Genomic DNA, 144,179 nt, shown 5'->3' with positions numbered 1-144,179 from the left:
TGTGTTTTGCGGATCCGATCCATGTATCAGTGGATCCGTAAAAATCATACGGACTTCTGAATGGAGCCTTACAAGGGGGTGATCAATGACAGGGGGGTGATCAATGACAGGGGGGTGATCAGGGAGTCTATATGGGGTGATCAGGGGTGATCAAGGGTGAATAAGGGGTTAATAAGTGACAGGGGGGGTGTAGTGTAGTGGTGTTTGGTGCTACTTTACTGAGCTGCCTGTGTCCTCTGGTGGTCGATCCAAACAAAAGGGACCACAAAAGGGACCACCAGAGGACCAGGTAGCAGGTATATTAGACGCTGTTATCAAAACAGCATCTAATATACCTGTTAGGGGTTAAAAAAAATCACATCTCCAGCCTGCCAGCGAACGATCGCCGCTGGCAGGCTGGAGATCCACTCGCTTACCTTCCGATCCTGTGAACTGGCGCGCCTGCGAGATGACGCGTATATGCGTGACTGTGCGCAGGGCTGCCGCCTCCGGAACGCGATCCTGCGTTAGGCGGTCCGGAGGCGGTTAAGAACCAGATCCAGCATTTTGTCTCTGTGTGGTCGGTAGGTGACCCCATTAAGAGGATATCAGGGCGCATTAAGAATAATGTTTCCTGGTACGCGGTACATGTAATTAGTAAGATCATTAAATGGAAAAACGTATATGGTGAGGTAAAGCAGATCAGTAGGAAAGAGATGTATAAGAACCTGCTGTTGTCTCAGTTTAGTGCCCATATCCAGCTGAGGAACACCCCGAACCTAGATGTAAAACAAGCTGTGAAAGTCCTGGAGGACCCCAGAGTCCCAGCTCACATGAAGGACATGTCATGGCTGGCATTTCATGGTAAAATGTATGTCAGGGACAATCTAAAGTGTAGAAATGTACCAGACAGATCCTGCCCTAGAGAGCAATGCCGTCAGGTACTGGAGACCATGGAGCATCTTCTGCTGGACTGTCCGTTCAGTGTCCAGGTATGGGAGGCCGTGTCACTGTCCCTTCAGTTACCACATCTAGTAGGGCAGCCGTATAATCAGCTCTTGTATGGAGACTTCCCCCCAGATCTCAGACAATACAGCAGAAGTTCCTGGTATGTAGTGAATGTGGTGACCATGTACCATCTGTGGTGTGCGCGGTGCTGCCTGGTCATCAACAGAGAGCTCCTGACCTGTGATAAAATCTTATATAATATCCTGGAAAGTTTGACGATGATATATAAGAAAGACATAAAAAATAACCGCAATAACATGTACTGGAGGAACATCCATGTGTCAGCATTTGTATAATGTGTTGTGTTGTTTACTATCAAAGTGATGTAAATTTATATTATTAATTTTCTAAGATTTTTATTGTAAATATATTGTAATATTTTGTTGCCTGATTTTAAATAAAAAGATCATTATAGTAGTTATATTCTTGTACATAGGAGGCAGTATTATAGTAGTTATAGTCTTGTACATAGGAGCAGTATTATAGTAGTTATATTCTTGTACATAGGAGCAGTATTATAGTAGTTATATTCTTGTACATAGGAGCAGTATTATAGCAGTTATATTCTTGTACATAGGAGCAGTATTATAGTAGTTATATTCTTGTACATAGAAGCAGTATTATAGTAGTTATATTCTTGTACATAGGAGGCAGTATTATAGTAGTTATATTCTTGTACATAGGAGCAGTATTATAGTAGTTATATTCTTGTACATAGGAGCAGTATTATAGTAGTTATATTCTTGTACATAGAAGCAGGATTATAGTAGTTATATTCTTGTACATAGAAGCAGGATTATAGGAGTTATATTCTTGTACATAGGAGCAGTATTATAGTAGTTATATTCTTGTACATAGAAGCAGGATTATAGTAGTTATATTCTTGTACATAGGAGCAGTATTATAGTAGTTATGTTCTTGTACATAGGAGCAGTATTATAGTAGTTATATTCTTGTACATATGAGGCAGTATTATAGTAGTTATATTCTTGTACATAGGAGCAGTATTATAGTAGTTATATTCTTGTACATAGGAGGCAGTATTATAGTAGTTATATTCTTGTACATAGGAGCAGTATTATAGTAGTTATATTCTTGTACATAGGAGGCAGTATTATAGTAGTTATATTCTTGTACATAGGAGCAGTATTATAGTAGTTATATTCTTGTACATAGGAGGAAGTATTATAGTAGTTATAATATTGTACATAGGAGGCAGTATTATAGTAGTTATATTCTTGTACATAGGAGCAGTATTATAGTAGTTATGTTCTTGTACATAGGAGCAGTATTATAGCAGTTATATTCTTGTACATAGGAGCAGAATTATAGTAGCTATATTCTTGTACATATGAGCAGTATTATAGTAATTATATTCTTGTACATAGGAGCAGTCTTATAGTAGTTATATTCTTGTACATAGGAGCAGTATTATAGTAGTTATATTCTTGTACATAGGAGCAGTATTATAGTAGTTATATTCTTGTACATAGAAGCAGGATTATAGTAGTTATATTCTTGTACATAGGAGCAGAATTATAGTAGTTATATTCTTGTACATAGGAGCAGTATTATAGTAGTTATATTCTTGTACATAGGAGGCAGTATTATAGTAGTTATATTCTTGTACATAGGAGCAGTATTATAGTAGTTATATTCTTGTACATAGGAGGCAGTATTATAGTAGTTATATTCTTGTACATAGGAGCAGTATTAAAGTATTTATATTCTTGTACATAGGAGGCAGTATTATAGTAGTTATATTCTTGTACATAGGAGCAGTATTATAGTAGTTATATTCTTGTACATAGGAGGCAGTATTATAGTAGTTATAATATTGTACATAGGAGGCAGTATTATAGTAGTTATATTCTTGTACATAGGAGCAGTATTATAGTAGTTATATTCTTGTACATAGGAGCAGTATTATAGCAGTTATATTCGTGTACATAGGAGCAGTATTATAGTAGCTATATTCTTGTACATAGGAGCAGTATTATAGTAATTATATTCTTGTACATAGGAGGCAGTACTATAGTAGTCATTTTCTCGTACATAGGAGCAGTACTAAAGTAGTTATATTCTTGTACATAGGAGCAGTATTATAGTAGTTATATTCTTGTACATAGGAGCAGTATTATAGTAGTTATATTCTTAACCAAATTTATTTTTATTCAAAGTAAGTAAGGCATATCAATCGATCACAAACCATCGTAGCATCACTGGCAAGGCATAGTCACAAATCGGTCATGGAAGTGACCACAAATGCATGTCAGTGCAACACATGTTGTACAAAATGATACATCAAATGTGACAGACAATAAAAATCTAATATAACACAAATAAGAGGAAAAGAGAGGGAAAGGAAGGGAAAGGAAAGGGGGGGGGGGGTAGGGGAGTTTTCCCCAACTCCGTCAGGGGAACTTCCTATATGTCTTCCAGGGCGACCATAGTAGTTATATTCTTGTACATAGGAGCAGTAATATAGTAGTTATATTTTTGTACATAGGAGCAGTATTATAGTATTTATATTCTTGTACATAGGAGGCAGTATTATAGTAGTTATATTCTTGTACATAGGAGCAGTATAATAGTAATTATATTATTGTACATAGGAGCAGTATTATAGTAGTTATATTCTTGTACATAGGAGGCAGTATTATAGTAGTTATATTCTTGTACATAGGAGCAATATTATAGTAGTTGTATTCTTGTACATAGGAGCAGTATTATAGTAGTTATATTCTTGTACATAGGAGGCAGTATTATAGTAGTTATATTCTTGTACATAGGAGCAGTATTATAGTAGTTATATTCTTGTACATAGGAGCAGTATTATAGTAGTTATATTCTTGCACATAGGAGCAGTATTATAGTAGTTATATTCTTGTACATAGGAGGTAGTATTATAGTAGTTATATTCTTGTACATAGGAGGCAGTATTATAGTAGTTATATTCTTGCACATAGGAGGCAGTATTATAGTAGTTATATTCTTGCACATAGGAGCAGTATTATAGTAGTTATATTCTTGTACATAGGGGGCAGTATTAAAGTAGTTATATTCTTGTACATAGGAGCAGTATTATAGTAGTTATATTCTTGTACATAGGAACAGTATTAAAGTAGTTATATTCTTGTACATAGGAGCAGTATTATAGTAGTTATATTCTTGTACATAGGAGCTGTATTATAGTAGTTATATTCTTGTACATAGGAGGCAGTATTATAGTGGTTATATTCTTGTACATAGGGGGCAGTATTATAGTAGTAATATTCTTGTACACAGGAGCAGTATTACAGTAGTTATATTCCTGTACATAGGAGCAGTATTATAGTAGTTATATTCTTGTACATAGGAGCTGTATTATAGTAGTTATATTATTGCACATAGGAGCATCTTTATAGGAGTCAGTGCTTGTGTACTAATATTTTCTTTCTTCAGAACACAAAACCTATGAAAATGCCTTTAGCATGTAACAAAGGTATAATTACTCTAGCAGTCATGGTCAGATCGGTCGTGAGTGGAATTAACCTATAGAGCTCATATTAATTTTTTCATTATGAATGGTCAAAAAAGCAAAGAATTATAGTCTGCAATCATTTCCACTGTTCCCTCATTGCTCCTCTAGGACTATACTGTATACGTTGGACCACAATATATGTTATTGTATTAGAAATTCCTCCTGCTGTAATTTTCATACTTGAGAGAACTGGACGTAACCCAGTGGTTCACAAAATGTCTGCTTTGAACAGATCAGTGATTGCCCCTAGGTTGTTCTGGATACTGAGCTCTTAAGAACCTGGGGCTGAGATGGAAAAGGATCTGATATATGTTTATTATTGCTTGCCAGGAAGGTGTAAGATTCACGGAGATGTCTGAATGTCCCAGCAGGCAGCCGCCACAGGATGCTCTTGAAACTAAGTTCACCACATCAAAGGTCTTGTCTTCTGTGTCAAGGTTGCCTGTGCCAAACACATTTACCCTATCATAACATCCAGCACTGTGTAAAAATAAAGCTTCAAGTAACTTCAGCGTCTTCAATTGTTTTTTTTTTTTTTTTAAGATGTTAGAAATAAAAAAATAAAGCTCATAAGGCATCAAAACTGAGAGATGGTTGACTCTCTAAGAGCCACATGTTGTCCGTACAGCAAATTGCATGTACTCCAGTTGGACTTCAATGTACCTCAATCTTTTGTTTTCAGGGATGATAAGCCTCCACTTAAAGGGGTTTTCCAATGCTTAAATATCGATGGCCTATCCTAAGGAGTGGTCCTAAATATCGAATGGGTGAGGATCCGACCCCTGGCACCACCATTGATCAGCTGTTCGCCAGTGCCGAGATCTATACCAAGAATGCAGAGCTGGATGCAGAAGGTTCCACCCACTGTGTAGCAGCCGTGCTGAGGTACTGCGCTATATTGCTATGTTTGTGGATAGTTTTAGGTCTCATTTCTTTACAATCCTATTACCAGGACCGATCTAGTAGACTGGACTTCGGGATCTATGGTGATCTCAGGTCAGCCTGTGTGAACCTTGAGGGGGTCAAGGTTGCATCATAGCCATCTAAATAAGGGTCCATTCACATGTCCGTAGAAAGGGTCCGCATCCGTTCCGCAAATTGCGGAATGGGTGTGGACCCATTCATTCTCTATGGGGCAGGAATGGATGCGGACACAACACAGTGTGCTGTCCGCATCTGTATTTCCGGAGCGCGCCCCCGATCTTCCGGTCTGCGGCTCTGGGAAAAAAAAGAACATGTCCTATTCTTGTCCGTAATTGCGGACAAGAATAGGCAGTTCTATGGGGGTGGCGGCCGGGTGTATTGCAGATCCCCAATACACTATAGACGTGTCAATAGAACCTAAGACTGTATGTATATGCTGATGTGTTTTGAGACAATAATGTACCCATATACTGTAAGACAGGAGGTTTGGCTAAGAAGATCCAAAGAAAACCAAGAGCAGACAGGTCCATATTTAACTAATTATACACGGAAATGAACAGCAGTGAAGAGAAACAGATTCCTCTGTCAGATGTAACTGAAGCCAGCTGATTTGACTTACAGTAAGACCACTAATCAGTCCCTGCTCCTGCCTTATAGCTTCCAGGCTGATCTCACTGTCTGTTCCACGTCAGGTCTGACTTTCAGCAGATATCAATGGCCAGTTGTTCTTAAAAATGAGAAGGAAACGTTTGCCATGATAAGTACATCAGAAGTAATACAATGCATTTGGAAAGTCTTCAGACTCACGTTTTTTACAGTTTATTATATTGCGGCCTTGGGTAAAAAATGTCCCCATAATTCTGCACTCAATATCCCATAATAACAAAGTGAAAACAGAATTTTAGGAATTTGGGCTAATTTATTGGGGCCTCCATTTTCTCTTGAACATCTTTCAGATGCTTCTACACCTTTATTAGAGCCACCTGTGATAAATTCAGTGGATTGGACATGATTTGGAAAGACACATCTCTGTCTACATAAGGTCTCACAGCTGACAATGCAGATCAGAGCAAAAACCAAGCTAAGAGGAGGAAAGAATTGCCTGTAGAGACAGGATTATGTGGAGGCACAGATCTGGAGAAGGGTACAAAAGATATCTGCTACACTGATAGTTCCCAAGAGCACAGTGGCCTCCATAATTCTTAATTGTAAGAAGTTCGGAACAAATAGGACTCTTCCTAGAGCTGGCTGCCCCACTAAACTAAGCAATTGGAGGAGAAGGACCTTGTTAAGAGAAGTGACCAATAGCCCAATGGTCACTATGGCTGAGCTCCAAAGATCCTGTGTGTAGATGGAAGAAACTTCCAGAAGGTCAACCATCACTGCAGCGCTCCACCAATCTAGGCTTTATGGCAGAGTGGCTAGAAAGAAGCTTCTCCTAAAAAAAAAAAGACACATCAAGATCGCCTGGAGTTTGCAAAAAAGCTTCTAAAGGACTCTCAGACTTTGAAAAACAAGATTCTCTGGTCTGATGAAACCAGGACTGAACTTTTTATCTTGAGTCTAAGTGTCATGTCTGGAGGAAACCAGGCCCTGTTCATCACCTGCCCAATATCATCCCTACAGTGAAGCATGGTGGTGGCAGCATCATGCTGGGGGGAGAGACACTGCTTAGGGTTGAGGGACAGATGAATGGAGGAAAGTAAAGGCATATTCTTAATGAAAACCCAAGAATTCTAGACCTCAGACTAAGCTGAAGGTTTACCTTTAAACAAGACAATGACCCTAAAAACACAGCCAAGCCAACACAGGAGCGGCTGAGGGACAACTCTGTGAATGTCCTTGAGTGGCTCAGCCAGAGCCTCATGTAAACCCAATTTTTTATTTTTTTTGAAGATCCCAAAATTATGGCTTTATTCAAACATACTGTACGTAAATCCAAACCCGTACAAGTAGCCAAAAAGGTCTGAACAATGCTTTCGCATTTTGGGCACACATCGTGTCCTTTTTCATAGCACAATGGTACAATGTAACACACATTTTAAAATAAATGTTCCTCCCACTTTCTCAGGAGTAATTAGCTACAGGTAAGACACAGATGTGTGCTTCAACTCCATTTTTTTAAATTATCTTTATTAGAATAAGACATATACGGTCCATTTTTTATACAAAAAAAAAATTGAAATTATTATACTTTATTTCCCCCATAAACCACCTAACACCAAATTTAACACCTCCAAGCCTCCCATATCTTCGTCCATTTCCCTTGAGATTTATTTGCTTATAAAGAATATTTTCATAGTTTTTTTACCTTATTAGCCAAGTTTATCCATATGTTCAGCTCTGGAACATATCGTGAAAACCAGGCCCGAGTAATCAGGAGTCTAGCCAGATATTCTACAATATTCTACCTAAAAGAATCTTCTTACATTTATGGGTACTTAACCATAGAACGATCACTCAGTATCCAACATTCTAATAAAAGGAATCTGCAGTCTCAGTTTATGAATAAGAAATTTATTAATAACACTCCAGTATTCTTTTAGTTTTGGGCAAGACCAAAGCATATGCAGATGATCTGCACCAGGTAAATCACACCGTGGACAATTAGAGCTCTCTTAAGTCACATTTATTAAGCCATAAGGGCGTAACATTTAATCTATGCAAAATATTAAATTGTACCAAAACGTGATTAAAAATGTGAGATATTGAACTTAAAGAGGACCTTTTACTTGTAAAAACAATGTGAACTAAGTATGCTGACATGTAGAGCGGTGCCCGGGGATCTCACTGCACTTACTATTATCCCCGGGCGCCGCTCTGTTCTCCCGTTATGCCTTCCGGTACCTTTGCTCTGTAAGTTATAGTAGGCGGTGTCTGCCCTTGTCCTGTGGGCGTCTCCTTCTCCTAGGCTGCAGCGCTGGCCAATCGCAGCGCACAGCTCACAGCCTTTAACTTATCCAGGTCATTCTGAGATTGTTTTTTCGTCACATATTGTACTTCATGACACTGGTAAAATGGAGTCAAAAGAATTAATTTTGATTTATAAAAAAAATACCAAATTTTCCAAAAATTTTGAAAAAATTGCAAATTTCCAAGTTTTAATTTCTCTACTTCTATAATACATATTAATACCTACAAAAATAGTTATTACTTTACATTTCCCATATGTCTTCTTCATGTTAGGATCATTTTGGGAATGACATTTTATTTTTGGGGGACGTTACAAGGCATAGATGTTTAGAAGTAAATCTTGAAATTTCTCAGAAATTTTCAAAAACCAACTTTTTAAGGACTAGTTCAGGTCTGAAGTCACTTTGTGAAGCTTACATGATAGAAACCACACAAAAATGACCCCATTCTAGAAACTACACCCCTCAAGGTATTCAAAACTGATTTTACAAACGTTGTTAACCCTTTAGGTGTTCCACAAGAATTAATGGAAAATAGAGATACAATTTCAAAATTTCACTTTTTTGGCAGATTTTCCGTTTTAATATTTTTTTTCCAGTTACAAAGCAAGGGTTAACAGCCAAACCAAACTCATTACTTATGGCCCTGATTCTGTAGTTTACAGAAACACCCCATATGTGGTCGTAAACTGCTGTCCGGACACACGGCAGGGTGCAGAAGGAAAGGAATGCCATACGGTTTTTGGAAGGCAGATTTTGCTAGACTGTTTTTTTGGACACCATGTCCCATTTGAAGCCCCCCTGATGCACCCCTAGAGTAGAAACTCCATAAAAGTGACCCCATTTTAGAAACTACACTCCTCAAAGTATTCAAAACTGATTTTACAAACGTTGATAACCCTTTAGGTGTTCCACAAGAGTTATTGGCGAATAGAGATGAAATTTCAGAATTAAAATTTTTGGGCAAATTTTCCATTTTAATATTTTTTTTTCCAGTTACAAAGCAAGGGTTAACAGCCAAACAAAACTCATTATTTATGGCCCTGATTCTGTAGTTTACAGAAACACCCCATATGTGGTCGTAAACTGCAGTACGGGCACACGGTAGGGCGCAGAAGGAAAGGAATGCCATACGGTTTTTGGAAGGCAGATTTTGCTAGACTGTTTTTTTTGACACCATGTCCCATTTGAAGCCCCCCTGATGCACCCCTAGAGTAGAAACTCCAAAAAAGTGATCCCATTTTAGATACTACGGGATAGGGTGGAAGTTTTGTTAGTACTAGTTTAGGGTACATATGATTTTTGGTTGCTCTATATTACACTTTTTGTGAGGCAAGGTAACAAGAAATAGCTTTTTTGGCACCTTTTTTTTTTGTTATTTACAACATTCATCTGACAGGTTAGATCATGTGGTATTTTTATAGAGCAGGTTGTCACGGACGCGGCGATACCTAATATGTATAATTTTTATTTTATTTATGTAAGTTTTACACAATGAAAAAAAAATCATGTTTTAGTGTCTCCATAGTCTGAGAGCCATAGTTTTTTCAGTTTTTGGGGCGATTATCTTAGGTAGGGTCTCATTTTTTGAGACCCTACCAGTTTGATTGGCACTATTTTGGGGTGCATATGACTTTTTGATCGCTTGCTATTAGACTTTTTGGGATGTAAGATGACAAAAAATGGCTTTTTTACACCGTTTTTATTTTTATTTTTTTACGTTGTTCACCTGAGGGGTTAGGTCATGTGATATTTTTATAGAGCCGGTCGATACGGACGCGGCGATACCTTATATGTATACTTTTTTTATTTATGTAAGTTTTACACAATGATTTCATTTTTGAAAAAAAAAAATCATGTTTTAGTGTTTCCATAGTCTAAGAGCCATAGTTTTTTCAGTTTTTGGGCGATTATCTTGGGTAGGGTATTATTTTTGTGGGATGAGATGACGGTTTGATTGCCACTATTTTGGGGTGCATATGACTTTTTGATCGCTTGCTATTACACTTTTTGTTATGTAAGGTGACCAAAAATGGTTTATTTAGCACAGTTTTTATTTTTTATGGTGTTCATCTAAGGGGTTAGTTCATGGGATATTTTTATAGAGCCAGTCGATACGGACGCGGCGATACCTAATATGTATACTTTTTTTTATTTATGTATGTTTTACACAATAATATCATTTTTGCGAAAAAATAAATCATGTTTTAGTGTTTCCATAGTCTAAGAGCCATAGTTTTTTCAGTTTTTGGGCGATTATCTTGGGTAGGGTATGATTTTTGTGGGATGAGATGACGGTTTGATTGCCACTATTTTGGGGTGCATATGACTTTTTGATCGCTTGCTATTACACTTTTTGTGATGTAAGGTGACCAAAAATGGTTTATTTGGCACAGTTTTTATTTTAAATTTTTTACGGTGTTCATCTAAGGGGTTAGTTCATGGGATATTTTTATAGAGCCAGTCGATACGGACGCGGCGATACCTAATATGTATACTTTTTTTATTTATGTATGTTTTACACAATAATATCATTTTTGCAAAAAAAATAAATCATGTTTTAGTGTCTCCATATTCTGAGAGCCATAGTTTTTTCAGTTTTTGGGCGATTATGTTAGGTAGGGTCTAATTTTTTGCGGGATGAGATGACACTTTGATTGGCACTATTTTAGGGTGCATATGACTTTTTGATCGCTTGCTATTACACTTTTTGTTAAGTAAGGTGACAAAAAATGGTTTATTTAGCACCGTTTTTATTTTTTTACGTTGTTCACCTGAGGGGTCAGGTCATGTGATATTTTTATAGAGCCGGTCGATACGGACGCGGCGATACCTAATATGTATACTTTTTTCTTATTTAGCTAAGTTTTACGCAATAACAGCTTTTTTAAAACAAAAAAAACATGTTTTAGTGTCTCCATATTCTGAGCCATATTTTTTTTTATTTTTTGGGTGATTGTCTCAGGTAGGGGCTCATTTTTTGCGGGATGAGGTGACAGTTAGATTGGTACTATTTTGGTGGGCGTACGCCTTTTTGATCGCTTGCTGTTGTACTTTTTGTGATGTAAGGTGACAAAAAAATTGTTTATTTAGCACAGTTTTTATTTTTTATTTTTTTACAGTGTTCATCTGAGGGGTTAGGTCATGTGACACATTTATAGAGCTGGTCGATACGGACGCGACGATACCTAATATGTCTGGGGGCTGGGCCTCTTAGGCTTCTGTACATGACAGGCCCCAAGCCTTTTAATGGCTTGGGGCTGCCATCGCAACCATCGAGTCCCCGCCACAGCAGCGCGGGGACCCGATGTATGAGGTGAGGGAGCGCAAACCTCCCATATGCCACGGTCAGCGCTGACCGCGGCATATGAGGGGTTAATCCACCGGCATCATCGCCGATGCTGGTGGATGCAGCAGGGATCCGGCTGTCAGTAACCGCCGGATCTCTGCTGCTGATCGGGGGGACCGCACGCGGGGGGAGGAACGACTGCAGGACGAGAACGCTCGTCCTCGAGCGCTAAGTGCCGGCGATTGAGGACGAGCATTCTCGTCCTGGGTCGTCAAGGGGTTAAGCCTTACCCGCTTTCTTCCCCACATGTCATTAATCATTCTCTCCATAAGTTTGAAAAACGTATCCTCTATCCATATGGGTGAGTTCCTAAGGATATAGAGGAGTTGGGGTAGGATCACCATCTTAACCAAGGGATACTCTGTCAGCTCTGGATAAAGGAAGTCACAGCTAAACCACAATTTTATTAAGGACACGGAGGCGAGTATTGCATTCTCTTTCTTTACTGAAATTTCTATAGCAGCACAGAAAAAGAAAAAACCTTTACCACACAGGGTAACCATGGCAACCAGCCCCCCCTAACCCAGTATAAGAGTCCTGACATCAAATAGCTCCTCCTCTTTCTTTGCTGCTCCACATCAGATAAGTAGCACTTTTTCTCTGTGTAGCCTTGATATACAGGGAGTGCAGAATTATTAGGCAAGTTGTATTTTTGAGGATTAATTTTATTATTGAACAACAACCATGTTCTCAATGAACCCAAAAAACTCATTAATATCAAAGCTGAATATTTTTGGAAGTAGTTTTTAGTTTGTTTTTAGTTTTAGCTATTTTAGGGGGATATCTGTGTGTGCAGGTGACTATTACTGTGCATAATTATTAGGCAACTTAACAAAAAACAAATATATACCCATTTCAATTATTTATTTTTACCAGTGAAACCAATATAACATCTCAACATTCACAAATATACATTTCTGACATTCAAAAACAAAACAAAACAAATCAGTGACCAATATAGCCACCTTTCTTTGCAAGGACACTCAAAAGCCTGCCATCCATGGATTCTGTCAGTGTTTTGATCTGTTCACCATCAACATTGCGTGCAGCAGCAACCACAGCCTCCCAGACACTGTTCAGAGAGGTGTACTGTTTTCCCTCCTTGTAAATCTCACATTTGATGATGGACCACAGGTTCTCAATGGGGTTCAGATCAGGTGAACAAGGAGGCCATGTCATTAGATTTTCTTCTTTATACCCTTTCTTGCCAGCCACGCTGTGGAGTACTTGGACGCGTGTGATGGAGCATTGTCCTGCATGAAAATCATGTTTTTCTTGAAGGATGCAGACTTCTTCCTGTACCACTGCTTGAAGAAGGTGTCTTCCAGAAACTGGCAGTAGGACTGGGAGTTGAGCTTGACTCCATCCTCAACCCGAAAAGGCCCCACAAGCTCATCTTTAATGATACCAGCCCAAACCAGTACTCCACCTCCACCTTGCTGGCGTCTGAGTCGGACTGGAGCTCTCTGCCCTTTACCAATCCAGCCACGGGCCCATCCATCTGGCCCATCAAGACTCACTCTCATTTCATCAGTCCATAAAACCTTAGAAAAATCAGTCTTGAGATATTTCTTGGCCCAGTCTTGACGTTTCAGCTTGTGTGTCTTGTTCAGTGGTGGTCGTCTTTCAGCCTTTCTTACCTTGGCCATGTCTCTGAGTATTGCACACCTTGTGCTTTTGGGCACTCCAGTGATGTTGCAGCTCTGAAATATGGCCAAACTGGTGGCAAGTGGCATCTTGGCAGCTGCACGCTTGACTTTTCTCAGTTCATGGGCAGTTATTTTGCGCCTTGGTTTTTCCACACGCTTCTTGCGACCCTGTTGACTATTTTGAATGAAACACTTGATTTTTCGATGATCACGCTTCAGAAGCTTTGCAATTTTAAGAGTGCTGCATCCCTCTGCAAGATATCTCACTATTTTTGACTTTTCTGAGCCTGTCAAGTCCTTCTTTTGACCCATTTTGCCAAAGGAAAGGAAGTTGCCTAATAATTATGCACACCTAATATAGGGTGTTGATGTCATTAGACCACACCCCTTCTCATTACAGAGATGCACATCACCTAATATGCTTAATTGGTAGTAGGCTTTCGAGCCTATACAGCTTGGAGTAAGACAACATGCATAAAGAGGATGATGTGGTCAAAATACTCATTTGCCTAATAATTCTGCACGCAGTGTATATATATACTGTGAGATTATTGTTTTATTATCTGACAGGGGGTTCGACCCCATCTGGGGTCTTTTCCTTTGATCTGAGATTGGTTATTTCTATGTCCTTACTGTGGGTTATTAGCCTTATTTCGGCGATTCTTTTGTGCGATCCCTGGGATTTTTTCCCTCGGCTTCCTTGTGCCTTACTTTCGTTTTTTCCCCCCTTCTGTTGCTCCGTTCATAGCGTTTTCCCCTTCTTCCTTGCGGCCTTACCTTACTCCGTCCGCTCCTTCTGTGACCACTCCCCCTCGCCATCTTTGCCCGCCCTTCTTCTTCCCTGCTCGCTTTCCCGCTTCTTCTCTCTGCGGGAGGGCGCGCTTCTCTCAGCTCTAACCGGAAGTCTCGCGAGTTCTCGCGAGATTACGGCTGTCTGTCTCCTGCAGCTACCGGAGTCGGCTGCTTTGTTCGTTATCTGCCCTGGTCCACGTTAGTTGTTCCTACTGCATAGGAATATCAGTATAGATATATATATAGATATTTCTCTATTGTTCATTATATTTATATATTCGGCCGATTTTTTCTGTTATAGTCCTATTATGGCAGAAGGGAATAACATTAACCCTTCCTTACCTGGGGGCCCTGAGGAGGTTGTATCCCCTCCTTCTCTAGTCCATAGTGCCCCTGCTGTTTTTTATGCCTCTACAGGCTTCTGATTTGCAGCGCTCTGTTGCAGCTGCTATTCAAGCCGCCATGGGCTCTGTATCCAGCGCCATTTCCTCCTCTATATCTGAGGCGCTTAGGGGTCATTCATCAAAACGTCAGCATCGCCCTGCCCATCAGCACAGTCACCCTGTGCCTGAGACCACCGCCTCCAGAAACCCTATGACTGGTGTGTTGAAATCCACCACTGAGAGCGCGCAGATATCGCGCAAGAGAGCCCATGCCCGCCGGGCAGAAAAGGCGAGGCCTTGGAAATGCGCCAGAGCGCAACCAGAACCCGATTCTGAATCGGACGTAATATCTGATGAGGAGGCTAGTTTACAAGATGTTTCTTCTGGTGAAGAGGGACTTGATTATTCTGACGAGGTCCTCCCGGGCACCTCTTCCACCTTGGTGGATCCTGTGGTCTCTCCTTCTGTCCCACCCCCTATTCCTACTTCGGCGGTCCTTGACCCATCCGGAGAGTCCCTCTTTGATCCTGATGCTCTGCATCACCCTCGCTCCGCCGAGTGGCTGCCATCTGATCATGTGGCAAGATACTTGGAGTCCCGGGTTCGCCATCCCCTATCCAAGGAGGCGAGAAATTAATTCCGGGCTGAATGTCCCAGGCCCATTATTCCAAAGTGGGCGAGACACCCTCGGTAGATCCGAAAATGACCCAGTTCCTGGCTAAGTCCGGGTGGAACCCGCGTAGGGGTTTGGAGTCGGCCCTAAAGGCCTGTCAAGACAAACTGCTTGACGTGTTAGGCCCTCTAACCAAAGTTTTTGAGATGGCAGAAGCTGCCAGAACCCAAAACCTGGCCATTGACCCAGAGGAGCTTAGTGGATGGGTTCAGAGAGCCGTGTGTATTACCGGCAATGTCAACACCTCTCTATCCATCGAGAGGAGAAAGGCCATACTTTTTAAGATAGAGCCGAAGCTCTCTAATTTGGCCCTTACTGAGGCCGGCAGAGACGCACAAGGGCTACTGTTCGGGGATTCCTTTATTAGGGACCTCGGCCGCTTTGTAGGTGCCTTCACTGCACTGGATAAGGTTCAGACCTCCATGAGACGTGTTTTCCATGGACGGGTCTCTTCTAGGGCCGGCAGCTCCAGGGGCCGCCTGTCCGGCCGTGCATCGTTCCAGTCCCGCGGTTCTGCGGGTCGAGGCTCCTACCCATTCCGTACCTCCCAGGACTCAAGACAACCTCCGGCATTCTTCCCGTCCCGTGGTTCCTCTTGGAGATCCAGAGGCCCCAGAGGTTCTTCCTACCGTCGACCCCTCGGTAAGTCATCCTCCGTCTTCTTCAGCAACTTGGATAGGAGGCAGACTCCATCTTTTTTCCCATGTTTGGTTGACTGTCACCACGGACCCTTGGGTCTTAACTACGGTTCAGGGGTTCCATATAGAGTTGATTGTTCCATCTGTTCAGATTCCTGTTCCCCATCCCATTTGTCTTCCATTTCAGAAACAACGTCTTCTACACTTGGTACTTTCTTCTCTTTATCAGAAGGGCGCAATAGAACGCGCTCCCTCCACTCCCGCTGGTGTCATCAACAGCATCTTCCTGGTGGCCAAGAAGGACGGCCAAATGCGTCCAGTGATAAATCTCCGTCCCCTAAATCGCTATGTCCGCTACCGCCATTTCAAAATGGAGGGCATTCACCTTCTCCGGGACATGCTCTTCTTGAACGATTGGATGGCCAAGCTCGACTTGAAGGACGCCTACCTGACGGTTCCAGTAGCGGATTCTTCCAGGGACCTGTTACGTTTCCATTGGTGCGGCGGAACTTGGAGGTTCACATGTCTTCCATTCGGCCTGTCATCAGCCCCTTGGTGCTTCACCAAGCTGCTGCGGCCGGTCGTGGCCTTTCTCCGCAGTCGTGGGATTCGTCTAATTATTTACCTAGACGACATCCTTCTCATGGCCCAAGATCGCAACTGTCTTCTGGATCACCTGTCGACTTCTATGGATCTTCTTTCTCGGTTAGGTTTTCTCATCAATCTGGAGAAATCTTGTCTGGTCCCATCTCGTTCCATGGAGTTTCTGGGCTTCCGGGTCGACTCTGCCTCAGAGTCCCTCAGTCTTCCTTCCACCAAGGTTCGCTCTATTCGCAGGGAACTTCACCGGACGTTGACTCTCCCTCAGGTCTCGCTACGCCAGCTTGCCCGAGTGATAGGCCTTCTATCCGCTTCCATTCAGGCGGTCTTCCCGGCTCCGTTACACTACCATGCTCTTCAACACCTCAAGCTTGCGCACCTTCATGCCGGTGCTACATACGAGGACCTGATTTTTCTGGACAGAGAAACCAAGGACGAGCTTCGGTGGTAGATACACAATCTGGATGCCTGGAACGGCAAGGCTATCTTCGGTCCGCTCCCAGACTTCACGATAGAGTCGGACGCCAGTCTCTCGGGCTGGGGTGCCTACTGCAACGGAGTGACCACTGGCGGGCGTTGGTCCCCTGCGGAGTCGAATCTACACATCAACTCTCTGGAGCTGCTGGCTGGCTCTTTCGCGATCCGCAGCTTCACGAATGGTATGGCCAACGCGTGTGTGAGACTGCGGATGGACAATATCTCGGCGGTGCGTTATGTCAACGCCATGGGAGGAACACGCTCTTCAGCTCTCTCCCATCTAGCAAGGGACTTCTGGGAGTTTTGCCTGGAGAGGGACATCAATGTTGTGGCAGAATATCTTCCGGGTTTGCACAACACTCACGCGGACTGGTCCTCTCGTTTTCTGGTGGATTCCAGCGATTGGAGATTAGACGTGAGGGTGTTCTCCTCCATTTCTTCTCAATGGGGTCCTATGTGCATCGACCTTTTCGCTTCTCGCCTGAATTCCCAGCTTCCGAGGTTCTACAGCTGGAGGCCGGATCCAGACGCGGAGGCGGTGGACGCTTTTCTCCAGAATTGGACCAGTCATCTGTCATATGCGTTCCCGCCGTTCATGATGATCCCTCGAGTCCTTGCTCAACTGCGTCTTCAGAGAGCCGACATGGTACTTCTGGTTCCTTTCTGGACGGCCCAGTCGTGGTTCCCTCAGCTACTGGAGTGTCTGATCCAGCCTCCCTTGCTTCTGCCGTCTTTCCCGGACCTTCTACTCGATCCATCAGGTCACCAACATCCGCTCGTGTTGGACGGGTCTCTACGCCTGATCGCGTGCAGAGTTTCAGGAGTTCCTGGGACGTCTCGGATGTTCCGGAAGCAACTAGACGTCTTCTGGAGAGCGCATGGGCCCCTGGGACCAGGAGATCCTACCGTGCCGCCTGGCGATCTTGGATTGACTGGTGCCTGGCAAGGAACTTGGATCCCGTATCAGCCTCTGTAACGAAAATCTTGAAGTTCCTCACTTCGCTGTTTGAGTCGGGCAAAGCGTACCGTACAAATAACTTGTTCCGTTCTTCCATTTCTGCCTATCCTGCAGGTTTTGACGGTCGCCCGGCTGGGCAACACCCCTTAGTCTGTCCTCTTCTCAGGGGTTCCCGTCTTTCCCGTCCTCCTCGTCCTCATTTTTCTTGTACCTGGGACGTTTCCTTGGTTCTTTCACTTTTTTCGTCCTGGCCCTCCAATGATCAGCTGTCCTTGCGACAGTTGTCTGCGAAATTGGTTACTTTGTCTTGTTTGATTTCGTGCAAACGGGTTTCCGACGTCAGGGCATTAGATTTTGATGCTAGATCTTTTACGCCAGAGGGTGTTGTTTTTAACATTTCTCGGCGTACCAAAACCAACATCAGATCGGTTTCTTACCCTAGCTTTCCAGAGGTTCCGGCCCTTTGTCCAGTTGCGTGCCTGCAGGTATATGAGGCCCGCACGTTTCCTCATCGTTCTTCGGCATCGCCGGAATTATTTCTGTCGTATCGTCGTCCATTTGCTCCAGTCACTTGTGTTACTTTGTCCAGATGGGTTAAGTGGGTTATGTCCTTAGCAGGAGTGGATACTTCGGTGTTCACGGCTCATTCCACTAGAGGCGCGGCTTCTACATCAATGGCGGTTGCTGGTGCCCGTTTGGAGGATATTCTTCGTGTGGCTAACTGGTCTCGAGTTTCCACATTTTGTGAGTTTAATTTCCGTCCATCCACTCATGTTTTTTCTTCAGTTATTCAACAGCTTTAAACTTGCAATAGGAGCCTCCGTGTCATGTAATAAAATTGTATGATTTTCCTAGTTTATGACGTAAAGTCATGATTTTATTAAGGACACGGAGGCGAGTATTGCCCCACCCATATTTATATTATCCCACCCTTGCTATTATACTGTATCATGCTCCATGTTTCTTATTGTTTGTTCATACTCCATGTTCTTATTATTTATTGTTATATTCCATTGCCTTTTCTCTAGGTTATCCTGCTTTACTGCATTATTGATCTGTTTTCTCGCTCTGCAGTACATTGAGCTTGCATTGACCTTACATTACCTATGTTCTTGGTGCCTGAGGTCGAGTTTGGTTCTGTTGCCTTGTCTCTACAGTCATCCCGGTTGGATGTTTTCGGATTGGGGTCTTCGTGTTTGGATTCGGTCCTGTTATGTCATCACGGTTTTTGATGATGTGTCTTCATCAAAGAAAGAGGAGGAGCTATTTGATGTCAGGACTCTTATACTGGGTTAGGGGGGGCTTGTTGCCATGGTTACCCTGTGTGGTAAAGGTTTTTTCTTTTTCTGTGCTGCTATAGAAATTTCAGTAAAGAAAGAGAATGCAATACTCGCCTCCGTGTCCTTAATAAAATCATGACTTTACGTCATAAACTAGGAAAATCATACAATTTCTAACCTCAATTTGTTAACAATGGGATCAGGTTAAGCTGCAAAAAATCTTCAATCTTGGGGGATATAATCATACCCAAATATTGAAAGGAATCAGAGACATTCAACTTACTCAAAAGTCCCTCACTAGAGGGTACAAAGCTATCCACTGGCATAAGAGTAGTTTTTGACCAATTTATATCTAGGCCTGAGACCTTGCCAAAGGAGTTAACTATTTGGATGAGTCTTGGAAGAGTTGCATTAGTATGATCTATAAAGAATAAGACATTATCCGCATATAAAGAAAAACGATCCTCTATCCCTAAAGTTCCAAACCCTTTCATTTTAGTATCCTGCCTAACAGCCAAGGCTAAGGGCTCAATATACTGTAGATATCAAATAACAATGGGGATAATTGGCAACCTTGGCGAGTACCCCTATTTAACCGGGCTTCCTGGCAGCTCCATGGAGAGCCCGGTTCGTCACCGGAACTCCTAAAAATGCCTTTGCCCTGCGCGATCTAGCGCAGGGCAAAGGAGAGCATCGGAGCATGAACTGCTCCGAGTCTCAAGTCAGGGGGGGCTGCCTGGGTGAAAATGGAGGTATGTCCGGGTTCAGCATCTGATCCAGGGGAGGAGTTACCAGAGCATGCTTTAAATTGCCGCTTCCAATTTCTGTATAGCAAAATCCACCTCAAGCGAATCCCTTTGGATGTCAGTAATGGCTGGAAAGGAGATGGCATCCAGATAGCAATATTATGGATGAAATCATGGATTCCTATCTGCTTTGTATAGGTCTGAGAAATGGTTCAGAAAAGTTCCCTTTATAAGATCCTGATCATTAACTATTTTACCATCTGTTAAATGGATGTTACCTATCTGTTTTTTATTATCCTGATTTGAAATCACTTTTGACAGAAATTTCCCCGGAGGCCTTGATTCAGTAAAATATTTTTGGACCCTGAAGAATAGCCTCTGTTGAGCCTTCTCCAACAAAAAGTCAGAATACGCTTGGCTTGCCTTCTGCATATTTTGTTTCTATTTTCTTCTGTCTTATTCCTAGAAAAGGAATGTGTAGTTGACATCGCTGCTTCTTTGAAAGTCCCCTCATTCATACCATATCCTTTCCTTAGATTAGCAAAAATCCCCCTCATGAAGGCCTTAAACGCGTCCCAGACTACCTGGGTTTCAGCTGAATTGTAATTGGTATCCCAAAAACACACAATCTCCTGTGGAATTAATTGATGATTTTCTATTACCGACATCCAATGGGGATTTAGTCTAAATGGGGGTCTCGCCATATCTTTATCCCTGAAGGTTCACCTTCAAACAAGACAATGACCCTAAAAACACAGTCAAGACAACACAGGAGCGGCTGAGGGACAACTCTGTGAATGTCCTTGAGTGGCCCAGCCAGAGCCTCATGTAAACCCAATTTAATATCTCTAAAGAGGCTGTCTGCTGATGGACTCCATCCAACCTGACAGAGCTTGAGAGGATCTGCAGAGAAGAATGGCAGAAAATCCCCAAATCCAGGTGTGCAAACCATGTGGCATCATCTCCAAGAAGACTGGAGGCTGAAATCACTGCCAAACGGGCCTCAATTCTTTCCTTTTCAATAAATTAACAAATATTTCTAGCATTCTGATTTCACTTTCGCATTATGAAGTATTGAGTGCAGAATGATGGGGGGAAAATTAGATTTTTTATTTTTTTATTTTAGGACAAGGAGCAACATAAGAAAATGTGAAAAAAACAACACATGAATTTGTTCCCTTTCCGTTGATTCCAAGGCAGCCCACGCTGCTGTCCTTTATGACTTAATGCTCATAGATTTTGGCCAACATTTGAAAAATGAGATCACTGAAATCCTACTCACGCTGTATGATAATCAGCGTATCCGGGTTCCCACTGATGTAGTATAATACATACTCAATTTAAAAAACGGTATCTCATAAATTAAAAAAAAAAAAAACTTAAAGGGGTTAAGTTTATGAAGACAACCATGTTCATATTTACTATAAGGGCAAGTGGATGTTATGGAGGTAGAATTGAATCACGGAAAATAATGCACTAACACAATACATGCAAACATGTATGGACTAAACCCTCACTCTGATATAATAAAATCTGAGACGCTCGGACAATATAATAATGTTTCTCTTGCCCTCCTGGAGCCCCCCAGCCATGCACCTTGGTTACAGTATGTGAGAGGATGAGATCCACGTGAACTCTACCAGATAAGTTCCTTGGCTTTAATATCTATATAAGATATCGTTTTCTTTATCAGGCCTGAATTTACCTGGAGTAGTCTTTCTTAGGATAACAAAAGTGCTAAAAAATCTTTAGGCCTTCCCTTATTATTAGGTTTCCTCATCACAGACATCCTGCTGGTCTGGGGTGCTCCAGTATTTCTTATTTGTCTTGCATATGTATTATCAATTGTTTCTTTAATACCTATTACCACACTGATACGCTTGGTCCCCTGATGAACCTTCGCTACTTTTAAGGGGAAACGCGTTGGGACATTGTATATGGTGTGTCAGGTTAAGTAATAGGGCTGGTTTAGGACAGGCTAGCAGAGGTACGTGGACGGAGTACCCCTACCATCAAGGGGTACCTCAGGGCTGAGCAGTGATTGCTTAGGGTGAGTATAGGAATGGTTAGAGTATATATGTAATTACTGTCCCTGACTCTACACCAACCGTCCTTGGTTTAGACAGTTCTTTTTACTACAGGTATCAAGGTCCTGTTTGGACCACCTGCACGGTGTATTTTAAACATATGTTGAGTACAAGTTAAGTCCGTTTTGATACAATTTGTTAATTTCAGTGATTTGTAATATATTTTGATCAAAACACATCTGTGCCCGCCTACCTGCGCCAAGGTAGTCTCAGTCACTTGAGACCCCCCTACGAGTCAGAACACTTCCTTTCTGGCAGACTTCAGGCGCCTTTTAATTACAAGGACGGCTATTTATTTGAATGACCGCAGTGTAATACTGCATTTCTCCTGCAGCGGATGGGAGGATCAATGCTGCGAGTATGGAGGAAAGCCCTTCTGTGACTACTAGTAAAAGAGGGTTGGCTCCACCGTGACTACTGGGGGGAAATGCTGTGACTATTTAAAGAAAAGTGAAAGTAATTGCTGTTACTATCAGAAGGAAATTGAGAAAGGCCTGTTGTAACTTCTGGAGAAATCCTCGGCTGCTATATGAATATTGGGAAATGACTGGGGCGTTGCTGTGAGCACTGGGGGGGAAGTCACTACTGTGGCTATATGGGGAAAGGTTATAACCACTGGGAAAAAGAGGATTGTTAATACAAGAGAAAGAGGGGGCATTTCTGTGTTTAATGCAGTGATTACTGTTGGAGGAACTCTGCACTTACTGATCTTGGGGGGAACTAATGGAAGTGAGAAAATAGAAAACTAATTTGACTGCAGGACAGTAGGTGACTACTACTGGAGATACAGTATTGCTGTCATTACTATTTGGAGGGAGGGTACTGTAGCTGCACATACTTATTAGGGCACTGTGCTCCTTCTACTGTCGGGGGGTCTGCAGGTTCTCAAATCTAGTGGCAACCCAGGTAAATGTTCTTAAAGCTGTTTCTTAAAGACCTTGGGTGGGATAGTCCATAAGGAGACGTGGCCTTATGTGCCAAGAATGTTGTGTCTATAAGGTCATATTAACACCTGACACCTATAGTATAAGAGATAATTGTGGCAAACTTATCTAACCCATTGCACCAGGTTGTTGCTTCACAAACCTTTCACACAAAGGTCCAGATTAATTCTCTGTTGAACTACAGGTAGACTTACAGAACATGGATGGTCTATCAACAATTGCATAGTCTAAAAATTAATTAGTACAGCCAACCAATGTTTTTTACGTAGATGGGGAATGTGTCAGTTTGGACTTCCTTGGCATCAGTCCCAGAGAAACCACTCTATTTTAATGGATGACATCTCTTCATGTCTTCTGCCTGAGGTTCTCTGCTTTGGAAAATCCCTATTTTTTACAAAGATCCCTTGACAATAAACAGATGACAAAGTGTCTGCTGCTGGAATTCTTAGAGATCAACCTACAGCACCATCACAGGGGAACTTAAGCATTACACGCTATTGATTAAAATTGATGGATTATCTGTACAGGACAAGACAAGAACCTCCAAAGTAAATTCACTCTTTGTAACTGTTCCTCACCAGAAACAAGAGATGAGAATCCTGAATAAAAGACCCCCTCTATCAGAATTTGCTAAAAGGGTGTATTCGAAGCTGAACACCCCTCTAACAATGGGGTTACCCAACAACTTGCCATATGACTTGTTGTAGTTTCCACACATGACTTTTATATTACATCACAACCTTCCAAAAATAGTTAATTTTCAATGGAAATGGCCGTTACCAGCCAAGCTAGGAACACTAGGTGTTGGATCCCATTAATACTACATGATGCTTATGTTGGTATCAAGGTGCAGAAAATTTAAATTTTAACTTACAGCAGTGAAATTTACAACCTCGGTCATGAAAGTGTTAGGCTTGTGGGCCCAATCAGCTGCTCTGAAATGTCTTTTGTAAGCCTTCGATTTAATGGGAATGGAAACTAAAAGTGATGAAAATGTATTTTTACTTGTTTTATTGGTTGCTGCCCAGAAAACCCTGGATACAGTGAATTCATTGTGCTTTTTTTGGCAGAGAACAATTTCTTGACCTTCTGCAGACATGTTGATGTTTCTCATGAGGACATTAGACAAACTGGAATTGTTTGTTTACACGCCAAGGACGCCATGTGCTGACCAATTGTATAAGGAGACAGGATGTCAGCTGGAATCTGGAGCAGCGTCGTGGACTGGGTGACTGGCACTTCAAGCACCTTACCAACTAAAACTCTGCCAAATTCTGTTCAGCAGTGGGGTCTGTATCCAGTGCCAAATGAAAGTGAGTCAAAGATCAGGAACTTTACCTGCATTCAAATTAGGATTTTTTCGGTTATATTAAAGATGGCGGACTAGTAGAGTGGCATGCATCATAGATTTTGTCCATTGGTCTGGTAATGATGAGCTCAATTTCACATTGATTGTCTTATAGACATTTGGCTGCTACCAAAAGTGGTCCGAAGAAGGGCAACTGATGCACAGATGGCAACCAAGGCTCACTGATGTATGTGGAAAGAGCAGGCTAGCCCGTCTAGTCCAATACCAAAGAAGAGCTACTTTCTGCCCCCTCTTCTAAGCCCAGCTCCTTTTCTTGCAACTTTGAAAAAATTGTCGAAAAACTCAAATTATGGTATAAATATAGTCCATAATCTGCAACTTTTTCACGCAATTGTGATGTATATCATAAATCTCCCACCCTGTGACCTGGTATCACCTGGTGACACGTACCACCTACCTAAAAACTGTACAGACAAGTACCCCCCTTTGTGGCAGCGGCTTCTTTCAGCAGGATAATGCCCTAGCCATACTGCAAAATTTCTTCAGGAATGGTCTGAGAAACATGATAAATTCAAAGTGGCGACTTGTCCTCCAAATTCCCTAGATCTCAATCCTATCATCCTCCTATCATCCTATCTGTGGGGTGTGGTGGAAGTCAGATCCATGGAGGCTGCACCAGGGGGGCTACTCAAGCTGCCGCTGGCAGGGTACATGCTACTGGGGGGACTATAGGGGGTCATTATTAGAGAATGTCCAGGCAGCATGCTGAAGTTCTGAAGGTAGAGCTGGCTTGGTGTTGTGGCCCACATCTCAACTAGGGTTGTAGCGGGTATCGAATTAACGATACCCAATCGATACTTTTGGACCGGTATCGATTCGATACCGGGATTTGCCATTTACCGATACTAGGCTGCGCTACTGCGCAGCCTAGTATCAGAGAACATAGCGCACGCTGCTCTCAGCGCGATCCATATTCTCCTCAGCAGCACAGGGGAGAAGGAGTCGCTCTCTCCCTCCCCCCTGTGCCGATGCCACCAATGAGAAGAGAGAGGGGCGGAGGAGTGGAGGGGCTGTGGCCACTGCGCCACCAATGAAGATAAGTAACTCATTAATACAAATACAGGAGGAGGGTGCCAGCGGCAGAAACACATAGCCGGCACCCGACCTCTATGACAGGGCGCTACGATCCGCGGCAGTTAACCCCATCAGGTGCCGCACCTGAGGGGTTAACTGCCACAGATCACAGCGCCCTATCATAGAGGTCGGGTGCCGGCTTTGTGATTCTGCCGCCGGCACCCTCCTCCTGTATTTGTATCAAAAGGTCACTAATCTTCATTGATGGCGCAGTGGCAGGTTCTGATCGGAGCCCCAGCAGTGTAATACTGGGGCTCCGATCGGTACCATGGCAGCCAGGATGCTACTGAAGGCCTGGCTGCCATGGTAATCTCCCTGCTACTGTGTTATACTATACACAGGGCAGGAGGGAGGGTTTTTGTCCCCCCAAAAGTAGGATCGGACTGTTCGATTATGGGCCGGACGTTCCATAAAATGCGGAATGCACGCTGCTTTTTTGGTGCTTTATTTTTTTCGCGTGGTATCGATTATCGCAATACTTTTTATGGTATCAAAATTGAATAAAAATTTTGGTATCGCAACAACCCTAATCTCAACTCTTAAGCCCCCTGCTCCATATCTATATTAGAGGCAATCATAGGAGGAGGACAAACCGTGGGAGCTATTGATGGCCACCACAAAGAGACAACTTCTGGGGAGATATTTTTGTGCTGCATTGTAGTATTTGGTTCTGTGGCATGGTATTCTGTTCTGCACTATGGTATTACTGACCCAGGCACCTTTTATTGGCCTCATCTACTTGAATTGCCCCCCCTTCTGTCAATTTGAACCCGCCTACAACATTGGGGCCACTTTTATTTATTTTTTCCAGGGCTACTTTAAAAAGTTCCCACTCCACCCCTGGGCTGCACTGAGCAACCTACAGGACTCAAAGGATCAGCCACTAATGTTTTTGGTGCCAGATACTGGGGGACACCTTCCGAAGTCTAGAGGAGCCCATTAATCGATGGGTCAAAGCAGTTTTGGCTGCACAATAACAGGCAGGTGGTTTTAATGTTGCGGCTGATCATAGTACATATTCCTGAATTTGCCAGTGTCCTACAGGTTGTGTGACACAGTGAGAGGTTTGGTCTGGGAAAACAGGTATTTTACTCCCAGCATGATTTACAGCCAGGTGAGGTCAAATACTGGACTTTAAAGGGTTTCTATCACTTCGTTTCACATAATTAGCTGTCAGACACTAGCGATCCGCTAGTGTCTGCTCTGCCAAACCATCCTAATATAATTGCTTTTGGGGCAGCCGTTTTGCTAAAAAAAAGAACTTTTATTAATATGCTAATGAGCCTCTAGGTGCTATGGGGGCGTCATTAGCACCTAGAGGCTCGGTCTACCTTCACAAACTGCCGCCGCCCAGCGCGTCCCTCCAGCCCGCCCATCTCCTCCTGAATGCAATCCTCCCTGTGAACGTATGTATTCGGCGCATGCGCAGTGAATGTCTGACCGCTTCCCTGCTCAGACATCTCCACTGCGCCTGTTCCTCGGAGCACTATGACGTCATCGCGCAGGCGCAGTGAAGATGTCTGAGCAGGGAAGCGGTCAGACATTCACTGCGCATGCGCCGAATACAGGCGCTCACAGGGAGGATCGCATTCAGGAGGAGATGGCGGGCTGGAGGGACGCGCTGGGCGGCGGCAGTTTATGAAGGTAGACGGAGCCTCTAGGTGCTAATGACGCCCCCATAGCACCTAGAGGCTCATTAGCATATTAATAAAAGTTCTTTTTTTAGCAAAACGGCTGCCCCAAAAGCAATTATATTAGGATGGTTTGGCAGAGCAGACACTAGCGGATCGCTAGTGTCTGACAGCTAATTATGTGAAACGAAGTGATAGAAACCCTTTAAGTGCCGGTCCGGGTTTTGGCAGCACCTGACTGTCCTTAAATAGGCAGCTGGGCTCAGAAGCAAGGTCTCTGTGCTGGGATCTTGGAGCCTGGTGTCTGGATGAAGGCTTGCTACCTGTTTGGCGTGAAAACAGGTTGGTGCTGCTATGCTCAAGGACTCTTTGAGGCAGAATTGCTGCATGGTGTGAAATACCACCAACACTGCAAGGTGACTTTTTGATCGTTTATGACTGCTTGTTTTGTCACTTGCCTAAAGTGTGAATAAAACACTAAACTGTTTGATCCAAAGAACTTGTTGTTGCCTCCATACTGCTTCCGCTAATCCTGTCTACCAGAGCAAAACCCCACAGTTGTCAAAACACATGGAGATTCTCTCTCCGCTTGTTTCTGCATTGTGACTAGAACGTTCCTTGATCATTTGATCCCCTGGAACATAAAATGAGTGAGTTATTAGAACCGTTCTCTCTGCCAGGCACTGAATCAAAGAAGATTAAAGCCAAAGTATTTTAATCTGTAAAGTCTCCTGTAAATATAGACTCCAGCTCACCTCATGTCAACTGATACGGGTCCTTTGTACTGTAGATGTGAACTGGCAAGTAGAACATCCAATAAAAAATTATTGGAGATGAAGCATAAAAGTAAAGATTTTACGTGAAAACATGGTCACCGTGTCCGTTGCACAACCTCAGTGTATACCGTGTATTACTGTTGTGTATATACCTCTACAGCAAACGATCTCACGCCTATCCTACATGGAGGAGATTGCTCAGCATTCTGAATCCACACAAATAAGGCTTCTACAAGGTGTTTAGTCACACATCTGTAGGGCCATACTATTAGGTCATGGTGAGCTGACCTCTGTAAGTGCACCCTCCTGACTATATCATGCAAATAAAGATGGTAAACATTAGGTATTAGTCGATATTTGGCCAACATATGCCCGCTCGCAACCCATGGCAAGGATCCTCATTTCGCCTGCCAGCGTTGAACTACCAATGACTAATAGAGAAGCAGAGACCTGATGGCAGGGGAACGTGGGTAGGTATTTAAACTGGAGGAAATATGGGGTGTACCTGGACTCCAAGTCCTCCATCTTTTATAAATGCACCTTAGCGCAGGCGCCTGTGTGTAAAATAAAGCGTAGAGTGTAACGACCTTCCCCGCACTCCGCTTCCCTTTCAGCCTCGGCTCGCCAAATTTGGGGTATCACACCATAGGGGGCACTTCAGAGGACAGCACATAATGTGAGGGACACCATACTGTGAGGGAGACACTTAAGAGGGCATCACTGTGTGGGAACCACTTAAGGAGACATCAATCTGTGTGGGGGGCATTATACTGTGTGGGGAGGCACTAACAGGGCATCATATTGTCTGAGGGACACTAAGTGGCATCATTACTGTCTTGGGGGGGGGGGGGGGGGCGCTAAGAAGCATCACTATTGTAAGGTAGCTCTAAGAGGACATTCTTATTGTGTTGGGGCATCTTTACTGTGCGGGAAGGCACAATTACTGTGTGGGGAACACAAAGGAGATTGGGTGGGATTAGAGGCTTGGCTTATTTTAAACAAAATTTGCCAAAAGTGCACTACATGCCACTGATGGTGTCCTCCTTACATATTATTTCATCTTGGACCTTTACCGATGGTAGACCCAGGTATGTAGACCTTTATAGGGTTGTGTCACAAAACATATTCTACATTTTTCAAACCAGCACCTGGATCTGAATACTTTTATAATTGCAGGTAATGAAAAATGTAGTATAGCCACTGAGTTACTCAATAAAATCTATCTGTATAGCGCCACCTGCAGTTTGTTCTTTTCCTTATTTTTTTGTCCGTCTCACTGAGGTGGTCACACAAGCTCAGTTTAAACCTTCAACTGCCACCAGCCTTATGTTCTGTTAGAAGCTGTGGTAGTTACAGCAGGGAGAGAGCTGAAGCAGAAAGGACATGCCCTCCGAGCTGCCAGGCTGAAGATAATCTAGCGGAGCAATTGCAGCAATAAATAGGGAGATCCCTGGATCCATGTAATGTACAGGGCTGGTTCTAGCTTTGTTAGAGATTGTCATGTCTTATATGATGTCTGACTTTCATTTTTCACATCAATCATGGGATAACCCCTTTAAGTATGCCTGCTATCGATGGTGCAATCTCAGACAGGCTGTCTAGATTTATCACAGTGGCTCGGGCTGGGTGATAAATATAGTGCAGGGAAACTTACCTCTGACTCTATTACAACTATTTCCTGGTGGAGCAATTTAGGTGGCTATTAGGCCCGTCTTTTCCCCATGTAGCTCCATCCCCTTTAGAAATCACACATTTGGCAGTTGGTAATGTAGGCTATGGTGATCACAGTCTGTATATATCCTTCCTGATACAGGGGCACCTCTTATGTCCTGTACGACCTCTCAACAGTCCTAATGGCCCTATTAGTTTGAGCGACTTGTGGGCCAATTATCGAGATGAAGCGTTCATAGGAAGACCCATTCATAATTGGCCCAAATAATCCTTCTGCTGATCAGCCAATAAATAAAACATGCGTGATTATCAGGAAGTATAATCATGCATGGATGTGTTGCCAATAGTCATTAGACTAACACAATCGGTCCTTCCCTATTCACTTTGCTTTCGTCTGTGTAAGGCTCCATTCAGACGTTCGTATGAATAGTCCAGATTCGTTCCGCAATTATGCGGAATGGGTGCGTACCCATTCATTTTAAATGGGGCCGGAAAATATGCAGACAGCACACAATGTGCTGTCCGCATCCGCACTTCCGTTCCGCAGCCCCGAACTTCAGGTCTGCGGCTCAGAAAAAAAATAGCGGACAAGAATAGGCATTTTCTATTATAGTGCCAGCCATGTGCACATGGCCGGTGTAAGTGTTTCGCGGATCCGCAATTTGCAGATCCTCAAAACACTTACGGACGTGGGAATGGAACCTAATAGGTTGGTACAAACGGCACGCGTATTTTTGATCGCCAGTAGGGATCGACCAATATAGATTTTTTTTTTTAGAGCCGATACCGATAATATGTGAACTTTCAGGCCGATAATTTATACCGATATTTTCTATCTCATAATATATATTATATTAGTTGGTAGTCACTGAGGTGGTGGAAATTTGCATTCGGCACTAGTATATTATAAATGTAAATTATAAATTAATAAAGCCCTTAGTTGGTAGTCAATTTATAATTTACATTTATAATATACTAGTGCCAAATGCCAATTTCCACACCATCCCCCCTCCTCACTGACTTTATTAACCCCTATCAGACCTTAGATCAGCCCTTTATTAACCCCTATCAAACCTCAGATCAGACCTTTATTAACTCCTATCAGACCTTTATTAACTCCATCAGACCTCAGATCAGACCTTTATTAACCCCTATCAGACCTCAGATTAGACCTTTATTAACCCCTATCAGACCTCAGATCAGACCTTTATTAACCCCTATCAGACCTCAGATCAGACCTTTATTAACCCCTACAGGGCTCCAGATGGCGACCAAAATAGTCGCAAATGCGACCTAGAATTGCTAAATGGCGACAAGACTTTGTAGTCTTGTCACTATTTGCGCCTAGACCCTCCGCTGCTCTGCCTCTTCCACAAACTGACAGTGCGCGCCATGTTCTTCTCAACAGCACAGGGGAGAAAGAGGCAGTCCCTCCCCCCTGTGCCGCTGCCACCAATGGGCTGATAGCAGGGAGGAGGAGGGGAGGGGCTGTGGCCACTGCACCACCAATGAATATCATTTAGCCTGGGGCTCCGATCGGTTACCATAGCAGCCAGGACGCTACTGAAGCCCTGGCTGCCATAGTCAGCTCCCTGCTGCTGTGTGTACTATGCACAGAGCAGCAGGGAGAGTGTGAGGTCCTATTCACCCTGATAGAGCTCTATCAGGGTGAATAGGACAAGGGATGAAAGATCCCAGGTTCTAGCCCCTAAGGGGGGAAATAGTTATTAAATAAAAAGTTTTAAAAAAAAAAACGAACACCAAAATATTAAGTTTAAATCACCCCCTTGCCCAATTTTACATATAAAATATATAAACAATAAAAAAAATTACATATCGCCATGCCCGAAAAAGTGCGAACTATTAAAATATCTCCTATGCGGTGAACGCTGTAACAGAAAAAAAACAAACTTGCAATTCGCCATTTTTCAGTCACCTTGTCCCGACAAAAATTAGGTTAGGACTGTTCTATTATGGTCCAGACGTTCCATAAAATGTGGAATGCACGCAGCTTTTTTGGTGTTTTATTTTTTTCACGTGGTATCGAGTATCGCAATAGTTTTTTATGGTATCGAAATCGAGTCAAAATTTTGGTATCGTGACAACCTTAGGTAAGACATGTGGGTTTTCTTTTTATTATACCGTAATTATATGTATTTTAAATTTGGCGACTAAAAATTTATATTTGTCTCCTAAATTTTTCAGGTTAGGAGCCAATGGCTCCTTGATATTTTTTTTAGTCTGGAGCCCTGCCCTATCAGAACTCAGATCAGACTTTTATTAACGCCTATCAGACCTTTATTAACCCCTATCAGACCTCAGATGAATAAAATAAAAAACTCCTCACCTCTCCTGCGCCGCGGCTCCTCTTCATCTCCGGGTCTGGCGTCTCACTCCCCTGTCTTCCTCGGCCCGCGCTGCACTGTCACTTGACAGGTTAGGTCATAGTGCGCTATGTCATAGTGCGCGCACTACGTCCTGATGCTGTACAGAGTCAGGACAGTGCAGCGCGGGCCCCATCAAAGACCAGGGAGGGCGAGTATCGGAAGCACTTTCTGCGCTTCTTCCCCGCTCCCGACACCCGATGCATACTAGTGTGCGGTTCCATAATGGAAGCGCTCACAAGTATTCGCTTTATACGCATTATCGGTATATCAGCAAGGTTAGATGCCGATACCGATAATGTACAAAATCCTGAATATCGGCCGATAATATCGGTACTTCCGATAATCGGTCGATCCCTAATGGCCAGTCACCCTGCCTGAACATCGGGCTGTTTGATAAGGACTAGAGCTCTGGGTCCACATGCAGCAATTTACACAGATTAAGGCCTCTTTCACACGATCAATATTGGGTCAGTATTTGAAAGCCAAAACCAGAAATGGAACCTACAGAGAAAAAGTATAATAGAAATATTTGTGCCTCTTCTGTTTTGGACCCATTCCTGGTTTTGGCTTACAAATACTGACGCAAAAATACTGAGCAAATACTGACCGTGCGAAAGAGGCCAAAAGGCCATCTACACCTTGGGAAAGGGGGGGGCAATTTTTTAAATTTTTTTGAGCTAAAAATCTTTTTTTTTCTTAAAAATGTTGAACCACTGTCTTTGTGCAGCCTTGCGTTTCTCTAGTAGCAGGATCTAAATTTTCACTCTGCTTCAGGTAGCTCAGCTGACTGTTCCTGATCTCTGACTTTATAAACACTCATTAGCTCAGTTCTCATCTTACTGATAAGAATGTGGCCTAAATAAGTGCTTATGACCTCTCAGTAGTTCATAGATAAGGCTTACTAGATGACTGGCACAAAGTAAAAGTGAAAGTACCATTCACACAGCTAGACAAACAGTTAACTCTTTGTGACAGAACGGCTCAATATTTTTAATAAAGACCAATTGAAAAAAATTATTGTTAGCCCCAAATGAGTAAAATGCAGTCATATAAAAAAATTCCCCCCAAAGGTCTACATAGCCTTTAAAAGGGTTTTCCGATGACCTGGATAGGTAATCAGTATCTGATCTGTGGAGGTCCGACACCCCGGGACCCCCTCCGATCAGCTGTTCGAGAAGGCAGCGGCGCTCCTGTGAGAGTTGCTGCCTTCTTGCAGCTTACCAAGCGTCACGGCCTTCTCAAGCAGCTGATTGGTGTCGGATCCCCACCGATCAGATACTGTTGACCTATCTAAAGGTTAGGTCATCAGTAAAAAAAAAAAATTCAGAAAACCCCTTTAAGGATCGCGCCTCAGGCACATCCTCTGTCTCTATTTGCTCGGAGGTTCATTGACAACTCCACACACCAATGACCTCCAATTTGCTGAAGGGTCTCTCTAGGACAACCTGGCCATTCACAGGGGCAGTCAATCACTTTACATGGCTATAATCAACTCCTGTTGGAGAGAAGTGCATTCTCTACCAGTCATGGTACCATGGTCATACTTCTCACTTGACCTTTTGGACAGGGCACAGGCACTAACACTTGTTAGGGAAACCACCAGAACTCCTACATACACAATGAACTGTATAACTATATAAAGTAACAGTATATACTATAGTATGAAGCAGTGGAGTAACTCTTCGTCAAGACCTGTGGTGAGCTGGGCAAACATTACACACATTACTACTGGTTGCAAATGAACAAACAAGAACAGTCTTAAACATGTCTGTCTACACAGGCAGATCACCATTCATAGGAAGATTTGTTTGGTTAATTATCTGCCCATCTAAACTCCTCACCAATCAACCGACAAATGAGCAAAGATTTGGTTGTTGCCGGATCAGATCTTTGCAAATAATAATTGCTGGTCATGTACAAAGAAGATGTTCTGCCAACAAAATGTAAAATGCAGGGGGACAATCGTAGTGTGTAGCAATCATTTTGCATGGTGGAGGGTTCACTAATATTGACCTGTAAAATGCCAGTCTTTAGTAAATGAGCTCCATCTATTTTTTGAAGAAGATCTTTAAAGGGGTTCTCTGATCCCCTAAGTAAACTCAACGAAGGCACAGAATGCTTTTAACATACCAAAAGAAAGCCACTCACTTGTTCACCACCTTTCTAATGCTGAAGGTCCCATTGCTGCTGCTTTCAGTCCCCCGCCGACCAGAAGTGTGATGTCCCACCTGCCGTCATGAGAGCTGCTGCAGACATTCACCGACCTCAGAGGTGACGGGCCATATGTGCCACTTGGGGACACGACTGCAGGTTTAATGACCCAAACTTGTCATAGCATTAAAGGGATCTAGGATTCTGTGAGTTTTGGTCAGTTAAAACCACAACTGGGCTGTGACACACTCAATTAATACGTCCGGAATATGATAGTCCATATGAAGCAGAAATGTCGATCCTGACCTAGTGTTAAAAAGGACTCAACATTTTAAGGATGATCAGTCCTTGAAAACTAAATGAGCCTGAAAAAGCCTTAATTAGTAAAATATTTGTCAGTGACCACAGCCAAGTGTGTCCTGTAACTTGCTTTCAGACCTCCACATCACTGATAAACAGAGGCGGCTCTTTCGTTAGGCCACTTAGGCCGCCGCCTAAGGCCTCGCGCTGGTGGGGGCCTCGCTCTGACTTCCACCCGACACCGCCGCAAGTACAATCAGGGGCGTTGTTAGATCAAAACATTCGGGGCTTGAGCCCCGGGTGCTATTCCCCACCCACCTTGTGCGCGGTCAAGAATTCAGTCACTTCGGAGCGCAATCCCGTCCTGCGGCGCGTGATCCCGCAAGACCCGCTGTGGGAGGTAACGGGTCTCGCGGAATTAAGCACCGCAGGACGGGGTTGTGCTCGGAAGTGACTGAACTCATGCCCGCGCAGCAGCCTAGCAGATCAGCGAAACAAGTACAGAGGGGGGGGGGGGCAAATTACATAATGTGGGGCAGTGTGGGGGCAAATTACTTAATGGGGCAGTGTGGGGGGCAAATTACATAATGTGGGGCAGTGTGGGGGGCAAATAACATAATTTGGGGCAGTGTGGGGGGCAAATTACATAATGTGGGGCAGTGTGGGGGGCAAATTACTTAATGGGAGGTGTGGGGGCAAATTACATAATGTCAGGCAGTGTGGGGGAAAATTACATAATGTGGGGCAGTGTGAGGGGCAAATTACTTAATGGGGCAGTGTGGGGGGAAAATTACATAATGTCAGGCAGTGTGAAGGGCAAATTACATAATGTGAGGCAGTGTGGGGGAAAATTACATAATGTGGGGCAGTGTGGGGGAAAATTACATAATGTGGGGCAGTGTGGGGGCAAATTACTTAATTGGGCAGTGTGGAGGGCAAATTACATAATGTGGGGCAGTGTGGAGGGCAAATTACATAATGTGGGGCAGTGTGGAGGGCAAATTACATAATGTGAGGCAGTGTGGGGGAAAATTACATAATGTGGGGCAGTGTGGGGGAAAATTACATAATGTGGGGCAGTGTGGGGGGCAAATTACTTAATTGGGCAGTGTGGAGGGCAAATTACATAATGTGGGGCAGTGTGGAGGTCAAATTACATAATGTCAGGCAGTGTGGGGGAAAATTACATAATGTGGGGCAGTGTGAGGGGCAAATTACTTAATGGGGCAGTGTGGAGGGCAAATTACATAATGTGAGGCAGTGTGGGGGAAAATTACATAATGCGGGGCAGTGTAGGTGGCAGTATTAATGAGGGCATTCTAGAAGGGAATTACTATTGGTGGGACTAGGAGGAGTACTATTACAATGGGGCACTATTATTTCTTCAGGATAGTATTTGGGGTATTAGGGAGCACAGCAAGCAGCAGGATAGCACTGTGGGGGCTCCAGGTTGGGGGATGATAATGGAAATGTGAGGACACTAAGATGTCTGTGTGTCACACTCTGCAGAGTCGAGGCGGCTTAGAGAAGAGTCCGGACCGAATGGAGAAGATGATGACAGAGAAGATCTACATCGGAGGAGACGTCACCTGCAGGCCCTGGATGTGACAGGTACGTGCTGCTGTATAGCAAGTACAGCAAAATGCGATGTGGGGGGAGGGTCGATTTAGAGAACTGGGCCAGGGTTAATGCAAAGTGTTAATATGCACTGTGAATATAAGCCCTGTACTGTGTTGTCACTGTGCATATTAACCATCTACTGTGATGTCAATGCATATTAAAGGTGTACTCCGGGATAGGAAAATAAATCCCCTATCTAAAGGATAGGAGATAAGTGTCTGATCGGGGGGTCCGGCAGATGGGATCCCCCATGATCTCCTGTATGGTATTCCATATCTCCTTGTGCCCGGAGCGATATCTTCCATAGAGATACATGGAGGGGGAGTGTTATTTCTTCAGGACTGAGCCAGGGCACCGTGCGGGAGATCACGAGCATCTCAACGATCTTCGTGGGGGCCTCGAGTTTCGAGGAAGAAAGTCAGTCCAGTCTTCTTTGCACACTTGCGAATGGGGGTGATCAGACTTTTCAACTGACGGCAGATGTCAGAGGAACGAAAGGTTGTACATGTTGGACTTCAACATGTCCGATGCTCTGATCCTTTTGTTCTCAAGGGAGATAAGGCTACTTTCACAACTCCGGCATGTCTGCTGGGCAAAAAATGCTATCTGCCTGGCCGATAGCCGGTATTTATGCTGGATCACTGCTAGATCCCGTTTGTGAGATCCGTTCAGGGTTCTCACAAGTGGTCCAAAACGGATCAGTTTGGCCCTAATGCATTCTGAATGGAAAAGGATCCGCTCAGAATGCATCAGTTTTCCTCCGTTCAGTCTCCATTCCGCTCTGGAGGCGGACACCAAAACGCTACCTGCAGCGGAGTCGAGCCAAACGGATACAATAGAAAACAGAGCTGTCCCCCATTGACTTTCAATAATGTTCATGACGGATCCGTCATGGCTATAGAAGACATAATACAACCGGATCCTTTCATTATGGATGCATGCGGTTGTATTATTGTAATGGAAGCGTTTTTGCAGATCCATGACGGATCCACAAAAAACGCTAATGTGAAAGGTGTTGGGCAGGCTTACTCGCCTCTCCACCTTCAGAATGCAGCTGAGCCAAACATTAGTATGTGGGAGCTGAGAGTAACAGTCGTCGGCTACGACCCGTCTAAAATGTGCATTCTGTTTCTCCTGCCAGCATTGCTTTTGAGTTTTGGATCACTGTCCTGCTGCAGAACCCAATCATACTTCCATTCTCATGTTCTGGGCAGATGAGCGGACTAATAAGAAGAAGCTGTCCAGTCCTTCACAGCTCTTACCACTAATAATAAACATGATCCCCAATTCGGTGAACACAATATAAAACCTGTGCAAACCACAAGCAGATGTGACGCGTTAATCTAATCCATATCGACCGTTTACTTCTAACCCCCTGTTCGTTCCCTCCTGCAGCCGCTCACGGTTGCGGCTTTCATCTTTCTAGAGAAAACAAACCACTTGAAGATAATTCACAGCAGAGACTCGAAGGTGACTCACTGAGAGCGGCGGCGATCTGCCTCTCCTGCTCTTACAATAATGCAAAGTGCAATAATGGAACCCTCTTGCGGCCTGAGAGCTACCAAAATAAATTCTGTGCCACGTACCATTTCATGACACACAGGGCTGCTTTTTAGAGAATTGTTTTTTAAGGGGTTATCCACGTTTTTTTTAACTGACCCTTTCAGAGTAGGGGACCTGCGGGTGGGTGACCCTACCTGGTCACCTCCGCTGGGTTCCAGCTCCATCCCTCCACAACCACCTCTGCAGATCCTGGATCCCTGGGAATCATCGGGTTGACAGGAAGGTATCCCCAATGGAGTCCATACTGGTCCCCGCCGCTGGGTTCCAGCTCCATCTCTCCATGGCTGTCTCCGCAGGTCCCTGATCCCTTGGAATCAACAGGTTGACAAGGGGAGGGGGAGAAGTGCCCCCGGTGGGGTGCCTACTGGTTCCAGCTCCATCTCTCCATGGCTGCCTCTGCAGGTCCCTGATCTCTCGTAATCAACAGGTTGACAGGGGGGGTTATGTGACCGCTGCAGCTAATCACTGGTGGTAGCGGTGACCTGTCACCCATGCGGTACATCACTGGGTCACGTGCCGCAGAGGTGGACGAGTATGTGCATTTCTCTCCATTCACTTGACTTGTGCCACCTCCCCAGTTACAGCGGATGCTGTCCCCGTTCTCTAGAACAGGTTCTGGCAGCAGAATATTATTATAATATTATTATTATTATAATAATATTATTTTTGCCATATTCTGTATTCCCATTTAGGACCCTGATCTATTATGTTTTTTGAGTGGGGATTTCTCTTTAAGAATACAAGCTCCTGACAGAATCTCTACAAGCCGTGGAACTGACCTAATTTATTACCGTCAATAAATCGTCCAGTTAGTTTATGAGTGGATAATGCAATTTTTGAAGTTAATTATTATCTGCTCATTCTTCTGGAAGTGCTTTCTTCTGCATACTCCTAATTTACAGGAGCCTCATTAAGAGATTTTATTAGAAAATCTAAAGTAACTGAAAGGAAATGTATTCCCGAGCACTGTACAATACTGGGCATGAATACCAAAGTGTCTATGATAGCCAACCTGGCTGACATTTTTAAAGGAGTTGCCGGAGGCCAGAACGCAGTCCGTGGCCCTTGGAAGTTGGGCGGTTTCTTTGATTGAATGTCAATATAGCTTCACAAGACTGAGGGCTGACCACCCCTACCTTTGGGTCAGCAAGCACGTGGCCACAAAGGGTGGGCTGGTACCCTGACTGTCCACTACCAATGCCAGGACCCTTCTTGATCTTGTCTCTCTCAACCTAGGCCATAGTTACCAAAAACTAAATTGGGACTGGATAATACCTACAAACTCGTCCTCTGCGGGTTTGCACCCGCCCCTTCGCCTGGACTCTTGGAAACTATGTGCATGCACAGGGGAACCATGAGGAGTGGGGAAAGAAAGGGATGCTGGGATTTGTAGTTTGTCAGTGCACACTAAAAATTATGAGACCTAGTCTGCCATGATATCAGGCAATGAATAACCTAGAAACGAGTTTGAGCAGGTAAAATGATGCAGAAATTAAAAGTAATCGAAGACCTGAATAACCTAAAGCAGGCAGGGCTAAAGGCTGAATTGGCAGTATACTAGAATTTACACCATCCACTTCAGAGGACATTATGCAAGGCTGGAAAAACGGCCTGATAGGTGCCGAGGACGGGGACGATAACGCAGCGGGTGTTACAATCCTGTAACATACACCTGAGGTGAAATACGGCACATGCTACTAAACAACGCCCAAAAATCAATGTAAACCTGTTATAGAAACAATGATCAATGTAACGCAAGAGTTGTTTGAAGGCCATAGTCCACACAGTGACAATCAAATGGACAAGGACAGAGTCTCTATGTGTTTATCCCAGGTCTCTGTGTAAACCCTTTTCACAATCTTGTACTTTAAAACTTGCATTACAAAAGTGCTGAGTGGTTGCACATTAATCAGGTCGCTGATATTCTGGGTGAAAGAGCAGTAACCAGGCAGAGCTGTAAGGACACAGGTCACACCCGATGATAATTCATGGAAAGCTGCAATTCCCCTCCCTGAAGCGCCAGGCAGCTGACCCTGTTAGGGCTCATGCACACAGCCGTAGACGGTTTTGCTGTCCACAAATCACGGAACCGCAAAACACATATCAGCCGACAGCCATTTCAGAAATGTCCTATCCTTGTGCGCAAAACGGACAAAAGTAGGACATGTTCCATTTTTTTGCGGGGGCCACGGAATGGACTTACGGGTGCGGACAGCACACTGTAAATCTTTTGCCGTCCCATTGATGAAAATGGGTCCACATCCGATCCACACAAAAGGCGGATCTGATGTGGGCTTAAACCATGGTCGTCTGCATGAGCCCTTAGGAATCGGGGAGTCAGCTCAGTGTGATCTTCTACCACGAATGGACAGCAAATGACTATAGAATTATCCAACGGTGCAGATAGAATTTTTGGGGATTTTAAAAAGTGGCAAGTCTGCCAAGTCACAGCCTGGGGAAGGCTAAAAACATTGCACAGTGCAGAAAATATGTCCAGTGTGGCAATCCCTCTGCGTCCCCTCCAATGTCTGTACCCTTGATCCCAAATTTGTCACGGCAGACGTGCACTCAGACTCACAAATAAACCACCAACCAGGCTCTGGGCGAGAGACAGGGGAAGGGTCACCTCCTAGCTAATCCCTGACCTCTTTCCCTGCACTGCTCAGCCCACATGCAGACCTTGGTGGTAGGTATGATGTGTCCCCGTGCCTGGGCTGAAACTCCCTAAATTCCCTGAGATGGTGAAGAGGGGAAATAGGAGCAGCCTGCTCGCACAGAACCTGGATGGGAGAGATGACACAAAACAACCGAACTAAAACCACACTTATCTTTCTGAGCTGGAACAGACAACCTTCCTTCCTATTTTCCAAGACCACAGTGATTCCTATAATCCGCTCAGAGCACTGGGATGGTGTGCTATTTAAACTAACGACCCCACCCAGTGCACCTGATGAGAGGCGGATCCAGCACGGCTCCAAAACAAACACTAAACTCGTGCTGCTATCCTGGCCGACCTCTGCACTTCGTCAGAGCAGGGCATGACAAAATTATGGGATCGTAAACGTGACCTAATGGCCCCTATCAGAATATAGTTGTACATGGCAGATCCAGAGCATCACTTTCTGCAATGGAAAGCCATTCACTTGCCTCGTGGTGGGGTGTCCCTATGGAGAGGGAAGCTGCTGAGACCAGTGGATGGCTGCAGCGGTGGACGTGATAATGGATGGGACACTTCTGGCTGACTGGAAGCAGCAGGAACTCTAGGCACTGCAACAGAGCGTATGTGAATAGGTAAGTGCCTTTTTAATTTTATGTTAAGCCATAATTCTCCTTTAAAGGGTTTGTCGAGTGGTTAAAACTGATCCGGATAGGTCATCAATATGTGATCGGTTGGGGTCTGATGCCCAGCCCACCCGCAGATCAGCTGTTTTGAACAGGTTGTGGAGTTCCAGCACAGCGCCGTCCACTGAACAGTGGCTGCGCTTGGTATTCAACTGAAAGGGACTGAACTACGCCTAGGACACGAGACCGATGAATGTGACTTCACAAGCATGCGAAGAGGATTCAGCGCTTACCAGAGCGTCACAGTCTCTTCAAACTGCTGATTGGCAGGGGTTCCCGAAAGTCAGACCCACACCGATCACATACTGATGCCCTCTCCTGAAATAGGACATCATACAAATTGGCACAGATTTGAACAAAAATGGATGTAAGCCGAGTCTTGGCACTGAAATCTATTCTGACATTAGCCCCCAGTTTGGCGTATCTTCCATCTCACCTGGTTCTTGTCCATCGATTGTACCGAACCCCTAAGGCTACTTTCACTCGCGTTTGGTGCGGATCCGTCATGTATCTGCACAAACGCATCCGTTCAGATAATACAACCGTTTGCATCTATTCAGAACGGATCCGTTTGTGTTATCTTTAACATAGCCAAAACGGATCCGTCATGAACCCCAATGAAAGTCAATGGAGGACGGATCCGTTTTCTATTGTGTCATAGAAAACAGATCCGTCCCCATTGATTTACATTGTGTGCCAGGACGGATCCGTTTGGCTCAGTTTCATCAGACGGACACCAAAACGCTGCAGGCGGCCTCCAGAGCGGAATGGTGACTGATGCATTCTGAGCGGATCCTTATCCATTCAGAATGCATTAGGGCAAAAATCCGTTTTGGACCGCTTGTGAGATCATTGAACGGATCTCACAAACGGAAACCAAAACCCCAGTGTGAACGTAGACTAAACTGTGGGTTACAATGAAGTCTAGAAGTATCGATGACTGTCCAAAATTGTGAGCAAAAATGTCGGCTGGATTCACCTCCTTTTGGAGATGTCTAAAACGCTACAGATTCTGGGATCAGGTTTTGAATACATTAATTTTGTTTTAGAAATTGTTTTCCCAAAAAGTCCTTAATGTATTCCAGGCGTATCGGAAAGAAGTTTATGTCTTCGGGTTTGTATCAGATATTTTTCTTCTCATTACCATAGATAGAATTGTTAAGAGCTGAGCAGAGATGCATATGTATGTAGGAGCTGCACGGCCTGGAGTGATTTTCCGTCTTTACACCTTCGCCGTGGCTTGTGTGTCTTTTGTACGTTTGCTATGATAATGTTAATGTTTGTGGTATAATAACCATAAAAAATTTTAATCTCTGAGGCTTCTGAGCGCTGCTTGACATACGGCACAACTGCAACACTGCAAGGGCCACCGCAGCCTGTGCTTACCGGGCCATGACAATGGTTCTGCACAGTGTCCACGGTTCTGGACCAGTGTTGTGCTACTATCTTTACTGAGAGAGTAGTGGATGCATGGAATAGCCTTCCTGCAGAAGAGGTAGCTGCAAATACAGTGAAGGGGTTTAAGCATGCATGGGATAGGCATAAGGCCATCCTTCATATAAGATAGGGCCGGGGGCTATTCATAGTATTCAGTATATTGGGCAGACTAGATGGGCCAAATGGTTCTTATCTGCCGACACATTCTATGTGCTGTCAGCGCTGTACATAAGTCGTTCGATGGCACGTGGTCAGTCCGTGCTCGCGTCCACGTTTGTTTTGCTGCTCTCCCCATCTTCCTTGATCAGTGAACCTATGGCTACAGCCACACTACTTATTTTTTTTCCGTATTGTGGGGGAATGCATCCAAACATCAACCTAGTGCAGGGGGTATAAACCTATGCCCTATCCATTCATTTTCTATGGGACAGCACCGTAGAGGATGAATGGAATGGTAGTGGGCATGCTTGACCACCACTCCATCCATTCTGGGGCTGTGGACCCAAATGTGGGACCTGGAAAACGGCCTACCTTGTTGGCGGGAGCCATGGCTAGCCAGGCATTTACTTTGCAGCAGTGGTGTTGGTGTGACACTAGGATAGTCACTCATACACAGCGGCTTTCCTTTTGGTTTATGGAGGGACCTCTTGAGCATGGGACCCCCTCCTCCATAACATCCATATGCCCCAGAAGGGTTGTTCATGTGAATGGGCTGAGCTGTGATATCAAGCACATCCGCTATCAACCGGACGGAACTAAAGCAGTGGTCCCGGAAGTCGGACCCCTGCCAATCTCATAGTGATGACCTGTCCTAATCCCAGAAAATCCTCTTTAATTGTGGCTTCTGACCTTTGCATTACTTTTGTTGCATGGGGTCCGATTTTGCTCTGTACTAGCTTTTAGCCTTTTTTTAAGGTTGTTAAAAACTTCTAAAAGGGCTATTATTGACCAGTACGCATGCGGAACCCTACTTTACATCGCTTCGGACCTGAACTTCTGAAAAACTAATAAAATGCTGGATATTTTTCTCCTTGCGAAGCAAAGAAGTCAATGGCATTTATGTAATAAAGGGCAGTAAATGCCACCCGGTCAAGGGCTTGTGAGAAAGCAGTGCGGCGTACGAGAACCTGACCGCTGCCCCCCGCCGTATCAGAGTATCGCCCCTGTAAGGCCACTTTCAGACGAGCGAGTTTTTCCGCGTGGGTGCAATGCTCTACATTCTGCGTTTTCCACGCAATGCTGGCCCCATAGAAGTGAATGGGGCTGTGTGAAAAACGCATCGCATCTGCAAGCAAGTGCTGATGCGATGCGTTTTTCACTGATGGTTGCTAAGAGATGTTGTTTGTAAATATTCCGTTTTCTATCACACGCGTGAAAAACACATCAATGCGCGATGAAAACTGAACAACTGAACGCAATCGCATACAAAACTGAATGAACTTGCTTGCGAAATAGCGCATTTTTTAGTGAACGCATCCGCACCTAATCCGCTCACGCTCGTCTGCAAGGGGCCTAAGGGAGTCATGAAATGCGGTCAGTGCGGGTGCTATGCGTTCAAGTCACGCAATTCACCCGCGCGGAAAACTCGCTCGTGTGAAAGGGGCCTAACTCGGCTTTTGATAATGCCAGATAAGGATGGTATAATGGTCAGATATGCCATCACTTTTCAATGGAAAACACACTAAGCAAGCACAACCACCTCTCCACCCACCGCTCTGGGACTGCTGGATATGGCTGAGCCAGCATACGCAGCCTCTCTGTGTTCACTCCGAGGGTCCCATTCTGGAACCCGCACCTATCTGACACTGATGGCAGATCCCAGCGATACGCCGTCAATGTACCAACCTCTATTTCCTAGGTAACAGACTACTAAACTACCTAAAGGGCTTTTCTGAGACCCTCAAACACTGGGTTGACGGCTGGAAGTGTTATACACTGCTCAAAGAAATAAAGGGAACACAAAAATAACACATCCTAGATCTGAATTAATTAAATATTCTTCTGAAATACTTTGTTCTTTACATAGTTGAATGTGCTGACAACAAAATCACACAAAAATTAAATCTAATTTTTTCAACCCATGGAGGTCTGGATTTGGAGTCACACTCAAAATTAAAGTGGAAAAACACACTACAGGCTGATCCAACTTTGATGTAATGTCCTTAAAACAAGTCAAAATGAGGCTCAGTAGTGTGTGTGGCCTCCACGTGCCTGTATGACCTCCCTACAACGCCTGTGCATGCTCCTGATGAGGTGGCGGACGGTCTCCTGAGGGATCTCCTCCCAGACCTTGACTAAAGCATCTGCCAACTCCTGGACAGTCTGTGGTGCAACGTGACGTTGGTGGATAGAGCGAAACATGATGTCCCAGATGTGCTCAATTGGATTCAGGTCTGGGGAACGGACGGGCCAGTTCATAGCATCAATGCCTTCGTCTTGCAGGAACTGCTGACACACTTCAGCCACATGAGGTCTAGCATTGTCTTGCATTAGGAGGAACCCAGGGCCAACCACACCAGCATATGGTCTCACAAGGGGTCTGAGGATCTCATCTCGGTACCTAATGGCAGTCAGGCTACCTCTGGCGAGCACATGGAGGGCTGTGCGGCCCTCCAAAGAAATGCCACCCCACACCATTACTGACCCAATGCCAAACCGGTCATGCTGGAGGATGTTGCAGGCAGCAGAACGTTCTCCGCGGTGTCTCCAGACTGTCACATGTGCTCAGTGTGAACCTGCTTTCATCTGTGAAGAGCACAGGGTGCCACTGGCGAATTTGCCAATCTTGGTGTTCTCTGGCAAATGCCAAACGTCCTGCACGGTGTTGGGCTGTAAGCACAACCCCCACCTGTGGACGTCGGGCCCTCATATCACCCTCATGGAGTCTGTTTCTGACCGTTTGAGCAGACACATGCACATTTGTGGCCTGCTGGAGGTCATTTTGCAGGGCTCTGGCAGTGCTCCTCCTTGCACAAAGGTGGAGGTAGCGGTCCTGCTGCTGGGTTGTTGCCCTCCTACGGCCTCCTCCACGTCTCCTGATGTACTGGCCTGTCTCCTGGTAGCGCCTCCATGCTCTGGACGCTACGCTGACAGACACAGCAAACCTTCTTGCCACAGCTCGCATTGATGTGCCATCCTGGATAAGCTGCGCTACCTGAGCCACTTGTGTGGGTTGTAGACTCCGTCTCATGCTACCACTAGAGTGAAAGCACCGCCAGCATTCAAAAGTGACCAAAACATCAGCCAGGAAGCATAGGAACTGAGAAGTGTTCTGTTGTCACCACCTGCTAATTGCCTATAATTTCCACCTGTTCTCTATCCCATTTGCACAACAGCATGTGAAATTGATTGTCACTCAGTGTTGCTTCCTAAGTGGACAGTTTGATTTCACAGAAGTGCGATTGACTTGGAGTTACATTGTGTTGTTTAAGTGTTCCCTTTATTTTTTTGAGCAGTGTAGAATAGCAATACCCAGCCATGGAAAACCACTGATGTGTGAATACATACATTAAAGTCAATGTGTACGTGTGCTTTTCATGGAGATTATAGACGGCTTGCGTCTGAGATTCACTGACGTGTCAAAGAGGCCTTAGGGCGCCTCTTGCCCTGGCAGATATGGCGGCATCCATGCATTACATGGACATCCATTTTTTTCCAGCATCCATAGAATACTGTACTGTGCACAAAGACGTTTTCTCACAAGAAAGAAAAACTGTTGGGCCCCACTGCAGGATACGGCTATGTTCACACTGCGTTCAGTTTCTCCTTTGGCACGTAAGCAGGGAAAGCACCCTGGCGCACTTATATGTAAAGTGTAGTTGTCTTCCATTAGGGTCCTCCAGTGCAGTACACTGACGGCAGAGTGAACGCTAGAGGAGAATACTGTCAGTACACTGACGGCGGAGTGAATACCAGAGAAAAATACTGGCAGTACACTGACGGCGGAGTGAATACCAGAGTAAAATACTGGCAGTACACTGACGGTGGAGTGAACACCAGAGAAGAATACTGGCAGTACACTGACGGCGGAGTGAACACTAGAGGAGAATACTGGCAGTACAGACGGCGGAGTGAATACTAGAGGAGAATACTGGCAGTACAGACGGCGGAGTGAATACCAGAGAAAAATACTGGCAGTACACTGATGGCGGAGTGAACGCTAGAGGAGAATACTGGCAGTACACTGACGGCGGAGTGAATACCAGAGAAAAATACTGGCAGTACACTGACGGTGGAGTGAACACTAGAGGAGAATACTGGCTGTACACTGACGGCGGAGTGAATACCAGAGAAAAATACTGGCAGTACACTGACAGCGGAGTGAACAATAGAGGAGAATACTGGCAGTACACAAACGGCGGAGTGAACACCAGAGAATACTGGCAGTACACTGACGGCGGAGTGAACACTAGAGGAGAATACTGGCAGTACACTGACGGCGGAGTGAACACTAGAGGAGAATACTGTCAGTACACTGACGGCGGAGTGAACACTAGAGGAGAATACTGGCAGTACAGACGGCGGAGTGAATACCAGAGAAAAATACTGGCAGTACACTGATGGCGGAGTGAACGCTAGAGGAGAATACTGTCAGTACACTGACGGCGGAGTGAACACCAGAGGAGAATACTGTCAGTACACTGACGGCGGAGTGAACACTTGAGAAGAATACTGGCAGTACACAGACGGCGGAGTGAACACCAGAGGAGAATATTGGCGGCACACTGAATGCCTACAGTTATGTCAGTGCATGTCTCCTACGCCACTGTTTGCATGGAGGCTAAGGCCAGTTTCACAACCGAGACCGACGCATTTCCCAAACCTGCTCATTTCACCTGATCTCACAGAATCAGTGAGTGCTGTGAGTTCCTGTCCGAACGCAAGCATACCGTGTCCCGAACTGACATTGGTATTATTACCGTACATGCCGCATCGGTATTATTATTATAGCGTTAGCACAGATCCGGCAGGCTGCTCACCCGCCGGACCCTGCTGTCGCAAGTTTGAAAGTAGCCTAATTAGATTGGTCTAACCGCCGGAGACCTGACTAAGGCTACTTTCACATCTGCGTTTTTTGCCGGATCCGTCATGGCATCTGTTCTGAACGGATCCAGTTGTATTATCTCTAAAATAGCCAAGACGGATCCGTCCTGACACACAATGTAAGGCAATGGGCGCCGGATCCGTTTTCTATTGTGTCAGAGAAAACGGATCCGTCCCAATTGACTTACATTGTGTGTCAGGATCCGTCTTACTCTGCATCCCAAGCCGGACAGAAAAACGTTGCTTGGAGCGGTTTTCTGTCCACGATGGGAGCGCAACCAAATGGAACAGAGAACGCATTCCGGTGTATTCCATTCCGACTGACAATGAATGGGGATATATCATTCACCTACCATTGAGTTCAATGGGTAAGCCGCCTGGTTATTTACACGGGGCGGATTCTTTTTCACTCGTGGTTTAAAAAACTGCGTCTTCATTCTTCACGCGGGTTCCACGTCTAACTTCCCACTGAAACAGGCGCGATCAAGAACCAAGCGGAGGATTCTGCGTCGGTTTCCTCCAGCGCACGCTCTGTGTGAACACACCCTTAGATCTGCGTTTGCTCCACCGCGGAGACGCGCGAGGAGTCACCCCCATTGTCGTTCCTCGCTTTTCACACCCACGTTAACTTACAAGCTGCTTATTTCCGCTGGATTTTTATTTTCACAGCGCAGGCGTAAATCTGTGCGGAAATATGGCATAATCTCCAGAGTTCAGGTAGATGTGGCAGGTGAGGATTGGGAGGCACATTATAGGAATTCCTGTATATACTTCCCACTACAGGTAGCACTGGGAGCGCCCCTCATGTATATAGGACTCACACTGACGGGAGGGGGCGGGGCGCATGGCAGCCTTAAGTGTCAGCAGCTCTGAGCGGGGAGCAGAGGGCACAGACATGGCCGCCAAGCGCTTCGTGCTCTTCGACTTGGGCGGGGTGCTGCTCACCCCCGGCCCGCAGGCCGCCTTCCAGAAGCTGGAGAAGACCCTCAAACTACCGGGGTGAGTGACCGCAGCGCCTCCACTGAGAGGGGAGTGCGGGACGTCACGTGACGCGGCGCGCCAGTCTCCGGGATAGTGGGTGACGTCACACGGTGGTCATGTGACACGATTAGGCGGGAAGGTTGAGGTGGTCTTGTAGTGTGGGTGGATAATGACGGCGGCTAATTTATCAGTGTGGAACATGTGACAGGACCCTGTATATGAGATGTGACGGGACCCGGTATATGAGAGGTGACAGGACCCTGTATATGAGGGGTGACAGGACCCCGTATATGAGAGGTGACGGGACCCCGTATATGAGAGGTGACGGGACCCCGTATATGAGAGGTGACGGGACCCCGTATATGAGAGGTGACGGGACCCCGTATATGAGAGGTGACGGGACCCCGTATATGAGGAGTGACGGGACCCCGTATATGAGATGTGACGGGACCCCGTATATGAGAGGTGACGGGACCCCGTATATGAGAGGTGACGGGACCCCGTATATGAGAGGTGACGGGACCCCGTATATGAGAGGTGACGGGACCCCGTATATGAGAGGTGACGGGACCCCGTATATGAGAGGTGACGGGACCCCGTATATGAGAGGTGACGGGACCCTGTATATGAGGGGGAGAGGTGACGATAGGACCCTGTATATGAGAGGTGACGGGACCCCGTATATGAGAGGTGACGGGACCCCGTATATGAGGGGTGACGGGACCCCGTATATGAGAGGTGACGGGACCCCGTATATGAGAGGTGACGGGACCCCGTATATGAGAGGTGACGGGACCCTGTATATGAGGGGGAGAGGTGACGATAGGACCCTGTATATGAGAGGTGACGGGACCCCGTATATGAGAGGTGACGGGACCCCGTATATGAGAGGTGACGGGACCCCGTATATGAGAGGTGACGGGACCCCGTATATGAGAGGTGACGGGACCATGTATATGAGAGGTGACGGGACCCCGTATATGAGAGGTGACGGGACCCCGTATATGAGAGGTGACGGGACCCCGTATATGAGAGGTGACGGGACCCCGTATATGAGAGGTGACGGGACCCCGTATATGAGAGGTGACGGGACCCCGTATATGAGAGGTGACGGGACCCCGTATATGAGAGGTGACGGGACCCCGTATATGAGAGGTGACGGGACCCCGTATATGAGAGGTGACGGGACCCCGTATATGAGAGGTGACGGGACCCCGTATATGAGAGGTGACGGGACCCCGTATATGAGAGGTGACGGGACCATGTATATGAGAGGTGACGGGACCATGTATATGAGAGGTGACGGGACCCTGTATATGAGAGGTGACGGGACCCCGTATATGAGAGGTGACGGGACCCCGTATATGAGAGGTGACGGGACCCCGTATATGAGAGGTGACGGGACCCCGTATATGAGAGGTGACGGGACCATGTATATGAGAGGTGACGGGACCATGTATATGAGAGGTGACGGGACCCTGTATATGAGGGGTGACGGGACCCTGTATATGAGAGGTGACGGGACCCTGTATATGAGAGGGAAAGGTGACGAGACCCTGTATATGAGGGGGAGAGGTGACGGGACCCTGTATATGAGGGGTGACGGGACCCTGTATATGAGGGGTGACGGGACCCTGTATATGAGAGGGAAAGGTGACGAGACCCTGTATATGAGGGGGAGAGGTGACGATAGGACCCTGTATATGAGGGGGAGATGTGATAAGGCATAGGGGACATTTGACCAGAGTAGGTTAAGCCAAACAGATTGCCAGTTTTCACAGAAAAGTGGGTGTCTTTTTTTGTAAAGATTTTTTTTTACCCTTTTTAATTCAAAAGTAAAAGTTAGGGTGGGTTCACACTAGCATTCGGGATCCCGTTACGGCTTTCCGTTATAACAGAATCCATAAGACAGAAAGACGGATCCGTTCTTCTGCCCATAGACTTGTATTATGACAGAACTCCTTCCCGACCAGCGCCTATATAGTACGGCGCAGCGGGACGTGACTTGCCGCCCAGCGCTGTACTATTACGGCTCACTGATTAGCAGAGGACCGCCTGCTCCTGTTAGCAGGACCCCTGCTGTAAGCGCCAAAATCATTCAAAACTCCGATGCTAGCGCATTAAGCCCTTCTATGCTGCGGTCAGCGCTGACCGCGTCACAGAAGGGGTTTGCTGCGGGTGAGGGAGCCCATCGGGTCCCCCCGCTGCTGTGGCAGGGAACCAATGGGTGAGAAGGCAGCCCGATGCCGTGCAGAGGCTGTCCAATGCCTTGCATGGCATCGGGACCTGCCTTCTACGGGGGCCGAGAAGATCCGGCCTCCTAGGAAACCTGTTAGTGTATTACTCTGTGTCATACACTAACAGGCAATGCATTACAGTACAGATGTATTGTATTGCATTGCAGAGGGGATCAGACCCTCAAAAGTTAGTCAGAAATAAAGTAAAAGGGAAAAAAAAGTATTTTTAATTTAAAAGTGAATAATGTTTCAAGTGAAAAAAGAGAAACGCCCCTTTTCCCCTGATGTTATAATAAAAAAAATATTAAAAAAATATTGGGTATCGCCGTGTCCATAATGACCGGCTCTATAAATATATCATGATCCACCCCATCCGATAAACACCATAAAAAAAAGAAGTAAAAACTGTCAAAAAAAGCTATTTTTTTTTCCCTTGCATCACAAAAAGTGCAATACCAAGCGATCAAAAAGGTGTATGTCCCACAAAATGATACCAATAAAACTGTCACCTCATCCCGCAAAAAATTAGCCCCTACATCGCTCAAAAAATAAAACTATAGCTCTCAGAACATGAGACACTAAAACATTTTTTTGTTTCAAATATGCTATTATTGTGTGAAAAAAAGAAAATAAATTTACATATTAGGTATCGCTGCGTCCGTAACAACCAGCTCTATAAAAATATCACATGACCTAACCCCTCAAGTGAACGCTGGAAAAATAAATAAATAGAAACTGTGCCAAAATTACCAATTTTTTGGTCACCTTGCCCCATAAAGTAAAAAAATGAATGATCAAAAAAATCATATGTACCCAAAAATGGTACCAATAGAAACTCTTCCTGCAAAAAATGAAAATCCTTTATTATGTAAAACTGAAACAAAGAAAGTAGACATATTTGGTATTGTTGCGTCCGTAACAACCTGCTCTATACAAATAACACATGATCTACCCTGTCAGATGAATGTTGTAAAAAATAAAAACTGTGCCAAAACAGCCATTTTTTTGGTTACCTTGCCTCACAAAAAACGTAATATAGAGCAATTAAAAATCATATGTACCAATAAAACTGGCACCTTATTCCCTAGTTTCCAAAATGGGGTCACTTTTTGGGAGTTTCTACTGTAAGGTGCATCAGGGGAGCTTTAAATGGGACATGGCATCTAAAAACCAGTCCAGCAAAATCTGTCTTCCAAAAACCTTATGGCGCTCCTTTTCTTCTGCGCCCTGTCGTGTGCCCTTACATAGGTTTACATGTGGGGTGTTTCTGTAAACTACAGAAGCAGGGCAATAAATACTGAGTTTTGTTTGGCTGTTAACCCTCGATGTGTTAAAGAAAAAAATGGATTAAAATGGAAAACCTGCCAAAAAAGTGAAATTTTGAAATGTCATCTCTATTTTCCTTTAATTCTTGTGGAACACCTAAGGGTTAACAAAGATTGTAAAATCAGTTTTGAATACCTTGAGGGGTGTAGTTTCTACAATGGGGTCATTTATGGGGGGTTTCTATTATGTAACCCTCACAAAGTGACTTCAGACCGGAACAGGTCCTTAAAAAGTGGGTTATGGAAATTTTCTTAAAAATTTTCGGAATTGCTTCTAAAATTCTAAGCCTTCTAACGTCCTAAAAAAATAAAATGACATTTACAAAATGATTTAAACATAAAGGATACATATGGGGAATGTAAAGTAATAACTATTTTATGAGGTATCACTTTCTTTTTTAAAAACAGAGAAACTGAAATGTTGAAAGTTGCGATTATTATTTTTTTGTACATTTGGGATTTTTTTCATAAATAAAGGTGAAATACATTGGCTCAAATTTATGACTATCATGAAGTACAATATGTCACGAGAGAATGGTCTCAGAATGGCTTGGATAAGTTAAAACGTTCCAAAGTTATTACCACATAATGTGACACATGTCAGATTTGCAAAAAATGGCCTGGGCAGGAAGGTGAAAACTGGTCAGGGGTAGAAAGGGTTAAAAGACAGGACTTTGTTCTCCGTCTTGCATAACGGGACCCAGACAGATCTGTTATGATTCCCATAGACTTGTATCATGACAGAAAGCACGGAATCCCTTACGCTAGTGTGAACCTGCCCTTATAGACTTTGGAGCAGTTATCTGATGTTGTGTCGTTTACATGCTGTAAGATTAACCCCTTAGTGATCAGCCTGTTTTGGGCGTTAATGATCAAGTGATTTTGTTTTAGGCCCATGTCACACGGGGCGAGAATTCCGCGCGGGTGCAATGCGTGAGGTGAACGCATTGCACCCGCACTGAATTCGGACCCATTCACTTCAATGGGGCTGTGCAGATGAGCGATGATTTTCACGCATCACTTGTGCGTTGCGTGAAAATCGCAGCAAGCTCTATATTGTTAGTTTTTTACGCAAGGCAGGTCCCATAGAAGTGAATGTGGCTGTGTGACAATTGCAAGCAAGTGCAGATGCGGTGCAATTTTCACGTATGGTTGCTAGGTGACGATCGGGATGGGGACCCAATCTTTATTATTTTCCCTTTATAACAGCATTCTTAATACAGAATGCTAAGTAAAATAGGGATGGAGGGGTTAAATTTTTTTTAAAAATTAAACTCTCCTCATCCACTTGTTCGCGCTGCCCGGCTTGTCTTCTTTCTTCTTCTTTGAGGACCTGGGAGAAAAAGGACCTTTTGGTGATGTCACTAAAGGTCCTTTTTCTCCCAGGTCCTCAAAGAAGAAGAAAGAAAACTGCTTGATTTTTGCAGGATGACTTGTAGTTTTCGTTGGTATTATTTTGAGGTACATAACACTTTTTTATTTTTATTGATTTCTTTTCTATTCTGGCATTTTTGGTGGCAAATAAGCAAACATCGGCTTTTTTTTTTTTTTTTTACTGCGTTCATCGGACAGCATAATATACATGATAATTGTGTACTGGGGGTCGTTACGGACGTAGTTATTGTAGATATTGTAAATTGTAGTTCTTTTGAAAAGCATTATTTTCATTGGAAGAATATTTTATTAATTTTTTCCAACCATTTAATACTTCCACAAGGGGACTATAATGGGCGATCTTTAGATTTTTTTTTTTTTTTTTTCTAAAAGATATTGCACTGTTCATGCAATTTTCAGCCACCCACCCTGACATACCGGATTTCACACATCAGAAAGAGATCGAATCCAGAGTTTAGCACAGCAAAGAAGGAGAAAGCATGGTATTCAAGTTAGCCTCTCAGTTTACCTCAAAAGCTGCTGGGGCCAGAGAAAGATACAATATTGTCTGGATGCAAGTCTATTTAAGTAAAGTCTTTGAACTTTATAAAGTCTGGACTTAACTTATTCTCTACCAGCTACCACTCTCCCCTTTATTGCTACGGAGCCTAACCCTGGGGAGCGACGGTATCCAGGTAGGAGCACCGTGACACACACAGAACTAATAAGGCCGCAGCACCACTCGACATTCCTAAAAACCTGGGACACAATAGGCCCTGGGGGGGGAGGGAGGGTCGCGCTGCATATGCAACAGTTTTTGTCTGTCTGGAACTCTTCATTTATGCCAGAAAGCTGCTGGATCACTGCTAGATCCCATTATAGTGAACGGTAGAATTTGGCAATTCCGGATCTGGTGGCCTCAGTCAGGCTGTTCTCTGCCGGAAACCTTCACCAGAGATGTGAACGTGGCCTTACCTGTTTATTTGAATTCACTCCTGGGTTTGGCGGTTGTTGCTGTTGTGCTGTACCTGTGGGGGGAGAGTTTCCCAGAACTAAGGCAGCTTACCCTTGCAAAAGGGGTGCTGTTGGACTACTTCATTGCACCGCTGCCGATGCTGTTTGGGGTGTTAGTCATCATGCAGTGCTTCCCTGAATCGATGTAAAGCTCTTATTACTGAGAACCTAATTTCCTTTATTGCATAGTTTGCTTTGCAGCAATGAATCAGATGTGTAGTATCAGTGTATAGTCAATGTCATTTTCCACAGGTCTCTGGCTCAACCCTTCCTCCCTGTCTCTGGATAAATTGTGTTTCACGTGCTGGGCAGCAGATAACTGACAGACCATGAACAACAGTATGGCCTCATGCACACGACCGTTGTGTGCATCCGTGGCCGTTGTTCAGTTTTCCGTGATTTTCTGCAGACCCATTGACTTTCAATGGGTCCGTTGAAAACTCGGAAAATGCACCGCCGTGATCCGTGTTTCCTGTCCGTCCAAAAAAATATGACCTGTCCTATTTTTTTTGACGGACAATGGTTCACGGACCCATTCAAGTCAATGGGTCCGTGAAAAAACACGGATGCACACAAGATTGGCATCCGCGTCCGTGGCCGTAGGCTACTTTCACACAGACGGATCGCAGATCCGTCTGCATAAAAGCTTTTTCAGAGCTGAGTTTTCACTTCCTGAAAACTCAGATCCGACAGTATATTCTAACACAGAGGCGTTCCCATAGTGATGGGGACGCTTCAAGTTAGAATATACTACGATCTGTGTACATGACTGCCCCCTGCTGCCTGGCAGCACCCGATCTCTTACAGGGGGCTGTGATCCGCACAATTAACCCCTCAGGTGCGGCACCTGAGGGGTTAATTGTGCGTATCATAGCCCCCTGTAAGAGATCAGGTGCTGCCAGGCAGGAGGGGGCACACCCCCCTCCCCAGTTTTAAATTCATTGGTGGCCAGTGGGCCCCCCTCCCTCCCCTGTATTACTGTACATTCATTGGTGGCCAGTGGGCCCCCCCTCCCTCCGTTGTATTACTGTACATTCATTGGTGGCCAGTGGGCCCCTCCTCCCTCCCCTGTATTACTGTACATTCACTAATTAAAATCCCCCCCCCATCATTGGTGGCAGCGGAGAGCTCCGATCGGAGTCACAGTTTAATCGCTGGGGCTCCGATCGGTAACCATGGCAACCAGGACGCTACTGCAGTCCTGGTTGCCATGGTTACTTAGCAATTTTTAGAAGCATCATACTTACCTGCGATGTCTGTGACCGGCCGGGCGCTCCTCCTACTGGTAAGTGACAGGTCTGTGCTATAAGCAATGCGCCGCACAGACCTTTCACTTACCAGTAGGAGGAGCGCCCGGCCGGTCAGACAGCGAAGGTAAGTATAATGCTTCTAAAATTGCTAAGTAACCATGGCAACCAGGACTGCAGTAGCGTCCTGGTTGCCATGGTTACCGACCGGATTCCCAGCGATTAAACTAGGACTCCGATCGGAACTCTCCGCTGCCACCAATGATGGGGGGGGGGGATTTTAATTAGGAGGGGGGGGCCCACTGGCCACCAATGAATGTACAGTAATACAGGGGAGGGAGGGGGGGCCGCACTGGCCACCAATGAATGTACAGTAATACAGGGGAGGGAGGGGGGGGCGCACTGGCCACCAATGAATGTACAGTAATACAGGGGAGGGAGGGGGGCCGCACTGGCCACCAATGAATTTAAAACTGGGGAGGGAGGAGGGTGCGGCACCTGAGGGGTTAATTGTGCGGATCACAGCCCCCTGTAAGAGATCGGGTGCTGCCAGGCAGCAGGGGGCAGTCATGTACACAGTTCGTAGTATATTCTAACTTGAAGCGTCCCCATCACTATGGGAACACCTCTGTGTTAGAATATACTGTCGGATATGAGTTTTCACGACCAAACTCAAATCCGATGGTATATTCTAACATAGAGGCGTTCCCATGGTGATGGGGACGCTTCAAGTTAAAATATACCATCGGATTGGAGAAAACTCTGATCCGATGGTATAATAGGGACTCCTGACTTTACATTGAAAGTCAATGGCGGACGGATCCGTTTGCAATTGCACCATATTCTGTCAACGTCAAACAGATCCGTCCCCATTGACTTGCATTGTAAGTCAGGATGGATCCGTTTGGCTCCGCACGGCCAGGCGGACACCAAAACGACTTTTTCCTTCATGTCCGTGGATCCTCCAAAAATCAAGGAAGACCCACGGAAGAAAAAACTGACACGGATCACGAAAATACGGAACCCGTTTTTGCGGACCGCAAAAAAAAACCGGTCGTGTGCATGCGGCCTATAGCAGAGCAGACGGGGAGCTTTGCTTTTGAGATTTCAGCCATAGCGACATGCACCTGCGCACTGGGATGTGCTGACTAACCCCCCCCCTTTTTTTTTTTGTTTTTTGCAGTCTCCGTTAGAGGTGTGGCTGACTCCATTGGTCATGCCGTGCACCCTTGACCAGCCTGTCTGTCCCATAGACTAATTTTAATTAGTGCAAGTATAAAGCTGTAGCCTGCTCTCCTTTATTGGAGCCATTTTGGAACCATAAGAGGTGTAATATAGTGGGGGCTTAGCATGCATTCCCTGAATTTGATGGAGGCCATTATAGTGAAAGTAGTATTTAGTGTTAGGTTCCTGTACTAAAGAGATCACCTTTATGCTGGTGGACAGGCACAAATCATTTTATACAAAATGTATTTGTTTAATCTCACGTTTATAAGGTATCATTAGCATTAGTACATTTTCTATAGTGAGTATGGCACGATTGTATTTACTCTATTATTTGTGTTTGCTTTTGTGCTTTCAGCCATTGTGACGTTCACCTGCGCACTGAAATGTGCTAACTGATCCCCACTTCTTCCTTTGCAGACAGGGAGCGTTGTCTTTTATAAATTTTAATAAAAGGCATGCAGGCAGCTAAATATGGAACATGTTATGTTCATCATAGAGATCTATTGTAAAAATAAATTAAAATTAAAATATTGCAGGGCTCCTATTAACGCTGTGATCTCTTCATTGCTTACCTGTATGCTGTCCCCTCTGCAGTGGCGGTGCAATGTAATCATAGCTGCTCGGTGAGGAAAGATCACCAATATAGAAAACCATTGCATCTTATCAGGTTATGTGGAAATGATTGCAGAGCCTGTTTGGCCGAGAGCTACCTCTCCCGAATCCCCAATTTGGGGGGTACTATCTGTCCTTACAGAGAGCACCTTAATTGGCGTGAGGAGACTTATAGGCCATACATGCTCCTGTGGAATTCTGGGAAGAAAGACACAAATGAGCTCTTAACAAGCTGTGTCTCTGATGCCACCAGATGTAAGGCAGCTATCCTAAGTCAATGTTCGACCATTTAAATAGGCCTTCAGACATAACTTGGACAATAACTAAGCCAGCACCTCATCTGCAGACAGTTGTTTCAGGGTGATTGCCCCTCATCAGTGCAGAGCAGGAAGTACTGGCTTGGGGGGGTATATTTCTCCTTGGGGACTGATGAGGCGCAATTGCCCCGAAACAGCTGTCTGCAGATGAGATGCTGGCTTACTTATTATATAAGTCATGTCTCAAGGCCTATTTAAGGGTGGAACATTGACTTATAGGATAGCTGCCTTACATCTGGTGGCATCAGAGGCAGAGCTTGTTAAGGGCTCACCCTATACACATAGACCAGTGGTTCAACCCAGCATATACAGTACAGACCAAAAGTTTGGACACACCTTCTCATTCCAAGAGTTTTCTTTATTTTCATGACTATGAAGGCATCAAAACTATGAATTAACACATGTGGAATTATATACATAACAAACAAGTGTGAAACAACTGAAAATATGTCATATTCTAGGTTCTTCAAAGTAGCCACCTTTTGCTTTGATTACTGCTTTGCACACTCTTGGCATTCTCTTGATGAGCTTCAAGAGGTAGTCCCCTGAAATGGTCTTCCAACAGTCTTGAAGGAGTTCCCAGAGATGCTTAGCACTTGTTGGCCCTTTTGCCTTCACTCCAGCTCACCCCAAACCATCTCGATTGGGTTCAGGTCCGGTGACTGTGGAGGCCAGGTCATCTGGCGCAGCACCCCATCACTCTCCTTCATGGTCAAATAGCCCTTACTTTCAAAGTTTTCCCAATTTTTCAGCTGACTGAATGACCTTCATTTCTTAAAGTAATGATGGCCACTCGTATTTCTTTACTTAGCTGCTTTTTTCATGCCATAATACAAATTCTAACAGTCTATTCAGTAGGACTATCAGCTGTGTATCCACCTGACTTCTCCTCAACGCAACTGATGGTCCCAACCCCATTTATAAGGCAAGAAATCCCACTTTTCTCGCCCAGTTTCCTTGGGGGACACAGAAGACCTTGGGTATAGCTCATCTCCATAGGAGGCGTGACACTAAGTGAAGACTGTTAAGCCCCTCCTCCACAGCTATACCCTCAGCCTGGAGAGAGAGACTGCCAGTTTTTTGCTTAGTGTCCAAGGAGGCAAGACACTCCCTGCTCTGCAGGGCTGGTTTCTCCTTGTTTCAATTTTAGATTTTTACTTTTTTCTTTTTGTTCCAGATCATCAGGGATAACAGAGTCGCACTAGACCTCTCTGTTCTCCCGGGGTTGAGCTGCGCCAGTGCCGGTCACCCGCACTGCTGCCTCCCCCACAGAAGACAAGGTGGATCAGGGCAGCCCAGCTCCCCTACATCCCGCCAGCGCAAGGGTCGCCCGCACGCCAAGTCCCTCTTCCAGCGTCCTGCCACTACGGTGCCAGTAGCTGAAGGGGCGACCCTGCTGGAATGGACCGAGGGTGAAGACGGCTGTGGTAAGAGAGAGGCTTCTCCAGCCCTACGTCCCCCACCCCCCCCACCCTGGTCTCCTGCGTGCCTGACCCCCATACTGGGCCTCTAGTCCCTTGCTGGATCTATGCTGGCCCCTGGGGTGCCGCAGAGCGGCAATCTCCTTCTGCCCCCTGCCTGGCCCCCATAGACATGCAGCCAGTGGCTGTCTCCACAGCCAGCTACAGAAGCGGCAACATAGTTTATTTCTCTATCAGCACAGGCACCCGGTCTCTGGGTCCCCCCCCCCCCCATCTCCTACCGGAGTGTTGCTCAAGGCCTGAGGCTCCTGACGGCTGTAGAGTAAGGCCTCGCCTCCGGCCGACATCGGTATCCCGGTGCGGCTGGGCGCCGCAAAAATCTTAGCCCAGGCTCCGCGGCCTGCTAGGCCGCCATTCCGGGTCCCTGACTCTTCCGGCGGGGTGGGCTCCCGCGGCCGGCAAGCCGCCATTCGAGCCCCTGACTCTTCCGGCCGGCGGGGTGGGCTCCCGCGGCCGGCTTTGGGCTTGACTTCTATGCCCAGCAGGCCCCGGCCGACCGTTGGTGCCGGTCGGTGGGGCTCCGCAAATTTTGGCCCAGGCTTCGCGGCCTGCTGGGCCGCAATTCCGACCACCCCGCGGCCGGTTTTGATGCGTCACTCCCCTCAGGTCCCGGCGGTACATACCGGGCGCCGCAAATTTAGACCCCGGCTTCACGGCCTACTAGGCCGCAAAATTCCGGCCTCTGGTGGAGGGGGCGGGAACTTCTCCAGGCGCAAATTCTTCCCGCCGGGAGGTTCCTCCGCCCCCAGGGGATCGCAGCGCCGCCCTCCAGGCCGGATCATGTTAACCCTTTGGGTACAGGCTGGCTCCCAATGGGCCTGTATGGCTGGCCCCCCTTTTCCTGACTATCTGTGCCCCTATAGGTGGCCCCCCTTTAGCCTCAGAGAAGCTGTGTTTTTAATGAAAAAAAATAAAAATAATAATAATAACAGATTTCTATTGGACTGCGCAGGACGCTGCAGCTTCATCAGTAGTGCTGCATGTCTGCATGCCCTCTTTCCACAGGTGGCATAGTGTTGCGCTCCCAACCTGCGTCGGTGCTAGGGCATTTCCCCTTTTAGGTGGTTTTCCTGCCCTCTTCCAGGATACGGCGCTGGCCAAGTGCATGCGGCCCTTCCGTAGGCAGCATTCATCATCTCTCCAGTTATGGTGCCTGCCATGTGCATCCCCCCCTCCTAGGCGGGATACTGCACTCTCCCTGGCTGCCGGCTGGCCATGTGCATGACCCCCTTTTAGGCGGAATACTGCACCTTCACCGGATACGGTGCTGGCCATGTGCATGACCCCCTTCCATAGGCGGAATGCTGCACTCTCTATGGATTTGCTGCCGGCCATGTGCGTGACCCCCTTCTCTAGGCGGAACGCTGCACTCTCACTGGATTCACTGCCAGCCATGTGCGTGACCCCCTTCCATGGGCGGAACGCAGCGTTCTCACTGGATTCGCTGTCGGCCATGTGCGTGACCCCCTTCTCTAGGCGGAACGCTGCACTCTCACTGGATTCACTGCCGGCCATGTGCATGACCCCCTTCCATGGGCGGAACGCAGCGCTCTCACTGGATTCGCTGTCGGCAATGTGCGTGACCCCCTTCTTAGGCGGAACGCTACACTCTCACTGGATCTGTTGCCGATCATGTGCATGACCCCCCTTTTTAGGCGGAATACTGCACTCTCACCGGATACGGTACTGGCTATGTGCACGACCCCCTTCCATAGGCGGAACGCTGCACTCTCTCTGATGTGCTATGATGTACTTATGTACTATGTTGCTATGCTGCACTCTCACTGGTTTCGCTGCCGGCCATAGGCATGACTCAGGCAGCATACATACATCCCTCCGTCTGTGGTTGTTTTCTCGCAGGTACGTTGCTGGCCATGTGCATGTACCCCATACATGGCGGGGTGCTTGCACTCTCGCTGGATCCGCTGTCGGCCATTTGCATGACCCCTCTTCCGTGGGCGGTGTACGCACTCTCGCTGGATTCGCTGCCTGCCATGGGCATCCCTTCCTTCCTCAGGTGACATACACACATTCTCACTGACTGTGTTTGTCTCTCACCAGTATGATGCTGGCCATGTGTATGACTCCATACATGGCGGGGTGCTCGCACTCTCCCTGGATGAGATGCTGGCCATGTGCATTACCCCCCTTTTTTTCTGGGCGGCATGCTACACTCTCACCGGATACCTTGCTGGCCATGAGCATTGCCCTCTAACATAGGTGGAACGCTTGCACTCCCATTGGATACGGTGCTGGCCTTGTGCGTGGCCACCCCTCATTCCATGGGCAGAATTTGGCACGCTCATGAGATTCACAGCTGTCTATGATGGCTGTGCTGGACTTGTACATATCCCCCTTCATTGGCAGAGTAGTTGCACTCTCGCTGAGTTCAGTGTTGGGTGTATTATTGCACACTCACTTAATGCTAGGATAACCCTGTGCATGTTTCCCTTTCACTAGGTGGACCTCCTGCATTCCTGCTGGATTATAGGGTATGTCCTGCTTCTCTGAAGTAGGTACGGCTTTAGGCATCACTCCCTTTTGGGACCGGCCTTTGCACTCTTGCCGACTGCAGTTTGCCTGATACAATTTCCCCCCTTTCGGGGCGGACTGCTTGCGTTCCATCGCATGCTATACTAGGCTTGTGCATAACTCCCTTTCAGGTTGCACTTTGCAATTCCGTACATGCTGTGGCACTCTGTGGCGAGCCCCCTTTTTCGCTGAATTAACCTTTTTGCAGTGAGCGGACGTTCTTGTGCGTTGTTTGGGCCGTGTATGCCTTCTCCTCCTGTAGGTGGGTTGGCCTTCTCACTGCTTACGGGCTGCTCGTACGTATGCCTCATCTACTTCCTGCGGCATACTTTTGTTTTCTTGGGATACGATGCTTGCCGCAAACCTTGCACTCGTCTCTAAGGAGTTCATTCTGTCCACCTGACCCGGACGGGCTCTACTTGCTCTCTGCTGCACGGAGCTGTGTGGTACTCATTCATTTAGTTGGCCCTTCATCCCAGGGAGTGTTCATGGGTCCTAGATGCGTGCCCATTCGTCCTTCCGCGGTATTGCTTTCCTGCGCTAGTGGTCACATGGTCGAGAGTGCGGTTGTCTGGAGCGCCCCTCGAATTCTTCGTTGGCTCTGGCAGGACTGCGGTTCCCTTGCCTGCTGCAATTTCCTCCTCTTCGGATGTAGTGTGGTATGAGTCCTTCCTCTTGGCGCCTCTACGCTTCAGTCTGATCTGCTACCAGGTGCGGGCCGCTTTCTCGGGAAGGTCACCCAAATTCTCTTGGGTGCTCGATTACCCAGGTCCGGAGGACCTCCGCCTTGGGTTCTTCAGGGTATTCGCCTTCTGCGAGGCGGTGAACCGGGCATCTCACAGTGTAGCAGGGTTCTGCTTTTGAGCTGTCCTATGGCTTCCCTGTTGCCACTCCTCCGTTCAGTTGGAGGGTGTTATGCCGGCCTCTGTCTCGACTACCTTATCTCGCCGGCTCTGTTTGGCTCCCGCTCGGTACAGATCACTCCGATGTGGCTTCTGTCCCGCCAGACTTCAGAGGTTGTTCCTTCACTGTCCTCCCCTCTGGGGAGAGCATGGTTGTTCATGTGGATGGTTCCGGTGTTCCTTTTGGCCTCGTACTGTCTCCCTTGTTCACACTGGCTGTATTAGCTGTGCCTATTTACCGAGTCTACCGCGTTCTGTCCTCCCGCTGAGTGCAGATTACGTGGTCCATTCTAAGACAATGGTCCTGCTGTAGACTTACCTTCTCGGTAACTTGGGGGGGACTACCTTTCGGTCCAGATTGTCCTTTGATCTCCTACACCGGGACTGTAGAACATGGCTACATCAGCATGAACTTTAGCCTGTCTTGTCCTGGCATCTGGCGGATGCTGGGCAGACCCTTTGGTTCCTTTCCGTCTGTCCTTCTGCTCCCCCACTCGGGTGGATACGGGACAACGTTGCTCGGGGGCCGACGGGACCAGTTTTGTCGACTTCTGCCCGTGTTACTGGTCTGCGCCTGATCACATTTGGTTTTTAGCCCGCTTGCCAGGCGACTCCAGCGGGTTCGCTACTGTCCGCTCCTGGCTGTATTTCGTCCAGGATCTGTCGTAAGACTTATGATTTTTTTATCTGGGGTTCTGTGGGAAGCTGTGCATTCCCCACTCTGACTTTTTCTCTCCCCATGGTTCTGTCTTTTTTCCAGTCCGGCCTGGACCTGGGACTGGGATTCCTTTACTTGAGGTATCAAGTGTCAGCGCTGTTCTTCCTCTTCCAGCGTTCCCCGACCCTCTGGGCCTGTCAAGACCTTCTTACTCGAAATGGCTCTTTGGTTCCTCTGTACTGTCCTTCGGTACCGCCCTGGGAACTACATACTGAGTTCTCGGCGCTCCAATCTTGTCCTTGGAGCCGTTACAGAAGTTCTCTCTACCCCGCCTGTCCTGTACGGTTGTGTTTCCGTATCAGTCGTGTCTCTGACGGGTGCCTGAATGGCCCCTTTTTGTTCTGAGCCTTCTGTCTTTTTCCAGGACAGGGCTGTTCTACATCCCGTTCCTTCCTTCTGAAGGTGGTGTTTGCCTTTCGCTTCAACACTTCACCGATTTGGACGTTGTTTGGGCCTTGCAGTTTTTACTTGGAGATCTCCGACTCTTGTCGACGTTCGGTCTCTTGGGTTTCCTGGAGGTCCGCGCTTAGAGTTGACGGACTCCAGGGTGGTTTTCCTCCGCTTTATCAGATTGGCTATTGCTGAGGTTACCGCACCGAGGGCAGGATTCTGCCTTTGCTGTCACCGTTCATTTCACCAGAGCGGTCGGTGCCTCCTGGGCCGGAGGCATTGGGCTTCGGCCATGCATTTGAGCAAGGCGGCCACAGGTCTTCCTTGCACGCTTTACAGAGTTCTACAGGGTGCATACTCTGGCTTCGGCGTATGCTGCCTTGGTCCGCCTGGGTCTGCAGGCGGCGGTTCCTTGATGCCTTCGGGTGCTTCGCCTTGGAGCGGTGGTCCCTCCCCTTTTGGACTGCTTTTGAACGTCCCAAGGTCTTCTGTGTCCCCCAAGGAAACTGGGCGAGAAAACGAGATTTTTGTATAACTTACCAGTAAAATATCTTTCTCGCTCTTTCCTTGGGGGACACAGCACCCACCCATTCGTTGTTTTTCTCTACACGGTTTCCGAGTTTGTGTTACCCGTTGGGTAGTTGGCTTGTTGGTTCCTTGTTGGACTTTGCCTTTTCTCACTGCTTGGACACGCAACTGGCAGTCTCTCTCTCCAGGCTGAGGGTATAGCTGTGGAGAAGGGGCTTAACAGTCTTCACTTAGTGTCATGCCTCCTATGGAGATGAGCTATACCCAAGGTCTTCTGTGTCCCCCAAGGAAAGAGCGAGAAAGAGATTTTACTGGTAAGTTATACAAAAATCTCGTTATTAAACCTGACAAGGACTACCCCTTGAAGCTCATCAAGAGAATGCCAAGAGTGTGCAAAGCAGTAATTAAAGCAAAAGGTGGCTACTTTGAAGAACCTAGAATATGACATATTTTCAGTTGTTTCACACTTGTTTGTTATGTATATAATTCCACATGTGTTAATTCATAGTTTTGATGCCTTCATTGTGAATCTACAATTTGCATAGTCATGAAAATAAAGAAAACTCTTTGAATGAGAAGGTGTGTCCAAACTTTTGGTCTGTACTGTATGTATTTTCAGTGGGGAGAGATGAGAAGGTTCCTGTCGGACACTGGCTGCTTATCTCCAGGATTGGGTGTTGAAATTCAACTCGTCTGTTTTTATTTTATTTTTTTTCTCACCTCTGACCTCATCTGTGGGAAGAGGGTCAGGAGCTCCCAATACACATTTGATTGTTGCAAAAGAGCCAGATTTGGCTGACTATCATATGTATGGGGGGGGGCCCTTAAAGCCAAATAAAAGATCTGCCAGCAACAGTAAGGCCCCTTTCACACGGGCGAGTATTCCGCGCGTGATGTGACCCATTCATTTCTATGGGGCTGTGCACATGAGCTGTGATTTTCACGCATCACTTGTGCGTTGTGTGAAAATCGCAGCATGCTCTATATTCTGCGTTTTTTCACGCAACGCAGGCACCATAGAAGTGAATGGGGCCGTGTGAAAATCGCAAGCATCCGCAAGAAAGTGCGGATTCGGTGCGATTTTTCACGCATGGTTGCTAGGTGATGATTGGGATGGGGACCTGATCTGTATTATTTTCCCTTATAGCATGGTTATAAGGGTAAATAATAACATTCTGAATACAGAATGCAAAGTAAAATAGTGATGGAGGGGTTAAAAATAAAATAAATTAACTCACAGAGTTCACTTGATTGCGTAGTTGCGGATCTCTGTCTTCTTCTGTAATGTTGAGCTGCCGGCTAAGGACCTGTGGTGACATCATATCACATGGTCCAATCACACGGTCCCTCACCATGGCGATGAACCATGTGATGAGCACAGTGACGTCACCACAGGTCTTTTGCCAGGTCCTGAAGATAGAACAGAGACCGGCAGCTATGGAGCAAGTAAGTTAACTTTTTATTCATTTATTTAATTTTTTTAACCCCTTCATCCCTAATTTACTTTGCATTCTGTATTAAGAATGCTATTATTTTCCCTTATAACCATGTTATAAAGGAAAATAATAAAATCCACACAACACCGAACCCAAACCTGAACTTCAGTGATGAAGTTTGGGTCTGGGTACCAAACATGGCGATTTTTCTCACATGTGTGTGCAAAACGCATTAAAACGCTTTGCACTCGCTCTGAAAAATCGCGCATTTTACCGCAACGCACCCGCATCTTATCGGCCCACACACGCCACGCTCGTGTGAAAGAGGTCTAAATGTGCCGAAATAACAAGATCCAAAGCAATCAGATATTGATGACCTATTCAGAGGATAGCTGCAGGAAAAAGGGGGTCAGTCAGCACATCCCTGTGCGCAGGTGCACGTTGCCATAGCTATAAACACGAAGAAAAAAACACAATGCAACAGCACTCTGCAAACACAAATAAAATACAATAATGCCATAGATATAGAAAATATTCTGGTGCTAATGCTACGCTTATTTTATAAATTTGAGATTCTTAGCAAATACATTTTGTACAAAATTATTTGGATCGGTCTGCTGGCGTCAAGGCGATCTCTATGAGATCGGAACCTAAGGCTAGGGCTACACGGCGACACTGGTTTCGGTCAGGATCGCTGAGCAGCGGTAATCCTATAGAAATGAATGGGCCCTAGTTCCATCTTATAGAGATCGCCTTGACGCCGGCAGATGGGCCCAAATAATTTTGTACAAAATGTATTTTGCCAAGAATGTCAAATTTTATAAAATAAGCGTAGCATTAGCACCAGAATATTTTCTATGACTATGGCGATATTATACTTTATTTGTGTTTGCAGAGTGCTGTTGCATTGTGTTTTTTTTTTTTTTCTCTTTCCAGAGGATAGGTCATCGGTAAAACAAAATTTCGGAAACCATTTTTAACTCGCTAGAAATCTATTGCCCATGGTAAAATGTACAGTAGGGCTCCATAGAGTTATCCATCATGTGCTCATTTCATATTTAGCATTGAGACTTTTTCCTTCCAGAGGATTCCTGTCGAATGTGTTTGTAAAGAGCGGCTCAGATGGACCGTTCGCCCAGGCGGAGAGGGGACAGATCCCATTCTCTCAGGTAAGGTTGAAGAACCTGATGCAGAAGCTCAAGACCTTGCGGTCCATAAGCTATAATGTTCATGAGCTGTGTGTACAGGACTAAACATACAGATGTTACAGGGGGATCCACATCTCCGGATGCAGACCCCAGAAATGCACATGGAGTTATTATACCCCCCCCCCCTGCCCTGTAAGGACAAATGTAAAGGACACATATAACCCTAGTGGACCAGACGGGACTGTAGATGCCCATCTTCTCCAGTAGGTGCCATGCGATATGTCATTTTACAGTCCCTGGGTCCCTATAAGTAACCACCGTGGACAAACCCATACATTCCACCCCAAGTCCTACCAGATGCTGTTTACAGCGTAGATACGTTTTTCATTGCAGTGTTCCCTGAGAAGAGTTAACTCGTAGTTCCAGTTTAAACAGCGTCCTCGTGTATTAATCTGCATAAAATATTGAGTAACTCTGCAAATATTTGCTTTATTTGGGCTGCACTGTGGTTGAGTTTTATCACATCTTATACTCTAGTCACATCAAAAGCTTAGGCTACTTTCACACTCGCGTTTGGTGCAGATCCGTCATGGATCTGCAAAAAGGCATCCGTTCAGATAATACAACCGCGTGCATCCGTTCAGAACGGATCAGTTTGTATTATCTTTAACATAGCCAAGACATCTTGATCCGTCTTGATCACCATTGAAAGTCAAAGTAGGACGGATCCATTTTCTATTGTGCCATATTGTCAGTGAAAACGGATCTGTCCCCATTGACTTACATTGTGTGTCAGAACGGATCCGTTTGGCTCAGTTTCGTCAGACGGACACCAAAACGCTGCAAGCAGCGTTTTGGTGTCTCCCTCCAAAGCAGAATGGAGACGGAACGGAGGTAAACTGATGAGCGGATCCTTATCCATTCAGAATGCATTAAGGGCAAAACTGATCCGTTCAGGGCTCTCACAAGCGGTCCAAAACGGATCTCACAAACGGAAACCAAAACGTCAGTGTGAACGTAGCCTTAGACTTCTACTGGATTTTAGCTGCACAAGTCTACATTAGCTTACGCTTCACCTTATTTCTTCTATCTCCGTTTCTACTGTTTGTCAGATAGTAATTCCTATATTGCTAAGATATACATTTTCTTTATGATTGGTGGGGTCTGATGTCGGGGGCCCCCCATGAACCCGGGGCAGGGGTAATAGCCTCTTGATTGTATGGAACACTTGAATGGGGCTGGCTGTGGTTCCCTGCACAGCTGGGGGCACCACTGCAGAGAAAAACAAGTGTAGGCGATGCAGCGCTACTGCAGTGTTGCATCCACTTTATTCTCTGGATCGGTACGGGCCCAGAGGTCAGATCATTAGGGGATGGCATATCATTTATAAGGTGGAAATACTCCTTTTATTTGTTAGTATATTAGAGCTAGGCATGTATACCTGAGTTAGTCTGTCAATGATTGTCAAAAGATCTGTAATTACCTTATAATAACAGCTTTTATTAATGTCTCCTGTCCCTTTCCACTGCTCCCTTAGGCCTCTTTCACACTTGCGTTGTCCGGATCTGGCGTGTACTCCACTTGCCGGAATTACACTCCGGATCCGGAAAAACGCAAGTGTACTGAAAGCATTTGAAGACGGAACCGTCTTCCAAATGCGTTCAGTGTTACTATGGCACCCAGGACGCTATTAAAGTCCTGGTTGCCATAGTAGTAGTGGGGAGCGGGGGAGCGGTATACTTACAGTCCGTGCGGCTCCCCGGGCGCTCCAGAATGACGTCAGAGCGCCCCATGCGCATGGATGACGTGATCCATGTGATCACATGATCCATGAGCTTGGGGCGCCCTGACGTCACTCTGGAGCGCCCGGGGAGCCGCACGGACGGTAAGTACACTGCTCCCCCGCTCCCCACTACACTTTACCATGGCTGCCAGGACTTTAGCGTCCCGGCAGCCATGGTAACCACTCTGAAAAAGCTAAATGTCGGATGCGGCAATGCGCCGAAACGACGTTTAGCTTAAGGCCGGATCCGGATCAATGCCTTTCAATGGGCATTAATTCCGGATCCGGCCTTGCGGCAAGTGTTCCGGATTTTTGGCCGGAGCAAAAAGCGCAGCATGCTGCGGTATTTTCTCCGGCCAAAAAACGTTCCGTTCCGGAACTGAAGACATCCTGATGCATCCTGAACGGATTTCTCTCTATTCAGAATGCATTAGGATAATCCTGATCAGGATTCTTCCGGCATAGAGCCCCGACGACGGAACTCTATGCCGGAACACAACAACGCAGGTGTGAAAGAGCCCTTAAAAGACCGTTACTAGGGCTTTTCTGTCTCCGGCTAAGAAGACAGGAAGACGGAGGGGCGGTCCTTCACACTGCATGCTTGCATTAGGCTTCAGAGTGGGGAGGCGTGTCTCTCAGTAATCCAATCTGATCGGCTGGCAGGGAGCTGCTGGCTACAGCAAGTGTGTATGGGAAGTGAGGGAAAGCAGTTTTGGCCTCAGAGAACTGGCAGAGGAGCCATTTTCAGAAGGTCCTCATATTGTAAATGTTTAAACAGCCGTAACTAAGGGAAAAACTCAAGGAAAACAGTGGTATGTGAAGAAACTAAAGATTGCTTTATGCATAATGCTGCTGCAGCAGTAACATATGCTAAATGTATTATTTTTTTTTTTATAAAAACATGACAGTTACCCTTTAATAATTGTGCCGCATCTCAGGCCGTCCATGCGCCAGAACTGATATCTACCTCAGCGCGTAGCTTGGGTAGATTTTAGGTATAATTTACACTGTGCCACCCAGGCCCTTCTTCAAGCCACCAACTTTTTTTTTAAAGTTACGAATCTGGTGCAAAAACCCCAAAGGTACAGATTAGGGTGGGTTCACATCACGTTTTATGCCTCCGTTTAACGTATATGTTACAAAAAAATAAGGATACAAAAACGCAGCACACCACGTTCTTGTATCCTGCACAGTCTGGTAAAAAAAAAGTATACAGGTTATTTTTTTGCAATGGAACTCTATAGTGAACAGATGCCACTCTATGGCACCAGTCTGAGGCATCCATTTAACATATACGTTTTTTGCGTACGTTAAAAGGATGGGAAAAACGTGATGTGAACCCAGCTTAATGTGCAACTTTTTGACACCAGAAAACTTCCACAAGGTATAAAATGTAATTCCTTCCCGGAGGTTTCTTTTAAAATCTATAAATTGAGAGGATTTTGGATCCAGCATGGTACCTATCATGATTCCCGACACCTTATGTGACTCACTTAGGCCGGTGCTCTGATAGTTTGTTACAGAAATCAACAAGGAATGTAAGGTGTTTGCTGAAGAATCTGGGGTCACCCTTCCCGAGACCTTCTCTGTGGAATCGGCCTTCCACAGCATGTTTGAGACTGGTGCAGTCAACAAGCCGTTACTGAACGCCGCCACATTGCTGAGAAGCCACGGTAAGAAAGACGATTGTTATAATGTATGGGGTGGAAAACGGATAGAACTCTGTAATTATTGCTGTGGAAGTTGATCGGCATGAAACCACGACACTCAGAAAGTTGTCATGCAGATAATTTATTCCATCCAAACAAGGTACAAAAAGTGACCTGCCAACATTTCGGTCTAACCTAGACCTTGTTCACAGCCTTTGTTGTAGCATTGGATCGCTCCAATGTTAGACCGACATGTTGGCCAGTCACTTTTTGTACCTTGTTTGGATGGCTTAAATTATCTGCATGACAACTTTCTGAGTGCCGTGGTTTCATCAAACTAGAACTCTGTAATTGGACCCAGGACTGTGACCACACGTGGCTGATGCTTGTGTCAGCCTCCCAACCCCAGGGGACATAAGTCCAGCAGAAATTGCAATCCCTTAGAAATGTCATGGGCCTTTTTAAGTACATTGTCCATCTTGCAGGTCCTGATAGGCCTACGTTTCCATGTGTTGGCATTAACATCATTGGTATTTCCAGGAGGGAGTTGCACAGTTTTATATTAGACGGTGACGAACACTTGTAGTATGACTATTATGTCTTGTTTCATCATTATACCCCGTTATAGGATTTAAAACCTGCGTGCTCACCAACAACTGGGTGGATGACAGCCCGAACCGGCAGAGTACCGCTGAAATGTTCACTTTTTTGAAGCACCACTTTGACCTGGTCATTGAATCCTGCCGCATCGGAATGAGGAAACCAGAGACCCGGATATATGAGTACGCCCTGAAGGTGCTGAAAGCCGAGCCTCAAGAGGTAAGCTGTTGTCTTAGGCTACATGCACACGACCGTATGTGTTTTGCGGTCCGCAAATTGCAGATCCGCAAAAAAAAGGATGACGTTCCATATGGCATCCGTTTTTTTTTTTTTTTTTGCGGATCCATTGTAATAATGCCTATCCTTGTCCGCAAACTAGAAAAAAATAGGACATGCACTATTTTTTTTTGCGGCGCAACGGAACGGACATACTGATGCGGACAGCACACGGTGTACTGTCCGCGTTTTTGGCGGACCCATTGAAATGATTGGGTCCGCATCCTATCCGCAAAAAAAAGGAACGTACACGGAAACAAAATACGGTCGTGTGCATGAGGCCTTACGGTGTTAGAATACTACACAGGAAAGTGAACAATGATGTTAGTTTCTGACTTGGCTGTTAGAACATCGTTCTTTAAAGGTTGAGCCGCCTTCAGTCTCCCTCCATTTACACTCAGAATTACTGTACATAAAAGGCTGAATCACTGTGTACACACTGTACAGAGATACATCCTGAATTATATTTTCAACCACTATTTCCATCCTGCCTGGAGCAAAACTGTCGGTCACTTGAAAACCTCAGCAGCCCGCACTCACCACTATCTGAATCTCCTATGGCGAGATTACGCTTTGGGAACTGGATCCCTTCCCAATAGTTCCTCTTGCAACAGATGCTGGACTGTAACTGGCCAACGATATTTCCCAGATCGATCCTGGCCACTAACGGTGTCCGTCTCTTAGGAGCCACTATTACAGTGGCAAAACAAGTGACACGATTCCCTAGCTTGTTTTGAATTAGCTGCATGTGGTTAACATAGACAGATCGGTCTGGAAAAATGAAAGCTGGATTGTGATTGCTTGCTATGGTCAATTTTTATGGTAATCCATTCATGACTGGGGCCGTTTTAGGACTTCATGACTAGGTTTGTCACAATACCAGAATTTGGAGTTTGGTATTAATACCAAGTGTAATGTCTCCGTTCTCAATGAAAAACAATACTTTCACCTACAAATCAATGTGTTGATTAAAAATCTGTCTCACAACTCGCAAACCTGCACGGCCAATAACCATCCGAAAACAGCAGCTGAATGTGGTGGTAGAAACATCCCCACTCTCTGACCTCATAAACACTCATTGTAGCTCAGTCCTTATCTTACTGATAAGAATGTGGCTTAACCCCTTTTTGACCACCCATACGTGTTTTTACGGCAGTCACTAAGGGGCCTTGGGCTGGAGTGCCGCCTTTTTACAGCAGCACTTCAGCCCAAGTTAGCGATAAAATCAATCGCTGTAGCTCCGTGCCCGCAGCTACCGGAGGGAGGTAGCTGAGGGCTCGGGGCAGTGATCAGAGACCGTGACAAGCGGTCTCTGATCACGTGATCGCCCTGATACACTTTATCACGGCGATCACAGAAAATGCCGGCAGCGGAGCTGCCCGCACTAAACTTTCTCCCTCCTCTCATGTAAGAGAGGAGGGAGAAAGTCTCCGGTGCAGCGATCGGGTCCCCCAGCACTTCTGGTCCTAAGCTGGGTCCCGATCCTTACCCTCAAGAAAGATGGCGGCGGCAGCCCGGCGCATGCGCAGACTGAAGGCTGGCCGCCGCCGCTCACAGTAAGGTCTCTCTCCTCAGGAGAGGAGAGAGAAGTTCAAATTATGCCCCGATCGGGTCCCCCAGCAATATGGCCCCCAGATATGTTTAAATAAAGTTATTAGGGCGCCCCCCATGTCTAATTAAAAAAATAAAATAAAATGGCGCAGACATGCGCACTGGTTACTGTGCTGAAGATCTGCCTTCAGCACAGTAACCATCAGGGACCAATAATAATGGTCCCTGATCATGTGGTCTCCATGATAAACCTTTAATGGAGATCACATCCATTATATTTACAAAACACAGAAAAAAAAAATGGCTCAAAGATTATTCAGTGCGGAGCAGGCCTACGAATTTCTCTGCTCTGACCACTCTGAATCTGACACCGCTTCAGAGGCGGAAATATTTTCAGATAGCGGGGACTCCGATTCCATCCCCAGACCCCATAGCCCTATGGTGGTAGAAGTCGCCACCTCCTCTCATTCTCCACCCAGCGGTCCCGTCCCTTCTGCTACGTGGGTTCCTGCCACTTCATTTCCCCCTCCCCCCAAGTAGGGGGTCTAGTTTTCAAAATGGGGTCCATCATGGGGGTTTTCTATTGTTTTGGCAGCTCAACGCCATTACAAGTGTGCAATGGGGCCTGAACCATTTTCAAGCAAATTTTGTGTTCTGAAAACAACTGGGTGCTCCTTTATGTTTGGGCCCTGCCCTTTGTCAAAACATAAGATTAGGGCCACAATGGGGGTATTTTTGAAGACCGGAGAAATGGGGTGATACATTTTGGAGTGTACATCTTTATTTTCATGTGCTCTGTAGGAAAAAAATCTGTCTTTAAATTGACACTTTTGTGTAAAAAAATGAAAATGTAATTTTTTTTTTCAGCTTCTTAGCATTAATTTCTTTAAAAAAACTAGTGGGTCAAAAAACTCATTACACCCATAGATAAATACGTTAAGGGGCCTAGTTTTTAAAATGGGTTCACTTTTGGGGGGTTCTATTATTCTGACACTTATAAGCCTCTGCAAACTTGGCTTGTTGCAGGAAAAAATATGTACTTCAAAAATTTTAAAATTTGTTAAAATGTTAAGTCTCCTAAATAAAAAAAAAAAACATTTTTGTAAGTGCAGCCAAAATAAAGTAAAGATGTGGAAATATATTTCTGATAAAAAATATTGAATAGTATTTATGTATGTGAAATATTGCAGTGGAAAATGTGCCAATTTTTATAAATTTTCACTTTTTTAATAAAGATACGCATATTTTATCGGTAGAATTTTACCACCCAAGTAAAGTACAATATGTGACGAGAAAACAATGTCAGAATTACTTTGATGTGCAAAACCGTTACACAGTTATTCTAACCTAAAATGACACCTGTCAGATTTCCAAAATCTGGCTTGGTCATTAAGGCCCAGACAGGCTTGGTTACTAAGGGGTTAAATAAGTGTTTATGACCTCTCAGTAGTTTAGAAATAAGGGTTATTAGATGGTCTGCACAAAGTGAAATACCAGTCACATAGCCAGACAAACAGTTAACCCTTTGTGACAGAACAGCTTGATATTTTTTATTAAGGCCAATTGCAAATCTGATTTCTAGCCAAAAATGAGTAAAGTGTAAAAAAAAAAAAACTGCATACAACAGTTTACATAGCCTTTAGCTATACAGGGGTATCAATATCACTGAGACTTTAAGATATCTAGGAGGGGATTGTATATGTTTTTTTGGTGCCAGCAGATGAATGGCTTGCAGCACGATATAGCAGCAAGTGTCGGGTTTAAATATTCCCCCTTACCTCAATGCGCCTATCAGGTTGGCGTCTTCTATAGTCCATTGCGCATGCGCCGGTGTATTGCGTTCAGGACACCGTGGCGTGTGGCGTAACGCAGGCGCCAATGACCTCAGTCATTTGAGTGCGCATGCGCCTGGAGATTAGATACTCCTGGCGAAAAGATTCAGCTTGCCTGCGCATACAAACAGCGTTCCGGTCAATGCGCCCTGAGAAAGCCAAAGGAATTCTCCTATATGTCAGTGGATCTTAGAGTAAATAGATGACAACATTACAATGCGTTCCCCTATATTTAAATTACGCCTTTTGTGCATGAACAGTATATTGACCAATGATTGGTCAGATTACAAGAACACCTGAATTACAGGAGGAGGATGACTCCAGACATGTTGTGTAACATATAGCTTGATTTTATTTTTGCAATGATTAGAGAGTTAAGTATGGAAAATTCTGTATTTATACTGAGCTGAATTAGAGACTTACAGGGGTATCCCCATGCGCTGTCAGAATGCTAGGACCCCTCCCACCCAGGGCATCTCCTTGTCGGAGACTCCTATCGGACAGCACCGCTTAGTTTTGAAATGCTGACCCGTACGGACCCATCCTGCAACCCTATTAATGACCAGAGCAAAAGTTCACTTTTTAGAACGCTGCATTTTTTTTTTTACAGGACACAAGGTATTTTATTATATAACATTGGAATGGATATCAGTACATTTTGTAAGGGAAAAAGGGTCCGAAGCAGGAAAAAGACCTTCTGTCCCCATTTTCTCATGCTATGTTTTCAGTTAGCTTCTTCTTCAATAAATGTAGTAATATGTAGAGGATACGGTCGGCACTGCTGTAGGTGTGGGATTTATTTTGGTGCTGCACTGATCGAATGTGAGTAGTGGTGGTGCTCGGCATGAAAGACAAGTAGTATTTGCAACAAAGGAGAGCTGTGTTTTGCCCGCATGACGCTGATCTTTTCATGTGAATAAAGCTGCAAACCGTATTTTTTTTTTGGTGAGTGCCGCATTCTTTTTTTTCTTTTCTCTCCTTTGTTGCAAATAAAAATTATTTTTGACCCCAGAAAATGAATCCTGCATAATCCTGTCCGATATGTTCCCATTTGTGTACCGTATAACATCGCTAAAATGCCAACTTATTTTTTTCTTTACGTGAATCTCCCTCCCTTGGCTTTAACCTCCGGACATGAATGATAGTCATCCAAGTGCAGATCTTTTTTGGTAAAGGAGGAAAAAATTGATGGCCGAGGTTAATCATTATATGATTGACATAGCATAAATTCTGCCTAACAGGAAAGTATTAATGTCTGAGCACCTGACACACATGAAAAACATTTGGGCCAAGCAGAATTACTAAAATTGATGGGCGTAGGTTGGGAGTTGTGCACAAGAGAGGGCAGGATGGTGCAAGGCTTTAAAAAAAATAATAATAATAATAATAATTTTTCTTAGTTTTTTTTTTATTCTTTACTGTATTTATTAAATTAGTTTAATGTGGGGACATATTAAAATATTATATAAAAATAGATATAATAAACACTATGGCAGTCATTTATTAAGACCGCCATTTTAGATACTGGTCTTAATAACCCCTATAGCTGGCGGTGGATCCAGAGTTATGTAGAGGTGCCGGCTTCTACATATTTCACGGATCCACCGCCGCTTCTAAATGTAATATGGCTTCCTTGCGGTCTTACATTTCACGCCCACGCCACGTCCACTGTTTTTAGATTTGGTGTGAGCGGGGAAAAGTTGCAGATTGCGGCACATTTCTGGTTAGTAAATGTGCCACAATGTGTTTCTTGCGATAACGGTGATCTAATGGTAGCCAGTGATCTGTACAGGACAGACATCTTCTCAGCATGCTTCCAAGCCCTCTCTGCACAAGGAGTCCTTCTGATGTGATGGTTGACATCACAGGGGTCTCTGCCAAGGGCCTAAATGCAGAAGCGGAGTTTTCATTGCTTCCAGATTATTTCCATTCTCTGTCACAGTGTAGGAATGGCATTGCTAGTGTGACCAGGCCCAGTTATCAGCCTTTCAATTAACATGCTGTGGTCATGGAGGTGTTAAACATTTCAAAAAAGTCTTTTTCTGATTATGGATTACATTTAGGATGAAGTAATGGGGGGAGATCTATTAGCGGAAATTCCTGCAATCTGAATGGAGCTTGCAAATATTCAGATGAACGGAACAGATTTTCAGTCGCAACCATTCTGCCATGTGTAAATATCCACGCTTTAGAGCCTTACATCCCTTATTACAGGGAGCACTTACAGTACGTCTTCTATTACAGACCATTTTCCTTGATGACATTGGTGCCAACCTGAAACCCGCTCGTGATATGGGAATATCTACAGTGTTGGTCAGAGACACAGAGAAAGCTTTAAAGGAACTGCAGGACTTGTCTGGTGTGAAGGTAACTGTTACAAATACTCAGGTCTTTTCACCTGGAATCCAAGATTTCTGCTGTCGTTCCTGGGACCTGGTGTAGAGGGCATTCTGAGTAGTGTTGAGCGAACTTCTGTTTTAAGTTCGGCGTCTAAAGTTCGGCTTCCGGTTAGCGGAGAATCCTGATATGGATTCCGAATTCCGTTGTGGTCCGTGGTAGCGGAATCAATAATGGCCGATTATTGATTCCGCTACCACGGACCACAACGGAATTCGGACTCCATATCGGGATTCTCTGCTAACCGGAAGCCGAACTTTAGACGCCGAACTTAAAACAGAAGTTCGCTCAACACTAATTCTGAGGGAAAAAGCCTAAAGAGCGTTGGGCAAATCTGTAGGAAAATTGCTTTCCCTCTTGTGTTATTCCAGCTACTGGATGAAGACGATGTCCTGCCTCCTGCTGCAGACCCTGATGCCGTCCCCCATGGATACGTTACAATTAAGGTATGATTTGGTTGTTGAAAGGGTGTAATCCTTAAAGGGGTTGTCCAGGAATACGTAATGTCTTAAGAGTTGCTAGTAGCCTGCCTCCGGTACTGAAAGCATCATACCTGCTCCCCGCTGTGCTCCGGCTGGCTCGCGCGCCGCCGTCTTCCATGACATAGGTGATTTGTCTACAAAGAGACATGTCACCGCTGAAGAGGATAAGGTGACCATGCGGGGAGGAAGGAAACAAATGCTGGACCGGAAGATGGAGACGCCAGTGCCAGTAAGGGAGGCAGGCTGCCAGCACCTATTAGAAATAATGTATTATCAACCAACCCCTATAAAATGGCACAACACCCAAGTCACTCTAAATACGAAGCTCTGCAGGCATAATTACTTATTATTCATCACTGTGCTTTCCTCGCTGGTCTCTTATTCCTTGTTCCTCTTGACACACAGCCAGTCACTGCCTGTGGTGGATCATCACTGCGGTCAGTGATTGTCCGGGCAGTTACAGTATTCTGACACCCCGCACTTCTGCTGATCAGCTCTTTCAGAATAGCCTGTGCCATAACTACACAGCCCCATACAACGTACTGTGTAGTTCCGAGCCGACTCCAAGCACTGGACCCCATGCTCCACTGTCTCACATACTGCTCCCCATGGTGACGCCCTCTCTGAAAGTATGTTCCCTATGGTTCTGGTGACCTCCTCCGCCTTCTTCCTGTGTCCTACTTATTTCAGGTTGTACTCTCTTCCTCCATCTTCTTATGGACTGTGCCATCTCCCTCTGTGGTGTTGGTGCAGGACTTTTGTCTTGTGACTGTGATGCCATCAGTGGTTCTGCACTCATTTTGGTTGTCGTTTCTACAATTTTAACAAAACCACCATGATTATACAGCAATTTGTGAAAAACTGCATTTTTTTTTTCTAATGTACTTTTGTGCAAAATATGATAAAATTATGGCGGCTTTGCTGCAATTTTGCCCAAAACGGAGAGTCCATCAGTATCTGATCGGTGTTGGTCCAACACACGGGACCTTTTTCCAATCAGCTGTTTGAGAAGGGCCCAGGCATTCACAGGAGCGGCGCGGCCTTCTCACAGCTTAGCCTAGGCTAGTGGCGTCACGTTCAGTAGTCACATGGCCGCCCTAGGTGCTACTCAGTCCCTTTCAAGTGATTGGGTCTTAGCTTCAATACCAAGCAAGTCTGCTATGCAATGTATGATGCTGTGCTTGGTAACCTGTCAGATGGCTGCAGCACTCACCAGAGCACAGCAGCTTCCTCAAACAGCTGTTAGACCCCCACCTATCAGATACCGATGACCTATCCTGAGAATAGGTTATCTGTTAAAAAAAAAAAAGTTGGAAAACCCCTTTAAACAGGTTTTTTGAGAGTTCATTGTTGATAACCTATCCTCAGGTTAGGTCTTCAGTATCTAATCGGTGGGGGTCTGATTCCCTGTACCCCTTCCGAACAGCTGTTTGATGAGGCTGCTGTGTTTTACTGCCTCTTTCTAGGCCTGTAATGAATTTGCAGATCATTCAAATGAACGGGGAATGGGCTCCATACCAAGCGCAACCACTATACAATGTACGGCGCTGTGCTTGGGATGCTCTGAGGAGCGCTGCAGCCACCTCAGACCTCTGATTGGCCGGGGTGCTGGGATCTGACCCCCACCACCCAGATATTGATGACCTATCCTGAGGATATGCCATCCCCAGAAAAACCCTTTAAAGTCATGTTTCAAGGCTTTTTAATGGGTTGGACATTGACTTTCAGAGTAAGTACCTGAGACCGTTTTCCTTTTGGGGGAGAGTCCAGCTGGATCTCCATAAGGAGAGCCAGTACTTACCAGTACTTTGCATAATATTCACAGGTTGAACAAATTCCTGTTCAGGGAATTCTATAGTAGAATATGGTCAACAAATTACATAGTCACAGTGATGCCATGATTCTAAAATATAACTTTTAATATGTATAAATAAAATAGTCAATGAATCCCTCCTAAGTAATAATTAATCAATCAATATAGAAAGAAAAAAGGAAAAATAAATTTGAAAACTAGGGTCAGGATGATATAAGTTGTTTGTTAATGGTTAGTAGATGTTAATGAAACCTATATTAGGGAGGTAATAGCCCTATTAAGGACCCTAACGTATTAGCCCTACCTATTACGGAATAGCCGCCCCGATAGGGGCGATCCCGTTTCTCGTGCCTCCTAGAGTCCCTAGTTGACCCTGCAGGGACGGATGCCTATATAAGGGGGACCCTATAGAGATGCCTGGGCTATTCTACACAAGAAAAATAATAAATGTACACAGATAATAAAACCCAGTGACAAACTAGACCCAAATATGAAAATATGATATATAGAAAATACAGAAGTGAGATGTCCCTACGCGTTTCGCCTGGTTGGTGTCAGGCTCATCAGGGGACATATTTAGCAAAGAATACCTATCACCATAGAATAATACAAATATTATTACATATATATATATGTATAGAGATTTTTATTTCCTTTTTATATTTTTCTCCTCCGTTTGAGGGTACGTAAAAAGATATTAGGAATTAGAATAGAATAGGCTAGTGCTTTAGATTAATACTGATCAATAAAGTCAATAGGATGATTAGATCAATTGCCAACAGCAGGAGAAAAGTCGTGAAAAGATGAAATAGAGGAGGTAACGATATTGATGAAAAACCCCTGCTCATTTATCCAACTCGTGCTGAGGGCTGTGGCCAGACTGAGATACACTGAACCGTATATTTAGATATATACTAGTCTGTCTGTTACATTGAGACTCTGCCTCTGAACTGTTAACATCACCACAAATAATGCCAATAACGGACATTAAATATCAATCAAAAAATTAGAGATGGTCCTCCTAATATTAGTTAGCTATAGACAATGGCTAACATTTCAAACGGTATATATAGATACCAACACCATTCAATATAGAAACTGTGGACTAGTAGCAGCTGATTTGTATCAATAATACTTGCGTGCCCAGTCGGGGCTGGATGAGTCAATGATAATGTCCACAGCTCCGGGTGTATATGGCAGTAGTATCTTCAGAGAAGAACCTGTGGTGATGGCGTCCGGTGGATAAGCTTATCCACCGGACGCCATCACCACAGGTTCTTCTCTGAAGATACTACTGCCATATACACCCGGAGCTGTGGACATTATCATTGACTCATCCAGCCCCGACTGGGCACGCAAGTATTATTGATACAAATCAGCTGCTACTAGTCCACAGTTTCTATATTGAATGGTGTTGGTATCTATATATACCGTTTGAAATGTTAGCCATTGTCTATAGCTAACTAATATTAGGAGGACCATCTCTAATTTTTTGATTGATATTTAATGTCCGTTATTGGCATTATTTGTGGTGATGTTAACAGTTCAGAGGCAGAGTCTCAATGTAACAGACAGACTAGTATATATCTAAATATACGGTTCGGTGTATCTCAGTCTGGCCACAGCCCTCAGCACGAGTTGGATGAATGAGCAGGGGTTTTTCATCAATATCGTTACCTCCTCTATTTCATCTTTTCACGACTTTTCTCCTGCTGTTGGCAATTGATCTAATCATCCTATTGACTTTATTGATCAGTATTAATCTAAAGCACTAGCCTATTCTATTCTAATTCCTAATATCTTTTTACGTACCCTCAAACGGAGGAGAAAAATATAAAAAGGAAATAAAAATCTCTATACATATATATATATATGTAATAATATTTGTATTATTCTATGGTGATAGGTATTCTTTGCTAAATATGTCCCCTGATGAGCCTGACACCAACCAGGCGAAACGCGTAGGGACATCTCACTTCTGTATTTTCTATATATCATATTTTCATATTTGGGTCTAGTTTGTCACTGGGTTTTATTATCTGTGTACATTTATTATTTTTCTTGTGTAGAATAGCCCAGGCATCTCTATAGGGTCCCCCTTATATAGGCATCCGTCCCTGCAGGGTCAACTAGGGACTCTAGGAGGCACGAGAAACGGGATCGCCCCTATCGGGGCGGCTATTCCGTAATAGGTAGGGCTAATACGTTAGGGTCCTTAATAGGGCTATTACCTCCCTAATATAGGTTTCATTAACATCTACTAACCATTAACAAACAACTTATATCATCCTGACCCTAGTTTTCAAATTTATTTTTCCTTTTTTCTTTCTATATTGATTGATTAATTATTACTTAGAGGGATTCATTGACTATTTTATTTATACATATTAAAAGTTATATTTTAGAATCATGGCATCACTGTGACACAGTACTTTGCATACCTTACTTTTGTTGCCATCTCCAGATCATTTTTATGCCATAAAGTATACATATGTCACCTCCGTACAATAGCATGGCATCCATATCATACACATCTATCATTTCCATACCACATATAATTTTGATTCAGTGCTGTACTCTGGCATGGGATTCAGCCAGTTCCCTCCAGTTCTCCAGATCCGGTTGTTAAAATTACCGTCTGAGTCCCGATCCGGTGCTCTGGCGGCAGCAGGGCAGCTGGAGGTGTTCACTTCCATTGCTTCGCGCACTGTTGATAGTTTAGCTCCTTAGTTGGGTGGTGAGTGTGTGTGTGTGTGTGTGTGTGTGTATATATATATATATATATATATATATATATATATATATATATATATATATATATATTAGTGTATTTATACTAGGGATCGACCGATTATCGGTTTTACCGATATTATCGGCCGATGTTGAGGATTTTGACAGTTATCGGTATCGGCATCTATTTTACCGATAACGTAATGGGAACACAGAACGCGCTGCTCTCAGCGCTCTCTGTGTTCCCTCCGCAGCACAGGGGAGAAGGAAGCAGTGTCTCCCTCCCCCCTGTGCTGCTGCTGCCGCCAATGAGAGGGGAGAAGACAAGAGGAGGGGCGGGGCTGTGGCCGCTGCGCCACCAATGAAAATGAGTCTTTTATTATTTCATATACAGGAGGCGGGAGCTGGCTGCAGAATCACATAGCCGGCTCCCGACCTCTATGAACGGCAGCTGCGGTCCGCGGTAGTTAACCCCTTAGGTGCTGCGGATCGCAGCTACCGCTCATAAAGGTCGGGAGCCGGCTATGTGATTCTGCAGCCAGCTCCCGCCTCCTGTATGTGAATGAGAGAGGTATCTTAATTGGTGGCGCAGTGCGCCCCCCCCCCCCAAGCCCCCCAGTATTAATCATTGGTGGCGCAGTGCGCCGCCCCCCCCCCCCCCCCCCCCCAGTATTAATCATTAGTGGCAGTGGCCACAGGATCCCCTCTCCCCTGCTCCTCCGATCGGAGCCCCAGCAGTGTAATTGCGGGGCTCCGATCGGTTACAATGGCAGCCAGGACGCTATTAAAGCCCTGGCTGCCATAGTCAGTAACCTTGCTGCTGTGTGCACAAAGCACAGAGCAGCAGGGACAGTGTGAGATCCTATTCACCCTGATAGATCTCTATCAGGGTGAATGGGACAAGGGTTCTAGTCCCTAAGGGGGCTAAAAGTTAGTAAAAAAACAAAACACAAAAATATTAAGTATAAATTAAAAAGATTTACAAAAAAAATAATACACGTTAACAATAAACATATTTAATTTTCAGCAGATTTGTGTAGGAAATTTTTTTTTTTTCTCAAAAATAAAAATACCCAGGATATCGGTATAAATTATCGGCTATCGGCCTGAAAGTTGACAAATTATCGGTATCGGCCCTAAAAAATCAATATCGGTCGATCCCTAATTTATACCATATATATGGTGTATGTATATATAAACGTGTTGTGACGTGTTGTTAAAAATTTGAATCCCACCCCTGGTTGTACTGCATACAGATACTATAAACATATACCAACTGCAGACCATCCTGTCCATTTCTTCTTTGTCTATACCACCTACACATAATGCAATTTTGGCCGTCTCTATGAAGGAGGAATTAGACTTCCACCCTCGTGCTCTGTCATATCCAGCAGAGCAAGTTGTTTCTGGATATTCTATTAATGATGAGATATTATTAGTGCTATCAGAAGAGTGGAGCAGATTCCTGGTGGCAGCTCCTGTGTTCATCTCATCGAGAAGTGACAGGCTGCATTTCTCATCATAGACCACATGTGTGTATTATGTCACAGCTCATTTTAGAAGTTAATGAAAGTGTTACGCTGATTTCGCTTTTGATGATGATGTGAAGAAGTCATTGTGTACTTTCTAATGGGAGTCTGCCGGTAGAAATATCCCTTCAAAATTAGATCTGTATCTATAAATAAATCATGACCACCCACCAAACATCAGCAGTCTTCTAGATGTGTTAGCCCCCTTGTGAAGTTTGACTTGCTGGGAGAGTTCATTAGAAAAACATAACTACTAAAATACTGTCCCATGTACAAAATATAACTACTATAATACTGCTCCTATGTACAAGAATATAACTACTATAATACTGCTCCTATGTACTGGAATATTACTACTATAATACTGCATCCTATGTACAAGAATATAACTACTATAATACTGCTCCTATATACAGGAATATAACTACTATAATACTGCCTCCTATGTACAGGAATATAACTACTATAATACTGCTCCTATGTACAAGAATATAACTACTATAATACTGCTCCTATGTACAAGAATATAACTACTATAATACTGCTCCTATGTACAAAATATAACTACTATAATACTGCTCCTATGTACAAGAATATAACTACTATAATACTGCCTCCTATGTACAAGAATATAACTACTATAATACTGCTCCTATGTACAAGAATATAACTACTATAATACTGCTCCTATGTACAAGAATATAACTACTATAATACTGCCTCCTATGTACAAGAATATAAATACTATAATACTGCTCCTATGTACAAGAATATAACTACTATAATACTGCTCCTATGTACAAGAATATAACTACTATAATACTGCTCCTATCCTATGTACAAGAATATAACTACTATAATACTGCTCCTATGTACAAGAATATAACTACTATAATACTGCTCCTATGTACAAGAATATAACTACTATAATACTGCTTCCTATGTACAAGAATATAACTACTATAATACTGTCTCCTATGTACAAGAATATGACTACTATAATACTGCCTCCTATGTACAAGAATATAACTACTATAATACTGCCTCCTATGTACAAGAATATAACTACTATAATACTGCTCCTATGTACAAGAATATAACTACTATAATACTGCTCCTATATACAAGAATATAACTACTATAATACTGCTCCTATGTACAAGAATATAACTACTATAATACTGCTCCTATGTACAAGAATATAACTGCTATAATACTGCCTCCTATGTACAAGAATATAACTACTATAATACTGCTCCTATGTACAAGAATATAACTGCTATAATACTGCCTCCTATGTACAAGAATATAACTACTATAATACTGCCTCCTATGTACAAGAATATAACTACTATAATACTGCCTCCTATGTACAAGAATATAACTAATATAATACTGTCTCCTATGTACAAGAATATGACTACTATAATACTGCCTCCTATGTACAAGAATATAACTACTATAATACTGCTCCTATGTACAAGAATATAACTACTATAATACTGCTCCTATGTACAAGAATATAACTACTATAATACTGCATCCTATGTGCAAGAATATAACTACTATAATACTGCATCCTATGTACAAGAATATAACTACTATAATACTGCTCCTATGTACAAGAATATAACTACTATAATACTGCTCCTAGGTACAAGAATATAACTACTATAATACTGCTCCTATGTACAAGAATATAACTACTATAATCTATCATACTTCTCTAATGGACAAGAAAAAAATTGATCGTATCTTGCTGTCTCCCCAGAAATGAACTGTATAATGAGGCATATTATTTTGCATCACCTGTATGTTAAAGAGAATCACTCAACATGATCAACTCTATGAAACCTTTTTTTTTCTCTTCCATCAGTATCAGTTATTCCCGCACCGAGATCTTCATTGCATATTTATTAGTATAGTATGCCGATAGTATTGCCGCAGGCGCATGTGTGAGATTTCAGGGTCAAGCATCAAAGAAGTGAGGATGCCTGGCCCTGTCAATCTTGATTGGAGAGACAGTAGGGAGATATGGTGGTAAAGTGGTGCTCCCAGGGGGTAGGCCTGCCCCTCAGTGCTACAAGCACCAAATTTGCATACAACTAAAAACAACAGTAAAACCAATTGCAGATAGAAAGGTATAGTTTTAGTCACCATGATTAATCTGGATGATTGTGGTTATACATACTCTTCAAGGAAGCACTCCAGTAGTTTTTCATCCCAGCTCAATTGCATCCATGTATTTTGAGCTCTTTCATTGTCGATAACTGTGTCATGTGATCCCCAATCTGACCACCAGTTCAGACCTTGCTCCTGTGTAGACAAGATATCAGTCCCTCCTGTGTGACTGACTTCCTGTAAAATACAGGATTGCATTATTATCTATCAGATCCCTCAGGTAAATCTCAGACACCGCCCTCCCCCATCTCCACCCTCCTTTTTTTTGTCTCTTTTCCCTCCATTTAGGGCTGTTTCACACGAGCGGATGCCGTGCGTGACATCCGCTCCGTGAATGACAGCCAATGCAGACTGCAGAAGCACGGAGCATTAACATGATTGATAATGCTCCGTGCCTCTCTGTGATCTCTTTACTACGAAATCACAGTGAGATAAAGTTGTCACCGCTCGTGTGAAACAGCCCTTAGAGTGCAGCTGAAGACATAAATTCTGTCCATTTAAGGGACTAGGAGAACAGTGATAGAAAAATTAGGCAATACAGGCATTTGCTGCAGTCCCCTACCTGTCAGTTCTGTGTGCAGAATCTCCTGTGTATCCTATGAGATGCAGCTTCACACTTGCCTTTACAAGCAGGAGGCAGGGGAGACAGGGTGAAGCTGCATCCCAAAGGATTTGTGACGGCTGCCCTTAGTGTGATGAAACCCCATCCCCTCTGGCTCTAAAACCCCAGAGGCATGATGGGAAATGAAGGCTTATTTGGGGAACTGTATGGAAAAAAAGAATAAAGATGGCAGACAACCTATAAACAGCACATGAACTGAAACAGGTGTACACAATTTTACACAAGATCTTAATCTATGTGTCAGTAATTAGAAAATAATTTTGCTGGGGTGCTTCTTTAAATACAAGATTAGATTATTTTTTCTTTTATTTTTTTTTCTTTCTTGTAACGTTCTATAAGATTTTTACCGCTCCCCTCTTTTATATCAATATGCGCCATGTAGTTACTAGTTTGGGCTTTCTGCTGTCGTGTAATTTGTACAGAGCTGATAAGAAGGCGCTCCTCTCTAGAACATCCTGCACCGCGAGGAGCTGCTGTCTGATAAGTGCCTGTCACCAGTCGTGATGCTGGCACTTGCCTTGTGTGGGGGACTCTGGTTCGGAGTCTGCATTTGCTCAGAGAGATTGATAAGGTTTCCAGTTATGTGGCAAAACTGCTATAAGCCATTGATTGGCTCTAGGACAGGGCTGGAACAGACCTTGGTCAGGAATTTACACAGTGATTTTATGTACCGTATTCTCTAACGCACTTCAGTCCTATACACATGAATAGACACAAATCTTACTCCAGAGTTGGCTGCAGTTGTGGGTAGACATGGGTCAGAGCTTCAGTGCAAAGAAACATGAAATGTACTGTTTTCTCCTATTAGACTGAGCCTTATGTCTTCACATCACGAATTTCAAGCTAAAGGATTTTTTTTGCACTTAACGAGAGATATGCATTATTATTATTATTATTAGTAGTAGTAGTAGTAGTGGTATTATCTTTATGTATAACAAACATATTCCATGTCAGTAAAATTCCTTTTATCCAGCATCAAGAAATACTTGTGATATTCACAAGTTGCTGCAGAAGCATTACATTTGGTAATGCCACCATTTCAGCAGTTTTTAGTTGACCTTGTGTTGCTGTTGAATCGGGCAGCATTTTATATTCAATTGTTTTGTCTTTTATGGTAGTTTGGTAGGGGCAGCACAGTGGCTCAGTGGTTAGCACAGTGGTGAATAGTAGAGGAAGCACAGTTGCTCAGTGGTTAGCACTGGTGCCTATTAGTAGGGGCAGCGCAGTTGTTAGCACTGGTGCCTGTCAGGGGACAGTGCAGTGGCTCAGTGGTTAGTACTGGTGCCTGTTAGTAGGGACGATGCAGTGGCTCAGTAGTTAGTACTGGTGCCTGTTAGTAGGGGCAGCTCAGTGGTTACCACTGGTACCTTTTTAAATGGGGCAGCGCAGTGGCTCAGTGGTTAACACTGGTGGTGATTACTAGGGGCAGCACAGTGGCACATTGGTTAGTACTGGTGCCTGTTAGGGGCAGCGCAGTGACTCAGTAGTTAGCACTGGTGGTTATTAGTAAAGGCAGTGCAGTGGCTCAGTGGTTAGCACTGGTTGTTATTAGTAGGGCCAGCACAGTGGCACATTGGTCAGTACTGGTGCCTGTTAGTAGGGGCAGCGCAGTGGCTCAGTGGTTAGCACTGGTGGTGATTAGTAGGGGCAGCACAGTGGCACATTGGTTAGTACTGGTGCCTGTTAGGGGCAGCACAATGACTCAGTAGTTAGCACTGGTGGTTATTAGTAGGGGCAGCACAGTGGCACATTGGTCAGTACTGGTGCCTGTTAGTAGGGGTAGCGCAGTGGCTCAATGGTTACCACTGGTGCCTATTAATAGGGGCAGCACAGTGGCTCATTGGTTAGTACTGGTGCCTTGCAGCGCTGGGGTCCTGAGTTCAGATCCGATCAGGGACGACACTTGCATGGAGTTTGTATGTTCTCCCTGTGTTTCTGTGGGTTTCCTCCCATAGGCACATTGGCTTCCTATGATATGGCCCAAGTGTGTAGGGGTTGACCTCCTATATGGAATGTCAGTCTGTCCTGTGGAAACAAATCAAATCCGCTTTATTGGCAGGACTAAATACATATTAGCATTGCCAAAGCAAGTGGGAAATAATTGAGTAGGGTTGGGGGATGGGGACATATACAGGGTAGGGGTATATTAGTCCATGGTATATCAGGCTCCTCTCAGTCTATGGCAGGCAGTAATATATTGTGCTGCTGTGGCCGCTGTGTTCTCCTCTTCCCCCAGCAGTATGGAGAGTCTCTCTTCCTCCTCCATGGAGATGAAGTCTGGGCAGAGATCAGACAGTCTCCTGAAGTGAGTCTCCCTCACTGCTGAGTATTTGGGGCACCACAGCAGGAAATGAGCCTCATCCTCCACGGCCTCCTGGTCGCACTGCTGGCACAGTCTGCTCCCCCTGGGCATGTACCTCTGCCGGTGATGCCCGGATTCAATGAGCAGGCTGTGGGCGCTCAGTCTGTACCGGCTCAGGATCTGTCAGTCTCTGGGATTGGGGAATTTCTCCAGATATGGGGCAGTTTGTACTCCCTCTGCAGGCTCTGGTATACTGTCAGCTTCTGGGATGTTCTTATGTCGTTCCTCCAGACGCTAATCTACTCCTCTTTGTACTTGTGCATCGTCCTCTGGATTTCACCCTTTGTCAGGCTGTATTGGTTGGTGGCTTGGGCAGGCTGGGTTTCGGTGACTTGTTGCAGGGTGCTTTGTCTTTCTGGGGCTTCTTGGTGTAGCAAGGCATTGTGATGGTAGGAGCTGGGACTGCTGCTATGAAGATGAGTGCTGAATGATAGCGCCCTCTTCTGGACAGCAAAGTAGATTGGGAATCTGCCCAGTTCTGCTCGACAGGCGCTGTTTGAGGTGCTCCTGTGGACCTAGAGAAAGTATATGTCTGGGCCCCAGACTTCGCTGCCATACAGGAGGATTTGGGCGATGATGGTGTCAAGGATTTTAAGCCAGACGATCACTGGTGGCTTAAGGTGATAAAGATGCCTTCTGATGGCATAGAAGGTTTTGCTCGCCTTGTCTTTCAGTGTTTCCATGTTTCTTAAAACTCCCTGATTGGCTGATTTCTAGGCCCAGGTCGGTGTAGCTGTCGGTTTCTGAAAGTGGACAGTTGTTTAGCAGGAAGAGAGGACGCCCGGCTGCTTTCCGGTTCCTTTTCTGGAATACCATGATGTTGGTTTTCTTTGGATTGATGGGCAGTGCCCACGTGTTACTGAACTTCTCCAGGATTTTCAGGTTATCTCGGAGACCTTTCTCAGTTGGCGATAGTAGCAGAAGATCATCTGCATAAAGGAGAAATTCCACCTCGGTGTCATGGAGGGTGAGAACAGGTGCTGAGGAGGACTCCGGAGCCGCCGCCAGCTCATTGATGTAGATGTTAGAGGGTTGGACTGAGGCTGCAGCCCTGTCTGGCTATCATTCTTAGACTTTTTGTAAAGTGAGGACACTCTGACACTTGTGAATTTGGATGGTGTTTGACCTTTGACACTGATGTATAGGGGGTCAGTAATATACAGCCTTTTCCATTCACTGACTACTGCAGGGGAAGATAAATAGCAGACTATTATTCTGTGTTCACTGGGCAGCGCATTGATCAGGAGCACATGAAAGGAGCGGGTAGTTCTGTGCTGCCGAGGTCAGGGGTGCAGGCCATTCTCAGTAATGCTATGAGCCACTGTCCCTCATAAATCCCATTTATGTGACTCTCTGGAGCTGCGCGGACTACGACACATATTATTTCTTCTTTTATGTATCACAGATGGAATGTTCCAGAGCCAAATATAAGAAAGTATATCGGATCTACAAATCTATCTATCATCCGGTCTATCTTTATCTGTCTTAGAGATGAAAAAATAGCCAGCAGCACTCCAGGATATCAAAAAGCAAACGGTGGTTTATTAGACCCAAAGTCAGGCGACGTTTCAACAGCTTGTTGCTGTCTTTATCAAGCATGGTGCACATGTGTTACAGGCATTGTTTAAATAGGGATATCAAACCACAATAAATTGGCATCAATTGAATAAATATAATGAAAATACAACCCGTGGAAGTTATTAGTGATTACAAAAGTTACATGTGTTAAATAGCCGACATCCGGCGAATACAGTGTATACAATATAGTAAAGCATTAATGCAGCATATCATGCTTACTGTGAAGGAAGACATAATGAGTGCAGGTGTTTGAAATAATGCAGTGAATTAAAAACTCACTATCCGGTGGGGAGCCGTCTGTGGCATAGATCGCGTGCAGTGGCGTCTCCATGTACAAACTGCGCATGCGCGGGAAAACAAGTCCCGCGATCACCGCAGCAACCTAAGACTGGAATACAGCCAGGAACACAGATGGCCGCGGCGGTCTCTCATGTATTGTGCGCATGTCCTAACGGTAATAGATGCCGCCCAACAGTAGCCACGTAAAGGTATTCATAAGCAAAACCACAACAAAGCCATGGATCGTAATGCTGTCAACGAATATATGATCAAGTAAAGTACAACGGCACTGTCACTCACCGGTCCACATGACCAAGCATGTGTGACCCCTGAGCAGTACCGTGCACTATCTCGACCACATAGAAAATAAAAAATATAAAAATTGTGAAAATGTATAAATAGAGCGAGATACTGGATCATCCAAATATGATGGAACAAAATTAAAGAACCATCAATGTACATTCCACGGGGAGATGAGTGTCATCAGAAAAACTCATGAACCACCATCAATCCCTCATAGGGGTGTATCACTATCTCGCCCATATACTGCCAATTGAAATCAAACACATGACAATACAGATCCAGGTGTCATAGCAAAAAAAATTTATATATAAAAAGACTACATGGGCAGGCATCCAGAACACATAGGACAAGAAGCCACATAAATAATATAAACAAAATAAATGAAACTTGGGGAGCCCACTGCAGCCACGGTATGCGACATATCACACAGCGCCCCAATTACGGTAGTGAGAAGAAAACTAACCTAAAAACAAAAAGAGAGAATATTTTAACATAATTCTCATCTAGAATTTACACTTGATTAAATATACTTGTGTGTGTATACATAAACATGTGCATTTGACCCACAGCAAGGAATAAGGATCAAACAATCACAAGAGGGAGACACCCAAGGCGTGACTAGTATGCAACAAATCACACCTTTAAATCCACGTTTAACCCATTGGGTCTCAAAGTTTTCAACGTATAAATCCAATACAGTTCTCGTTTTTTAAGGAGAGCTTGTCTATCTCCCCCCCCCCGTCTCCCTAATTCAATCTGCTCCAAAATACGGAATCTCAAGTCATTCTGTGTGTGTCCCGCCTCTTTAAAATGTTTAGACACAGGTAGGTCTAGTTTTTCTTTCCTGATGGAATAACGGTGCTGGTTCAAACGTGTCTTTACATCCCACGTGGTCTCACCAACATACCACTTCCCACAAGGGCAGGTAAGCTGGTAGACCACGTAGGATGAATCACACGTCAGGAATTGGGTGATTTTCATCATCCCATTCGATGCCGGATTAAAAAATGTGTCTCCCTTGATCATTAATTTGCAATTAATGCAATGATAACAAGGGTAGCAGCCAGTGCGAGTGGAGCCACACATTGCTCTCACACTCGCCCTGGCACTACCCACATCAGCCCTTACCAGTCTGTCACCCAAATTCCTCCCTCTCCGGTAGGAAAACAAAGGGGGCGTTTGGAATTCTGCAACATGGGGGAAACTATTCCCGATCAACCTCCAGTGTCTTCGAATGACACCCGCAATCTGCGAACTGTCAGTGGAGAAACTGGAGATGAAGGGAATACGTGGGTTTGGAGGAACATTCTGTTTAATGATAGTGGGTTGAGTCTCCACTCTCGTGATGGTGTCCCTAATCAATTTTTTAGGATATCTACGTGTGGCAAATTTGTTGCCCATTTCCTGAAGCCTGATATGTCTAACTTGGCTATCTTTAACTATCCGTTGTACACGTAGAAACTGGCTATAAGGTAAAGACCGGATCATGGAACGGGGATGGTGGCTATCATAACGTAGCAAGGTGTTCTTGTCAGTGGGTTTTACAAACAAATCCGTACTCAAACCCCGTCCCATGATCCGGACCTCTGTGTCGAGGAACTGGAGCTTATCAGTGGACTGAACCATGGTAAATTTCACAGTAGGATCAATCTCGTTGAGAAATGCGTGGAACGCGAGGAGGCCCAACGTGTCGCCCATCCACACCAGGAAGATATCATCAATATAACGCCACCACCCCAGAACTTGTCTGAAGTGGTGGCTGTCATAAATCAATGACTCCTCAAGGTGGGCCATATAGATGTTTGCATAAGTGGGCGCCACGTTGGACCCCATCGCGGTTCCACGCATCTGAACAAAAAAGTCGTCCTGGAAAAGAAAATAATTCTTTGTCAGCACAAATCTTAGCAATGTGAGCAAGAAGGATTGACATGCCGTGGAGTATTCTGAGTTAACAAGGCACGCTTCTACAGCCTGTAGGCCGAGTTCATGGTCGATCGACGTGTACAGGCTGCACACGTCGAAAGAAACCAGAATCGCGCCCACAGGGACCTCAAGATCACCTATCTTGGATAAGAAGTCACCCGTATCCTTGATAAATGATTTGGTAGAGGAAGCAAAGCGGCCCAACATCTTATCCAAGAAAATTGCCACATTATAGAAAAGGGACTCTCTGCCAGACACAATGGGGCGACCCGGGGGGGGCGACACCCCCTTGTGAATTTTTGGCAGGGTATATAGCAAGGGCGTACATGGCTTATCACGATACAGATAGCAGAACAATTTATCATCAATAATGTCTGCCTCAAGGGCCTGGTTTAAAATATCTTGCAGTTCCCTTAATAAACCAAATTTCGGGTCCTGTGTTACACGTTTGTACACTTGTGAATCATCAAGTTGGCCCTGGATCTCACGAATGTACTTTTATGGGGGAACTGGGCACTGCCCATCAATCCAAAGAAAACCAACATCATGGTATTCCAGAAAAGGAACCGGAAAGCAGCCGGGCGTCCTCCCTTCCTGCTAAACAACTGTCCACTTTCAGAAACCAACAGCTACACCGACCTGGGCCTAGAAATCAGCCAATCAGGGAGTTTTAAGAAACATGGAAACACTGAAAGACAAGGCGAGCAAAACCTTCTATGCCATCAGAAGGCATCTTTATCACCTTAAGCCACCAGTGATCGTCTGGCTTAAAATCCCTGACACCATCAGACATGTGTAAGGGAGAGTTCACATCACTTCTATTTTTCCGTTTTTCTGCATGCAGGACTTCTGTTTTTTTTTAGATGGAATAAAAAAAAATCTCAGACGGAAATGGCTCAAATGGATGCAAAATTTGCATAACTGATGCAGTGGATCAGTTTTTAACCGACCGATTAGAAGAACGGAAAAATAACGGTGATGTGAACTCTCCCAAACTCATATCATATCACATTGCGGTCTGGCAGTAGGCTCTGCATGCAGAATACCCCTAATTGCCAGGGTGCACCTGTACTTGCCCTTGTTTTTCATGGAAGTATCTTTTTTTTTTTTTTTTTTTTTTATATCGTAGCTCGTACAGGTGCAGATTACAAATCAGATCTGGTAGTTTTATATGCATATCTCCATTGATTTCATTGGTCACCGCACGTCTCTGACAGCTGATTAGCGAGGATCTTACAGCAGTGGGACTCTCCAAAATCAGCTTATTAGAGTAAGTTCTGTTTATAGTCTGATAAAAAGAAAATCCGAAACCTTTGAGATTGTTTTGAGGTCTCTGAGAATAGTTACTTCTGGATACAATGTATTGATTTTAGAGAATTTTTGATTGATGGAATTACCGTATTCTTCTCCCTATAAGACGCACCTAGGTTTAAGAGGAGGACCATAAGAAAAAAATATTTTTCAGACCTCAGATGAGCCCCCCATGTCTCATTTATTCAGCCCCCAGCCTCAGATAAAATAAAAAATCCACTTGCCTCTCCTGCCCCGGACACCGTCGCTTCTCACCTCCAGTGCTCTTCCTGCCCTCGGCTTTGGTGTGACCCAACGCGCATAGCATGAGGGTAACAGAGCGCCCTCACGTTGTGCGCAGCCACAGTACAGCCGAGGACCAGGAAGTGGTGAGTACAGAGCCTTCCTCCGGAGTAACAGTGTGAGGTGTGGAACAAATATAAATAGTTTTTTTTATCATTTAGAATTTTATGAAAGGCCTTGGTGATTCTAGAACAAAATTTCAAATGTTGTTATAGTATCATTGTATTTTCCTTCCTTACAGCCCGGCATGAAGCTGCATTATGTTGAGATGGGAAACGGGCCGGCTATCTGCCTCTGTCATGGCTTTCCAGAAAGCTGGTATTCGTGGAGGTACCAGGTAAGCACCATATGGCCCTACTGATCAATGTATGGCCTGTCTTTTGTCTTCCTATAGACTTGTAAGATTAGAGCAAAACTTTATAAATATACTTGTGTATACTTGGTTTGTAGTTACCGGCCTTGGCTGCTGCTGGTTACAGAGTTATAGCACTGGACATGAAAGGTTATGGGCAATCATCCTCTCCACCTGGTAAGTGTGAAATTCAAGTGTATAGACCAGGGGTCCTCAAACTGCGGGCCACATCCGGCCCGCCGAGTGTTTTTGCCGCCGCTGCCTGTTCGTTACTTTTTTTTTTTCCAACATAAGAGATGGACGGTTCGGCAGCCAGGCTATAATTGGTGGGAGAGGGGGTGGCGGCCGCCAATTGGCTGGCCGGCTGAAGCGCTGGATCATGGGAATTGTAGTCCGGCCGCAATCAAGCTCCTGGCGGTGGGAGGAACCGAACAGCGTAGCCGGACTACAACTCAGCGTAGCCGGACTACAACAATGTGGGAGGGGCCGGCTGGACGTGACTTGCGCGGCAACTTGTGGGCAGTGAACGTCGGGCGCTGGCTCGTGGGAAAGAGAGAGGTAGACGTGACAGAGCATCACAGCACAGTTGTTTTGAGCAACAAGAGCAGAGGCAGCTTGGAAGAAGTTGGCATCATCTTTCCCCCCGAAGAGGTCGTTCAATCAAGGCTGAGGTGAGACAGATCCTGACACAACAGATGACCCCCACATCCCATGGGCACTAATTGGGCCGCGGTGGCAGGCACTCATTGGGCTGCGCTGGTGAACGGTTCAATGGGCCACTTGACTGGACTATAGTCCGGCCCTCCAACAGTCTCTGAGGGACTGTGAACTGGCCCCCTGTTTAAAAAGTTTGAGGACCCCTGGTATAGACCAAAAGTGAAACTTTTACTTATTTTCTGGCTATGATTACGTACTTGCACTGAAGGAGATGTGTGTCCGATCCAGAGATTGCATCACTCTCCTGTATCGGATTATTTCAGTTACAGTACCCCTAACCCAGCAACAGGAAGTTGCCAAGAAATGATTCAGTAAACTGCAATAGAATTTCACAATTGTGGTTTATTTATGGATGACTCAATGAATATAGTGATCTATCTTAAAACAGCCCTAAAATAAATCATGTGTTTATATTTTATTCCAGAGATAGAAGAATATTCCCAGCAACAACTCTGCCAGGTACGACAAGATCTCTGTAGTCCAAAGAAGCCAGATAGAGAAGTCATTAATCCAATGCAACCTACAGTAATCTGACAATATAGACAGCAGAGCAGTTTAACATGAGAAAAGTCTTCTTGATTTATATAGCACCAATATATTGTGAAGTCGCACATTGCAGAGTTAACACACGAATATATGGGCCCTGTGCCCTTATACTGCCCCCTATGTACAAAAATATAATTACAATTATACTGCTCTTATATTCTTGTACACGGCCTGATGTGTACAACAATATAACTACTATAATACTGCACCTATGTACAGAAATATAACTACTATAATACTGCCTCCTATGTGCAAGAATATAACTACTATAATACTGCTCCTATGTACAGGAATATAACTACTATAATACCGCCTCCTATGTACAAGAATATAACTACTATAATACCGCCTCCTATGTACAAGAATATAACTACTATAAGACTGCTCCTATGTACAAGAATATAACTACTATAATACTGCTCCTATGTACAAGAATATATCTACTATAATACTGCCTCCTATGTACAAGAGTATAACTACTATAATACTGCTCCTATGTACAAGAATATAACTACTATAATACTGCTATGTACAAGAATATAACTACTATAATACTGCCTCCTATGTACAAGAGTATAACTACTATAATACTGCTCCTATGTACAAGAATATAACTACTATAATACTGCTCCTATGTACAATAATATAACTACTATAATACTGCCTCCTATGTACAAGAATATCACTACTATAATACTGCCTCCTATGTACAAGAATATAACTACTATAATACTGCCTCCTATGTACAAGAATATAACTACTATAATACTACTCCTATGTACAAGAATATAACTACTATAATACCGCCTCCTATGTACAAGAATATAACTACTATAAGACTGCTCCTATGTACAAGAATATAACTACTATAATACTGCTATGTACAAGAATATAACTACTATAATACTGCCTCCTATGTACAAGAGTATAACTTCTATAATACTGCTCCTATGTACAAGAATATAACTACTATAATACTGCTCCTATGTACAATAATATAACTACTATAATACTGCCTCCTATGTACAAGAATATCACTACTATAATACTGCCTCCTATGTACAAGAATATAACTACTATAATACTGCCTCCTATGTACAAGAATATAACTACTATAATACTGCTCCTATGTACAAGAATATAACTACTATAATACTACTCCTATGTACAAGAATATAACTACTATAATACTGCTCCTATGTACAGGAATATAACTACTATAATACTGCCTCCTATGTACAAGAATATAACTACTATAATACTGCTCCTATGTACAAGAATATAACTACTATAATACTGCTCCTATGTACAAGAATATAACTACTATAATACTGCTCCTATGTACAAGAATATAACTACTATAATACTGCCTCCTATGTACAAGAATATAACTACTATAATACTGCTCCTATGTACAAGAATATAACTACTATAATACTGCCCTCTATGCACAAGAATATAACTACTATAATACTGCTCCTATGTACAAGAATATAACTACTATAATACTGCTCCTATGTACAAGAATATAACTACTATAATACTGCTCCTATGTACAAGAATATAACTACTATAATAATGCTCCTATGTACAAGAATATAACTACTATAATAATGCTCCTATGTACAAGAATATAACTACTATAATACTGCCTCCTAGGTACAAGAATATAACTACTATAATACTGCTCCTATGTACAAGAATATAACTACTATAATACTGCTCCTATATACAAGAATATAACTACTATAATACTGCTCCTATGTACAAGAATATAACTACTATAATACTGCTCCTATGTACAAGAATATAACTACTATAATACTGCGTATACACTTGTGTTTTCTCTCGGTCTTATATACTGTTATATATTTTTCAGGACATGGTTTCTTTCTTGGATGAGCTGGTGAGTTATGTAGGATTGATGGTATCCATTATTTCTTCAGTATAAATTATTATTTATTTTTTTTTGTATTGTGTGACTTGATCTCTGCCATTTAAATCCCAGCTGTGTATTTTTTGCACATTTTATATTTTTCACTTTATTGCTGTTCTGTCCATGTTTTATTACTGCACTGCCTCTTCACAGTATAGCAGAGAAGCGGGGGCAGCGATCCGACCTCATCTCATAGTGCTGCCTTTTATTGTATGCAGTTACGGAGCTCTTGTTTGGTCCTTCTGTCCTTTTTGTGTGTAAAGCAGCTATAAAGTTCTGGTAAATGATGTTCCCTGCCAGGGAATGGCATGGGACGCGCTGAGATAGAGGTGGCGATCAGTGCAGGAAGAATAGGAAAACATAATGTTTGCATGCAGTTTTGCCCTGTAAGTATTTTAAACATTGGCAGGGATTACAGGGCACAAGCTCCTCACAATCAGTTATTTGTACTGAGGTTTAAGCTCTATATTTTTCTTGTAAAATTAAAAAAACACAAAATATAGATCCTTGAGATTTATATTTTATTAAAGCTCTTTGTCTGAGCTTTAGAGGTGGCCAAATTGGTGGTCAGAGGGTGTCACTGACTGGCAGATGTACTTAGTGATTTTATACACCTACAAATAGCTGCACATGTCTGTGCAAAATTGTACCTATGTAAGGGATACGACAGTAACCTACAGCATTTGAATGATAAATTGTGCATATGACCCCGTTAAACATCTAAAATACACAAAGCACCTTAGACCCCCCCCCCCTAAAAAAGATATAGACCACACACCAGAACCCCCCCCCCCCTTCCCCCCGACCATTTACAGCCTCCAAATCAAACCTGATAGACATCAGACCTCTCCTGTTTACAGGCTGGCTAAAAATTCCAGTCCCTAGACCATACTCCCCTCTGTTTAGAGACCCCCTAAGAAAACAGACCCCAGACCAGACTCCTATTTACAGACCTAATTGAAAAAGCAGACCTTGTACCAGCCTCCCTATGTTAACTATTCATGATCAGAATCCCCCTGTTTAAAGAGCCCCTAAAATTACAGACCCCAGACCCTTCTGTTTAGAGACTGGCTATAAAAATATAGACCCTAGACCAGACACATTTGCAGAGCCCCTAAAAGTACAGACCCCACCCTAGACTAGAACCCTCCTGTTTACAGACCTCAAACCACCTAAAACATACAGATCCCTATTGTGCAAACATCCTTAAGATTGCCCTTGTGGGACCTTCTGCTTAACAGCATCTTAGCCGCCATAACAAGTATGTAACAGGTGGGGGGGGGGGGGGGGCAATAACAAGTATGTAACAAAAATCTAGTCTCGGGGAACATTTTTTTTAAAGGCCATGGACGCCTTTGGGAGCAATTTTTAGTATGTTTTGATCTACACAACAAGGAGATGCAGCGGCGGCCGTGCAGGTAGCTGGGTAAGTATAATCTATATGAGGTGCTCGGGCATTGAGGGGGGGTCATTATAGGGGTTGGATAACCCCTTTAATGGATGATTAAGGGACCTGACTCTTAATATCGCTTTTAAAAGGTTAGGTCATCAGTAAAGAAAATCTCGGAAAACCCTTTAACACTCTCAGGTAAATTTTTACCCTAGCCTGTGTACTGGTATACTGATCACCTATGTGCTGGTTTAATTATATTGAACAAGTCCCACAAAATTTAAATTGCTCCATTTGGAAACTGAATAAATGTAAACGTACAATTAAAGCTTGACGCTGCATTTCTCATTAACACTCACAAGCAGATTACTGCCCTACCCTATGTTTTGTGGTAATCATTTGGTTTAATTAAATTGAATGATTCCCCCAAAAAATTAAATTCCAAAACAGTGTGGAAATGGAATACATGGAAATGGACGATTAAGGCATGACGCTTAATTTCTCGTTATCACTCACAGGTAGATTGCTGCCTTACCCTGTGTCTTCTACAGTAGTAATATATATACTGGTTTAATTAAATTGAACAAGTACCAATAGAATATATATATTATTCCTTCCCAACTGTGTGGAAAATAAATATACGGAAAGGAACAATTGAGGCCTGACCCTTAAAGAAGAACTCCCGCCAAAATTTTTATTTTCTGCCCCGCTAGGAAGGTACATGATATAATCTGAGTGAATGTAATTTTCTTAAGAGGGACTGTATTCGTGAGTTATACCTTATGCTTCTCACCTCTGTCATGTGACCAGCAATCGGACTCTCCAACTTACACAGCATCTTATGTGTGGACAGGAAGTCTGTTTCTTTATGTATTCCTATAGGAGCCTCAGTGCCAGTCTCATAGGAATGAATAGAGTAACTGACTTCCTGTCCTGTGTCAGTTGGAGATCAGAGAGTTGGGCACATGACATCATTTTCTAGCAGGTCAAAGAATAAACATTTTGCTGGGAGTTCTACTTTAATGTTGCCTTAACAATCCCAGGTAAATTGTTATTCTGTGTATTGATGTACAGATTACCTATATTAATTAAATTGAACAAGTCCCAAAAAAAATTCATAAAGAAACATAAAATGCTTGACGCTCAGTTTCACGTTAACACTCACAGGTAGATTGCTGCCCTAATCTGTGTATTGCTGCAGTAATCACATAATAATAATTATTATAAATTTAATTACAACTGTATGGAAATGGAATTCACAGAAACAGATGATTGAGGCTTGACGCTCAATTTCACATTAAAACTCACAGGTAGATTGCTGTTATAACTTGTGTATTACTGCAGTAGCACGTATATGTGTCGGTTAATTAAATTGAACCCCTAAAAAAAAAGATTTCTATAAAAATGGCGGAAAAAATGAAAGTATTTCCTTGCAGGTAGCTGCTTTTGACAGCAGCCACAGCTTCTTTCTTCTGGTTCCCTGTCTCTCAGCTGCTCTGCTTGTTCCTGTTGTACACAACACACACAATTCTTCTTTGGAATCCTAGCCTTTCCCTTTACTCTCCCTGGCAATAAGCTGGATTGCTTTCTGACTCTTCCTGACTCCTTAAAGGGATTCTGTTACCAGGATTAACGATATAGCGATATTTATATGTGCCCAGTAGTCTTAATGCAGTGTTTAACATGACCCCACTGTTTATGCTCTGTGTGTGTTAGATTCTTACAAAAATCGATCTTATTGATATGTAAATTACCACTTAATTTATCCACTCCACTATCCCTGACGTCAGTTCTTCTCAGTGCCGTAATCTTGCGCAGGCGCAGTGGACACTGTAGTCTGCGCCCGTGCGGACTACTGTCACCGGCTTCGACGAGGGAGCTGGCGCATGTGCAGTTGACTCGTCGAAGCCGGTGCCAGTAGTCCGCACGGGCGCAGACTACAGTGTCACCTGCGCAATATTACGGCACTGAGAAGAACTGACGTCAGGGACAGTGGAGTGAATAAATTAAGTGGTAGGCAGTGCTGGGCTCCGGATCGATGGGCGCGGCTGGGCTCCAACATATCGTAGGACAACCCCTTGGGCTCCTGACCGGGAATTTACATCTCAGTAAGATCGATTCTTATAAGAATCTAACACACACCGAGCATAAACAGTGGGATCATTTTAAACACTGCATGGAGACTAATGGGCACATATAAATATCGCTATATCGTTAATCCTGGTGACAGAATCCCTTTAAGATAGTCTTCTTGGCAGACACTGTCACACCAAACCACAGCCCATCACAGAATGGCATTCTGCTCGTTCTGCTAGGGTACCTCCCTGCCTGCTGCAGCACTGATTGGCTCATCCAGGCTGTCTGTCAGCCTAGGAGCCAATCAGAGAAAGCCCTCCCCTCATTTTGTCATAGTGTCATGTGAGAACCCTTCTTTCTCCCTAGCGCTTTTCTCCCACCAACATGTGCACTAAAATGGCGTGTAGTGGAGGCGTCCGAAACAAGCCCAGAAAGATTATGGTTCGTCTGCGTCCGAAAAATAGCAAAGTTCGGACCAAATTGGCTCGTTCATCCTTAGATGGAATATTTTAGAAAATTGCGCCCTTTTGAGTCAATTGAGATGTAGCAGAGCTGAATTCATCACTTAATTCCCTTTAATAACTAAGATTTCTCTGTTTGATTCTTCTCTGTTGGTTTTTCCAGGGTATTTCACAGGCAACATTCATCGGACATGACTGGGGTGGTGCTTTCGTTTGGAACATGGCGCTCTTCTATCCAGAAAGAGTCAAGTAAGTAGATACACCTAGGTGCATGTCTGAAAAAGCATTGTCACGATGTTAGGAGAACAGTGGAGACAGAGGGGGGTCAAAGATCAAAAGTTATATAGTTGGAAGTGCGGAAGCACTAGCGGCACAGAGTATTTCAGGGGAAGGGGTTGTCTTAACTGAAATGAAAACTGCATTGGAAGGACGCCCATTGGTAACAAACGTACTCCCTACAACCAACTACCTATAAACCTCCTAAGGGGGCTCATAACACAATTATATGAAAACATTAATTCCTATACAGTATTAACCACTTCCTGCTAAACAACGTAACTGTACATCGAGATTTCAAGTGATTTAGCACAATCTGATGTAAGTTATGACAAGTGGATGATTGGAGCTAGTGATGCTCCCCTGCAGTTTATCCCTTTTAGATGCCAGTCAATAGGGACTGTGACATCTTAAGTGGTGGACAGAGGTAGGGGTACCAATAGTTGCTATGGCGACCAAACAATGTCCTCTTGATCTGCCAGTTACAGAAGCTAATTAGCGCCAGGGGCTGATAGTCTTGCTGTCAGTGTAAAACAAACAGGTACAATACACTGCAGCAGATTACTATTGCAGTGTACTGTCGCAGCAATCAGCACCAAGTTCATAGTCCCCCAAGTGGGACTTGAAAAAAAAAAAAAAAAAAAAAGTAAAACAAAAATTATTTACAAAAAAAAAGTTTCAAGTGGAAATAATTTCCTTTTTACCCCTTTCCACTCTTTTACTATTGGAGAAAAAATTATATACTAACATAGTTGGAATTGCTGCGTCCACTGCATACGTTACTAATCCTACATGGTAAAAAAATTAATAAAAAACAATGGCAGAATTGCTGTTTTTGGTCAGCTCATTATAAGTCTTATTTTCCCCCAAATGGTACCAGTAAAAACAACAGCTTATGCTGCAAAGAAACCAGCCTTCACACAGCTGCCTTGGCAGAAAAGATGGAAATGTAGAATATCAAAGTTTTAATGAAAATTATACAAAAGTAGTAAAATATAAAAATATATACCATGTACTCCAAGACGCACCAATAAAAACTGCAGCTTGCATTGCAATGAATGAGCGGTCACACGGCTTACTCAATAAAATAAAATGATAGCTCTTAAAGGCCATCACATGCCTTCAGCTGCCAAGTGCACATGTAACGGGTCAGCCAGCGTCATAGGTACAAAACTGCTGACAGATGCCCTTTAATGATTTATTTCCGCAAAATCCATGTTCCAAAATCTGAATGGCGCTCCTTCCCTTTTGAGCCTTGCCATGTCCCCAAACAGCTGTTTACGACTACAAATGGAGTATTATTGTAATTGGGAGAAGTAGGTTAACACATTGTGGGGTAGTTATTTTTCGGATTAACCCTTGTGAAAATGAAATACAATATTTTTCGCCCTATAAGATGCACCTGCACATAAGACGCACCTAGGCTTTAGAGGAGGAAAATAAGAAAAAAAATAATCATTAGGCCTCAGATCAGACCACCAATCTGACCCCCAGTGTTAATAAGACCTCAGCTTAGAGCCTCAATCAAACCCCCAATGTGAATCCGACCTCATATGAGACCCCTTAACGGTAATAAGACCCCCCCAATCAAACCTGAGATCAGATTCCCCCCCAATGTGAAAGATCCCTATTCAGACCTCAGGTCAGATCCCAAATGTGAATAACCCCCAGTCAGTCCTCAGAGAAGACAAAAAAGAACTTGTCTCTCCTTTTCCGGACGCCAATGCCACTCCTGAGATCCAGCGCTCTTTCTGGTCTTCCTGCTGCACTGTGCTTTGACCCGACATCGCGTAGTGTGAAGTCAGAGTGCACCGACGTCCTTACACTGTGCAGGTTACAACACCGCAAGCGCTGAGGAAGACCAGGAAGCCGTGAGTACAGAGCCTGCACAGGGAGCGCTGTATTCACCGCTCCCCAGTCCTTCTGTACTAATGAGCGCTTCCATAATGGAGGCGCTCATTAGTATTCTTCCCATACGACATACTGACATTTTCCTGGGGAAATTGTGTCTTATAGGACGAAAAATATATTATAGTATGTGGCTAAAGCAACATGCCATTGGAAATTATTATTATTTTTTTTTTTTCTTGGCCCGTTGTTAGTACATTTTATGAAACACTTGGCTCTTAACCATCAGTACACCTCTAGCTGAAATCCTCGTTTCCAAAATGGGGGTCATTTATTGGAGGTCGGCTTTGTAGTATTCACTTGAATAGGAAGGAGCCGTCCCATAGAAGTGAATCTGGATGCCATATTTGTAATTACACCGCTTACCGCTGCGATGTTCCTGGCCAGTAAGTAAACGATGAAGGAAAGGCTGCTCTCACGTGGAGCGCGGCCTTCTCTTCATACAGCTGATTGGCCGGGTGCCAAATGTCTGACCCCACAGATCTGATATTGATGACCTGTCCCGAGGATCGGTCATCAATATCAGAATCCTGGAAAACCCCTTTAAAGGGGTTCTGCAGTTTTTTAAACTGATGATCTATCCCCAGGATAGATCATCAGCATCTGATCGACGGGGGTCCGACACCCGGGACCCCTGCCGATCAGCTGTTTGAGAAAGCAGCGGCGCTGGCAGTAGCGCCGCGGCCTTCTCGCTGTTTACCGCAGGCCCAGTGATGTCACGACTAGCATCAAGTGAACAGAGCTCAGCCCCGCCCAGGCCATTGATGCTAGTCGTGACGTCACTGGGCCTGCGGTAAACAGCGAGAAGGCCGCGGCGCTACTGCCAGCGCCGCTGCTTTCTCAAACAGGGTGTTGGACCCCCGCCGATAAGATGCTGATGATCTATCCTGGGGATAGATCATCCGTTTAAAAAACTGCAGAACCCCTTTAAGTTCAGATCCAGAAATGACAAATGTGTGTTAGGACGGTCACTGTCGGTGATTTATTGTAACGCTTTGCCGTGCATACAGTATCTTTGTTGCACACATGTATATTGTTCTTGTAAAATTCAGCTGAACGGCACGTTATAAATGTGTCACTGTATACTGCTCTATCATTGTATTCATTGTTGTCCTATTGAGTATACGTTGTAGTTAAATACCGTATAGTAAGAGATACATGCGACAGTTAAAGTAATATTGTAATCTTTATGTTTTTTTTTTATTATTGTAAAGTCTTTTGTAATATGACTTTTACATTTCTGTGGAGTCATTAGTAAAGGACTTTTATGTGTAATTGTTTTATGAGTCTTTTCTAGGAGGTTTATAGCTTTTTAGTCTTCAGCGGTCCAAAGTATTTCATAAGAGCAGCGTGCTGAACCTGGGGGATGTCAGAGGCCAAGTGTTACACAGGGGGCGGAAGGGTGTCCCCAGCAGCACAGAGTATTTCAGGAGATGAGTGTGACTGAGCAGGCCATGTCTAAAATTTCATACCTTTTTATTTTCCAGAGCAGTTGCATCACTTAATACCCCATTCTTCGCTGTTAGACCAGAAATGAAAGCCAGTGAGGGAATAAAACAGAACCCGATCTTTGATTACCAGATTTATTTCCAGGAGCCGGTGAGTTTATTTATTTGCACACGTTGGGATCTGCTGTGTAGATGATTGTAGAACTACAAGTTTCAGCATGGTCCACTGCTCTTATCTCTATGGAGGAGTTTTCAGCATTATCTGTAATGGAGTGGACTCGGCCGGGACCTCTGCATGCACTGACCGCCCTGTGACTCTTTTCTGCTCCTGTGTTGTAATGCCCGAAGCAGACAGCAGGCAGACTTCAATTAATAGCGGAGAACATCTGTTTAATTCTATATCCGACTGCACCGCTAATTATGTTTCCATTTCCTAGGGTGTCGCTGAAGCAGAACTAGAGAAAAATGTGGAAAGAACACTAAAAATATTTTTCCGTGGTCCAGGTGAAAAGGTAAATTCTCCTCCATAGTAAAGGAAGCTTTACTACTTTTCAACAACTTTGTTGCAACATCTGTCCACCTCTGAACAGTGTGTGCAATTATCCTATACTGATCCTGATTTACATCCATGATCCAGAGCTGCACTCTGGTGGATGACCTACTGTGTACATACATTACATTTCATATTCCTGTACTAATCCTAATTTACATCCTGTAGATCTTTTATTTATATGAATTGTGAAACTCACTATTCTGCTGGTGCAGTCACTGTGCACATACATTACATTACTTATCCTGTACTGATCCTGAGTTACATCCTGCATTATACTCCAGAGCTGCACTCACTATTCTGCTGGTGCAGTCACTGTGCACATACATTACATTACTTATCCTGTACTGATCCTGAGTTACATCCTGCATTATACTCCAGAGCTGCACTCACTATTCTGCTGGTGGAGTCACTGTGTACATACATTACATTACTTATCCTGTACTGATCCTGAGTTACATCCTGTATTATACTCCAGAGCTGCACTCACTATTCTGCTAGTGCAGTCACTATGTACATACATTACTTATCCTGTACTGATCCTGAGTTACATCCTGTATTATACTCCAGAGCTGCACTCACTATTCTGCTGGTGGAGTCACTGTGTACATACATTACTTATCCTGTACTGATCCTGAATTACATCCTGTATTATACTCCAGAGCTGCACTCACTATTCTGCTGGTGCAGTCACTGTGTACATACATTACTTATCCTGTACTGATCCTGAGTTACATCCTGTATTATACTCCAGAGCTGCACTCACTATTCTGCTGGTGGAGTCACTGTGTACATACATTACATTACTTATCCTGTACTGATCCTGAGTTACATCCTGTATTATACTCCAGAGCTGCACTCACTATTCTGCTGGTGCAGTCACTGTGTACATACATTACATTACTTATCCTGTACCGATCCTTAGTTACATCCTGTATTATACTCCAGAGCTGCACTCACTATTCTGCTGGTGCAGTCACTGTGTACATACATTGCATTACTTATCCTGTACTGATCCTGAGTTACATCCTGTATTATACCCCAGAGCTGCACTCACTATTCTGCTGGTGCAGTCACTGTGTACATAACATTACATCACTTATCCTGTACTGATCCTGAGTTACATCCTGTATTATACCCCAGAGCTGCACTCACTATTCTGCTGGTGGAGTCACTGTGTACATACATTACATTACTTATCCTGTACTGATCCTGAGTTACATCCTGTATTATACTCCAGAGCTGCACTCACTATTCTGCTGGTGCAGTCACTGTGTACATACATTACATTACTTATCCTGTACAGATCCTGAGTTACATCCTGTATTATACTCCAGAGCTGCACTCACTATTCTGCTGGTGCAGTCACTGTGTACATGCATTACATTACTTATCCTGTACTGATCCTGAGTTACATCCTGTATTATACCCCAGAGCTGCACTCACTATTCTGCTGGTGGAGTCACTGTGTACATACATTACATTACTTATCCTGTACTGATCCTGAGTTACATCCTGTATTATACTCCAGAGCTGCACTCACTATTCTGCTGGTGCAGTCACTATGTACATACATTACATTACTTATCCTGTACTGATCCTGAGTTACAGCCTGTATTATACTCCAGAGCTGCACTCACTATTCTGCTGGTCCAGTCACGGTGTACATATATTACATTACTTATCCTGTACTGATCCTGCGTTACATCCTGTATTATACTCCAGAGCTGCACTCACTATTCTGCTGGTGCAGTCACTGTGTACATACATTACATTACTTATCCTGTACAGATCCTGAGTTACATCCTGTATTATACTCCAGAGCTGCACTCACTATTCTGCTGGTGCAGTCACTGTGTACATACATTACATTACCTATCCTGTACTGATCCTGAGTTACATCCTGTATTATACTCCAGAGCTGCACTCACTATTCTGCTGGTGCAGTCACTGTGTACATGCATTACATTACTTATCCTGTACTGATCCTGAGTTACATCCTGTATTATACTCCAGAGCTGCACTCACTATTCTGCTGGTGGAGTTACTGTGTACATACATTACATTACTTATCCTGTACTGATCCTGAGTTACATCCTGTATTATACTCCAGAGCTGCACTCACTATTCTGCTGGTGGAGTCACTATGTATATAAGCTGTTTCAAAACAATGCCACTAAACATAATTAATCGGTTCCAATAAACACCTGGTGATGACACACGGGGATCATCCTCTCCTCAGCCTTGTTTTACATGATGAAATGGTGAAATAACCCTGGACTTATGTGTGAAATGTTCAGTGTGAAAATCTCCGATATCTCCAATTCCCGACTTCCACCCTGGAAAATAGCAGCGACACCAGATCCGACCTCATCAATAGTTCATCTGTGTTACAGAATACGCTGGAAATGATACCGTCTCACTGTAGACACTGCTTATATATACCCTATACCGGGGGTGGTCATACACTCAGAGGGGTCTTCTTATGTAATGTATGTGGCGGTCAGTAAGTACAATCCGGGGGCTGCTAAGTATTGTCAGTTCATAGGCTGATGCCTTGATTGACAGCTGATAGACTTAATCTGGTGAGAGGAGCGGAGCTGCGGTGCGACATAAACCCCCTTCCCCCACGTCACCTCATGTTTCCAGCGCCAAGCTCTGATATCTGAGGTGTTTCTGACACGGTCGGGTCAGACGGCAATTATGAGCAGGAGTTACATAGATTAGTATTAACCAGAGCGGGACTAAACTCTTTCCTTTCCCTCTGTAAATAATTCATGGCTTTCTAAATTGGTTAGAGGTCAGGTTTACAGCAGGTCTGTGGTGTCTTCTTTTGTCAGATTATCTGTTTCCGGGAAAGATGGGTGATCACTGAAGTAACGTTCATTACAGCTCTTGCTTTTACCCAGACTCCAGAATGCAAAAAAATCCTCCTATTTGGACATCACGGACAGAGTGTTACATACATGAATACAGACCATGTACAGTTTTAGTCTTGGGTTAACTCTCTCTTTAAAGAGTTTAGGCCCAAGGCACTCGACCGTAATCGTTTTCTGTCCGCATTTTATTTGAAGGCGCATTGTTTTCTATTGGTCCCTGGTCCACATTCTGTATTTTTGCAGAATGGACATACGGATGTGGGAAGCGCACAGATCATCCATGTGCTTCTGCATTTTTCTAAAGGATAGAACATATTCTATACTTGGGCACACAACGTCGACCACGGGCTCATTAAAGTCAATGGGTCAGTAAATGCGAATGCAGCATGGACTGTATCTGTATTTTGAATGGTGTGCATGACGCCTCATTCAGGATCTTGATATTGGTGAGCTGTCCTTAGGATTGATCTTAAGTATCAGATCAGTGAATGGGAGCTGAACTGCAGTAACCTGGCTCGGCCACTACTCGATGTGTGGCGCTGTCGGATTCTGACTTTCTAATACTGTCTTACTTCTGGTGGCCGTGCCTCCTGCTAGCGGCTGATTGTTGGTGGTGTCATCCCCCACCGATCTAATATTAGGATAGCTCATCAATATGGAAGTCCTGCAAAAACCCTTTAAACCCTTCTGCAGGATTTTTGTTAATGCCCCTCCCCTCTTCCCCAGCAGGACCTGTGAGGAGAGCCATACTTACCTGCTCTGTGGCAGTAAACTTCCTGCTCAGACGGGGTCACATGTACTGCTGCAGCCAACGACTGGCCTCACCAGGGACGTATTCTCAGGAGGCACATGGCCCAGCAATCACGTGTCACCCGAGGACTTGTCACCACTGAGGCCAGCATATGGTGCAGTTCACACTTCATTTTTTCATCCCAGCATTCTTGTACATTTTCCATCCAAGACTTCTAGGTCTGGAAAGAAAACAATGACGGCATATGGAAGTCCATATACATCCGTGTGTCACTGACAGAAATCATGAGGTTTTACAGGAGTCTGGCTGCAGCTTGTTCCAAACTCCCCATTGGAAACACATGACGGAGGTATTGGTTACCTTCCATCCGACCCCCTATAATCCTCTCCTGCCCCTCATCAGTGTTCGGTGTCCCTTTAACCATAATAAAACTCTGACACCAGGTTGGAATGAATCGGCCACAGCAGCCGTTTTATTAACATAAAAACATATAAACCATGAACACTTTTTTAAATAATAATTCCCTCCAAGGGGAGGTCCTTGAAGCCCCAAACAACTGAAATTACCCCACCAGGGAGACCCATCTTGCCTCCAGCCGTTGCCCACCAGCTCGGAAGCACCACTGAATGGCCCCTTTTAATTCCGCCAGCCCTAACCATGGAGCCCTCCCATCATCCTCCCCTGTGAATATAACCAACTTCAAGGACCCCCCCCCCCCCCCGCCCCAGCCGCCGTGACAAATTACACCTCCCTCTTCCCCCCCCATACTCTACCAACCCCCAAACCCCTTTTTAAGCAGACCTCTTATAACCTACCAATAACTTAATCCTGCCAAAACAAAAAATGGGGGAAGGTGGGTGGGAGCTCTTTTCAAAGATACCTAAAATGACCCCTTTCTTCTGGCCTTAACTATTTAACCCCTTACCCACTCCCCCTAAATTCAAAACGACCAATCCCTGCTTCCCAGAGTCTCCTTAGACCCACCCCTCTAACCACCTAGCCTATCCCTGTCCCCCGGGGGTCTCCCTGAACCAAACTTCCCCCCCGTCATGATGGCTTCCCATAAAAGCTCTGCCCCCCAGTCTGGCCATAACTGAGGGTGTGATCCATGAAGGATGAATGCTGCTACTGCTGCAGGGTGACATTACAGAATGATGGTTACATAAGTTGTCTAATACACAGACCACTGTGACATACAGCGCCGGTGCAAGGATTTTTGCCAACACAAGCGAAGCTACATTTTGGCGCCCCCCCCCCCCCTCGCAGCTCACCTGGCCCTGGTCCCATCTGCAGCAGCTGACTTCTCCTCTGTGTGGTCCTGGTATCTTCTCTCTGCTTCAGACAATCGCTGGTTTGAGGACCGTATTTTTCGCCCTCTAAGACGCACCTAGGTTTAGAGGAGGATAAGAAAAATATTTTCCATTGCACCTCAGGTCAGAACAGCAATCAGACCCCCAATGTTAATCCGACCTCAGATCAGCCCCCCATGTCGGCCATCATGCCAGCCCCCCCATGTCGGCCATCATGCCAGCCCCCCCATGTCGGCCATCATGCCCCCCCCCCATGTCGGCCATCATGCCCCCCCCCCATGTCGGCCATCATGCCCCCCCCCCATGTCGGCCATCATGCCCCCCCCCCCATGTCGGCCATCATGCCCCCCCCCTGTCGGCCATCATGCCCCCCCCGTGTCGGCCATCATGCCCCCCCCCCGTGTCGGCCATCATGCCCCCCCCCCCGTGTCGGCCATCATGCCCCCCCCCCCCGTGTCGGCCATCATGCGCTCCCCCCCGTGTCGGCCATCATGCCCCCCCCATGTCAGCCATCATGCCCCCCTCCCCCCCCATGTCGGCCATCAGCGCAAATTAAAAAAAAAAAATAACTTACCTCTCCTGCTCCTGGACGCCGCCGCTCCTCACCACCAGCGCTCTCTCTCTTCTTCCTGGTTCTTGGCTATCAGCTGTCACATGGTGCGCATCCCTTTACAGCAGCCGTCTCTGCGCCCTAAGGCAGCCGCTTGGTCTGCCTTATTATAGCACCTTAAACAAAACAATGGCTGATCTTAGGGAGACCAGCTACAGCAAACACTGTGGAGCCTCATTTAAGAGTCTCGACACAGCAATCCAAAGTGCAAAGCTCCCTGGATCCCTTTGGTGATCTCTGTAATGGGGACACCCATTTGCTCGGTTTTCCTTCCTTTGAGGGATATCTGGCTTTCACTGTGTTGAAGACCCATAACTGGGGCTGCTCCACAATTATTATAGCACCGGCCCTGGTGACATATCCATTTGCCCAGCGTCACTCTGAGTGAGATCGTATAATATTCTCCATCAGCCCTGTCCCTGCTGACCGCACCTGCTTTACACACCGTCAGTCCTGCATTTGGGCTTGAGGTTCTGCCTACCCTATAAGATTTATGGACTCTGCTTCTTTCTTCTTCCAAAACATTGAACATGGATAACATTAATATTTTATTCTTTTTGTCATTTTTATTATAGGACAAACTTCCAGCTTTCGTTAGTACTGGCGGAGTATGTAAGAGAGGTAAGGACTCACTTAGTAGACTAGATGGACTAATCAGTCTTTCCGTACTATTCTATATTTTAGCAGTGAAGAGGTTATTTCCATGCTGAAATACACCGATATTAGGTCTATTTCGGATGCAGATAGCAGCGCAACTATCTGCGACTTCACTCCTCTCACGCCAGGTCTAAAATTGTGAGTTGGACAGAGAAAGGGATAGGCCGGCAGGTCCGTCTCATTTACCATTTTATACGCCTGTTTTAGCTGTAGAAAAAGATCTAAGGGCTCATGCACACGGCCGTTCTTCTGCCGTGCCCGTATTGCCTTCTGCAAACAGTGGGTCCACAGTATGCGGGCACCGGCCGCGTGCACACCACATCAACTTGGTCTGCAATTCGGAAAGGTCGTTGCGGAATGGTGGCATGAAACACTATGGAGTGCTTTTGTGGGGTTTCTGTCCGTGCCTCCACACCGCTAAAAAATAGAACATTCAAGTTGAATGTGTCTGGATCCTTCTGCGGAATCCGCATGGATAGTGCCCGTGCATTTGGGGCCGTGATTTGAACAATGGCCGTGTGAATGAGCCCTAAATCTAGGATGCGCCAAAGTTATGGACAGACCTTTGCCTCTTCATAACTTCGGCGGATCCTCTGCCAGCTTAGGGCTTTATTAAGACCGGTGTTTTAGACCATCAAATAGCGGCACAAGTGGATCATTAAGTGAGTGGCGTCGCATATAGAATGGAGGCAGCTGAGCGCGAAGTGGGATCCTTTCATCATGAGGGGCTGTTATTTAGAAGGCATTGCACACGTTAGGACTTATGGGCACTTTTGTCTATAACTAGAGATGAGCGAATTTCATATTTTGAAATTCGTTGACGCTTCGTTTGGTGGTGAAAGCAGAATTGCGTTATGGATTCCGTTACCACCGACCATAACGCAATTCTATGACGGAATGCCTTTAGAGGCGATCCGTTATTCATTCCGTCATAATAGAAGTCTATGGGCTGCAGAACGGATCCGTCCCGTTTCCGTTATGCAGGAGAGGACTCCCCTGCATAACTGAAACGGGACAGATCCATTATGCAGGCCATAGATTTCTATTATGACGGAATGAATAACCGATCGCCTCTAAAGGCATTCCGTCATAGAATTGCGTTATGGTCGGTGGTAACGGAATCCATAACGCAATTCTGCTTTCACCACCAAACGAAGCGTCAACGAATTTCAAAATATGAAATTCGCTCATCTCTATCACATTAAGGCTATAATACTCCACCATGCTCGCTGAATTTTATTTCAGATTCCTTTTTTTTTTTTTGCCCATCGCATGTCAAGCCTAATGAGAATTAGCTTCGATATCTAGAGACCTTCCTGTATCTGAATGCCAAGATGTGAGCCAAGAAGTGTGGATACCAAGTGGAGAATATGTGCAAGGACGTTAAATGTTTTAGCGACATATGCTGTGCTGGAGCATGGATGCCAGTTTACCAACCCACCAATTGTTTTGGTGCTTTACGCTCCCTTTTGCATCTCGTAAATGAGAAATCCCCATTGATGACCTCAGTTCTCATGACCTCCGCAAGACTTTCAGATTTTGAGTGTTTTAGTCTCTTTTGATCCAGTTTTCACTAAAAGTACAATTAGGGTCTATTCACACGTCCGCAATTTCGTTCCGCATTTTGCGGAACGGAATTGCGGATCCATTCATTCCTATGCGGCATCACAATGTGCTGCCCGGACACGGAATTGCGGACCCGCACTTCCGGGTCCGCAATTCCGTTCCCGAAAAAAACAGAACATGTCCTATTCTTGTCAGCAATTGCGGACAATAATAGGCATATTCTATAGTGCCGGCAATCTGCGGTCCGCAAAATGCGGAACGCCACATTGCCGCTGTCCGTGTTTTGCGGCTCTGTGGATCCGCAAAACACGTTGCGGACGTGTGAATGGAGCCTTAAGGGGGCATTCTCACCTGGGACATTGGATATGCCATCAAGGTCAGGTGCGGGGCCTATGTCTGGGACCTACTCCTGTTTCCACAACAGGACCCTCAAAGTGAAGAAGGAGAGTGCACAGTGCATGTGTGGCCGCCCTCCGTTCATAGCTGTGGGAATGCCAAAAATAGCCAAGCACTGACTCTGCTATTTCCATCAGTCCCATAGTAGTGAATGGAGAGGAGGCCGTGCTTGTGTTGTGTGCGGTCCATTCACCGCTGAGAGTGCTTACTCCACTATTTCCATCCCATAATGGTGAATGGAGAGGTGGCCACACAAGCATGGTGCACTCCTCTTCACGGTGCTCTCGCCTACCTGGCTACTTCAGAACTCCCATGGCAATTGTGCGCTGTCCTTCACTTTGGGGGCCCCATTCTCTAAATTCTGGAGATGGGACCCTCACCTACCTGACATCCTAGTGATATAGCATCAATGTCCCAGATGGGCCAACGCCTTTAAAACGGAGAAATATGTAAATAAATCTTCTCGGTGACACATCCATGTTCGCCCTCCTCTTCCTCACTGTCCTGGGTCTGACTGCAGCAGGAACCTCTCCCTTCTGCTTTGTCTGGTCGTGTCTCTTCTCCCCCTCTGCCAATGCCCATTTGATAATGGAATGGATGAGCATGACGTTTCTGGCAGGAGCGTGCAGAAAATGCTACAGACCAAGAGACAGTGAGGGCGAGATTACCCCCTATTTGCTTTTTGCTTATATCATTTATTTCTAAGTGTGTGTTCACACGAGTCATTTCCTTGGTGGTTTTTACACATGTGGCAGGTTTATTTGGGGACTGATCACAGGCGGCCTCCTGTTCACTCCATTCACAGGCCAACCGGTTGTACTGTTAGCGGCTCGTCCGTCCCAGTGCCCTGACGCCGCTGTGTTTTACAGGTGGTCTGTTTGTCGGCCTGCCGGAAGAAATCCCTCAAAGCAAAATACTTAGTAAAGCTGAGCTGGAGTTTTACGCCTCGCAGTTTAAGAAGACTGGTTTCCGGTAGGTCTGCATCTTAGCATTTATGGTAAGGCTGCTTTTACCTGGGAACATAATTAGCCATGATGAGCGGCAATCAAGCATATGGCAAGTTGATTGGCACTCATTGAAAGGAGCTTTTAGACGGGTGATTGACAGCGGTGATTCACCAGCATGAATGATTGTGCACAGCTTCCGTTCTGTCATTCTCGACAGCACGTCCTCTGTGTACATAAGATGTGCTGCTGACAAACTATAGTTTTTACATTTGTTTAAAAGATGCGATGGGCTAATAAGTCGGCGTTTGCCCATTTGTCGGCTTATCAAAGGCTCTTGTACACGGGGCAATGATCGAGAGCAAACTTTCCAAAGAAGCGGCCCGTATCAAAGGCCCTTCAAGGGGTTGTCCGGGATTTAAATATTGCTGACCTATACTCAGGATAGGTCACCAATGTCTTAGCGGTGGATGTGTGATCCCCTTCATAACTGCTGATCAGCTGAGTGAAGGTGCAGCCTCTTCATAAAACAGCGCCGTACATTGTATACTGGCTGTGCTTGGTACTGCAGCTCAGATCCAAACACTTGAATGGGACTGAGCTGCAGGAAGGCAATGTGAATGAAGGTTGTGACATCACAGGTCTACGAAGAGGCCGTGGCACTCACCTGAGTGTCACGGCCTCATCAAACTTCTGCTTGGTTGGGGTGTCCAGAGTCGAACTTCTATTGATTGGATGTTGATAGGTGATCAGTATTTAAATCTCACCAGCCATACAGTTGCTGTTTGCCCGCATCTACGGTATCTGTCCCGACCCTCCTTATACACAAGGGGAAGGGGGATTAAGCCACTGCCAGACTAGGGTTATCTCCCCTTGAGGACTAATAGAAGAAGAGTCAGGGGCCCCAAACACATTGAATGGTTGTCCGTTTTGGCTGTCATACATGTGATGTATCTGGCCAGGATCCTGTTGCCTGAAAGCCGATGGAGGAGTAGGAGGAGGCATCTGCAGTGATGCAGACAGGTGTAACTTGCTGGATGATGAAGCGGAGGTCAGCTACAGGATATCGGTTCAAAATCGCAGCACGGGAGCAAGGTCAGCAGTCCGGCTCGTAGAATAGAAAGAGGTGAAACAGGTAGTATCAGATCCAGGACACCGGACACAAGCTTAGAATTTGCAGCAGTTCTAACCCCCAACCTTTACAAAGATTTTGCATACCAACTTTCAGAAATTACGGAGTTACCTGACATATTTGTGATGGAAATCCACCTTCTTTGTCCTGCAGGGGTCCATTAAACTGGTACAGAAACATGGATCGGAGCTGGGAGTGGGCAGTCAAGGCTCACAACTGGAAGGTAAGGTCACTCGTCGGTAATGCGATTTACCATACATACAAGAAGGCGACGAATAAATGTGCACCTTGGTTCTGCTCCGGTCAGAAGGCAGTATATACAGTATATATTGCATGGTGTTCCTTTTAAAGGGCACTGCTCATCATCCTGCACTTCATAACCTGGAATAGGAGATAGCAAATATTAAGGAGCTGAGATGTGCAAGGAGTTGGATCTGGCCAGACTCTGGACGCCGTACACTCACAGATGTTACACACACCAGGAGGATTGGTTTGGCAACACGACTCTTCATATGATTATTAATTCAAGCCTTGTATATAATTATGTGGGATGTTGTCCAGATCTCGGAGCTCCCCAGGTGAGGTTTGCACGTCCCAGATACCTCGTAATGCAGATATATTAATCTTCACAGACGTGTGTGGACAGTAGTGATATACTGCAGACACCTGCTGCTGCTTCCCCATCTCTCATAACAGGATAATGTGCCAGTTTTATGAGGGGAATTTTTTATTTTTTTTTACCATGCATAGCAAATCCTGACACCCCCATCCTCCCCTTTTCCTAACAGTGTAAATCTCCTGAATTATATGCTGGATATTGTAAAAGGCTAAATTCCCCGGAGCGCAAAAAAAAATCGATGCAGATGTTTCTAGGGAAGTGATGACCAACATGACTGCTACTACTAGAAGTCACATTGTTTTTTTGCCTCTGTGTAAATTTGCTTTGCTGACCTATTGGGCTACATTTGCAAAGACCTGCGTTTCTTACAGTAGTTTGCTTTGTGTTAAAAGATGCACGCAATTTTGCACTTCAGACACTAAGTCAGAAAATTAGTTTTACCAAGATTTCTGACATTTTCATGCTTAAAGGGATTGTCCATGTTTCAGTAGGCAAATTGAAGAGACCCTGTTAAAATAAAGAGGCAGTGGTGCTCTGGTCAGAGCTGTGGACTCCTCACTGCTTACCAAGCACAGTACCATGCTTTGTATAGTGGTTGTGCTTGGTATTGCAACCCAGGCCTACTCACTCGAGTGGGTCTAAGCTGCACGTACGCCATGACACCAATATTGGTGACCTCACTGGCCTTGGAAGAGGCTGGAGTGCTGCAGCCTCTTCAAACAGCTGATCGGCGGGGCTGGTTAGAGTTGCACCACCGCTAATCTGATATTGATGATCTAGCCTTTAATCCCACCTTGTGGAGCCTCTTTCAATCTAGCACCACTGCTCCATCCCATTCTCCTGGTTGCAGCCATGATATCATGTTTGGCTGCATTGATGACATCCCATATACTACTGAAGCCAGTCACTGGCCTCAGCGGTATACATCACTTGACTGTAAGCTGCATATTGAATGCGAGCCATTGTCTATAACGGGGCAGGATGAGAAGCATACATAGAAGACAATGGAGGCTGAAATGGTAAGAACACCCATATTTAAAGCGACCCTCCAAACTCCGCCTTTCTAGGCCTCACTCATCTCTGTACACGTGTGAAGATTACCTGATGATCTTCTTTTCATCACTGGTGGTTCAGTAATCTGCACTTTATAACCATCTCGCACTGACTTCCTTCTGAATCGGTGATCGACTTGTGGTTATACACAGCAGCCAATCAGAGGAAGCGGAGCTGCAGGGGGAGGGACAAAGCAGCACCAATGATGAGACAGGAGATGTGTCTCCGACTACCTCAGACCACCTGTAGGCACTGTAGCTGAAGTGTAGTCACAGCTCGCAGTATAATCGGGCAGAGCCATGGAGCGAGCTTCACATAGGTGCGGGAAAAGACTGGAGAGGTGACGGCACATACACCTGGTTCTCTCCATCGACTTGTATGAGAGTCAAAGAAATAACTGGAAAATCAGTTTGCTGTCCGTACAGCCCTCAATAACGCTTGTTTTCTTTCATTTTTAGATATTAGTTCCAGCTTTGATGGTGACGGCAGAGAAGGATCTAGTGTTGCTTCCAGTGATGACCACCGGCATGGAGCAGAGGGTGAGTGCACCGCAGATGTTGTCTACTCGTCTAAGGTTATCATAAGATAACTTGAGAAATACATTTTGGTCAATCTGTATATATATTCTATATGATCTCGATACTTGCCACAGATCCCGTGTGTTCCGATCCATATCACTGATGCATAATGTACAGAGCCTCGAGAAACATTGCTATAAATATTTCCATAATATGGTAGATGGTGGAACATGACAAAATTATTCTCCATTTCATTTGAAGGTACTATAGAGTCCCATACACCCCACAGGTGCTGACTGTACAATATAGAGCTTGTAAAGTGCAAGTACCCGAGCTCTTAAAGAGTAACTGTACTTTAACACAACTTTATATACATCAATAGTACAAGTGACCACAAGAAACTTTGTAATATGTTTTACCAGTGAGATGTCTAGTTCTCATGTTATCTGCTGTTTGCCTCTCTTTAACTCTCCCTTTCCCTTCTTATTGCTTTTCACTTTGAATTATGCCTTGAAACTGACCATCTCCACAGGAGGTTCATATTACACATATCAGTGCAAGTCTACGGAGAGGGGAGTGGGGGAGCAGTGAGCATCAGCCAAACTAAGATGGGACTCAAAATAAAACATCAAAGAGATTGCATAGCTACGTAGGAGATTTGTACCTCAGTACAAGTGCTAAATGAACAACCAATAAAGGTCAACACCTCTGTTATGATCCTGGAGTTGCTTCTGAGTGAGTAAGAGAAGATTAGGAAGCAGATTCTCCTCTACTTTCTGTGTGTGCAGTGGATGGCAGCTAGTCTCCACCCACCATGTCTGAGAGATCTGCAAACTAGGTCTTCAGCAAGTACAGAGGGAAACCGCTGAAAAATGTAAGATGAAATTCATACACTGGCCAGAAGTAGTGTTATTCCTCATGTGTACACACACACACTTTACTATAGATTTAATACAGAGTCTGGAGAAAGGTTAGGTATGCTTTAAGTATAACAAGTCTAGTACTACTCATCATGTAGTATGCATGTGACAAAACTAACATCTGCATCTAACAATGTGTATTACAGATTCCAAATCTGACAAGAGGACATATTGAAAACTGTGGACACTGGACTCAGATGGAGAAGTAAGTGACATATCCCTAAGGGGAACTGACCCCCTAAAGCATAAAGGCATTGATTACAGTTAATACAATGAATGGGATAGTAAAACTACATGCAAATATTATAGTAGTTATATTATTGTAGATAGGAGCAGTATTATAGTAGTTATATTCTTGTACATAGGAACAGTATTATAGTAGTTATATTCTTGTACATAGGAGCAGTATTATAGTAGTTATATTCTTGTACATAGGAGCAGTATTATAGTAGTTATATTCTTGTACATAGGAGCAGTATTATAGTAGTTATATTCTTGTACATAGGAGCAGTATTATAGTAGTTATATTCTTGTACATAGGAGGCAGTATTATAGCAGTTATATTCTTGTACATAGAAGCAGTATTATAGTAGTTATATTCTTGTACATAGGAGCAGTATTATAGTAGTTATATTCTTGTACATAGAAGCAGTATTATAGTAGTTATATTCTTGCACATAGGAGGCAGTATTATAGTAGTTATATTCTTGTACATAGGAGGCAGTATTATAGTAGTTATATTCTTGTACATAGGAGCAGTATTATAGTAGTTATATTCTTGTACATAGGAGGCAGTATTATAGTAGTTATATTCTTGTACATAGGAGCAGTATTATAACTACTATAATAGAAGCAGTATTATAGTAGTTATAATACTGCTCCTATGTACAAGAATATAACTACTATAATACTGCTTCTATGTACAAGAATATAACTGCTATAATACTGCCTCCTATGTACAAGAATATAACTACTATAATACTGCTTCTATGTACAAGAATATAACTACTATAATACTGCCTCCTATGTATAAGCATATAACTACTATAATACTGCTCCTATGTACAAGAATATAGTAGTTATATTCTTGTACATAGGAGGCAGTATTATAGTAGTTATATTCTTGTACATAGGAGCAGTATTATAGTAGTTATATTCTTGTACATAGGAGGCAGTATTATAGTAGTTATATTCTTGTACATAGGAGCAGTATTATAGTAGTTATATTCTTGTACATAGGAGCAGTATTATAGTAGTTATATTCTTGTACATAAGAGCAGTATTATAGTAGTTATATTCTTGTACATAGAAGCAGTATTATAGTAGTTATATTCTTGTACATAGGAGGCAGTATTATAGTAGTTATATTCTTGTACATAGGAGCAGTATTATATTAGTTATATTCTTGTACATAGGAGCAGTATTATAGCAGTTATATTCTTGTACATAGAAGCAGTATTATAGTAGTTATATTCTTGTACATAGGAGCAGTATTATAGCAGTTATATTATTGTACATAGGAGCAGTAATATAGCAGTTATATTCTTGTACATAGGAGGCAGTATTATAGTAGTTATATTCTTGTACATAGGAGCAGTATTATAGTAGTTATATTCTTGTACATAAGAGCAGTATTATAGTAGTTATATTCTTGTACATAGAAGCAGTATTATAGTAGTTATATTCTTGTACATAGGAGGCAGTATTATAGTAGTTATATTCTTGTACATAGGAGCAGTATTATATTAGTTATATTCTTGTACATAGGAGCAGTATTATAGCAGTTATATTCTTGTACATAGAAGCAGTATTATAGTAGTTATATTCTTGTACATAGGAGCAGTATTATAGCAGTTATATTATTGTACATAGGAGCAGTATTATAGTAGTTATATTCTTGTACATAGAAGCAGTATTATAGTAAGTTATATGCTTATACATAGGAGGCAGTATTATAGTGGTTATATTAGTTATCTATGTAATAAGTAATGACTGGGATTTCCCTTTAGTAATTATATTCTTTAGCAGTGTATTCAGAGACATACTGTCACCCAGCACTGGTGACATTTCCACAGGATTAGTTTGGGTCTATAGAAGATGGGATCTTGACAAGTTTGGCTGATAAGAAAAATTTTCATTATTCCTCATCCCAGGTGCTGTCACCCATCTCTAAGCCCTTGTAACATTGCAGTGTGACATTCACTTAACCTTCTGTCTCAGGTTACATTACGGGTTTGTCATGTTACCTGCTGACAGATTGCTTCTTTTTCTGAGAATGATCGCAGTGTTTAGATTTTCGGGCAAGACTTCCATAGTGTGATCCAATCCAAGATGAAGCACATGTGCAAAAGAGAAACATTCTAGAACCAGTAACCTATACCGTGTCTTCATAAAGATTTAGTTCTATGGAGTGATATTAAGATAAAATAAAGGAAGTAAGAGTTGACTCTTGTTAAAGGGGGTCTGTCAGGGGAGCCCCTACATTTATTTTTTTTATTTAGGGCATCCTATGCGGTGTTTCAGGGTACAGCAACGTCCAGCGCTCCAGCTGTTGGGAATCTACAAATTCCAGCATGCTCCACTTATTCCTGTGGGAGTTCCCAGTATAGCTGAGCGAGTGTGCATGCTGGGAATCATCGTTTCAGCACAGATGGAGTGAAGGAGGTTGCTGATTTATATATATATAATGGTTCCTATGGATTTTGTCCTCCTGTGCTGTTTCCTTACACATTTCTACTTAAAGAGGTTGTGGCATGGAAAATATTCAACATATTACAAACGAGCACCTGGCTCTGAAATATTTATTATAGCCACTGAGCTATTCATTGACATGTAGCTGTATAGCGCCACCTGCTGTTTGCTCTTCTACTTATTTCTTCGTCCACCTCACCTCAATTTAAATCTTCAAATGCCACCAGGAATATCTTATGTTACAAGCTGTGGCAGTAAGACTGGGTCTAAATTGCGCACAACGACAAAAAAGGGTTCAGCTACACGGTAGCATTTGTTGCGCGACATTTCATGTAATGTATTTCAATGGTGTCGCAATGCCGCATGCGTCATGCTGCTGCTCTGCCGCAACAGTGCAGTATGTGACGTGTCACATTGTGTCACCTTTCAGGCACATTACATGAAATGCCGTCATATAGCCCTAGCCTTACAAAGAGAAAACTGCAGCTGAAAGGACACACACCCCCCCCCCCAGCTGCAGAATAAAGGGCGCACACCCTGCACTGCCAGCCTGAAAAAAATCTAACCGAGCAATGAATGTGGAGATCTCTGGATCCACGTGAGGTACAGGGCTGGTTCTAGCTTTGTTAGAAATATATTTTCATGTACTACATGATGCCTGATTTTCACTTCTATGAAAAAGGCCTCCTGGACACAATGTGTTCTGTAAATGTAATGGGTATTGGAGCCATGCAAATTATTTTCCCCGTATGTGGTTTCTGCAGCACCCCTTTAAGCCGCTCTGTGTTCAGATCTGAAATAAGCTGCTTTTTGCTCTCAAAGCAGGAAATCCCAGCGCATGCTGAAGAACTCATCAGTAGCAAATTACTGTACGTCCAGCCGGCCGGCCGCCTGTGAATTAAAGCTTGGCTCTTCTTGCCTCTGACTCTGGGAAAGAAATATCTTCCTTCACAGTAGATAAGCTTTGGTAGCCTGCAAAAATGAGCTTTATAGTGGTGCATTTCCCAGAGAATGCCATAGAGATATGTCATGGCGGTAGAATGAGAGCGGAAGCCGCCCCTCAGCAGGAGCCCGGTGGGTGGACGGGGGCGTGACTGTTATCTGAGCTCCCACTGTAACAGCCAAGATCTGAGAAACCTTGATCTCCCTAAGGGCTCCTGCACACAAATATTTTTTTCCGGGTTGGATGTGGACCTCAGTGTGCTGTTCGCATGTGTACGTCCATTCCATGACACCCGCAAAAAAATAGTACATGTCCTATTCTTGTCTGTATTATGGTCGAGGATAGGGCTGTTCTATAGAGGGCCAGATGTTCCGTTCCGCGGAAAGCACGCAGCCAGTATCCGCACTTTGCGGACCGCAAAAATGGCTACGGCCATGTGCACGAGCCCTAAATTGTATGACTTAGAGAGGGGCTACCTGTACCAGTCCATCAGCAACCTGATCACAAGGAGTTGATGGGTGGTCATGGCAGCCAGGGACTAACAAAAAGGTGCTTAGGCGTGCTATAGCTATATGCCTTTTTACGATGCTTTGCTATATTGAATGTACCAAGGCATGATGGAAACCTTCAAACAATCACATTAGAAAGTCACCTTGTGGAAATAAAAAAATAAAAAAAGTTAAAACGAGTTAACAGTGCAAAAAGGAAAACATGCACTGTACAACTTTTTGTCTGGCCGTAAACCGCCATTTATGCCAGAACGGCTTGTAGTCAACGGGGATCCAGTGGTCCAGCATATGCCGGATATGGTGAACGATGTCAATCTGCTCCTCTGCTGGAACAGACTGCCAGAAATCACGATGGAGATGTGAATGTAGACTTTATATGTTGTCTCCACAATCATAGCAATCAGTATAATAAATTTAATACGTTATTTAAACCACCGTGAACTAGATATAACAATTTTTATATATATATATATATATATATATATATATATATATATATATATATATACACAGGGAGTGCAGAATTATTAGGCAAGTTGTATTTTTGAGGATTCATTTTATTATTGAACAACAACCATGTTCTCAATGAACCCAAAAAACTCATTAATATCAAAGCTGAATATTTTTGTTTTAAAATTGTTTTTATTGTTTTTACAACATAAAGATCATACAATTATTGATATGCCCTAAGAGGGCGCCAATGAGGAAAATACAGTTGATACCGTACAATCAGGCTGGTAACAGTCAAATTATAGAAAATTAAGATTTAAAGTAATAAAGAATAAAGAATAAGGGGGAGGGAGGAAGGAAGGTCGGAGGGAGAGAAGGGGAGGGGGTAATGGCACCATTTTTGATGCAAAATGCTCTTCCTAGGGTACGGATATTTAATTGGACACTATCATACATGTTCACGAACAATATATTTAAGGTTATCACTTCGTAAATCCCCTAAAATCTTTCCAAGGTCTCCAAATTGCCTCAAATCTGTGTGGTGTTCGAGCCTCCCATTGTGCCATCTGTTCAAGGCGAAACAATTGGTCACATCTTTGAATCCAATGTTTTAGTGGGGGTGTCTCTACTTTTTTCCAGTATACAGCAATGAGTAATCTGGCTGCTGCCAATAAAATTTGACCCAGCTTTTGTGTGTCTCTAGAGCATCTGAGATCCCCGAACACCCCGAAAAGGCACATTTTTGCAGAAATCGGAAAACTTACTTTGCACACATCTGAAATGACTCTACATATCTTTTGCCAGTAGGAAGCAATTTTAGAGCAGCTCCACCATATATGGCAGTGAGTGCCTACTTCCGACTCGCACCTCCAACAGAACGGGCTACTTTCCGGAAACATACGGTTAATTCTTTGTGGGGTGTAATACCACTGGGAAAGCACTTTATAGCTATTCTCTTGTAGTTTGACACACCTGGACACCCTATGAGGCGCTTTTAGCACATTAAGCACTTCTTTTGCTGAGAACTGGATCTTTAAATCATTCTCCCATTTAGAGATGAAGGAAACTTTTTCCGGGCGCGTTAGGGTCAGTAGAAGGCTGTATAGCTTGGATATCTTTCCTTTTGGTTCTTTTAATTGCAAGGCTAGTTTCTCAAAAACAGATTTTTCTGAAGTTAAGTTGAGATTTTTGAGGTGGGATTTCATAAAATGAATAAAGTGAGCCAATTGGAAATTAGAAAGGCAAGCTACTTTAGGGTGTTTTTTTAGTTCCTCGGATATTGGGACGTCATTATCTGGACATAAGGACAAAACCGGCGTAGTGACAGCTTTGGCTTTGTTCGATATAGTTTCCCAGAACTGGGATGAGGAATGACATAAAATTACAGGGAATATTATCCAAATTCCTCTGGGGGGGTAAGAGATCTAGATTACCTCTTACTCTTCTAGTGCAACACCCTACAAATGGGGGGCTTGGTATCCCGGACTTATATACCTATCATAAAGCAGTAATTGCACTTAGATGCCTGGAATGGCTGAGACCTTACCCAAATCGATTAGATCTAATTATAGAAGACAATATGTTAAACCTCCCGCTTCACTCTTTAGTCTTTTTGGACCAATCTCCAAAATACGCCAGGTTACAAACAGACAATACCATCACTAAATATACTTTTGACATGTGGAAAAACTCTAGGTGGAAGGACCATTTATTAACCAATTATCTTGCTCTGATGCAAGTGCGAGATGTCCTAAAGCTGAATATTTTTGGAAGTAGTTTTTAGTTTGTTTTTAGTTTTAGCTATTTTAGGGGGATATCTGTGTGTGCAGGTGACTATTACTGTGCATAATTATTAGGCAACTTAACAAAAAACAAATATATACCCATTTCAATTATTTATTTTTACCAGTGAAACCAATATAACATCTCAACATTCACAAATATACATTTCTGACATTCAAAAACAAAACAAAAACAAATCAGTGACCAATATAGCCACCTTTCTTTGCAAGGACACTCAAAAGCCTGTCATCCATGGATTCTGTCAGTGTTTTGATCTGTTCACCATCAACATTGCGTGCAGCAGCAACCACAGCCTCCCAGACACTGTTCCGAGAGGTGTACTGTTTTCCCTCCTTGTAAATCTCACATTTGATGATGGACCACAAGTTCTCAATGGGGTTCAGATCAGGTGAACAAGGAGGCCATGTCATTAGATTTTCTTCTTTTATACCCTTTCTTGCCAGCCACGCTGTGGAGTACTTGGACGCGTGTGATGGAGCATTGTCCAGCATGAAAATCATGTTTTTCTTGAAGGATGCAGACTTCTTCCTGTACCACTGCTTGAAGAAGGTGTCTTCCAGAAACTGGCAGTAGGACTGGGAGTTGAGCTTGACTCCATCCTCAACCCGAAAAGGCCCCACAAGCTCATCTTTGATGATACCAGCCCAAACCAGTACTCCACCTCCACCTTGCTGGCGTCTGAGTCGGACTGGAGCTCTCTGCCCTTTACCAATCCAGCCACGGGCCCATCCATCTGGCCCATCAAGACTCACTCTCATTTCATCAGTCCATAAAACCTTAGAAAAATCAGTCTTGAGATATTTCTTGGCCCAGTCTTGACGTTTCAGCTTGTGTGTCTTGTTCAGTGGTGGTCGTCTTTCAGCCTTTCTTACCTTGGCCATGTCTCTGAGTATTGCACACCTTGTGCTTTTGGGCACTCCAGTGATGTTGCAGCTCTGAAATATGGCCAAACTGGTGGCAAGTGGCATCTTGGCAGCTGCACGCTTGACTTTTCTCAGTTCATGGGCAGTTATTTTGCGCCTTGGTTTTTCCACACGCTTCTTGCGACCCTGTTGACTATTTTGAATGAAACGCTTGATTGTTCGATGATCAAGATTCAGAAGCTTTGCAATTTTAAGAGTGCTGCATCCCTCTGCAAGATATCTCACTATTTTTGACTTTTCTGAGCCTGTCAAGTCCTTCTTTTGACCCATTTTGCCAAAGGAAAGGAAGTTGCATAATAATTATGCACACCTAATATAGGGTGTTGATGTCATTAGACCACACCCCTTCTCATTACAGAGATGCACATCACCTAATATGCTTAATTGGTAGTAGGCTTTCGAGCCTATACAGCTTGGAGTAAGACAACATGCATAAAGAGGATGATGTGGTCAAAATACTAATTTGCCTAATAATTCTGCACACAGTGTATATATATAAGTATGGTGAAATTGCGGTTTTTACCCTCCCCCCCCCCCCCCCCCACAAAGAAAAGTAAAGGTTAATCAATAACTGAAATAATCCATTTAAGAATATAATTTGTACCACAAAAACAAGCCTTTATATAGCTACAATGATAGGTCATTAATATCAGATTGATGAGGGTCTGACACCAGAAACCCCCACCGATCTGCTATTTGAATAGGCCGCAGTGTACATTGCATAGTGGCCGTGCTTGGTATTGCAGCCCAGGACCATTCACTCTATTGGGACTGAGCTGCACATAAGTCATGTGACCGATGAACATGATGTCACTGACTGGAGGAAGATGCCACAGTGCTCACCAGACCGCCGCGCTCTCTTCTAGCAGCTGATCTGTGATGGTGCCGGGACTCTGACCCCCATCAATCTGATACTGATCACCTATTCTGAGGATTTCAAAGCTCTAATCCGTGCTTGACATTAATGGCCTATTGATAGAATAGGCCATACATTTCTGCAGGTCCCACCTGTGAGATCCACTCCTGTCCCAGGAAAGAGGCCCTTACTTGAATGAATGAACTCCAGTGTGGCTTTCTCCATTGCTGTGGACTTCTGAAAATAGCTGAGCGCTGGTTGTGCCAACAGTGAATGGAAAGGACGCCGAGCATGCACAACATGTTCTCCACTACAGGCTACGATCTTGAGATAGAATCAGGTTGCTATATCCTAAATGACCGTATGGAATATATATATAATGTCCCAAAAAATGCTGCTTTCAGAATGCAGTGAGGCAACAGCAAAAACATTCCAAACTGCAAAGCAGGCTTGGCCCATAGGAGGTTACTGCAGGATTTTACCTTGTTTACAAGCCTCCTAATGTATGCATGGAGAGCTGAGAAATAGACGTACAGCAGCACATCAAACTCATTACTACCAATCCTGTATACGTATAAAACCGGGATTCTAAGCAATAGAATAAGAGATTACTGTTTATTGGGGAGATGAAAGTTCTTAATAACTCCATCTATAATTATGGTCTCGCAGCCGGCGCTGCCTCGTAACCATGTAGAAATAATGAGGCCATTACACCTGATATAACCGCCGCTTTTTTGGTGACATAAAACATCTTCATTTATATCATTTTATATGAAGGAGCCGTAATGTTTCTGCACAGAAGCTCCGACTCGTATTCCTCTGTTGTAAGAATACTTAATCCGCACCTCGCTCAGCAGGAGAACCAGCAGTCTTGTGTTTTACTCCCCCCGACTGTATCTAATATATTGTAAAGCTGCAAGCGCTTTAAAGTCAATGTAGAACACTGATGCGATGATGTTAGGTTTTCATGGGGCTGCAGAACAGCAGGGCAGGTAAGAAATGGTGTCCATGTGCAGCCAGAAGGGCAAAATTGCCATTGTCACACATGTAGGACCAGTGGTGTTGATCAGTCAGGCAGTTTTCACCATGCTTAACTACTGACCGCACTGGAGGGAGCAGGACAAACCTATGTTTTGTGGAATTGCATTATAAGGAGTAGTGTGAACATGAAGTTGTATTCTGCTCCTGCAAGTGCTCTCTTCATTGAGCTGCTTTAAAACCCCTGCGATCTGTAACCACCGAAGAAAAGAAAAACCTTTCACTGACATATATCGGTTCAAAATCATCATTATTATTCCTAAGAATTACACGTCAAATCCTCATGAAAACCCATAGTCATACAAACCGTAGCCCATAGTCATACAAACCGTAGCCCATAGTCATACAAACCGTAGCCCTTCCACATCTATGTCAATAAATGGAGCTATAAATATGCAGCATAATGCGATAGGTTGTATATGATAATCTCACATTCAAATGGATTATATCTTAGTAGAAGTAATAATGACCGATTTGGACGCATACACATAAATTTACAAACCAAGTGTATTGGCAAAATGGATGCATGATGTAGGTTTCATCGTCGTTTCCTCTGAGGAGGGTGGGTCTAACCACAATACACTTCATCATCCATGCTTTTAAACCCGCGCTGGCCAATGAGACAGCGATCACTCAGAGGAGAAGGGAGGACTTGTAAGGCAACTCAATTCGGAGAGCCCTTGAGTGAAGCTTTGCCTCCTGGGCACTTGCAGGAGTAGAATCTGGCGACATGTTGTCGGGTGACATTTCTTATAGTGATGGTCAATGGTATCGCACTGCGACATGACAGTCACGAAAAAATTTGAATTTTGTACGACTGGTGTGTCGCAGTCTGCGCGCAACACCATTGACTATCGTAAAAAAAAATTGCGTGATATTGGTGCTACATGAATGTCGCGCGACACGTCAAAGTGTAGTTGTACTCTTTTGCCGCCGTGTAGCCCCAGCCTAAGACTTCATATTCACACCACTCCTAATGACAAACTGCTCGATGATGAAAGCTCCATGTTTGTCGTGCTCTCCTTAGCCCCTGCCTAGTGCTGTGAGCAGTTTAGCATGGTCAAAGCTGCTGACCGACCCCCTTTAATATTGGGATCAGATAGAGCTGTCTGTTGGACAATGTGCATGCTTCTAGGCCAGCTTTTCTGGAGATATCTGAGGGATCAGGTCAGTCTGAAGCTGCACACAGACATGAGATTAGTGTCATCCTGAGATCCTCAGGAGCCTTTGTGGCTGTACATATTTCCGGGCAGAGAGAGATGTATGCATATAGTAGACACCCTTTGGCACCTTGTATCGATGGGCGATCAACTAATCCTGTGTATCTAATCACTGCTTCCCTCTATGCAAGATGTCAAGGGACACTTGGATTGTCATGATAGATCTGAGCACGGGTGGACATAGTGCCAGGGCAGCAGGTGAGGAATGGTTCCTCTCTGCCCTAGTAAGTAAGGGAAGTCTTGCTGGATTATTTTTAGCTATGTATGATGGTGGGTGGGCACACTGTGGAATGGGCAGGGTTTCCGGACTACAGCTGGGGTCTTTGTTGTAGCCTCTAGGGATTTTACTAGGAATCGGCAATTAATAACTGGTAAGGGGAATCGATTGATGTGTAGTGCAGGTGGTCAGTGCGTGGTATGTATCCTATGTTTGGGTGGTGTGAGTGGCACTTGTGCATCACGTGTTCTGTGTGTGATTGGTGCGGCATGCGTGACCAAGGTGAGGCCTTTCCAAGTTCCCTGTTGGGGCTTCACTGTGTTCAGAATGGATATGGGAACTGCTAACTGCACATACCTTTTACATTTCCCTTTTTGCAGTATTAATATGATTTAATTGGAAATGCCATCAAATAATAGTCACTATACAGATCCCCCTGAAATCTCAGGCCCTGGACCCCGCTGACACAGATTATTATACTATTATAAAGTTATTCTGATCGTTCAGGACACCTTGAATTAATTATGTCAAGTGGATGTGACCGAAGGCCCCTTTTACACAAGTCGATAATTGTTTTAAAAAAACAACTTTTAATCAATTGCTGTCGGACAGTTTAACTGCACCAGTAAAATCGTCAGAGTTTTATCAGACCCCCATCCTGTATATGTGATGTGTGTACAGCGTGCTACCAGCATACGTAACCGCACAGTGTCCCTGCTGGTGGCGGTGAGCAGTGATACCGTCGCCTGCCTGTCACTTGTGCTGACATTGAGTCCTGGAGCTTTATCTTGACCTATTGTTGAACTCTTTGTGATTTATACATGATCCAGTCCTCGGAGCACACCTGATCCCCCCCGGCTGTGGAGAGGACGCCGCCGAACTGGTTGACCTTCGCATTGAATCGTCAACGTAGGATCAATTACTTTCTGTTTTAGTGACAATTGGGGGCATGGAATAAGGAACGTGTCTGGGTATTGTGACGGTCACAGGAGTAAAGTCACCACAATACGGTTATTATCACCATGAAATGATCGCTGCACTCCTGTCATATCCATGGAGCCTGTTACCCACTGCTGCTTCAGTGTCATACAGAGCAGCATCAGTGCAATGTGCGGGGGGGGGGGGGGGGGGGAATTATCGGAGACGCTTTTCCCGTAAGATGTGTTACTCCATTTTTATGCCGCTCTTTTTTGGTGCCTTTTTATAAAAAGTTGCACTTGGTAAATCTAATTAACATTGCTAATCACTCCCACTTTTCCAAAGTGCCGAATGTGTCGTGGAATCGCAATAATGCCAACATTTTCAGCATAATTCTGACGCAAGGGGAATGCTAAATTTCCCCATGTGGGTCATTTTTACAGAGCCCAATGCCTAGACATAATTGGGGAGATTTCTCGACCCCCCTACTCCACATTTGTGACTTTTAAAGGGCTCTTCTACACTTGGATATCAAGACCAGTGTAGAAAATGCTAGTCTTGATAAGTCTCCCCTATTGCGCTCCGGTTGATGATATAACGGGTTGAACGGCGCTCGATACAGGCAGCAAGCGAACATGTGGTGGATTCCTATGTGGGTGATATTTCCGTATTTCTGCAGCAGACACAGATACAGTTCAGCTGTGTGTACACAGCTCTCAGACTTGCAGCAGGAGAGTAAAAGGTGTATTCGGTGATAGACTGGCATCCGGAGCTGATGTCAGGCTTACTGCTTGAAATGACTGATACAAGATCCAGTACAAATAGAATTATGTTCCGCATTAAAAACCAATCGCTTTCCTTGTCTCCGTGTCCAGCGCCACCTGATGGTCTTATCCGTTCCATCCGGCTCATGGACAGCATATTGCAGAGACAGATAGCCGAGGTCTGGCTCATGCAATATAGGTAATCTGAATTATGCCAGAGCCGGATGCTAGTTTTAACTCTCCCTCCTGATCAGCCGAGACTGTAACAGTTATTAGAAGCAGATATTTAGATATTTAAAATTAGACTTTTTATTTTATTGAAGTATGAAAATTCTGAATATGTATTTATAGGGATCCGTTTTTCCAAATCCTTTTGCACAGCTATCGAGTTACATGATAAAACCCTGAATGCCTTCAGCCACCATTAGGGGGAGCTCACTGAGGAAGTATTTTGCATGGATTTAGATATATTATAGATACCCTCAAACCCCAGCCAACCAGCTCCTATCAGACAGTTGCAAGGTATCCTATGACCATGCCATAAATGTCGAGATGAGAATGAGCCTGTAAATAAAATCTGACACTCTTCTCAGACGGCAGTCTTCTCCCATACAAAGTGAATTTTTTTTTTTGTTTTTTTTTTTGTTTTTTTTAACAATTTTGGTTGATTTGAAGCATAAATAAAATACAGTGCAATTCTACTAGAGATATACAGACAGCTATAAAGGTGTATGAAACGTGGAAATAGCACTCTAAGAATCTGCAGCACAATTTCTCCTAATAACCCAGAGGCTGTAAACACATATTAGAAGGAAAAAGAATCAGAAGCACAAATTACAGGTTGCTGTTTTCCAAGCAACATCTGTGTCTATATGCTGACGTTGTTTATTCCATATTGATGGAATTATTTCTCACCTGATGTGTGTATGTCATTACTCTGTCAATTCTCAACAGAAATTAGAACGTGGATGTAGGCACATATACAGCAAATACAAAAAAAAACATACAGTTACCAGTATATAAATACTGTAATACTGCCCATGTACAAGAGTATAACTACTATAATACTGCTCCTGTGTACAAGAATATAACTACTATAATACTGCTCCTATGTACAAGAATATAACGACTATAATACTGCCTCCTATGTACAAGAAGATAACTACTATAATACTATAATACTGCTCCTATGCACAAGAATATAACTGCTATAATACTGCCTCCTATGTACAAGAATATAACTACTATAATACTGCTTGGTAAATGGTGTCAAGAGCAAGGATTTGGCTTTGTTTCTCATGATAGCTCTACTTGGAATAGAAAGGAACTGTACAAAAAAGATGGTTTGCATCTTTCTCTCAAAGGAACAAATGTACTTAGTGAACAACTCCAAGAATTTGCGAAAGAGTATTTAAACTAGGAAGGGGGGGCAAAAGAGTGAAAATAAAAGAGTCCATTTGCCCCCCGAAACAATGCCAGAACAGGTCAGAAGCACAGAGGTTAAGAAATGATAAGCTCAGAGTCCTGTCTACAAATGCTCGCAGTTTAGGTAAAAAAATCAATGAACTTGATTCAATAATGGCATCTGAGAATGTAGATTTAGTGGCTGTTACGGAGACATGGTTTAATGAAAGAAATGACTGGGACATAACCATACCAGGGTACTCTTTATACAGAAGAGACAGAGAAGGCAAGAAAGGAGGAGGAGTGGCCCTGTATGTGAAAGATAGCATTAAATCTAACCTAATACAAGTTGGTGAGGCCAACATAGTCAGTTTGGGTTACGTTGCAGTTTGCTAACCATGCAGTAACTCGTGTAGGTGTGATATATAGACCACCTGGTCAAGTTAAAGAACTAGATGATCTACTAGTTGAAGAAATAGCTAAAATGACAATGAAAGGAGAAGTTATCATTATGGGAGATTTCAATCTCCCAGATATAAACTGGAAAACCAAAATAGCAAGTTCTACCAGGAGTACAGATATTCTAAATTCCCTACTGGGGTTATCTCTACAACAAGTGGTTGAGGAGCCAACCCGGAGGGAGGCCATTTTAGATTTGGTATTCACAAACGGGGATTCGGTATATGATGTCATTGTAGGCGAAACCTTGGGAACTAGTGATCACCAGTCAGTGTGGTTTAATATAAGAACTGTGAAAGAGTCCCACCACACAAAAACAAAAGTTTTAGATTTTAGAAAAACAGACTTTTCAAAAATGAAATTAGTCATAAATGAGTCCTTATCAGACTGGAACGGATTACATGGAGTCCAGGAGAAATGGGACTACTTAAAAGGTGCATTATTGAAGGCAACAGAAAATTGCATTAGACTTGTCAGTAAAAGCAAAAAAAGGAAGAGACCACTGTGGTACTCAGCAGAAGTGGCCCAAATCATTAAAAATAAAAAGCTAGCATTTTGTAATTATAAAAAAAACCAGAGCAATGAAGATAAGGAAATCTACAAGATTAGGCAGAGAGAGGCCAAGCAAGTTATAAGAACTTCTAAAGCGCAGGCAGAAGAAAAACTAGCTCAGTCTATGAAAAAAGGGGATAAGACATTCTTCAGATATATAAATGAAAAAAGGAAATTTAAAACAAGGAATAACTAAATTAAAAACAAAGGACGGAAGGTATGTAGAAGAGAATAAAGGGCTAGCCGACTGCCTTAATGAATACTTCTGTTCAGTTTTTACAAAAGAAAAAGGAGAAGGACCTCCACTAGAAAGAATGACTAATAAATCGTTTGATGCATGTATCTTTACAGAGGAAGATGTTCTAAGTTTGCTGTCTAAGGTGAAGACAAATAAGTCACAGGGGCCTGATGAGATACACCCAAAATTATTAAAAGAGCTTAGTGGTGAGCTGGCAAAACCGTTAACAGATTTATTTAACCAATCATTAGTAACAGGAGTCGTCCCGGAAGATTGGAAATTGGCTAATGTCGTGCCCATTCACAAGAAAGGTAGTAGGGAGGAATCGAGCAACTATAGACCAGTGAGTCTGACATCAATAGTAGGCAAAATAATGGAAACCCTATTAAAGGATAGGATTGTGGAACATCTAAAATCCCATGGATTGCAAGATGAAAAACAACATGGGTTTACTTCAGGGAGATCATGTCAAACAAATCTTATAGATTTTTTTGACTGGGTGAATAAAATAATAGACGGTGGAGGTGCAGTAGACATCGCATATCTAGATTTTAGTAAGGCTTTTGACACTGTCCCACATAGAAGACTTATCAATAAACTGCAGTCATTGAGCATGGACTCCCATATTGTTGAGTGGATTAGGCAGTGGCTGAGTGACAGACAACAGAGGGTGGTAGTCAATGGAGAACATTCAAAACAAGGTCATGTTACCAGTGGGGTTCCACAGGGATCTGTACTGGGACCAATTTTGTTTAATATCTTCATAAGTGATATAATACTGCCTCCTATGTACAAGAATATAACTACTATAATACTGCTCCTATGTACAAGAATATAACTACTATAATACTGCTCCTATGTACAAGAATATAACTACTATAATACTGCCGCAGAGATTGCAGTGATGAAGATGTATACTGTATACTCTTTAGGTGAATATATTAATAACTTGTCTCTCTCTTGTAGACCGACTGCCTTGAATGCAATCCTCATTAAATGGCTGGGAGAAGTTCACACACAGTCTTTCCCTTCTAAGCTCTGAGTGTCCCATATCACATTAGCCAAATTCTTGGTCTCAATCTTCCGCAGAAAATGTTCCTAATTCCTTCCTGACACAATCCAGCGCACTCTAATTGTCTTCTGGTCATGCGTCTAATGCACAAAGCCATTGTGATTAACAGGCCCATTTCATGATTAACACTGAACCTTTTGATGGAAACAGCAAATTGTGAATAATGATCTATACAATTAAATAGAAATTGCAAAGAAAAAGTGCCCTTAATGGAGTGTAATGGCACGCGTAACACTGCAGAGTAGAGGGCCGCTGGATTACCGACTCGTGTCTCAGCTCCATGTATTTATACGGTCACATATTAATGGTGAAATCTAATGGGTGCTGTACTTTGTAGCGTACATAGTAAACACAATGATGGGAATGTAGTTAGACTGTGATTTCTTACACCAGCCTTAACAACAAACCCCACTGACTTAGGACGTGCCATAACTATTGAGAGGTAATAGTTGTGGCACATCCTTGGGCGTTCTATACGCCAGAAAGGGAAATCTAATCACTAGGGGTACATTTATTAAGACTGGCGTTTTGACACTGGTCTTAATAAACCCCCTGCGCTGGCGGTGCATCCGACGGAGTTGTGAAGAGGAGCAGGACTCTTCATAATTTCGGCAGATCCTCTGCCAGTTATAAATGTCTTGCATTTCTGAGCTGCCTTACATTTAGACCATTTTCTACGCCTGAAACAGGTGTAGAAAATGGTACATGAGATGGGTATATCGGCTCTTTCCCACCCACGGGAAGAAGTCGCAGATTGTGGGGAGAAGTCGCACCTGTAATACGCCTAACATAGGTGTACTTCAGCCTAATCAATGACCCCCTAAATTTTTATAAATACTCCTTTTATGATCGTTAATCAGTTAAACAGTATATAAAATTATTAAAGTAGCCCACACGGAAAAAAAAGTTATTACTTTTGATACAAAAAACAACAACAAATGTGTCTGGTCTTTGGATAAAATTTGTCATGTGGTTCCTACCCTGAAATCTCGAAGATGATGCTCCTTGGTAGATGGTGGAGTCCTCTGCCTAGATTATTTGGTATACGGTGTAGAGCACTTTTAGGATGTACATTCCATGTCAACCTCTACCTTGTTTAGTATTTTCCAGTTTATTACCTTCAGTGTTTTCTGCTTTTTAGTCTTGCTCCATTAGAAGTCAGCATCAGCGACTTCAGCTTAGGTGCATTGCCTGTTGGAGGCACGGTCTGCTGGTGGACAGGGAGGAGGGGGATGCTGCTGCTGCAATTTCTCTTCCTCTCTAGGAGACTTATGCTTTGAGAGTGGAGGGTAACAGAAGCCTGGTGCTCAAAGCACATCACACCAGGAAGAGCACATGGAGGAACAAGATCGGCATAGCGACTATCGAGATGAAGGCACACTTAAATACCCCATAGATATCTTTCTACATTTGATTTATGGCTACTGAAGACACTAGATAATTAGAATGATTGTTTTTGGAGTTCATAAAAAAAAAATATAAACATTTTTAGGGCAATGGGCAACAAAAATTACTTTCTTTTTCTAGTTTAGGAAATATTTCGGTTCTCCTTGAGGAGACCCAATGAGGGTAATACAAACTTATTATTAGGCACTCCATAGGAAAAAGTATCCAAATGGTCTCATTGTCAGCTAAAGCAAAGACTCCTCCAAAAAATAGTATCCCATGTGTAGATAACTGTTTGAGGGTTGCTGCCCCTCGTGTAAGGCATCTTTTTAGCCAACCGGTTCCCTGCTCTGTACTGATGAAGTGCAAGAATCCCTGAATCGCTGTCCGTAGATAGGCCACTCTTCATTTTGGAAAATCTAGTTTTTGTTTGTTCTCTTGATCCCTAATTCTTCTCAGTATGAGTCAGAAGATGAAATATGTTCCGTGTACAAAACTTAAAGTACAAAATTCAAAGCAAAGCAACCAAAAGGTTGAAATGATGCTCTGTTCTGGTAATTAACACGTTCACTCTGCTTCATTCAAGTGTTATCTAAACTTGGAGGTTTAGTTAAATCTAGAGACTTTTTATGCTGTCAGTTTATCTGCGAGAGAATAAGTGTGATCAATACCAGGATATTAATTCCAGCCGGAGGCTCTTTAGTTGGCAATGATAGTCACGTCAGACTCACAGAGCATGACTACAGGAGACTAGACCCTTTGAAGTGAAAAAAAAAAAAAACCCCTGTGGTCTTCCCGACTGCTGCCCAGTGTTGTTTCTAGAGAAATGTTTTGGAACTGATGCAATGAATGCAGAATACAGAGGCCGGCTTCATGTCTCATCCTCCTATCGTATTCTGTATTGCTGATGGCTCAAGGGGTTGGGAATGCGTGAGATCAGCTGTCTATCACATCAGCTCTCCCAGATGTCATGCTACTGTATGTCTGCTCAGCCTTGAAGTGATAGACCTCCAAAAACACAATCAGTACCACTGAGTACTCAGGCAGGTTGTGTGTAAAAAAAAAAATAATAATTACTTCTCCTACGTTGTTCGATATACACAGACCTGTCCCTCGAGTTAACATTAGCACACAAACTAAAAAAAATGACTTTCAAAGAAAATTGGGGATTGTTATAGCCACAAAGTAGGCCAACTCCAAGTCATCGACCATCAAATCGATCGAGTGTACATAGAGTTCATAAGTTTGGCTTCAATTACATTACCAAGCAAGGAGAGCATATAGTGGGGTCCAATAGCACCCTTAAGCTTATGTTTCTTACTGGAGATGTGGATTCTCTAAGACACAATTAGTTTGGCACTGGATTGGTGGGCATTGTCAAAGGAAAGGTTTCACCCATCACTCCTGCAAGGAATCCCCTGGTATTGATAACACTGATGGAGCAGCATATTCAGGAACAGAACCTGCCAAGATGGCAGTCAGAATGCGTCATTTCAGAGGATTGACCAGAAGTAGAACAACAGGCACCAGACATATCCAGGAATAAGATGCAAAAAGTAGTGTAGAGGCAGCACTATACGGTATCCGGATAGTGCGTCTATATCAATGCAGCAGCCTAGCCATAGGCCCTTGATCCATCAGGCCATGAAATACACATATAGAAAAGAAGATGGCTTCGGCAGCATTCCGCAATATCAAAACGATCCTTTATTCGTACCTCCAGACACAATTGGCAACGTTTCGACTGTACACCAGTCTTTGTCAAGCCTAATGACATACATTCTGGTAGGCATATATATACCCCCCACATAAAAGACACACCCAGTTACATCATCAGTACAAATCACTGCACAATAGTATACACATGTGGATATTACAACTCACAGTTAATGATATGTCCACCCCGCTCGTGTTGTTCACCTCGGCGTTCCAATGTCTGTAATGCGCAGCCGCATCTCAATGTATTTGCATACCGGAAGTATCATACGTTGTCATGGCTCCCGGCGGCGCACGTGTCTCCAGCCAATGTGCTGCAGGGCGCACTCACTGACGTCACAGCTTGTGCGTCCACCCCATGACCCTCACTCAAGTGCGCACAACAGTGTGTCAATAGCGTTAGTCACGTGGGGTACGCAGCCAATGAAGACACGGCGCAAACATCGGCGCCATGGCAACGATGACGCCATGGTCACCGCTACTTATTACATGTGTGATCTGTATCTAAAGTGACCAGGTCTATATATTACAGAGCCTCCGCTCACAGCGATAATCACATGACTATAGAGGGAAATTAATCCTGACCCCACATATACACGCACGTAACAGCAAATGGAAAAATACATAACCTCTTAGCGACAGCGTAGGATACTTGAGAAGGGATGGGGACAGGAAGGGAATCCTGAGGAGAAAGGAACTTAAATGGATCCATACCCTCAGGTCCCTCCAACCTTTTGGCTTGAATTTAGAGTTTAATGTCGCATCCATCGATTGATGATTGTCACTGTTTTGTCCTCTCAGTATAGTGACATCATGTTTTTAATATATATGTGGCACATCCCCGGTGTAACAGTCTTTAGTCTATATGTCATAGGACCATGTTGATGATCCATATGTGATGTATATATGGGATACACCATCCAGATGATGGTTATGTGTGGTTATTGTGCACCACACTTATGAGGTTATGTATTTTTCCATTTGCTGTTACGTGCGTGTATATGTGGGGTCAGGATTAATTTCCCTCTATAGTCATGTGATTATCGCTGTGAGCGGAGGCTCTGTAATATATAGACCCGGTCACTTTAGATACAGATCACACATGTAATAAGTAGCGGTGACCGTGGCGTCATCGTTGCCATGGCGCTGATGTTTGCGCCGTGTCTTCATTGGCTGCGTACCCCACGTGACTAACGCTATTGACGCACTGTTGTGCGCACTTGAGTGAGGGTCATGGGGTGGACGCACAAGCTGTGACGTCAGTGAGTGCGCCCTGCAGCACATTGGCTGGAGACACGTGCGCCGCCGGGAGCCATGACAACGTATGATACTTCCTGTATGCAAATACATCGAGATGCGGCTGCGCATTACAGACATTGGAACGCCGAGGTGAACAACACGAGCGGGGTGGACATATCATTAATTGTGAGTTGTAATATCTACATGTGTATACTATTGTGCAGTGATTTGTACTGATGATGTAACTGGGTGTGTCTTTTATGTGGGGGGTATATATATGCCTACCAGAATGTATGTCATTAGGCTTGACAAAGACTGGTGTACAGTCGAAACGTTGCCAATTGTGTCTGGAGGTACGAATAAAGGATCGTTTTGATATTGCGGAATGCTGCCGAAGCCATCTTCTTTTCTATATGTGTATATCCAGGAATAAGGTTAGGGTCAGTTAGAAGTCAGAATCAATAGCACAAGAACAAGAGCCAGGACTTGGTATAAACCTCAATTAGACAAGGCATGAAAGGCTTATTTCCTTTTAAATAGGCCACCAGGCCAGTTTTAATACCACTGCATTGAAGAGTAGAGCTGCAGGAAGATACAGTAAGGCTATGGTTAAGACTAGAGAAGGAGGTGTTTGATTGTCTAGCAACTGTAGTGATCTGTAGGTGTGGAACCGCGGTGTCAACCAACCGGTTTGAGTTTGGCTAAACCTAAGAGCATTATTCTGGCAGTCCCCTCATATTCATCCTTTAACCCCTGTGCAGGGATCTGGACTTTACAACAGTGGAGCTACCAGGCCAAGTTGTCAAAGACACCAGTGCAGGGTACCAAGGCAAACTCGAAGACAGTAACAGGACAAAGTCAGGGCAGACAGAGTTTGTGAAAATATGTGAAATAGGTTTGAAGTCAGGGCAAGCAGCAGAGGGTCAAAGTCAGAAATCGAGCAGAGGGCCGTAGACAAGCAGATAAAAGGAATAGAATATCTATAGCAGGAACTAGAAGACTGTTGCTGAGGCATGCTTCCCTAGGAGAATGTGCCTTAAGTACCCCAGTATCACCAGCCATTTCCTGGAGAAGATAAAGGCTGGCCCGTTAACACCAGGGACTGCATGCCCTATGTGAGCACACCAGAGGTCTCTTAGACTATGGACTGCAAGAGGCGACACAGGAGTCAACAGACCCACTGCTGGAGGATAGGAGCCTGTGCCCGCCTAGAGCAGATGGACCGTGGTAGGCACAGGATGCCAACATAACATCACCCAGATGGAGCCATGTGCTGGGACTCATCACTGGAGACAGGCGAGCTGATAAACCTCTAATTTTAGCTTTTTAAGATTTTCCTGAGGTCTGTAGTGTAGGATACCCTTTTGTATAAACGCAAAACATATCCCCAACTGTAGAATATAATTTCGCAGAATCCCCCCTACATCCTCCACCCTACCACCCACATCAAAATTCCTCCAGCATGAATTCCAGTTCTGTTTCATAGAATCGCATATGGCTTATCACTAAACCCATACCGTATGTGTCCATTTTTGTGAGCTAGTAATCTGTGTGCAATAATAGGTTTTCCTGGGCATCTCATGTATCACCTCACAATAGGTTACATTTATAATCTGCCAGGTATATTGACGACCTCTTCTCAGCGTGTATTACTGTCACATTCTCCTGTTCTCCAATTAGAGTTCATTTTGTTGGGTATGAAACCTGTCATTCCTTAATTCAGATAAATCAGGCTAACAATGTGCTGGAGTCAATCAATACCCAGCGACCATAAAATATAGACGCTTCATTGGGCATATATTACAAAGAAAGTACTCATTAACCATGCCCACCAGTCAATATCCAGAATGGATTGTAGCCATGTGTAACTGCTGTTGGGTTGATGATATTAAATTAAAATTCAGTTATCATTGACAGTACATCCTTCTAACTAATCTCCTCCAAAACCATGTCTGACCAGCTCATTTTCCTGGTTCCTGTGAGTTTGGGCAGTGCTATGAGAGTAATTCAGACAGCAGAAATCTGTTCCTGGTTCAGTGGTTCAAAATAGTGAATATTCTGTGGGACTTTCTAGACTGGTCACATTGACATTGTTCAGTAACATAGTACATAAGGCCGAAAAAATACATTTGTCCATCCAGTTCGGCCTGTCATCCTGCAAGTTGATCTAGAGGAAGGCAAAAAAAAACCTGTGAGGTAGAAGCCAATTTTTCCCACTTTAGGGGAATAAAAAATTCCTTCCCGACTCCAATCAGGCAATCAGAATAACTCCCTGGATCAACAAAACCTCTCTAGTAGCTATAGCCTGTAATATTATTACACTCCAGAAATACATCCAGGCCCCTCTTGAATTCCTTTATTGTACTCACCATCACCACCTCCTCAGGCAAAGAGTTCCATAGTCTCACTGCTCTTACCGTAAAGAATCCTCTTCTATGTTTGTGTACAAACCTTCTTTCCTCCAGACGCAGAGGATGTCCCCTCGTCATAGTCACAGTCCTGGGGATAAATAGATGATGGGATAGATCTCTGTACTGCCCCCTGATATATTTATACATAGTTATTAGATCTCCCCTCAGTCATCTTTTTTCTAAAGTGAATAACCCTAATTTTAATAATCTTTCAGGGTACTGTAGTTGCCCCATTCCAGTTATTACTTTAGTTGCCTTCCTCTGGACCCTCTCCAGCTCTGCTATGTCTGCCTTGTTTACAGGAGCCCAGAACTGTACACAGCGATTTGTAAAGTGGTAGGACTATGTTCTTATCACAGGCATCTATGACCCTTTTGATGCAACCCATTATCTTAATGGCCTTGGCAGCACCTGCCTGACACTGTTTTTTGCAGCTTAGTTTGCTGTTTATTAAAATTCCTAGATCCTTTTCCATGTCAGTGTTACCCAGTGTTTTACCATTTAGTATGTACGGGTGACTTGCATTATTCCTTCCCATGTGCATAACTTTACATTTGTCAGTGTTAAACCTCATCTGCCACTTCTCTGCCCAAGCCTCCAGTCTATCCAGATCCATCTGTAGCTGTATACTGTCCTCTGTAGTGTGTATGTATATATATATATATATACACACACACATACAGTATACTGTCCTCTTCAGTGTTAATTACTTTACACAGTTTAGTGTCATCTGCGAAAATTTATACTTTACAATGCAAGCCTTCTACAAGATCATTAATAAATATATTGAAGAGAATAGGGCCCAATACTGACCCCTGAGGTACTCCGCTAGTGACAGTGACCCAATCTGAGTGTGTACCGTTAATAACCACCCTCTGTTTTCTATCATTGAGCCAGTTACTTACCCACATACAGACATTTTCTCCCAGTCCGAGCATTCTCATTTTATATACTAACCTTTTATGTGGTACAGTGTCAAATGCTTTGGAGAAGTCCAGATATACGACATCCATTGATTCGCCGCTGTCAAGTCTAGAACTTACCTCCTTATAGAAACTGATTAAATTAGTTTGGCATGACCGATCCCTCATGAGGCCATGCTGATATGGCGTTATTTGCTTATTTCCATTGAGATGCTCTAAGATAGCATCTCTTAGAAAACCTTCAAACAGTTTACCCACAATAGATGTTAAACTTACCGGCCTATAGTTACCAGGCTCTGTTTTTGGACACTTTTTGAATATTGGCACCACATTTGCCATGCGCAAATCGGTGGTTGAAACTATTTGATTACACAATGTCATAGGTAGTATAGCGGACAATGGGTGTGGACACACTCTGCCAACTAACTAGTCTGACTTTGGGCTAAACCTAAGGGTGTTGTGATGGTTCCCTGGTATTCACCCTTTAAACCCTGTTTAGGGATCTGGATTTCACTGCAGGGAACCAACCAGGCTGCCACCTCTTGGAGTAGTCCTGGTGTAGCTGGCAGACGGGGGTCAGAAACACCGGTTCGAAGCTCCAAGGACTCAGACTAAAAGTGTAGTCTGAACACAGTCGAAGGTCAGGGCAGGTTGAGTACATGTGTCACGAGTTGGAGGTCCCAGGAGAGACCACCGCGTCGTCATGCAATAAACAAACGGAAATCAGGTACAGACACATAAGAGTTTATTGCACAAACAAAACAGGGAAGGCAGCACAGACAAAACAAGAGCTCTATGTACCGTCAGCACAGTGGGAGAAAACCCCCACTGCGCCACTGTCTAGTAATACTCCAGAGGGGCGTGACTAAGCAACTCCTGGTTTTCACTAGGGCCTCAGAAGGTAAGGTTAGGCTTTGCCGCAGGAAGTTGCCAGGGTCCACTCTGGAGCGTGAACTAGACAGTGACAGCAGGAGCGAATGGACAACAGGTACCAGAAGGTACCGACGGCACATAGGCATACATAACATACAGGCAAATACAAAACAGGGCAACTAATAATACAAGCAGGAGTTCACGCAAGGGAGCAGGAGTGGCAATGAGCAGAGAAGGACTTGCTCCACCAGTAGTAAACTGCATGGCCTTGTCATGCCACTCTGCTGCAAAGGCTTGCTGAACACAAACATATGAATAAAC

The 144,179-nt window shown here is 44.1% G+C and overlaps 1 protein-coding gene across 2 annotated transcripts; it reads left to right on the top strand.

Moving 5' to 3' along the window:
• Positions 1-48,125: 48,125 nt before the first annotated feature.
• EPHX2 (epoxide hydrolase 2) lies at positions 48,126-136,036 on the top strand. Of its 2 annotated transcripts, XM_040427111.1 has the most exons (19): positions 48,126-48,285; positions 66,692-66,776; positions 70,052-70,211; positions 70,816-71,006; positions 76,691-76,813; positions 77,215-77,289; positions 94,480-94,575; positions 94,689-94,767; positions 95,732-95,766; positions 97,733-97,759; positions 101,880-101,965; positions 105,388-105,499; positions 105,786-105,860; positions 112,024-112,069; positions 114,937-115,039; positions 116,297-116,366; positions 118,274-118,354; positions 119,400-119,458; positions 135,205-136,036. In XM_040427111.1, the coding sequence occupies exons 1-19, from the start codon at positions 48,131-48,133 to the stop codon at positions 135,278-135,280; spliced, it is 1,734 nt and encodes a 577-aa protein (XP_040283045.1). In that variant the 5' UTR covers positions 48,126-48,130; the 3' UTR covers positions 135,281-136,036. The 2 variants fall into 2 exon arrangements, with proteins under 2 accessions (XP_040283045.1, XP_040283046.1); XM_040427112.1 differs by lacking the exon at positions 135,205-136,036 and having other exon boundaries at positions 119,400-119,462.
• The last annotated feature ends 8,143 nt before the right edge of the window (positions 136,037-144,179 follow it).

Source organism: Bufo bufo, chromosome 4, assembly GCF_905171765.1.
Source record: "Bufo bufo chromosome 4, aBufBuf1.1, whole genome shotgun sequence".
NCBI lineage: Eukaryota > Metazoa > Chordata > Amphibia > Anura > Bufonidae > Bufo > Bufo bufo.
The sequence above is the reverse complement of the archived record's forward strand: the minus strand, read 5'-3'. Positions and strand labels throughout refer to the sequence as shown.

Bases quoted from the DNA above. Each gene is read 5' to 3' on its own strand.
- EPHX2 (XM_040427111.1), top strand. From the start codon at position 48,131: ATGGCAGCCTTAAGTGTCAGCAGCTCTGAGCGGGGAGCAGAGGGCACA. The intron at 70,212-70,815 runs GTAAGAAAGACG...ACCCCGTTATAG, and splicing joins CACATTGCTGAGAAGCCACG to GATTTAAAACCTGCGTGCTC. The intron at 97,760-101,879 runs GTGAGTTATGTA...TGGTTTTTCCAG, and splicing joins TTTCTTTCTTGGATGAGCTG to GGTATTTCACAGGCAACATT.